The sequence below is a fragment of the Varroa destructor genome, unplaced genomic scaffold (assembly GCF_002443255.2).
Source record: "Varroa destructor unplaced genomic scaffold, Vdes_3.0 BEIS01000006.1, whole genome shotgun sequence".
NCBI classification, from domain to species: Eukaryota; Metazoa; Arthropoda; class Arachnida; order Mesostigmata; family Varroidae; genus Varroa; species Varroa destructor.
Window position 1 is genome coordinate 21,745,834 of NW_019211459.1, and position 144,179 is coordinate 21,890,012.

General features: G+C 42.0%; 3 protein-coding genes and 2 long non-coding RNA genes across 26 annotated transcripts; 1 reads left to right on the top strand and 4 right to left on the bottom strand.

Annotated features, from left to right (window-relative positions):
- Positions 1 to 2,079: 2,079 nt before the first annotated feature.
- LOC111253289 (uncharacterized) lies at positions 2,080 to 39,299 on the bottom strand. 4 transcript variants are annotated; one of them, XM_086992660.1, is made up of 9 exons: positions 35,581 to 39,299; positions 33,950 to 34,037; positions 14,970 to 15,071; positions 13,028 to 13,155; positions 11,670 to 11,959; positions 10,674 to 10,931; positions 9,443 to 10,440; positions 8,486 to 8,926; positions 2,080 to 6,073 (listed from the first exon to the last, which is right to left on the bottom strand). In XM_086992660.1, exons 3-8 carry the CDS (start codon positions 15,056 to 15,058, stop codon positions 8,683 to 8,685), a joined length of 2,007 nt encoding a protein of 668 aa, XP_086848786.1. In that variant the 5' UTR covers positions 15,059 to 15,071; positions 33,950 to 34,037; positions 35,581 to 39,299; the 3' UTR covers positions 2,080 to 6,073; positions 8,486 to 8,682. The 4 variants fall into 4 exon arrangements, with proteins under 4 accessions (XP_086848786.1, XP_086848788.1, XP_086848789.1 ...); XM_086992662.1 differs by having other exon boundaries at positions 2,080 to 6,115; XM_086992663.1 differs by having other exon boundaries at positions 8,486 to 9,047; positions 35,581 to 39,295.
- A 10,158-nt stretch (positions 39,300 to 49,457) lies between these two features.
- On the bottom strand, positions 49,458 to 63,928 carry LOC111252351 (serine/threonine-protein phosphatase PP1-gamma catalytic subunit B). 6 transcript variants are annotated; one of them, XR_015329687.1, is made up of 7 exons: positions 62,034 to 63,928; positions 54,641 to 54,809; positions 54,205 to 54,361; positions 53,412 to 53,616; positions 52,916 to 53,029; positions 51,782 to 52,457; positions 49,458 to 51,688 (listed from the first exon to the last, which is right to left on the bottom strand). XR_015329687.1 is itself a non-coding variant. In XM_086992123.1 (7 exons), the coding sequence occupies exons 2-7, from the start codon at positions 55,388 to 55,390 to the stop codon at positions 52,245 to 52,247; spliced, it is 912 nt and encodes a 303-aa protein (XP_086848249.1). In that variant the 5' UTR covers positions 55,391 to 55,514; positions 57,573 to 58,016; the 3' UTR covers positions 49,458 to 52,244. The 6 variants fall into 6 exon arrangements, 5 of the variants coding, with proteins under 5 accessions (XP_086848249.1, XP_022665810.1, XP_022665808.1 ...); XM_086992123.1 differs by lacking the exon at positions 62,034 to 63,928 and adding exons at positions 55,337 to 55,514; positions 57,573 to 58,016 and having other exon boundaries at positions 49,458 to 52,457; XM_022810075.2 differs by lacking the exon at positions 62,034 to 63,928 and adding exons at positions 55,337 to 55,519; positions 57,573 to 58,016 and having other exon boundaries at positions 49,458 to 52,457.
- Positions 63,929 to 65,475: 1,547 nt separating this feature from the next.
- LOC147754988 (uncharacterized) lies at positions 65,476 to 105,196 on the top strand. Its single transcript, XR_015330177.1, has 3 exons — positions 65,476 to 65,694; positions 78,504 to 78,811; positions 102,674 to 105,196. It is a non-coding gene; the product is annotated as an uncharacterized LOC147754988 (long non-coding RNA).
- LOC111253300 (uncharacterized) lies at positions 72,453 to 118,812 on the bottom strand. 14 transcript variants are annotated; one of them, XR_002674572.2, is made up of 11 exons: positions 118,309 to 118,574; positions 112,802 to 112,999; positions 112,385 to 112,549; positions 112,035 to 112,278; positions 110,904 to 111,094; positions 109,291 to 109,571; positions 102,407 to 102,851; positions 101,682 to 101,768; positions 101,243 to 101,518; positions 99,921 to 100,400; positions 99,507 to 99,707 (listed from the first exon to the last, which is right to left on the bottom strand). XR_002674572.2 is itself a non-coding variant. In XM_086992793.1 (9 exons), exons 7-9 carry the CDS (start codon positions 77,724 to 77,726, stop codon positions 74,497 to 74,499), a joined length of 792 nt encoding a protein of 263 aa, XP_086848919.1. In that variant the 5' UTR covers positions 77,727 to 77,850; positions 109,291 to 109,571; positions 110,904 to 111,094; positions 112,035 to 112,278; positions 112,385 to 112,549; positions 112,802 to 112,999; positions 118,791 to 118,812; the 3' UTR covers positions 72,453 to 74,496. The 14 variants fall into 14 exon arrangements, 11 of the variants coding, with proteins under 11 accessions (XP_086848919.1, XP_086848916.1, XP_086848918.1 ...); XR_002674569.2 differs by having other exon boundaries at positions 99,507 to 99,710; XM_086992793.1 differs by lacking the exons at positions 99,507 to 99,707; positions 99,921 to 100,400; positions 101,243 to 101,518; ... (1 more) ...; positions 102,407 to 102,851; positions 118,309 to 118,574 and adding exons at positions 72,453 to 74,687; positions 75,173 to 75,319; positions 77,273 to 77,850; positions 118,791 to 118,812.
- Positions 118,813 to 133,902: 15,090 nt separating this feature from the next.
- On the bottom strand, positions 133,903 to 136,255 carry LOC111253411 (uncharacterized). The gene is made up of 3 exons (XR_002674637.2): positions 135,795 to 136,255; positions 134,360 to 135,210; positions 133,903 to 134,133 (listed from the first exon to the last, which is right to left on the bottom strand). It is a non-coding gene; the product is annotated as an uncharacterized LOC111253411 (long non-coding RNA).
- Between the last annotated feature and the right edge of the window lie 7,924 nt (positions 136,256 to 144,179).

Sequence of the window (144,179 nt, forward strand, 5' to 3'; positions counted from 1 at the left end):
TTTTTGTAGTTATAATTGGAATGACCATTGTCACAATAAATAGTGATAGATTTCAATGTAAATAACCTTCAAAATATCATTTTAGCCATAAGAATCAGCAGTCGGCATGGATACGGACACCGTAGCTAGCTAGGTGGTCTCTAATGTACAAGGCCACCCCGGAAATGCCACTCTCTACTATGGACTGAATCACAGTACAACATAAAAAGCTATCTATTTTTCTTTCATTAATTGGAGAAATGAACGGCAGTTAGCGTAATAGCGTGAGAATGATGTGTTTCGGAGAGTAACGCCGGTCGACGTAGTAACGTTTGGGGATCACAGTCCCTCTAGCAACAGCCAACAATATGTACGCCATGGGTTCTCAGTAGGTCGTAACTATTTCACTGTAAATTACGACGTCTAGAAGCAATAACGACTGACTCATATGCTCACATACAAACCGGCGTGTGGCAGAAGGATGCAGGAACGAAACCTCGATAAAAATAAATGAAGAGCTATTATAATAGCGTCTTTAACTAAGTCCCAGGAAAAGTTGTGAGAAGAGTGATATCGGCCACGGTTACTTCATCTGTAGTTCTTACGTTCGAGAGCTCCCGTTGTCGCCATGGTTGTTAGTTTGAGAAGTCTAGATAGGCCAATAATCAGTATGACAATTACTTTGTACTGCGGACATTACCGAGTTCAGTAGAATACGGCTATCAGTCATTACCATGATGAAGCGCAATGGGATTTTATTATTTTGGTAAAACGAGCTGTTGAAGTCTGCAACGAAGCTCTGAAATGTTTTACTGCGTGGCAGTAAAAAACAAAAATTCTACAGTCTCCAAAAAGGAACTTTATCTATGGTTTATCGTCCCCTAACCTTTTCAGCGATTACCTACGGTTGTCTTCCAGGTACTATGTCATCATTGTCTCAGACAGTGTAGACCATCTTTTAAGAAGTCCGTTATATGGTCCGAAATGATGTTTATGGGTATTGACGATGTATGTTCTACGTATGTATGGTGAAATAGCCAACATGCCGTATTCATTTAGGCTTTGATCGCGTGTGTGCAGCGACAGATTTCATAAGCAATAACCCCACTCTTAAGTAGCTTCCTTATTGGACAGCGCCTTAAGCTGGACATGGACACATTAAACGGTCATGACAGAAGGCCAAGTACACGGGGTCTTTAGGTATTGGTATTTATTTTTCAGCGGGCCGGGCTATTCGAAAGGAGCCGGAGTTGGGTAGCCCTTGCAAAACCTGTTTAGGTTTTTCCTCCTGTCCTCGGTAGCCGTCCGTTTGTAGCTGGTTTCAGGGGTTCTGACTGCTCCAAATATACCCTATAGTGATGACTCTGCACGTTGTGCCAGTCACTCGTGAGAGTCATGCCGATTTTAGAATACGACAGGTCATTCTGAGATAATCGCCAGTACCAGCGGCACATATATAGGCTGCCGATAAGGTGACGACATGTATGAAACAAGCTACGTACGCAAAAAGACGCTGTACACAATATCAATGGCCATAGGCCCGAACAAGTTACCTCTTTACAGAATATGGCACTAATACGATATACTCTCATATTGTAGATTAACTTACCATTCCTACGTGAGTGGCCGACAATGCCGATACTCATTCAACTTATCAGAGACGCATTAATCAGTCGGTGAAAAAGTATCAAACAAGTATCTTTTCCCCAATCATCATAATCGTAATATAAATTACCCATAATAATAATAATATCCGTATATTGTATAGAATGCGATAGAATATGGTTCAAAGGGTAAAAAATACATACATAAAACTTACTGTAAGCCTAATATACCGGTATGTATCTATCAATTTATTACCTACATAGGAGTGAGATTATACTTGGTGCCGGTGGCTTGCTTCATAGTTTAAATACAGGTCGAATATGCAATGCGATTATAGGGTCTGTGCGCAAATTGTCTAATCTTTCAGGAAATGAAAATTCCTCTATCTAACAAACCTCAATCTCAAGTAATAAGTTTACGATAATATTCTATTTTTCTTCTGTCGAGCATGCCTTTTGTGTGCCTATTTATGAGGAATAAATGACAAACCAAAAATCATTTTCCATTCTTCAGTCTTCCAACCTCCTCTTTCTATATGTTATCGCCATCTTACGGTCCATAGCTTGGTACCGTAATAGGTTCGAGTGCAATAACAATGGGCTCATACAAGCAATAACAAGAAATATGTTGACCTGTTTAATATTCTAGCGTTGCCATCCCAAACGGAACTTGAGCTAACTACCTATGATCACGTATTTTATTTCAACGTAAATTGTTCGATGAACCAATAGCTCTTCTACAGCGCTTAAAATTTATCCGTGTCTAAAGTTGTCGATTAATTATATTTGCTACTACCAACTACTGTCAATCAGCCTGCAGTTCTTTGATTGACTTTTTTTTTTCGTTCTGTGGCCTCTTTCCTTCGCTGTTTCACCTATGCGGTTCTTATTATTCTTGGGTGTTTCTCTACCGTTTGGATCTTGTTTTTTTTTTTTGTACTATCGTTTTGTTGTTCCTGAACGACGGAAACACAATTACGCCCTGGGCACATGAATGATTGATACATGGTCGTAATTGCTGCTGATGTGATTGATTCCGCCCATCAGTCCGATGGCGTCAGCTGTTAATCATCAGCTCGCGTTTGATTTGCGTAGGCTTTGTCTCTATAATTTCATCAAATTCGTTATTGTCTGCTGGACAACAGTTTCGAAACTTAAGCTATCGTTCACACTGAATACGTTTTTCTGCCTGCGCAAGCATCGTGCAGAGATGCACACAATAAACTTACTTTTCTATTATTGCATTGTAACAGCACTCGAATGCTTAATTATAATTATGCGGTTTGATTACTATCTGTCTCAACTTGTCTGCGGATCCCTTCTAAATCCCCATGGTTATGTTTTCCAGTTCTGATCGGGCTCGTCTCTCTTTTTATTGGGTAGAGATAAATAGGGGGTCGGCTCGTCAATATTGAGCTCATACGCTAGCGATTACTGTGACATTATATCGCTTCATTGAATTGTCGGTTCGATAGGTTCAGTCAAGTTCCTTCTCTATGGTTTCTTTGTATTCCTTATCCCTATATTGGACGCATTTTAAAACTGGTTTCTATCGTGCTGCAACCTACAGACATATTATACGAAAAGCGACGTAAAGACTGCTATCAAAAGAAAGGAAAATTAAATTCGGAAGAAAAAGATATCATCTTATAGGCAATGCCCCTTGAGCGACGACCTTCCTTGTGTGATTAGTTTTTTTCCTCCCTTTATTGTCTATAAAACATACATATTGAAGTAAGTCAACCATTAGAACCTAACAAACGAACCTTTTAAGCTAATGATATCGCAAAGCAAAGTGTCCTTGTAATATAGAATTGAAAACAGGTGAAAGAGACCAAGTATCGGGAGTCGGATTTGCACCGTCATCCGTAATTTGAAAGGTTGATTTATTAAACTTAAAATTGTTACGTTGGAATTAATGCAGTTTGTACTGCAGTTACCGATATGCTTGTCTAAACCAATCGAGATGAAAGTAGTTGGACGATATCCCGAGAGACGCTTCAGATGCGATGGCCAATCTAAGTAAGCTAAGACGAATGTTTAATTTATTATTGTGAACTAAAATGGTAAACAATAACTTACAAGTATTAGCAATTGGTTTTGTTGTGGGGTCTCACCACGTTTCCGGACGCGTAGTACTATATATATATACCATCGTATTGTATCTACGGACACGCAACTTTAAGTTAAATTCATTCTTGCACACTTTACTGCATAATGAACAAGTGTATGGGACGTCACTGTTATCGCTGTATTTAAAAAGCGCGTACCCACCATTGCATTAGTGATTATCTGATACACTTTTTAAATATTTTCTTGCTATTATTATGTAGTTTGTCCATATGTGTCACGAAGGGCCTTGGCTGACTACATCTTGTTAGCGTATAGGACTCCGGGCCTCAAATGAGTGAGTTTTCCACTTGGGACCAACAGGTTTTTGGCGGGTATTTGTCTTTGAAAGCTAGCCCTCTTCAGTTCCCGTTATCTTGTTCATAGGATTTTCGTTCATTTCGGTTCGATATGTGCCAGTGTCCCTACACCAGACTCGACTTGTACGTGACGGTACTGCCCTAATACGACCCTAAACTCGAAACACAGTCAAGCACGACATTTGTAACAGTTCTTCGGTCGATATGTTTCGCATTTTCGATTGTCTGATTGTCGTCCTCCAAAGATTCATGGCCGAAAAGGCTCGATAGCGTGTCACTGTTTCTCCAAAATGTATATTTAGCTTCAGTATTTAATTGGCGATTCCTACCATCCTATTAGATGTATCCATACTGACACTGTGGAGACCATTAACTCCCTTTTATTGAAAGGGCATCAACTAGCCCGCCAACGTCTCTCGGGCTTTCCCTGCCAATGTGGAAAGATCTATTAGACATGAACTCTGCGTTCAACGCTAAGATAATAACAATTACAGAACGCGTCAAGTTTAACTAACGCCTGGGCCAGACTACATACGTCGGATAAAAGTCAGATCCTCTTCATTTCGATCCTCACCTTAGCAATCGTTTCTATTGCAGTGACGAATATATATCCATCACACGCGTTGAATCTTCTGCTCGAACCAAAAATGTACTAACGAAACCCAGACACCTTTAACCCGCGAATGTTTAAATTGAAGGCATCTGGGTAAACTTCCTGGTTCGTATATACAGAACCATGAAGAGTACACCACTTTACCGCACGAGTGAAGTCTGCATTTGACAAACTGTACGCTCCAATAACGTCTGCCTTAATTTATTCGGATGATACGTCAGCAGACAGCTTGCCATGCTTACAATGGCGCGACTTGTTCATCCACGGTCCACTACGTTGCAGGAGCTTTTGATCGGTTGATCGATAGCACTCGTCAATTTGGGGTCGCTTACCTCGCAACAAATGATTATTTACTAAATTTATATTACATACGATCTGCTGGATGTTACAATATTTAACTGAGACAAAAAATATATAACTAGACCACTTATTATATATTTTCATGACAAGTAAATCAGCAACAGAGATAATTTATCTATGTCGCTGATTTACCTCTGTCTATTGTTTTGAAATTGTGTTGTATCACTCAGTTGCTTTTTTTCGGATGATGCTTTGACATTATTGTTTTACTCATGTGTTTTTTTTTTTTTTGTTATTATTATCAATGGCCATATATTAGAACTGCGTTCTGTTGCGTTCATTGTTATAACACGTGTCTCGCGACCGGTCTAATCAATAACGAAAGTAACCATTTTTTCATCTCACAATACTCTCTGCTAAGCAATAAATAGCAACAATCCATTACAGTAACATTGGCTCCTCGTTTGAATACATGTATGTATTATCCTTGCTATTGTTTGTAATCATTTGTCTTCTGCCTTTGATTTTCATTCGAACATAAATCCGTTCTTAGATCCGATTATCCAAATAATAACTGTAGGGCAAGGAAGAATACCAGTAACAACAGCATAACTAACTAACTAACTACTGAATACTGAAAAACACTTTTATTGGAAGTTAATTGAAAAAGAGAGTGAATGGAAGTTACTGCCGCGGTTGTCCCCTTATAGTGTTAATTTAACGGCGTTTCTGTCACTGTCTATTCACAGGATGTTAAATGTTTTTATTTATCAATCTGAAGATCGATTCACTCACTTATTGACTATACTTTTCTATCATCTGTCATATTGTTGATTTATGGGCGCCACCGAAATTAGTGGAATGAAAATGGGCTGGTCCCATTATCACAAACATATACAGAGTGATCTCAGCGACGAAGAGAGCCTCATAGCCCTAGTTACGGGTAACGCAACAGAAAATATCGGGGAAGAAAATCGCGGTGAAAATGATGATCGGCTATATAAGGATAAAGGTGATGATAATGTCGCCGTCCTAGCGGGCCCTGTCGAGATGTTGGATAGTGGCGATGAAGAAGATAAATATGAGAAAGTGTGATGACGATGATGAGTGATGAGTCACAAGAACGTCATCGGTATTTTGCACGTGCCCTGAAATAATAGCAATAGGATCGTCACCGTGACTGAAGATGTCTTGAGCAACGCATGAAAACGAGAGAAGGCCAAAAAATTATTGAAGACTGTTAAGGTAGAGAGCATTACAGGACGGATTGCCTCAATGGTCTGACAAATTCTAGCTCTTCAGCACAAAAAAACAAGACCGCTTGGCGAAGTCCAACGTTTACGCGTCTACCTGTAGCGAGATGACGAATGTATGTAAGTAAAATTGTACGGAATACTTCGTAATAATTGAGAACTATATTGTGAAACTTCGCGGATCGAACTCATGTAGAATGTATTTTAGATCACTGAATCCGCGCACCTCACGGTTTGCGAAGTAGTTATAGCGTATTAAAGAAGCTTTACAGCCGAAACTTGCGACCCGCTCCAGGCGAAAGGTCGACCAGGTAACGAGTACCATTGGGATTTGGGCAGGACAGTGGAAAGTTCCTAAATCTGAAGGGCTATACTCTTGTCTTTTTAATGCTATCATGCGGATCATTAAATAAGGTACCGCTAATGAAGCTATAATTATTTTCTCATTATATTTTATTATCTAGCACTATCAGTTAGTCAGTTTGTGTACATGAGTATTTAGAAGCACCTTTTTTTAGGACAACAATAAAAACTTGATCTTATTAGAAGTCTAACCGGAGGGCGGCAGGATAAACGTGTTTAGAGTTTCTTCAAGGGCCTATAAAATAGGATGGCAACTATACAAACAACTATTAACCATAATATTACGTTATTTTTCTTAATTACCTCTAGCTTATTTTCCTGATGATTAATAGGTAATGAAAATTTCTGCCGACGCTCAGATTCGAATGACTCTGGCAGCATGCTTCCGATTTAAATTTACCGAAGTTACTATATTTACTATTTGTCTACCTATTTCAACAGCTTACGTATTGGCAATGGTAAAATAGACAAGTCTTTCTATCAGAAGACGGCTTTCAAAAGAAATGAAAACGACTGAAATTCGAAAATGATGAAAAATTTAGCAGCTTCCGGGAGTTATAGGGATACAGAACATAGCAAGAAGTGAACATGCCTATGGCCTAAATAATGGCCAGTATAATAATAGGTATATATTCAGAACCTACGACATCGTTAACCAATGATGAAGTGGAATTCAGAAGAATGAGGTCGCAGTGCACTTGAACAGCTGAGCTCTATCCAGCCGAACTTCGCTGTTCCTTTGTTAACCTAATATAGTTAATCGGCACATGCTGAGGGGACTTCTGTTGATTTTTTTGTTCATTACTACCGCATTTTATCGGTGTTTAACCAACGCAAAGAGTGTTTGGTCAAGTATGGCCTTAGCTATTTCGGACCTTAAGAAAATTCCTTTTTTCCCGAAAACCTATTAGTTATCATAAAACCTATTACCTTAAACCTATTAGCATTTTGAATTCTTTATTGTTAAAACAGTGCCATTGTCCCTTTTTTTTTTCTTCATGTCATGGCTTCCCAGCCGCATCTGTCTTGCATCTGGCTGAAATTTTCGCGGCGAGATGTTGCCAAACATCGAGAAATTGTAAAATAATTAAACACAAAAGTAATTTAGTTTCTCGACATTTACTTAATTATTTCGTGAATTAGAAGGGGTCTCATTTCCAGTTTGCCGTTAGAACAGAAAAACTTCATGGAAGAAATGAGTGTTTAAATTAGGTTAAAATTTAAATTTATTATCAGTATCTGTTGCTTCCATATTATGAACAGATTTTTCAACAAATCATCGTTCATGTTCAATCATATGCCTTTGGACAAGGGCATATTTGTACCATTTTCCTTTGCCAAGACCAACACAGCGTTTTACCTTACTATTTCCGCAAACTTAGTTCAAAAAATTCACAACTATAACAGACTACGAAAGCTGCATAATGTCGATCACCGCTTATACGGGTCACAGTATACCCCACGAGGGTGACTTTTATGCGTCCCTTAAGATCGTATACGGTCTGTGGATTAAGGCAATAATTTCATGAACAAAATTTTGAAAATCGATCTAGGCTATGACCAACCTGAGATTTACAAAATATTTTATTTACGAGTTTTTTTACAATACAAGTTAAATGTAATACGGTTAACAAAAATATAGGTTAACTAAAAAAAAAAAAGGGAAAAGAAATGGGTTAACTGAAGTGAACCGTGTCGATATCGACAATCCAACCAAGAACTCTTAATTTAAACATTTCAATAAAGTAGTCAACTGCAATGAACTGATGGTCACGTGTTTGAAGACGCTGGAGAGATTCGACAAAAATCGCCGCTGTAAATACTAACGATGTCGCACCTCCTATTATCTCCGACCCTCATCTAGCTTGAGGTCGCCCTACAGTGACTTTTTTTTGTACATCTAGGTTCTGTTCTTGTTATTGCGTTGTGTTTATTTTTTTTTACCTGGTTAATGTGGTGCAGCGCGTTTACATCGCGGCTGCCCTCGCCGGAGTCCGGCTCTTGCACATCGGCCGTTGCTGCATTTGCCCCCGGTGGGTGGTCGTGTTCCGGTTGATTCTGGGGATTCGCCCTGTGGCTTTCGGAGTGAGCCGCGGCGGCAGCGGCTCGGGTGTTGTCAGGCTCGACTGACGGCCCTCCCGTCAGGATCTGTTCGCGATTGCTAGTCGGAATAGCCGCAGCCGGGATCTGTCCGCCGCGCTGCTGTAGCTGGAACTGCTGTTCTGATCTACCAGTGTGGCTAATCCCAGTGGCGGACAATGGAAGCGACAGTCATGGTGATTGCAGGGTCGTTGGCGCAGGGCTGAGCTCAGCCTCGGCAACCTCGTCGAGGATGTTGAGCTCAACCGAGATGGTACCCTGCGATTCGAGCGAGTCGGTACGCCGCTGTAAATCGGGAAAGAGAAAGACGGTTCCGCGGGAACCCCGACGGGATAACGACGAGTGACAACATAATGTAGCCGAGCCCCCGCAAACACCAGCTGACCAGCTCGCCGGCATGCTCTCCCTAAAATCAACCCGCCAAAAGGTCACTGTATTTGAAAGAAAAATTGACAATAGATGCACGACTCTACCCACGCTTGCTATAATATACAGAGTGTTCACTGAAGGGAACACAGTCAAATTACATAAAGACGGCGATATATTTCCTTAGCTGTCTATTATTATCGTATAAATACACATTGAAGTAGTAAGTTGTTGTGCTTAAAAATAATCTAGCTGGCACACTTTTTAACACTGTGTAGATAGATACACAGATAAACATTACATCAGATGACACAGACCAAAATGTGCCTACGCCAGGTTTCGAACCCAGACGACCACATGGCCTTAATTCACCAGGCAAACACTTTCTTATTGCGCACCGTCGTGAAAACTGATCGTTTGATTGAATCGACTTACCCAAGACTTCCGTATGGCGAAGCGGATGATAGATGTGGGTGTCGGCTGGCCGACGATAAACAGGAGGAGTAACCGCTCTCAATTGATGACAGACCTGGAGAGACAAGCGAGGTGGCTACGCTCAGTGGAACAGGAAGCAAACGGGCAGGATGCCGCCTTGCCGACAATGTGTTCTGGGCTCCAGTAACATCTGCACAAGATGAAATAGCATTGGTAGTAACTGGAATAGGATTCAGTCCGGCCCCAGAACCCATCCCGCCTACACCATTACTTGTTCCTCTGGCGAGAATCGTTGTCAGATGACTTCCGCCGACGCTAGCCGCACAGCCGCCCACGCTAGAAGTGGTACCGAACCCGCTACCGGCAATCGCCGTCCCGCTAGTGCTCTGCTTGTTATTATCACTAATTCCGCTGTTTTGGATATGACTTTGTACTTGAAACGCCGAGATGGCTTGCTTCAGCGCGAGATAGCTGAGACGAGCGGCCATGAAGTCGATGTCCTGTGGAATCCCACACGTCTCACAAATCTTCCCACGTGTTTGGGTCTGGACACTGTGGCTAATATTACCTCGGCTCCCGACGCACGAGACAGCTTGCGCACCTGTGCCCAATCCGCCGCTGAGACGCTGACTCGCACTAAGACCCACCCGATTCGGTATCATACTGCCGGCGGTTATAGCAGAGGCCTGGTCAAAACCCGAGCCTGTCCCGGCTGAGGTGGGCACGCCGGCGGTGCCCGGGTGAGGCGTCGCGCCCGAAACGTCGGAAAACGTTGGAATCGAAACGTCTCCAACTATGGAGCCCATTGGACTAGGGCCCGCTGGCGCGGCTGCCAGCGCGATGACTGATCCACAATATGATGTCAATGAGAACGTATCCCTTAACTTCCGGTGGCCACCTCCGCCGCCTGTCGATTTTCGCCCATCACTCCCCAAACCTGAGCTAACAAACTCACGTTCAGTCTTCTTTAGCTTTTCCTTCAGATAAGCTACTTCGTGCTGTGAACGGTACAGAGAAACAAAAGCATTTTTAGAGAATTCACCCACCGTTTAGAAACAGTGAATAATAACGTTGTACGTTTAGTACGCAATAATAATCTACGTGGGATTTTTTCTTAATTTGCCATTCCTCATGTATTCTACCAATGAAGCAATCAAGCACAAACACGCCTTGCTTTTGTCTGTTCGTTCTGACATATGCCCACCTTCTTTTTAGGTACCCGTGCACTCACCTCGAGATCCTCCACTTTGAGGATGAGCACCTCTGATTTGTTCTCAGCTGTGTGTCGTTCCCGTTGCAGTTCAACCAGTTGCGTACATAGAACGCGGGTTCGAACTTCAACCAATAGTGTCACCAGGCGGGCACAACGAAGTAAACGAAATAAGATAATTAGTTGGAGTAGACGCCAGCCGCGGGCCGCAAGGGGTGGATGCATCCAGAACAACGTCCCTAAACACGCTACCGTTAACACCACGACGCAGTCCGCCATCTGTGAATGCCCATAACACGGTGCCAAGTACTACATTATCATCATGATTAGTAACAGGATTATCAGCATCATCGAAACGCGATTAAGGAAAGACCAGTAAAATGTACAACGAAGACACAACGACTCCGAACACGAAAGAGACCCAGAACCTCGCCTACCATTTTGATTTTTACCATTCTCTTTGCCAATATGATTTTTTTGAAAAACGTAGAACAAAGATCTATTCGAATATTTTGTGCTTTACTAAACTTGCTATAGGACAAAGTATGTAGAACGCAATATTTGCTCTTTGTACCGGAAGCACGAGTATAAAGATAGATTGAAATAACATTCTGTTTAAATTAAACTCCCTGAAACGGTATTAGATCCATTGGATTGAGCGCTAACATGGCAATACGGCCGATAGTAGGTGAGCTTTTGAGAACGTAAGATAATTAATTCAAAAGAAGATACTGAATGTTATGTCCTTCCTCAAACAATTTTAGAGTCATAATGTAAAGATCCATGCTAACAGTCAGGTCCCATTCAGACAGACTCGTCAGATGACAGAAAGCTGATTTAAAAGGAAAATTACTAAATATATTAAATTAAATTAAAAACATTAAAAAATAAGCATCAATATTAATCAAGCCGCCAGTTCACGGGGCCGTCTCGATTCATGTATATGTATCGTTTTGGATTCCAAGCAAAGGAGTCACGATACCAAATATTCATAGTGGACATTTATTGGCTATTTACCTCAACGAAGTCGGTGTAGAAACGGTTTCCGCCAGCGACAAGTTTGAGCACCATTTCGATGATGAACAACGCTCCGATAATGAGCGACATAGAGCCTAGAGCTGCCCTTACAAGCATCTGATCTGGGAACTCCGATGAGCTTGTCCCGGTTTCACCAACGTCGACGGCAGAACTTGGTTCCCTGGTTGTACCGGGAACAGGTAGGAGCGATATCGCATTCGCAGGACCGGCTACCAGCAATCTGCAGCTCACGTTTCGCTCCGCTGCTAACATCCTGGCGTCCTGGGGCTCTGCCAGTAAAATCGATAGCCGTGTTAGTTTCACGATCGCACAGTTACGTCCAACTATGATAGTTCATCTTTACGTTTGTTTGAACTCCCAGCTGATGTGCCGATTATGGCACAAATTTTTCCGAAACATCGTGCCATTATCACGTTCGACGTCAAGCCCGGGTCCAGACAGCTGGTTTATATCTGGATATATGGAACTAGCATCAGATAGGCAATGGCGTATAACAATATTGCAGTAAGTTGGCATCAATGGAAAGTGTTGTCGAATTGATGGGTACAAGTGTTATGTAAAGCTGTCAAAGACAGCAGAAAAACGAAAAATTCGGTTTAGTTTGGCAAGAAATGCCGCAAGGAAACTGTGACGAATACTATTTCTGTATCGCTATTTCTAATGGAGTAGCGTTGCACCGAATTGGTCTTCAATTCGGATCACGTTTTTAGGTGGAGTTCTTCCAAGGCTTTGCTAAGATTAGGCACGTCGAACTTTATGTTTAAGTATTCGAGGGTGTTACCGTATAGGGTTCTTTTGTTTTGAAACGAGTTCGTATTGTGCCTCTATATATACACACATTACACAAAAGAACTATTACTAACAATCGGCACAAACAGATTTGATCGTTTTCATTAGCGATTCCTCTTAACCTATATTTGATCTCATCTCGTATAATGTGCGTTATGCCTTATCCGTCAGCTTGAAGACACGGACTAACGAGAAAAACGTAGCTATTGTTCAATTATTTTTTTCTTTCTGCTTTCTCATCGAAACGTTAAAAAACTCACTTTATAATAAGATATCGACCTCCCTAATATCTGGCTTTGAATAGTTCCTTTAGCAGCAGCTGTTATTTAGGCGTCTCTTATGAAATTCCTATTTCAATGAGGTGAATCACTTTCGATCTTTCTTCGTTTAGCCGTACTCGTTTACATTGAAACTGTCTTACGTTTAAAGTGAATTGTACTGGATGTGTATTGCTAATTCTAAGTTCTAATGATAGTTCTTTATAAAAATAAAATAGACGTGTATAGTATATACAGATGATACTTATATATACTTATCTATGTACCGACCCTGAATGAAGCTGAGGTCGAAGAGAGCGAGTGCAATAACAATAAAGGCTTCGATGGCAGACAGCAGGACGACAAAGGCCGTCACCCACCAGCTGCCCAAACCGGACCATACCTGCTCGCGCAAGCTCCTGCGAATGGAAAATCCAGCAGTGAAAGAAGTTGCCTTCGTCAAAATCAGAATAGACATCACGCCAAGTGGTTAATAAAAGCTTTTTTTTTTGGGCACACGCAATCAACTCTGACCAATTCTGACTGCTGACAACTTTTATCTGTCTGATACATCCAATCGTTAAAGAAGGACACAGTTGATTTCTAGAACTCATCTCTAGCTAATTATTATCTATTGGTTGTAAAAATATAGTTTGCTAAATAAAGCGGAATCAGTATCCACTATTCATTGACAGGTCGGTAGATCGACACAGGCTCCGATAATGGAAACGTTTGTATTACATATACATTGTGTAGCTGATGGCTCATCCAATTAAATGCTTCCAAGAATCCAATAGTTTGCCTTTAATGCTTTAATTATTTTGTTGTGTATGCGATGTACAATCAGAAGCTCATACGACACTGTCTGGGTATCTGATCATTACGTGTATTCGACAGTCACACGGTTTCTATACTGTGTCCTTATCTCGAGCCTTGAACAGGGCTAACTTAAAGCCGAGAAACCAAAAGCAATTTGAAGTAGACGTCTTTGCTATGTCCTTCAACCGTTACTTTGAATAAATAGAGCCAATAGAACTTCGTAAATCCATCGAACAATCACTAAACAAGAAAAAGTATCCAGCTCTAATAACTTTTCGGCATTAAACTGATACACGCGTAATCAGGACAACATGAAGCTGGTGGGGATTCGAGCTTCTTATTATAGAAAAATTAAAATGTTGCACAATTGGTAAGGCTTGATTAATCTAGTTCAAACTTACTACAATTTTTAGTACGACTGTCAACGAGTGTTGTGAAATAGAATGTTCGATTTAACCGCACAGTATCTGCGAATGTTCAGTTACTGCAAGACCTAAAGGCCGAAACGATAACGTAGTGGCAGATCGACTAGATTATAACCCTAGCAAAATGGTTGTCTTTTGCTGAAAGCAGGCCATTTAATCGAACGGCTAGGGATGGCACCGAACGTAAAACCGAAAACATTTAATTTTAACTTTTATTTTTGCAGTCATGGCGTCTTCGCAGAGAAGGACCGGAGTAAACCCTGAATCTGACACAACTAGGACGCATCGAAACAAAACGACATGTATAGTCTAGAATAGATATTTCTAGAGATATTTCTTGAGAAAATCTTGTCTGTGTTTGCTAAGGTTTAGCTAACATAAAATAACTTACCAGACTAGTTGGCTGAACGCATGAAGAATTGCTAGTCACTTCATAAATTAATGTAACAGAGTACCTCTATAATTAGAAAACCTCTCAGTTTAGAAAACTTAGAAAAGTTAGAAGCATGCAAACTGGAACTTTTTTTGTATGTTGTCTGTCGTATACACTGTTGATATCAAGTGAGAGAGCTCATTAATCGCAGCGTGGTATAAGATTCGCTTCCGATGGCTGGACCTGTCAGGATTACATCCACTAAACCTAAAGCTCATTCCCCAAAGTTTCACTCTTTGATAGCCCTGACCTTTAATAAGCGGTACATAGGACAAAACTTTAAGATTTACAATATATATATATATACATATATCTGTGAGGAAATCTTTGCTTCATTTGCGTAATATAGTAGCGATGGTCCTAGAAAAGCCGGCATACGTCTAAAGTAAGTCCCTCAAAGCCAATCGTTAGTATACTTGCATATGGGCAGCGTTATTAATGGTATTGTGGGGTGTATTTCCATCAGGATGTATACTAAGGCGGGATGTATACTAAGGATGTATACTGAGACGCAATGAACGGAATATCAATTAAAATACAGTACACAAATATGTACCTTTTCGCGGCTCGGCGGTCATCGTCGCCGGCAGTGGCATTGTGCTCAGCTGGCCTCTGGTCCCAAACAAGCGGATCGGAGTTTCTCATCAACTCCTCCTTACTGAAACCGATAACAAACAGTAGACACCACACAGTAAAATAATACCGTTAATGCCACTTGGACATTCTCATTACCGTAATCACCGTCATTATCATCACACACGTCACGTCACAATCATAGAATGATGAAAGCACGTATACGAGCAATACCATCGACCGTTCCTCTGAAATGATCGATCCATACCGTTATGATAATGTAATTAGGTTGATAGTGATAAAAGCCGGATTTTTAAACAGATTGACGCAAAAAATCGCGTGACTGCACATATTCTGTAATAATCAGCTAGCTATTTTATGTGCGTCGCGCGGTCTCGCAGTTGCCTACATATCACTTTCAGAAAAAACTAAAGCCTGCACTATATAGCAGGGGCAATTATTAAATGAAATATGTATTACCCTATTCAGAACGGCTCAGGTAAGAATGCGCGATATAAAGCGAACGATCTATTGAATCATCTAGGTTCTTTGCGTTTCTTTCGAACCGGCCTGGTCCTTTCCATAGAATATGTATATGTCGCCGCTTTTCCAACAGTTTCACCTTTTTCGTTTTAGCAATTTGTCAATTTTCAAGATATAGAAAATTATCCAGAATCGCACTATCGTCACAGCACTAAAAAGAAAGTCAGATGTGGATGGCTGCACTGATAGCGTTAAGATTAACCGAGGTGTCTCGCCAGAACTTTATCCTATTGAGTCTGACGAGTTGATATGGCCTAAAACTACTTATCTTAAAATTCGTTGGGAGTGCTATGTGGTGAGTCGAGAAGGCCGGATGAAGATTAAGGATACTGCCGCCGGCGCGCTTTGAGTCTCTACCAACGATTCGTCTGCGAGCAGCGTTGGAAAGCCGCCTTGAATAAGGGTCTAATATCGTTATATTCGTCCAAAACAAATCGTAACCGAAGCGAACTAGAATTCCCCATTCTTTACTCAGCTGTCAATAACACTTCACAAACTTTTTTCGCCCTTAGCTGGGCCTGCACAGCTAAACGCGTTGCTTATCAGCTGTCGTCTTCCAGCAGCTAACCACTTCGTATATATCTTTGACGGTGTACATTTCAATGATAAAGCCGTCCTATCATTTGGTCGAATTTTGGTCTAGAAGATGGCCTAAAGATGGTGCTTTCGTTTAAGATAAATCCGACCGCAATAGTCCAACCAATATAAGGTTAGATTTCCGAAATAAGTTCGGGCATTTTCTCAACGGGATAGTACCAATAATAAATACCTAAGTTAGTGTTCGTTATATCGTGGTTTCGCTTTATAGTATTACGGCGACGTGCCTATGCTGCTCTAAATTTATGTACACAATTTTATATGTTTTTTTCAGCGTTTTGTAAATTATTCTCTTGGTAATTAAGACCTTTGGAAAGTAGAATAATGTATCTTGAAATGTGAGAATTTAGGCATTTTCGTAATCGAGGAGCGAAACAAGTTTACATGATAGAACCATGGGACCCAGAACTCCTTTGGACGTATATAGGGCCGCCGGTTAAGTAACCAGGTTTTGTTGACTTAACAATTGTTACAGTACCCGTAATGAAAGGGAGATGCGATACCATTTAATAATCCATTGAGGAGGGTGCGACGCGTTTCGAAAGTAAGCTATAATGCATTCTGAATGCATACCTTTGACAAAGCGGCCAAGTGCTCTGGGTGACTGACAAGGCATCTCTTCAAAGATCTTCGTCAGTCAGCAAGGGGCCCTCGTTGGCTTATATCACATCTTTTTTGGAAAATTAATACAACAAATCATTAGAATACAAACGGAAACGTTGCCCTAACAGCTGTAAAAAAGCTTCTTCTATGGTTACTATGTCGTTTCATAGGTCTTTCGGAAAAATCTCGGTCAGGTGTTTGGGGATGAGTCCTTCGGGTAGGCAAGTCCTCATTCAGAAGAAGACGGTTGAAAATGATATAAAAACACTCGAGCCGACAAGTTGCGTCAATCAGCTGGAAAACGTGAAATAAGTTTGGGCAATGAGTAGGAAACATTACGGCTATCTTATAGCTTTTCAAAGGAACGGGTCAGGTTTAGATGAATATAGTCTTGCAATCCGAAACACTTCTGAACACGCAGTCAACTAGATCAGCATATATATCAATCACATTAGTACTTGGCATCCATTCACACTCGCTTTACCATAGGTATTAACTTCGCGCGATTACATCGTGATTTAACTTTTAATTATTGGTTGCTTTAAAAAATTACACGATTCAGCTAATTATAAACCTGTCACTTCAACTTCCGGCTCGTACATTAGCAAGTTAGCTATCAAATCCTAGAATCGAACTTCCCGCCATTCGTTTCTGATTTCCCGTTTCAAACAATTATAAAGTTCAACAAGAAATACAGGATTATACTGCTGTGTCGTGTAGATTGTGCCACAGCTGAATTCATAGCAGAATCAGACCGTCTTCCAGTCCATTAATAGTTTCAGTAGACTCATCACAAGGTCTTAGTTGAGGCAGGATACGTTACTAAGTTATAATCAAGCGGGTATATTATTCGCCTTCAGCTAGTGTTTCACCCATCAAGTTGTAAGTGGCTATACGTTACCCCCTAACTGCAAGTGGGGCTAATGTTTAAACAGAGCTCACGTAACCAAAACGTTACCAGCTATGCGTACCTGATGCGTAGCTTCTATTATATGACATAGATAACCGTAGGAAGATATCATGCATAACAAGGCCTAAATAAGGCGATAATCTTTTGTAGAAACTTCAGCCGAAGTTCATTCCAGCCAAGCGGGTACCTATACGACCTGTTGGTCGAAGAAGTTAGCGTCAATATATTTGCGCACCCGGTATATATACTGTATTATAAAATAATTTACCTTGCATTCAAGCGGTAGGTCCGAAGCAAAACGGTGCTTTTAGTGCATGGACGTGAATCTACTGCGTGCTAGACAAAGTAACGGACGGGGCTAAGAGCACAGCCAAAATGTGTGAATTTTGAAAAAATAAACGAGCTCAATTCTCTATTATCAAATCTCATAGACTTATTTACTATCATTATAAACTTTGTCAGCATAGCAGCTATGATAGACACAATAGTCCGAACTGATTTATTTTGTATTTGGAACTGATAAACACCGCGTGGCGTAAAGCTGATAGATGTTAAAAGAACGAAGTCGTGCCCGAGGTCCTCTCCTTGCAAGCCTGATGCAAATTGCTTTCCTAAGCCTGCTTGTTCTCTCCAGGGGTACCATTTTCCGCCAGTGCGTACCCTGACAAAACTACAAGAGCATGAAGAAAAGCAAATTTGACATTTTACAGCTATACCAAAACGCTAGCTCGGTGGCAATGATGATGATATTAACAAAAAGCCAATAATACGTGAGTGAACTGATCCGTTCAAGATTTCTTCCTGCATTTGTCTAGAGACGTATAAATGTACTAAATAATGAAAAAAACCCGATTGTTGTAACGAAGATCACGCTCATTTGTCCGGAACAACCATTCTATCTAGTTCAGTACGATAACTGCTCACTATTACTATCGTATCTTGCACCTCTGTTATAGATGATTATTTCGATGACATCGTTTCGACTATTAATCTATTGCATATTATAGATTTCAGCCTTAATTATTGATTTATACCGTGTGCGAGGTAATCAAGTGATAACTTCAGATTACATCGACTGGCACGCGTTACGTGACAGCCTCAGGCAAAATGGTTGATAAGGGATTCGTGGTCGTCCCCATAGTCCCCAACGTCCGCTTCGTTGTACGTAGAGACTGTGACTGTTCAGCCGCCGCACCTGCTCGGATAATTGCATAGGCATCGCATTTGATACCGCCAGACGAAATGTATACTCTTTCCATTATATTGCTTATCCTACATGGACGAACACTTTGGCTAGGGTCGATCTCACACGGACCTTATTACATTCCACACAGACAGCTAGCTACCTAACAAGTTAGACAGCTTATAATCTGTGACCTTTTACATCTTCATTTTTTTGCTACGTACGAATCATTTACATAAGTAGTGTTTTCAAGTCTAGTTTTAGGTTTTGCGTTGTCGTTAAGCTACTTCAGAGGGCTGACCCTTTTCAGCACAAACGAAGTGCCTAGCCGAGTTTCTAACCCACATTACCTCCCGTGCTCGCTAGTTTAATAGCAAACACGTGACTACTGCTTCATTATGGAGACAGGATCTCATGGTATTGTAAGGTCTTCCCGTCGACCTATAACTGTCATATAATATTATATATCCTTCCTCGTAATGATATAATCGAACACCTTATATCCGGCGGAGGAAAGTGTTCGGTTAACAATGATAAAGGTCATGCTGACTACATTAAGAGTAATGAGTGCTGGCCCAAAGGAATTTTAATGAGATTTTTTCTTCTCAACATACACAGTCCCGAGTTCATCCGATAGAAAAGAGATAGAAATTGCTTTTATCAGCGTTTGAGCCACCTGGTGAACACTAAAAGTGAGCGAGAAAGTAGGTTGCAGGTGTATGTCGGATTGGGCCGCACCACCGTTTTCGATATTTTCAGTTGAAAAACTATAACCTTAAATAAATTGTGATAATGAGGATGTGTATACAGAAAATCGGGAAATTAGCGATCCCGCCGTCGTCAAAAACGAAAGATCTTGGCCATGAACTTGTAGTTCAATTGACTTAAATAAAGGAAAAACTGTATAATTTTCTCAGCTTTTTAGCTCGTCCTACGCCGGTACGAAAGTCGGCTATGTATGCCATAGCGCACTCTGCTTTCCCTAGATGGCCTGCTCGGGATTACGACGCTGGTTTTACGTGACGACGGCGGCGGCGGCGACGGCACATATAACGACAACGCCCAGGGGGGCAGTGAAATGGCCGACCACGGCAAAGGCTTCCCTATCGAATTACTGGAGAACGCCACCTGAAAATTCGAAAAACAAGTAGTAGCCGACGCAGCTAAACGCTTTGTGTTGATCGTTCATTTTTGGCGTCCAGCACTACTAATCAACTACGTCTGGCGCCGCTTCAACTCGCGTTCTTTCACTAAAGGGCAACATATTCGGTGTTTTTTTTGGCCTGTCGGCGTCTCGGTTCGTGTTCGCTGTGTTATTGTCGCTGCGATTTTTTGTTGTCGTATCCAGACACGTTCGACTAATCTTTGAGGTAACCAAGTTCTGGGTCCTGGTGCGGCACGTTGCATCCGTTCTTGCCGGCTCTGAAGTATTGCGTGCACACGCATTCAACATGCGCCGCGTATTTAACGGGCATTAAAATTGAATGCAGAATACTGGGCAAAACATATAGCTAGTAGATCACTTTGTAAAATTTTGATTTGACGACGACGACGAAAGTTGTCGTCTGCTTCACCTTGTTGCAAATACAGATGTCTAAAGACATCTGTATAATAATGTACGAGATAATGCAGCTCTGAACAACATCGGGGTTTCAGCGAGGGATCCGGTTGGATATCTAACAGTTGTCAACGGCTACGACCGACGCAGCAGTTTGCTGGACGTCTTAAATTGAAATTTACGTTTTTATACAATTTTTACAGTGAAGCGCACCTTCATTTAGTATGATAGGGCCGTGAAGCATTTAGCAGGATACTCATTCATTCGACTGTTACTTATTATACTTCGTAAGCAATTCGTGGCTGTCTTGAGAGACTGGGTGTTGAAAATAATTAGATGCTTAAGTATATTTAATTAACGTAAGCTATGACACATAAATTGAGGACGGTTATTGATCCAGATAGACTGCCTTCTAATGTTTTAATTAATTCCAGCTTAGAGTGGTTCACCTCAATGAGGAAGTAATGGCCAGTGGATCAACATTCACGTAACTGAACAAGTTTGCCATCTGCGAGCGCCTTGTTACGCTATGTTGTATGACATCATTACATATAAACGTTTAAGATTTCGAGTCCTGTGATCGCTGAAGGTTGTACTTCAATTCTATATTATAACATGTTGTTATATATCGATTAAAAGTTCCTGCACCCGAAATTGAACGAACGAACAAATTCATGGTCACCGACAACCGACCGAAAAGGCCGTATCGCTGACAAAAAGTTCAGACAAGTCCAAACTGGGATTTATTACAAAATTTTCCCGCCTCTGTATTGCGAAGCTGTCTATGGCAGGAGTTCAAAGCTTTCAACAGAGGTATAACCAGTGAGCGCGTTAAGAAAAAAAAAAACACTAGATTATCTACCTGCAACTAAATGAGTCATCCTTATGGCTAGTATAGCCTTATTGATTTCCAAAAGGTACCGATCGACTATATAGGAATCCTACGATTGTAGCTGTTCTATGAGTAAACAGGACAACTGGTTACGCCAATCCCTACGAATTCAACTCTTCTCGATGATGAATGGCAACAAAACATTATAAAGTAGCTAATATGGGCTTTACAGATATTGAACGAGCGCTATAACACGCAGCTCTCTAATCTCCGTAAAGTCCTCCATCGATATGATGCTAAACACGCACATTGAATTCGTTTCGATAGATATAATGAAGCTTCAATATGGACGCTCAGTTCCAGCAATTACCTATATGGGTCGAAAATAAGATATTTAGATGTCGCATATAATGATTTAAGGTCGATGATTTTCGGTTCATAGATTTATGTATGGATCGCTAAAGTTCTAAGTGTTGAATACTTCTTCGCCGTCTGCTGGCAGTTCGATTAATATATGCATGCTCATAACAAATATCAAACGAGTACCGAAATGGTTCGTCTTCTTTAGCGCTATTAGAATTCCCAGGTTGTCACGCGCCCTGTTTAGCCCATTGCTTTGCTACCTAGTATTAGAACGCTTCGTAAACGAAAGACACAGGACAGCAAAAGGTCCCAGGCGGTGTCGGACTTTAAACTGTGTCTTTCTTTACCGTATTCGCCTTGTTCAACCTGAAATATTTATGAGTCGCACCCGTTTTGTCTGTCGGCCGTCACGAAAGGCTTGCTAGGGGGCAAGACGATTAGAATTTCTGCGAACGCTGCAGCGGTTGCTTTGCTATCGAAAAACGTGTTGGGTTAGAATCCTGGGTTCGAGGCCCGTTTATAGGGCAGGGGAGCGAAGGCTTTAGTAAAAATGTGTTTCGACATAGCGTCCAGTTAACGCGCTTGTGAAGTTCGCTCACAAAGCGTCAATTTTATAAGCACCATTTGGCCAAGTTCGTATCGAAAGATGGGGAGCTAAATGAACTCGTAGTTCGTAACGTTGATGACGATGGTATTTGTTGACGTCATTTTTTGATCTGCTCGCATGGAATCGATTTCTAAGCCTCAGTAAGTACGATGCCAAAAATTTATTATTAATGCGAAGCTTGCTAAAAATGCGTCGTTTTTGTTTACCCTTCTCTTCGACGTAGAAATAGAATTATAGAACAGACGTCCCTTCTAGCTCCGAATAAAAATTCTGCTAGCCTAAACGAAACTTCGAGCCCGCAATATCATCTACAATTTGTTTATAGAATATTATTACTTGCTACAACGAGAATTGGTTTTTAAACTTATGTGATAAACAAACTGGTTCGCCCGTCTGCGACAATAAACACAATGAAACATTGAAAAACAGGCTAAATCGGTAAAAACATTGCGAATAAATGCAGACGTGTTCATCCATGTAGCATTTGGCAGTGTGGTCACCATGAACCGCTGTGATTATCATTTCACGCGACGTATAGGGTACGCCCAAGATGGTGTTCTCCGCCGATGTAAGACAATTAAAATACACAAACCCGCGCTGGCTGGAACGGCGGTGTAGCTAGTCGTACAATATTTTACTTATTTAGCATAACTGACTCTTCTTACAGATATTTTTAGTCAAATTTTTTGCATATAAGTAGGTGCTGAGAGTCACTTTTTTGGGTACACCAAGAAGGACGCGCATCGGCCATCGAGGCTATGTCCTTTTCTTGCTGCTGAAGTGCTATTGATTCTGAGCAGGTTAGAAAAATTGCGAAAGGAAATCTCATGGTCCATTATAAATTGCCAACCTGTAAATCGTACATTTCTTAGGCATGTTCGCATGATAAAGTGCAATATATTTTTGCCGTCTACGACGCTATTATTGAACCCAAGCCAACCCCCTACAAGGGCAAATAAGATCATTTGAAAAAGTGCCCGATGGCACGATCTTTCTCTGATCTGTGACTGATCGATGCTGAATAAGAGACCACGTTGTGTTAAGCATTTTCCAAATAGATTTTTACTGTTCATAGCGCATCTGGTTTATATATGCACCAGCAGTTTTTCGCAAGCTCGATTTCAAACTACAGGAATTATTACTATCTTGTTCAGCGGCTAGAACCACCATAGTTGACTGTAGTAAGCGTTCTTCCATTATTTGTTGTGGCAAAATCCCAGCAAGGTTTGCTAGAGACAGTGGTAGCAAGGAGGCAAATCTCAAATTACGAACGCGCTTGCTGAGTCTAGACATTTCCTCACAGACTTGTCTGTGCCAACACTTACCAAAATGGGAAGTAACTTTTGTTCAACTTAGCTTTGTTTGCAAGAATTAATTGACATCACTGTCAGCACTCCTCGGGACACAGTCATATACAGGTAGAAGCTGACAATATTATGCACACCCTCGTAGCAAGCCGATTGGATTAGCTCGATATCCACATCTATAATCACTTCAAGATAGGTATCAAGTCCATCTTATTTCCGATACCAACCACGGCAGCGAATCATAGCGTAACTTCTCCTTGAATTTTTCAGTTTGTCTCTTAATACAAGTCAATCTCTGCCACTGACATCAATGATACACGACAGAGACCCGATACACGATAGATTTATGGCAGCTTTTACCTTATTTTTGCCCTGCAATAACCGCTTTCGTTTAGAGGCCTCACTCATCAGCACTTACAATGCGCTGAAGTGTCCAAATCGCGATTTTCCCTCCCGGTCTTCCCTCCTATCCGAACAGATCAAGCCAAACGGACATTAGCTTAGGTTTGCCCGCATGAAGTCTTCGTTGGCCTGAATAGAGCCGATGGCCGGACGCTTGTCTTTCGCAGTAATGACACTTGTAAACCGCCACGCTAGAATCATTATCGAGTGTCAGCATCGATACCATCTCGGTTGCGTGGCTGCGAACAGCTTTTTTTTTGTTTCCCATTTGAAGTGTCGGTGTTATGCTAACGATCTGCTGTTTAGGCCCATGACGTTTGTAGATCTATTAAAAATAACTGGGCCAAATGCTACGTGAGCATAATTAACCAGCGAACAAAGCATAGCTGAGTAAACGTCCTTTAAACTTAGCCATATACTAACTTATGTACGTCTAGGTGTCATAGATAATCTGTGATATCAATGGTAAATGGTAGCTGGCGTGAAGTATATTTAATTCATTTGTTGACGGCACCGTCCTGCAGTACAACGAATACCAGTAGATGGTACAGTCTAGCCAGCTAACACCGCTCGTTTAGTTCTATTTTGTTCGCTAGTCCGTTTCAAACTGTCTAGCGGTCGACGTTGTTTTTGTTAGCCTAGGTCAACGGACGGTACGCATATAATCGGTTTTGAAGAGCCTTAACGACAAATCATCGCCCTTACGTGCTCAAAGCACACATTCGCTGATAACAACCTAATCTGTTTCGTTCGCATGCGTTGCGTGCAATTAGGCATGCATTGACTCCTCCGGGTCGATTTAGGAGAGAGACAATCGCTGGAAGCCGGAAAAACTGGACACCGCTTTATTTAGAAGCAATATCGCTTTTGGGGTTGCCGACAGATTAAGAAAATCCGCTAAAAACAACGTCTGCAAAAAGAAATGCCATAAATTATACTATGTAATAATTTGATTTTAGGCAAACAGATATTTTCTTTAGTGAACCTCTAGGAAAGCTTCGCCTCATCGGTTAGCAGTTGAATCTATTCGTTTGAATTTGCATGTTCCTTTACGCACACAGGCCAAGAAGCTGTCGATGTTTGTAGGCTGTTTCAAACACTGGGTGAACGCATTGTAATGTTTAGTCCTCGGACATTTGTCTCTCTGTCAACTATGGGCGATATTAAAAAAGTTAATGGGACTAGGTTTAATGGAATAATCATTTCCTCTGTCACCGAAGAATTCGGCTTCGTTTTAACATCTGTCGAGCTAAGGCAACCAGGCTCATCGCGTTTATAGAAACTGAGGCATAGATTAACAGAGAGAATTTGACAGGATCTCTTGACACTACATACAATAAAAACACTCGTGTCTCTATGATAAAATACTATAGTAAAAATTGCGAACGATGCATTGTTTTTTTATAGTGTCGGCTCGCTACCCGATAATTCGTAATGCTGGTTAGAGGGTTTGTTTCTTGTGCTATGCATATGTTTGCTGCTGTAATCTCTACATAATGAATTTTCTCTTCTTTTTAGTGACCAATTCGCAAGTCTGTCCTGGCCGCGTGATTGCCGGAAGTCCTCAATAGGTGCTCTTACATCGTCAGGCTTGAGGCGTTCAGAGGCCTTTAGAGCAAAGGTCCGTAAAGGAACACTGTACACAACTGGATTGAGTAGCTTCAAGGGACTCTAGTTCCAGTTCCTGCTGCTGCAGTTGTTCCATTCTATAATTCTAAGATCAACAGATAGCGATAATTGACAACAACATTTACTTTGCCGTATATAATATATAAAATAATAATATATTAGTTACAGTACAGCTGTCCGTCATAGGAGTAGATCCACGGGGTAACTATACTGAGGAAATTATACTCGAATAACTCCAGCAATTTTCCTAACGGCTTCCCTTGCCTGCTGCATACGACACGACACCTCTCCTGCTTCCCAATTCCCCATCCACGTTCGCCGTAGCCACACGCCGACAGCAGATTTTTAATCAGGAATACAAATAGATAATTGCGTGGATCGGGGCTCGGTGAATCGAACTCGTACTTGTCAACATAGCTCTTGTTATTGTAGATGGTATTAGCGTAACGTCCTCTTCTTTTCCCGTCCTTTCACACGACAACGTACGCACGTCACGAGCTGCTCCAATAGACCCCTGAATTAGGCTTACACGCTAACTGCTTCATTGTCCCCTAGCTAGTACCGGAATTATGTGACCTCTACAGGTGGCGCACGATGTCGAATAACCCGAAAAAGAAAAACAGAGGATAAAGTGGTCGCCGTTTACAGCTTGTCAGCACAGAAGCTGCAATGCACTCTGCTGCTCCTAGTCCCGCCTACGATGCCGTTCATAACCATTCCAGCCGCAGTCTCAAAATAGACAAACCTGTCATCCTCTCATCTTTGTTATCCGTTGCATACGATGCCAATATGTACAACTATCATAAACACGAAGTGAACTATTGGACTACACAGGTCAAACTACGCGAGGCCGTACCTTAATTGCAGGTTGTATAAGCGGATCGTCACAGGAGCTGCAACAGCTCGGCATGCTCACAACCAAGTCGGCCAAGACTTTTGCAACGATAACCTACACTTTCCAGGACATATCATTTAACGGTTCATGTAATACTACTATTGGAGTCGTTTCAATTAGATACACGCACGATGACCTCATCATTGGACAATTGCAAGGGATGCACATAGACAGATGTGTGCCGCCTAATGTGCAACCCATGCGAATTAGTAAGTTTTAACTGTTTCTCCTGTTTATACGCACAATGTGTGAAAGGCCCTATTAAGCGAGGCGAAAATCGCTTTACATGCCTCGACAATCAGATCAGCGACGGTTGGCGTACTCCGTCGCAATTGCACAATACTTGCTCATGTAACGCACCTACCTCATCGAGTACCCCTGCCAAATGTTACTCTTAAACTTATGCTGGGGCCAACAATCAATTCTCTCGAAATTAACAGAAAATTTCTTTTATTCCATAGTATAACTATTCTGTTCGCTATTGGTTATCGAGAACGCTACCAATGTTCGCACCCAACTCTGAGATACAGGGACAGCATAATTTGCTCTAGCTACTTCTATTCCTGATTAAAAACGACGGCAAACGCGTAAAAAAAGGATATGGAGATAGGTACGGTGGTACCGCCCTCGTCATTGCTACGACCGCAAGGGGCGAACTGCTGAATTACGCCGTTGCGATAACAAGAAACTCCAAACATTCCTTTGGCAGCTATGTCCATTGCCGTTGAACGCAACGAGTTCACGAGGGGAACAACAGAAAACGATGAAAAATGGAAGGCAGGGCGAAAAATAGGCTTGCGAGGCGCTACTTGTCCGGTGCGCTCAACATGCACGAGTGTTGGCCACGCCTTTCTCGAAAACAGTGGTTCTCCTTTTGAAAGCGAAGAGAAAATTTTAAATTCGTAAAGGCCAAGTAAAACAAGGAACACTTTGTATAGAACACAATAGATCTGGGAACAACTGCGTTACCTCGAAAGTTTAGCAATAATGTGTTCTGTTTACTAGCAGTAGGGCATTAATGCCCAAGAGCGACGATTAATAGTACACAAAACACGAAACAATTTAGTTGAAAAAAGAACAAAAATTATTAAGATTAATCATTACAAGGGCATATTGTCATCGTTAAAAACGCTACCAATCCATAGATGACGGTCCTTGCAATTGTATATACATATAACTTCTATCACGAATCATTGAAATTTCTTTCTTTATAAGACTGCAGATAACCAAACTACAGTAAAGCGTCCTCAACGGTTTAAGACGCTTTTGGTGAATTCTCGCGACTTCGTGACCCGATATGCCACAGGGTTGCCTTCCTTGGCTCGAACGAAGTAACTCAGAGTAAAAGAGGCAGCTGCATTATCGTCCCGGAGCACGAAGCTGCAACCGCGCCGGAAATGCTCCCCGGAAAGCTTTACAGTAGTAAACGTATTGGCATGGGTAAATTGCGTAATAACATAGGATTTCTGTCGGAAATGTGATTATTCCTGTTATTATAGCGCCGCCATGCAATACAGGCCAGGTTTTTACAGGACCTCGATGAGCCTCCTGTAATTGCCTAAGAGGAGGCGCAGACTGTGACAATGAGTGGCCGCGTGTCGACCTAGACTTTGCCAAACTCCATAGTTAGACATAGTTGCCATAGTTAGACAATGATTGGACGATCAACGATTTTCTCTTGTATCTGTTGTACGTTTATCTTAAAACACCAATTGTACTTGTTCATCATACAATATCAAACAGATAGAAACGAACAAATATTGAGTATTGAATCAACGTCGTTTCTAGACAAAACCCGTAATGACATTTTAACTTCTGCGTCGGTGCAGACGAGACTAATATTCATTATGCCTTTAATAACGTACACACGAACAAACAGAAACAACCAGGAAATACTGCTTCTTTTTGTGCACAAGCAGTACCATATTTGCATTATATTCCATATTAACAATTAATTACTCCGCTGAATAACAGACGTGTATTATTGTGATGATATTTAGAGATTTACTTCATGCATCTGTCCAGTGTCTTGTAAGTGCGATCACGGACTTTGTCAGGTCATCAACAGGCACCGCTCATATATCGACGTGATGCTTGCCACTTGTTCCTTCGTTTAATCGCCAGCTTTTAGAGTGCAAACAGTCGCTATCTACAGTGGCCCTCGGTAGGCTGTTTCCGCTCTTGGAGAAGCTAGACTCAGAACAAGTCAGACGTCATCGATCGAAGGTTTTGGGGACCGAACACTATGATACACGTCCGCTACTCTGGCTCAGAACCACTGCTTCAACTCTAGGCCTAACTGTCAAGTGCCAAAGAATCTTGCGCACTCACCGAAACTATGGCGGTGGTATCAGTAGCGGGAACGCTAAAGAATATTGGAAACGCGCACATAATTAATTTCCTCGAATCGCTGTTGTACGGGAACTAATAATGCGCGTTGAGGCAACGAGAAGGCAAGAGTTTGACCATTATCGAGGGCAATAGGGTGGCTGACCTAGCCTATATATAGCCTAACTGGCAAGGCTGAGCAAACTTAGTTATCCTCATCTTTGTTGTGGTCTGTCGTTATGCTAGTTACTGTTATATGTATGTATGTATGTATGTATATAAATGCAACTGAAAAAACCAATAATGGTCATAATTAAGCTAGAGAAGCCAACCGAAAGGATTTAGACTTCTAAGAGTATTCGAAGAGGCACGAAGCACAGAGAGCTGTTCCTCTCGGTGAACCAGTTATTTAAATACTGCAGGGCAGTTGGCGTCGTTCGTAATAGTTAATTTGGCAGTGTGGCGTGAATTACAACTTAGGTACTATTTCCAAAAACTTGTATTCTTGACAAAAGCAAATAGATTATGTTTATTCGGTTTGTTAAATTAACTTAGCCTTATCTGTTTTGTTAGACAAAAAACATGACGAAGCCCGGGAACAAGCTACCTTTCTTCTCTCATTTGCTGTAGTTTCTATTTCTGCACGAACCCGATGAAGATTGAACCAGCTGCAATCATCAACGAGAATCCAGTATTATCATATTGTTATTGTGTGTCTGCATAATATTATATGCACATATTAACTTTGACAGGCTGCCGGCCAGCTGTGGCATTTTGATACAAGGCAAGACGCGCAAAAACCCATCTACGGAGTTGGCAAGGATGTGCTCGTAAACTAAATACTAGTTTTCTACCTGTCGAATACATATCTGTCCTTGACATTCGACGATTTTACGTCTAGCAGTGGCCGGACCCGTGACGAACGGTCGGATAGGTTTTAATATTGAACCTTTTTCAGACCATAGCAAAATATAGTATCATTAACCTGTACCAGAGCAAATGTAAGTTGCGTGGCTAACTGCTATTTTGGTTGCCTAAAATTAAACAAATGTTCTTTCAAGTATACTACAATACTCTCGTACGTATGATAAGGCCGTTCTGTTCACGATTTCAGGGACTGGATTATTTATAAAACATACAATTGAGCTTGCTCGGGGCTAGAGAGAAAAATCATGTTCCACTATAATTATTATTATCATCAATTTTGGAATTGTACTACAGCAGAGAAGTAACGTCAATGTTGCACTTGTGGAGCCCTTTCTTTTTGTTTTTTTTTTTACTATTAAGCAATTACTATTGACAATACAGTCGGTAACATCGTGCAGTAAATTTCCATTATAGTTGACGCCTCTTTCTGAACGCTTCTTTTCACAAAATCAAAGAGGTCTACAAACAAATAAAATTATTATTAAACACATATACAGTACGTCATCGTCTATACGCCGAGCACTCCCCAAGCTTTGTTGCATTATACCCATGCAACTACCTGCACGGTTATATCAACTGCCCTAGAAATTAGCCAGCGCCCGAATACGGCGATCGTCTGCTGGAACAAAGACGCGCTTGTGTTCCATACGTAACTTTATATGTAGGAGGCTAGACATGAGACTTTTGCGCTCAATGGAAGACACCTTTTTTTTTCTTTATTCTTATGACAATAAGTTACGTACCCCTGTAACTATTGACGACTTTCTCTCATCTTTTCATCAAACGATGTCCGATACATCTTGCCAGGAAGTTTCCCGCGTCACGCAGGAGATTTTTTTTTGATCTACTAGTTGTATAGATTTAGAAGGACAAACTTATTCTATATTTCAATGAACTCATATCGTTACTAAACCACATATCAATCAACGAAACGAGAATCTGCTATGGATTAAAAATAGCAAAAGGTAACACAAAAAGTCGTTAATTATAAATATGGTCGGTGGACCAAGACCCTAAGTGAATAGGTTCCTTGAATGACTGGTGTGGATACTTGTACAGCCGCTCTTCTATGACCTGCGACACAGCCGAACTGTAATTATTCATTGTACGCGCTTACATAGTCATACGAGTCCTTAGCCGCGATGACATCCTGTTTCCATAGCGGAGTGAAGACCTTGATGAATTACTATGTAGAGGAAGTTTCTAGATAAGAGCTTTGCATGCGGTTTGACGTACGCTCACTATACTCATTATTGTTCGCTCTGATAGATAACTATCTATAGAAAAATCTATTAAGAATGTACATAAGTCCGAGATTGTGTGCTTTCGGCTAATTGTTTCGGTTGCGATACTTCAGCCGCTTCGGCACGGCCCGATAATGGTTATTTGTACACCCAAAAAGGGTCTGTGATGCAACACACAATCGAGGTACAAATTCCGCTCGTCTGACACGTTGTTACGCACAACTGTAACTGGAACTTAAAGCTATTATACTTTGGTCCTTGCCACTATTTCGATGGGTACGACAGTAAATTATTGGCACATTTCTTCGGTCGCCCTTCTTTCAAGCCGGTGCGGACGCCATTCGACATGTGGCAACAATTTGAATATATTCTCATAAAATTAAATTTAACAAATAGCAATAAAATCTATAGGGCCCGTTGTGAAACCCACAGATGCTTGAATTGGATTGCTGGTCGCAAACTTCCGCACCGTTGTGCTTTCATCATAGGGGAACGCTAAGCATTGAAGTCGGAAACAACTCTCAACACCGCTGCTAGTCGTATTAAACACGAATGTTTAACATGGGGCCTGTGTGGCTCAGATCTAGTCGGAGGCTAAGGATTGAAAAACAGAGGAAGATAAACGCATATTTCAAGGACTGAATTTGTTTAGAGAATGATATCTGAATATAGTTCCCTCATTATGGCTCTAATGACGATCTAAATAGATTAAAAGGATAGTGAAAAAAGCTTTGAATACCGTTGTTGTTCTATGGGCTGTTGATTAGATAAAGGTAGTAGAACGGCGCCGAGAGGTTTTCTGGTCCTCAAGATTTGGGTTTTACCTATACTTCTTGTTATGCTTTGCTATTCAAACTACGGGGCTAGAATCTATCTGCTGAGCATGTTTAATTTTTTTTCAAGCACTAACTATTCGAGAAGTGGAGGCCTCTACACGACTAAAAAAGGAATCTTAAGATTGGTGTGATGTGATTGTCCGCTTTAACGCAGTAGTACTTTATTTACCTATGAATAAGACCAGTCTATAAGTAAGTTGTGAAACCTGTTTATTAAGCCAACTACGCTGTCGTGACTCAGGCCCAAAGGTCAGAACGTAGCTACGTTATCGTTGTTCGTTAATTTAACTGGCCACTGAAACTTCTCGAGCTTTTGTTAACGTCAGCTGCGTTAGCTGAACATTCTTTTCGGGTCCTTATCTATATGTGGCATTGTTAAATGGTATCTTCTTATAAGGACCGCTTCGGAACGGCGGCACAGGCACAGAACGTTATCACAAAAACATAAGGTAGTATCTATTGGAGATGCTGTAGCTGAAGGCTGACCAGAACCTGACATTACTACTACGAAAATAGCCACCAAGATAACCCACGAGCTTTAACGGCACCCAGATGTTCTCAAGTAGCCAATAATTATTTACCGAATCAAAGCGACTATTACTAATATTATATTCAGAATGCTTATTAAGGTTTATTGACACATCCAGCAAAAATAAGCTATCACCTCATCAGCCTCTGGTAATCCTAATTTTTTTTTATTATTTTATTAAAATGTTCAGCCGAAAACAAGCAACACTTGCGGCTTCAAGTCGGAAACTCGTAATTAAATTTGTATGACTGGCAGTAACGGCGAGCAGAAGTTCCCTCGAAAAACGCATGAAACGCAAGCTAATTTACTATCGTATATGTAATGCGATATAAACAGAATCGAATTATCCTTCTCCAGCCATTATCGGGACACTTATTAAATAAAAGTCTATGAATTTCGTTTTTTCCTTACGATTATACGTCCATACGATTAATTTCTTTACATGCACATGCGTCTCAGGTAGTGCTTACGTTGAGCTGAGCTTCCACTGAAGCAAGCTTACCAATCCGAATGGAGGGAGTCGACAAGAGACTTCGCATGAGAGTGCAATGGTAGAACGACAACAAGACTTTAGTAACGTTTAGGACTTCGGGCCGACCAGCCCTTACGTCTAACGATATATTGCATACGAATCGGCCCGTAACTATGGCTGGAAGGGGGGATCTAGGCCATAGCTCGTGCGTGACCGGGTTGCACTGGATAAATTTCATACAGAAATACCAGCGGCCATGAGGCCTCAATAAGGCAAGCGATGCTCGCGGGTCAATCGTCGTTGGACGTTCGGGTAAGCACAGACAGACCACAATATCGACTACATTTCCTTGACGCACATACTTTTCAATAAGTGTCTTGGTTTTATATACTTAAATAAAATATTTTTTCGTCCCGCTGGAGCTCACGCACGTGCTGAAGCAACGCACATTGACGCATATCCGGAATATGGAAGACCTACATTTGCTTATAAGCTCTTCATCTAATAGTTAACCTTTCGGAGAACATCGCACAGCCGAAACACTTTCTGTTTCTGTGTTTGTCGGCTCGATCGCAAGAGCTTTTTTTTGGGCCGAAGGAAGTCGTTATGTATAGCCGAATTACCGGTCAAGCTCGTCAGCGAAAACATTATTGACAATGGAAGTTAATACTATTTAACTGAACGTTAGCTGTCCTAGAAGTCCTAAAAGGTTATAACTTTCACTATCATTTTGATTTGGTGCAGACGTGTATATAGGAACGCCCCAGGGTTAAGAAGGAAGATACTTCAAACATCGGCATTTATTTATTGCTCCTCGTTACAACAATGTTGTTGCTCATCTATGGGAGTTATGTAATAAATATACAGTTTATGGTATAAGTCCCATAACAGTATAACCAAGGCTTAGCTCAACTGTTTTTTACATTTACAGCCACAGTCATTGTAATAAGTCATTGTAACAGAATGATAACAACGGATTGGCTTGAGGAAGAAATAATAAAAGGTAGATAAATAATGTGATTTCGTACTTTAGCAACATCAATTTGACATTTTCGCAAATTTTTGTTTAAATAAATGCTTAAATTATCTATACTTCTACTATTCTTGTTTTTTTTTTTTTGGTAGTATTTGCTAGTCTGATGTCCACTCGATGGAGCCAGTGTAACAACTATAACCTCCCGCAGAAATGAGCGCCTACCTTTTCACGCAGTTGCAGAGGCGACTTCTTTATTGCTTCAAATCTACTCCAAATGTAATAGTAATCATAATATTAGGTTCTGATTTACCTGCAATAAATAGCCAGTAAAAGCATGACTGAAGGCTCTATCGACGTGTGCAATAACTGGTCCTATTCACAAAATTATAAATGCGTGCTTTACATTCATGTAAAAAAACAAATCGATTTGTCTGCATTTGAGAATAACCCGTGACTTTTTCAGGCACTTGATAGCGCTTGTCAGTGCTCAAAACGTGTTTATCGATTGAATTACAGCCCAAAAACACCTAAAACGACTTCTTTAAAATTACATGCGTCCATTTCCTTCAAGATGAAGGATGAAGTATTGCGAGATAGCACTACCCAAAAATCTTCAGCTGACAGTCTAATTTAGCGCTAGCCAAAGGGACGACTCCTGTACGATCGAGATGAGGCAGGCTGCACTTTTATCCTCGGCACTCGGTACGTGTTACTCAAAATTTCTAGTTCTCAGTAATTATGCCCGTACAATTTACAAAAATGAAAGGTAATGACCGTAGAGCAAATGTACCACGTCTGCATGATGGAGATTCTGTATTGAAATCAATTTTCTATATGATAAGTCTTGTATCACTGTTGTGTTGGTTTCCTACCATTCATTGAAGAACGGGACAATTTGCGTGAGTAAAACAACCGCTTATTGTGACGACACCTAATGGTTACATAGCTCGCCTTTGAATAGTGTTTTGCTAGATCTGTGCTTTCACCAACAAAGATTAAAGAGTATATATCTGACAAATGGAATTACAGTATACGGACATATTAAATATATTATTGATTGTCCTAATAGCCTATAAACGACATGTAAACTGATCCGCTATGTGCCTGGAAAACACGCTCAGAAGATTCTTTTCTAGTTTCCACCGATCCATTCGAGTCACATTTAAACAAATCGATCTTTATTATAGAAATTTGTCAGGGCCTTCGTGCAGCAAACCAGCCATAGTATATTCTGGCTTCCAAGTCACCAGTTAATAGGGAGCATCCAGTTTACATTAGTGTTACCTGTGAGCTTGGCGCTTCAAATTCAGAGTTGTCTGTAGCCAAAAATCCATGAGAGTAGGTACCTTCTCAATCGGTGCTTAATTTATTTCGACATAAGTACCAAAGGGGGAAAAACAAATCGCTCGTGCAGCCTTGCCAAAAGATGCGTTAATAAGCAGAGACACAAACAAAGTGACACAGCGTTTGCTCTGATCGCCTGACCGTATTGAGACACAGTCACCGTCTTCCCATTGGGATTTAACGCCACAAGGACACATCGATTCCATTCGCGCGTATAGCCTACAATGAATTCGATTGTACGGTGACAGCTAAGTTAATTCCCGACGCTAAAACCCCGTGGTTTTCTCTAATTAGCAGTAACAACGACCACCAACTTTTAGCGTAACTCCCCGTCATCAGCCGACGCCTATCTGCACCCTGGTTCGGTCGTTTCTAAAACCCTAATGATTGTGTGACGTCTTTTCTGCTTGCTTTTACATCTCCTTCTCGTTTAATACCTTCTTTAAATACTGTCCTCTTTTTTTTTCTTTTCTTTTTTCTAGGTATTGTGTACCCTGCTTGTATCTCACCTCCTGTTTTCAGATTGGGATGTCTTCTCTTGTTGTCGTTTGATTGAACAAACAACACCCGCCCACCGGACTGATCTTGCCTTGACCACCTCGCTGCTAAAGATGGGGCTGAATCGAGCAAGCTGTATAACACTTTTTATTACTGTAGCATAACCCCACCAGCTGTACGCAGTCGGATGAAGCCGCGCACGGTGTTGAAGTTCACCCCAGTAGCTCGAGCACTTAACGTTGCGTTGGTCCTTTGCGTTTGTAGCAGGCGTCACCCGACAGGTGGTGCCACCGATGGCTTTGGCTAAGCTACAGGTGGCAGTTCGTTGTTCCCGCAACCACAATTATCGCAGCTGCTTTTTCGACCACAGCGACCTCCTCTATCACTGTTTTTGTCAAAACGATCAATCCAGCTTCTTCGTTGTAGCTTGTCGGCTCTGTAACTGTTTGGGCAATGTCGATGAATCTACTCATCACTCAACACTTTTAACTTACTTTTCATACGGCTACTAGGAAAATTTGGACGACAATGTGACAACCATGATGGCCGAAATAGCGTTGGTAATGAGAGTGACGTCCCGCGAGAGCCTTCTCACAACACCTTCCACTGGTGTCGTTACTCTATAGGACTACCAGCTTTTTCCGTTTACCAGCATCGTATCAATATAACTGTAACCCATAAACGAATGAACGCATTCCTACGAAAACAGAACACAGCCGCACTATTTGAACTTCTGCAAAGATATGCTAGCACTTGTAGTGGTCCGCGATCTTCAGTGAATGGGACCACCTCATACGAGGAGCAGCTAGAATCTCGTGCGAGGTGCGAGGATCGTGAAGTGCGGAGGTCGTAATGCTCAGTCCACTGATGCGTGACGATAACATATAACTTTGCTGTTCACGCTGCTGGGTAATCCTGGTTATTCGTAACTCGCTGATTCGATCAAACGTCTGACTAAGCAGCCTATTGTGTGTAACCACTTCGGTGAACGTAGCGTGAAGTCACACTGTTTTATCGTGTTTAGTAAAAGCGGAAGTGAGTGACAATGAAGATTTTTGCTTTTGCACTGGAACTGTTGGAGTTAACGACGTTGACTGCGATATTGATTGAAGGGGCCAACGATTGACGACAGTTGATGTCGATGCCTGCAATAATAGCCAAAATCGAAATTGCAGGGTAGTGAATTTGTGTAGTAATAGCGATACTTGCTACTGCTATCAGTGGTCGATTCAAATAAGTTTTGAGGATCTGTGCGAAACGAAGGAAAATAGCAATTGGGTGCAAGCGTCGGTAATGACGATTCTATACTCAATTGATGTAGATAATCGCTCTTATAACGGTGCTCTTGACGTCGTCAATGAAAAAACACTGTCGTCGAAAACATCATTTTAGTTTCCATTCCTTTCGACGTTCTGCACTCGCCAATAGGCTCGACCTACTCTCAACAGCGACCTGAGTTGCTTTGCTGTGCGAGCCTGGTTCAACTTTACTGGCCGATGTCCTAGAAGCGCTCTCAGTAAAACTCGGTGTTGAGCAGTAACGGTTTCGGCCTGCTTGGGGGTCGCAACAACCACCTGTTGTAACTAGTGGCAGCTATGGGAGCAAGCACTGGAGGAGGGCTTTGATTTTATTGCGTCATTGTCGACGATTTGCGCGACGACCATTTGTCCACAACACGGTAGGCCATATAGCTATTGTTAAATTTGGATTAAGGACCAAATAGTTGAGTAGTCGTGGTAATTGGATACTTAGAACTTGTTGTGTTTAGGTAGAGCTAGACTTGTAATACGAACAATTGGAACTTTCTAAAAGGTATTTATGGTTCAACTTCTGTTCCTGTAGTTACGCGGGCGTTCAGTTGAGATATCCAGCGCTCGCCACTAGAACTCCGGGATTTCGCTCAGTGTTGGTACCGAGTAACTAATCCTGCAGAATCTCAATGGGACCATCAATTCGTGCGAAACGTAGTACCCGCTTCGTTTGTAGCCTCAAACCCTTTTACCAGGACCACTCCGACGTCCGCTGTGCTCTTCCCATTAGGCACAAGTGATACAAGGACACCGCTTGTCAACTGTTTGAATGATCGATCCCTATTCACGACACCAGCCTGAACGAAAACAACTATGAAAACACAGTTTCACAGTAATGGCTGTGACGATCTCGGATTTTCTGATCGTGTCACGAAAACTTATCGTTGCTTCGATAACATCGACGTTATTAAAACCATCGGCGCAGAACAGCCAGTCGTGCACTTCTTCGACAAACGACAAAAACGCTGATAGTGGTTCACGATCATGGTGAAAGACTCTTCGGATGTAGACCAGGTGCTGATCCCTGATTTACTGCGTCGCGTACTACATCGACGTTTTTTTATAGAGCTACACTTTCGTAGCTCAGTTTAGTTCGTTAGATTTCGTCGGTGGTCGTCACCTGCTTGTTAGCGGCGTATTCGCCTTCTGTTGGTGCTACTACCACTTCAAATAAAACAACTCCCACCGAAAAACTCAGCCCGTTCGCCTTTAGTTTCGTTGCCTTCTCGAGATATTGTCGCTTACACTGGCTCACTGTCACTACGTACTTTTCTTTTCAGCGGCAACAGCGACGGTAACAGCAGCAGCGCAGCGGCTCCAACTACAGTAGCTATTGGTTCAACAACGGAGAGGAACACATAGTCAGCGGGTGGAGAAAAGCTGCACCTACCGCCTCCTGCACCTTCGAGAGAGGTTGTGCTCTGGCAGGCTCATCGGTCCGGCCTGCTTTTGCTCTACGTGCCTATCTTTCTGTCTGACTTTGTTCGTCTTCCCTTCGGCTGAGTGCGGTTCGTTCGCTCGCGGCCTGTTTAGCTGCGGATGACGCTGCCTGTGTCTGTTGTCTGTTTTCCTGTGAATCCACGAAAGGCCGCCGGCTGTGAGAGTTGTCTGGATGTGTACGGCGGCGACGGCGGTGGCGGCAGGGGCGCACTCTCTATCGCCCTCCACGGTTCCTGAGTATGCCCCTATTCGCCCGTGTGAGGGTGTGTATGGCCATTGCAGATGTGTGGCTGTGCGTAAGTCTCCGTATGTATGTGTGAGTGTGGTGCGCGCGCCGTAATTGTAGTTTCGGAGAGGTTCGTCGGCCGGTCTCATTCTCGGTCTCTTTCGCTGACGTACGTTCCCCTTGGTCTTCTGGCTGGTAGAAGCTGATGGGGTTCCAACCCTATCTTTCCCGAGAGATCGGCATCGTCAGAAAGCAGCGCTACGAAAACGGACGTTTCCTGCTTTGTATGCCATTGTGGGCAGGTCGGACGACCAGAACACCTAGACGGAGTTATGTCAATGTCGAGGGCATGGAGGGAAGCCGTAGAGGAAAGGGGCCCGGCTGATCAGAGCCCTAGTGAGGGGAAGGGGGAGGTGCGAATCGGAAGAACAGAATTTTTTCTCCTAACCGGATAAGGAAGAGCGAAAAAAAATGCAGTTGAGGAAAGAAGCAACGGTCAGCAGTAGAGAGGACAGCAGATAGATCTATAGCCAAATAACCGATATAGGACGCCGTTTAAAAAAGGATTAGACTTTGTGTCGCTTTTTCGTCCTTATATCTACCGAATGTCTCAAGTGACGATTACATTAAGGTGGATAATATCAAAAGGTATTCATGTCAATGAATTTACGTCTGAAAGCACATTGTAGTGTATGTTAATGCTAAATTAGAGTATCAGACAATACTATGATAATTTGAAACTAGGCGCCACTAGGCTGATAGCGCGGCTAATTTAAAAACTACAGACACATCATAAATTACTAACTTGTGAATCGACCTAAACTAGCTCATGCACGTGAAGGTCGCTGATATATCCTGCTCAGTCATACTGACGTATTGACAATAACAACAGATTTGTATATGTGAGCTGATGACGTTGTATATGTAAGTGGGCTAATGACAATTACGAGAATATGTAGTTCTGTCAGTAACTAAAAAACTATAGCAATGCCGGTGCTATCCGTAGTTAGCTTACTGAAGGCACCGGTAAACGCCTACTTATGATTTTCTAGTGTGGTCCGCGGTTCCATCAATTACAGCAGCAGTAGGCTGAGGAGCTTTGAAACAAGTTTTCTGAGCTCGACGCATGTGCGACTCCAAGTTGCCGCTCTGCGCAAATTGGTCCCGCACATACGCTTCGGGCTTCTATCAGATCTTGTTCTTCCAACAACCGCCACGCGTCCCGTGCATTGTCCCTTCTCTCGGCTCTATACTTGGAAATAGCCTGTCGTAAGACTCGTCTTTCCATCATCACCGTGTGAGTAGAGTAGCACAGTGGAATGAAGGGAAGAGCTCTCCACCGGTCGACTGATAGTCTACACATAAGCAAACCTATGGGTGAACATTGAAGGGATGGCCAGATAGAGCCAAAGGGAAAAGTACAGAACTATATTTGAGAATATAGTCGACGCTTCTGACGCTTCTTCCGGAAGGATTTCAGACAAAGAAATCGTAAAAATTCGTGCTGTTTGTATAAAACTTATTCCAATAAATAGCTGCTGGGTTGGGTTCACAGGGTGAGCAGGGTAATAGCTTTACATTACGCTATGGGCCTAGATTATCTGGCGTCGTAAAGAACCCAGCTACGATGGCCTCGGCAAATTCATCTAAGTGGTGGTGTCCGCCAGTCCTTTTTGTCAAGTCTTAGTATTAATAGTAGCAAAAGAAGATCCGGGCTGGTATAAAGTGATGTAATAAGGTGCCGACTGAGAGTTCATGCGCAGTGGTGTCGACCGACGCAACGAAGTTTAACCGTCCAAGTCGAGTCCCACACTCGGCCCAGGTTTAATCCTGGTGGTGTATAAATTACGTTATTCAACCCTCCAAGCAAGATGTGTCGCGTTATTATAATTTCGTCAAAATGAAGTCATGTCTCTGATATTTGCTACTGGCTTTAGTTTGCGAATGTCTAAGTTCGCATTATCTCAATACAAACTTTAAACATGTAGTTACTAGCGCAGTGCTGGAATCAGATAGGTTAACGGAGTTACGTCCAGAACAGTTACCTCCAGCATCTCGCACGTTTCATTTTAACTAAGGAGAGATAAAAAAGTACGATAGAGCTAACGCCGACTAAGGGCCAGCTATTTTCTAATAGCTATAACCTGTTTGAATGAACGCATTTACAAGAACGATTTCACTGAGTTACCAAGCTGGCGATCCTTCATTTATAAGGAATAAGTATGAGAAACTTGGAAATCACTGGAGTTCTGTTGATTAGCCTTGACAAAAGTCGAACATTGGGATAAAATCGATATTGTGCAAGGTATGGGCGATCTCGCATCGAAGTTAGCGACGAAAAGCTAAGATATACATCAACATGACAATGGAAACATTGAAGAATATCTCGCTGCAAATCTGGCAGGAGTTACGGGATTGTGTTAAATCTACCATATTTTCTCTTCCCCTTTATAAGTTTTTCTTCTCCGAACGCCGTCGAAAAGCTTCGTCGTCATTCAGATTGTGAAAAATAAAGTTGCATTTAAACTGTAAAGATGGCCATATCGGGAAAAATAACTTCCATGGAGACTTCTTACCGATACCGAATTTGATGAGCTCTATAGTAGAAAAATACAGACTCATCTAAAAATGATCCAACTTTTGAAGTTCTGGAAGCCATTTTTGAGTAAGGTTCTCAGCTATACCACACCTCATTTTTTTACTTCGGCCAACCACGAGTGTGTTCAAACATATGTTAAAACTGTTATTTAAAAAACGATAACAACTTTGCAAGAAAAGCTTTTAAATGACACACAATTTTAATTGTGAAGTGGGAGAAAGTCACCAGAAAAGCAGGAAAACTATACGAAATAGTCGTAGTTTCCTCAACTGCTCAATAAGTATTCATAGTTGGTACTCTGTCTAAGAGTTGGTGGCACCAATCGCTAATAGAAGAGATATAATCGACTGAACAAAGTATAATCGATCCCCTTCAGCCGAACACGGACATTCTATCTGCAACAAAATACATTTTAGATGCCGCAAGTTACTTCAAACCTGTTGACGTGGGGACCAGAAATCGGCCCTGTACTGACATGACGCAGCTGCACCTAGAACCTTTACAGGTGTAGGTTACCCCTGGCAATAGCGGAGCGACTGAAGCAGCATCTCGCGAGGAGTATTTCTCTTTACTTCATTCTCCACTACAAGACCGCGTAACAGTTCCAGCTTTTTGGCTAAACACCTGCTGTCATTATGCTGTCGGGTCTTCCGTCTCAGCAATTGCATCCCTTTCAATGGACAAGTATGTACGCACGGCACCCTCACCCTCTGCGCGAAACCTCCTGTAAGGAGCGATTTCCCTTCCCACAACAGCGAGCTGTGGCCTTCTACACCTTACACTCATTACATCCATCCTATGAACCTGCATTACCAAGCACACTCATTTGTGCATAGCTAACTGGTATTACTGCAATACCGTCAAATAAGCAAATTGGTGGCGCAGTGCTTGTCAAAGGTTGACAGTTCGCTTACACAGGCTCCTCCAGAGTCATCCAACTGAACTTCTCCAGTTAAAGCTGTCACTTCTGGGCCAGGGCATAAGAGCTGCTGCTAGTGGTGGTGCCGAGACCGCAGCAGGAATTCGACGGCTCTTCGCCACCTTGCGCGTTTCGAAGTCGCCGGAGTGACATCGTGTGCTTGCTTGCAACACGCAGCGCCAGACGGTAAGGTCGCCGATTTGAATTCTGAAGCGCGCATTGCCTTTTTCTATTTGGACGTTTACTATCGCTCTTAGGAGGGATGCGCAGACGTACATGTGGTACGGACGGGGGAAGCTAGCGGTAAAATGCAGCTTTGAGAAAACCAGATAGATTTACTCTTGGTGATCCTTAAGGCTTCTTAGTTCCGTCTTGCTCCTTACTTCCAGAGCACTAGCGGCCCAAACCTGCGAAAAACCAAGTTTTCCAAAAAAGTTTAGAATCATCCAGTCGTTCTTGCCGATTCTTTATGCGATACCATAGCGAAAGTCGGTCTGTGTTAGTTCCTCTTATGGAAATGATATCCTTTTACGCCTTTATATTGTATATACGTATAGCAAAAGCCACTGAACAACCAATCTACATGTCAGTGAATATCTTATAATCTATGTGCACATACAAAAATATATACATAAATTCAGGTTCCTTACAGTTTCGGTAATACCGTTTGTGAAAAAAATCGTCTACTGCGAACTAAGCGAGGAAAATCCACTGCTTGTAAAGGAAGGTGGAGTAAACTCGTCTAATAGATGAGAGACTATTATTTTAAAGTATTTGCGTTTAGAACATGGCATGATATGCTACACCTGATAAGGATATAAATCAGTTTTTTTTGACTGCTGGGAAACGGGTACGTTTGAATTGAACATTTAATAAAATGATACTTTAATTTGATATGGTTCTGAATATTGCAAAACATATTTTTAGATATCTACGACTACAAAAAGTCGGAAATTCTCAAGTCTACAATATATATATATATATATATATATATATATATATATATATATATATATATATATGCAAAATACACTTACATGTGATTTTTTTAAGCTTGAAATTCTTTTTTGAAGTTTGCTTACTATTATCGTTAGCCATATCTTGAGGAATCCGGTTTCGTATCAAGTGCTCCGCAAATTTCTTCCTCTGGAGATATTAGATTTACGTTTTTGACAAGAACATGAATGACGTTTCTCTAAGATTTGATGAAGAGAAGCGCGCCTCAGTATTACACTTTAAAAACGACAGCACATAGATGCTGTCGCCGGAAAAAGACGGTGAAAAAAGGTGAAAAAGTTATGTTGCTATAAGTTAAAATGTAATTTTGCGTGCGATAAGTTACCAAGAAGGCGGTGATACCAGTTGAAAACGTTGAAGTCTTTTGACTCGCGTTACCAAGTGGCTACTAGAATTCTTAGTAGATCGCCGAGTCACAAAAAAGGATATTTTAAGATATAATGTAACCAGTCAAACAGCAAGCCGCGGTTAATGTAGAAGTTTACGTGGAAGATGGAAATAAAGAAGGCCGCACCGAACGAGCTTAACAATCAAGACTACGTCTAGCAAGCACAAATTACAGTTCTAATCCAAAATATCATCAATTTTGAGATTTGTCACAGCCTTTCATTGTCACCATGGAACTATCTACGTACGACTTTATTTCCATATACTTTTTTATAAGTGTGTATGACGTCAGTATGAAGCATTTTAAAAATGTCTTTGCGATACTTTAGGGTATATATTATGTTTACATTTACCATAAGGGTATAGCACCACTGATTATTATTATTATAATCACAGGTTGACATCGCCATTTTGTCAAAGCCTCATAGGCAATAAACAGAAAGCTTTAAATGGATCAACTTAAAACAACGTTATTTGGGGTATGAGCTGGCTCTAGATGATGCTTCAAAGCTAATAACATCTCAGATACTGGTAGATTGACTTGATCTACGAGAAAGCAGTTTTAAGAACGCTTAAATTTTCGCAGAAATAATGATATAATCGCCGCAGTTATTTGTACCAGGTAAAAACATCTACATTATTTCTCATAATACGGTTATTTAAGGTCGTATTACATGCTGGAAAACGTCTTTCCTAGAACTCCCTACTAAGATGAATGTCCGAATTGTACGACGGAGAAAACTCCAGACAAACGAAAGAGTGTCTATTAGATTCATTAGCTAGAAGAGGAATTTCAAGATTGGTAGCACGGTAGTTAGATTAGAACCATAAGTGGAAAAGGAAGTGATCTTAGACGGAACGATACCTATTGACACCATACAACAAACAGGACTCTTGCTGCTTGTTTTAAAATACGCATGCTGTATATTTTTCAAAGGGCGATCCGTTAAAAAGGAGGTTACTTAGAGAGGCTCTGCGGGTCCTGCTAAACATTACTCTTAGAGCGTTATTCTAGGCGATTTGAGCTCTACGAGATATTCTCAAACAGCCATCTTCCCATATGCATAGCATAGCACTGGCAGTACAGTATCCTATGAAGCACTTGAATGCCCTGGCTGTTAAGTGAGCCTGCCATGTGATCATCGCTTAAGGATGTATGGCGAGGCATTTAATAGTATGACACAAAAAAGGCTAAGTGCATTGAAGTGTAAAGTGTTGTATACCGATGTTTACTTGGGGCGAGCGGAACAGAATAAGTTGCGTCCTACTGATATTAACAACAAAAACAAGTAATTTCGATAGCCTCTTTCATATGATTGAGAGTAGCCCGCATATGATTGAAAACCACGGTGGGATAAAAGCCAGATTGGATAAAGGCGTTCCAATGTCTGTTTTTTTTTTCTACGCGGGCTCAATGCAACCAACTTTCACTGACTATAGTTTTCAAGGGAAGTGCAAATCGATATGATTGATGATGATTAGTGTGCACAGATATCAAAATGTTTGCGGCAAGATTGAGTAACTTAAGCAATTGAAGGGAGCCGCAACATCTACGAACACAACAAGACAGACCTATTTATTCTCAGTAACTTCAATAATTTCCTACCAAGGCTACGCTATCGCTAGTCCAGTCAACCCAGATTTCCGAAAACCGAATAAAGTAGACGAATAAAATCTGGCTCTTTAGAGTTGCTTGTCAAGCCTACTAACCGCTAGCTTTTCAAAAAGCTTCCACAAATAGTCCACTAGGGATATTGGGGTCAGCGACCCGAGTGCGTTCTCTTTAATTCCTGAACAGACGACCAATATTTGCTTCTTCCAATCACGTAGAAAAACGGCCCGTATCAATAAATAGGTTGCCTTCAACTGAATAGAGGATGAGCAAGTATAGGTGCATCGTTTCTGAATAGTTCGTTTGGAAAACGAGCAGCTCTGCACACCCATGCAGTTTTCGCCCTTTCTATAACCATCCAAACCTTAAGCACACTGATATAATATAGCCAAATTCTTCTACCAACTTAATGATCAATCTTTGTCTAAACTTCACCATGAATCTCAAGGAAAGTAACAGTAGTGCGCCAGTGCTTACAGACGGTTTGTTAAGTTCGTTAACGGTAGCTTGAGAATTATGGAGTTGATGTCCAAAGTCAAGACCGAGCAACGATGGTAGAATCAGCCAATGAATTTCTCCGAACCCAGCAAAATAGCATCATTCTCATAATGAAGCTAATTACAGAGCAGTTCAAAAGTCGGTTCAGCATCGACTTCATCATACTCTGCGAAATAGTTAATGTTTAAAGCTTGATTTGTAGATAGGGCCACGGAAAGCCATATATCCGAGTAGAAATTGCCCCTTTAGGAGATCTGCTCGAGAGCTACGGGACGGTTTCCCCAAGGCGTAGCAATAATGAGGTAGCGTTCGCAGAAAAACAGTGTCAATTAAACTACGGGAACCACACATGGAATTTTCTCACAACGTGCCGCAGTTACAAATCTTATTCTTAAATAAATCTTAAAGTTATTCGAAGGCACTTGAGCTAATACGAATCTTCGAAGGCAGGCGAGACACCTCGCTAACAAAGTTGCGGTAGTCTCTAGAGAAAAGGAACGCTAGATATACTTTACAGAAGACTATCGAGCAAATCTACGTTCGGGTCACTCAAGGTAACAAACGATGGGGGATAGGGCTTGCAGGCACAGCCTTATCAAGAAAATCAAATAACTTGCTGCTGTTAACAAAACGACCTATAGCAAACGTACACAACATGCTCTTCAAGGTCCCAATCTTTTTACTTTAAAACGAACTGTGTGAACATTCCCGTCACCATTACTTTTGTTACTGTCGGAACGGGACAACAGACCGCACACAGGCTTCTGCTCCGCATCACGACCACTGGTAAAAAAAGGAGCGGAACCTGGGAATACTATGGTCTGGCGAAATCAATGCTTTTCAACTATATCTCACTGACAACCACTTCCAAATCAAAGCTAGACCCTTTGACCCCATACAAGATTGTCAAATTTTTATGTTGCCTTGATTTCCTAAGCTTTTCCGTCCCAGCGTTGGGTATTAGTTATAGATAAATCATTAACCCCCTGGAGAATTACTGGAATACCCCACATTTTCCTCCCGTTATCTAAATCCTTCCAGCTTTAATATATTGGAGCTCTATATTCCTATCTGCAATTTGCTACTGCAGCGACAAAGGTATACTTAAAATTTTTCAAAAAAAAAAAAAAGATTTTGTCGTATGTCAGATGCTTTTCAACTTGTCCTGATGCAAGAGCTAACTAATCAACGTGGTGATATTCGCTCGGAATATATCATTCGAACTACACCAGTGTAACTTACACCTTTATACGTGGTAACTTATCTAATGCACAACATTACCTTCACAATACGTGTGTACTCCGACACTAAAGAAAGCTCCTGGAATGTTTGAAGATGGACCGCTCATAAACGCTGAACATGCACCTGACCCAGCTGAGCTATTCTGCTGTGAGACCAGCTTAAACTTATCTTGTATCATGAACGGCGAACGGTTCAAATCAACAATAGTAGAGCAGAAACACGCTAGGAAATACCTCTGTGCCAATCAGATGTCAGCTAGGACAGAACTACTGGAAATTTCACACTCACAAGCTTTATTTCCAAGCCCTTCTTTGCGATCGCAAACATTCTGTGAGCAAACCGGTCCTCGTTGACCGTACTGTCGCTACAACAAACCTATACTACTCAGTAAAGATCATCCGTCAAAATATTTTATATAATTTCCGTTAAATTTATTGTACGTTACTTTTCTTAGTAGTTTACTATTTGCAGTTACTTTTCTTATTTTCATTTTATCAATATAATTACCACCATTTATGATAGTGTTACTCAATTAAATATTTGTAATCTCTATTTACCATCCTTTACTTTATGCTTCCTCTCACTTCGTATTTTGTTGACCTGAATACCGTCCGACGATTGACGCTTACGCGATCTTCCTTTTTCATTAGCTATTTCACGTAGCATTGTAATATAGCCTGCCTTCCATACAAAAATACCATACGCATTTTACCTTCCTATAAAGAAGACTATCAGTTAGCTAATTGCATTTTCCGTATGGTCGCCGCTGTGAATTTTCGCTCCACGTTTAACGACAATCTGTAATTGATGCCAAACAGGTTTATCTATGGGTTTTTTTTTTTCATTTTATCATGAATGTCACTAGTGTTAATGTTACGACCCTATGAATCATGCCATGTTCATTAATGAAAAGCATTGCTATTATTGTTAATATTAGTTTCCGGTTTTCGCTAGTAATCGTTTTATTTACTAATTCGTTTTGACCCGTTCGGGTTGACCCAGATGAATACAATTTCGCTTTAGTATGATCTAAAACCCATGTTAGGTAGTAACTTTCCGTGCGGACTTTCTATAGTTCTGTCTATTGATGTTACATTGTCGGGTTTGTGCGTATAGGGGGCAACTAGAAAGTTGCCATGCAGCAGACTTCCTGCACCACGATTTTCATTATTATAGTATTAGACCCGGAGAAACTCCCTTGTACAGTGTTCGACCTAGTACTAGGTTGGCTTATCTGTGCACATTGACTTTACGCAATAAGCTATAATAATAACAACAACTCAATTGACCTGTGAAACTGAAACTCGTCCTAATTGCTTGCTGATGAGTTTTCTATATATATATACAGATATGATTCATTTTAACACGCGTCCAACTAATATGAAATTGGCATTACAAGAATTGAAGTGTTAAGGTAATTTCTACATCATTTGATTCATATTCTGGTAGAGATCGCTACCAATAAAGAGGGTTTATAAGTAAACCTATTGCTGTATGTATATCTAATTTTCATTCAATCGATTTCTCGCACCTCATGTAACCTCTCAATATATCCATCATCTGTCAACGAACTGTGATCGTAAGCGTGTGCTAACCACGCACCTCGATGCGCAGTCATTTGTGTAGCACTTAATTATTATATTTCGTAGGCTCTAATACATATTCTCTGTTTGGATACATTAAATAGTTATTACCTTCTACAATTGTTTTGATACACGTTAGCCAACTCTCATTATGACGTCACAATATGCGAGCTCTCTTGTAGTGAATTTGGCAGCCTTGAAAGCGAAACTATATACCGCAATGGTAAAACCACCGTTTCTCTATCGCAAAAATTTAAAATTGGGCGGCATTCGGGGTTGTGAAATTCGGCTGCTTTGCAGTGCCTATTTTCTTTTTTTTTTTAGGTGAGTTGGAGTCGAGTCGCCATCTCTTGTTACTTTCGAACATTAGAATTATTTTTTAATGGCTTGTTAATTTGCGGTTGTGCTCTGTGAACCTGAACATGGAAATTTCATTTCGAACCACTGCTAGTTCTCCGTCATTGTTGTTTCTACCTAATACGTAATTCGTCCTCGTAATATTTGGCATGTACTAACTGCATTCAAACCGCGTAAGCCATTACTGTAATTGAGCAGTAGAAAGTGGCTGACTGTTGACCCTATGACTGTCATCATTACGATCTGTACGAACGTATCGTGCAGCTTTCCGGAAGTCCTGCACCAGTAGCGGTTGCAGTATGTGAGCCTTAACTGCGTTTAGCACAATATCCACAAGCCAGCTATGCCATCGTGCCCGAGACCTAATTTTACTTTCAGGCACTGATCGTGACCATCCTATTTGTTAAAGACCTTGATCTTATTGTCAAGGTTGCCTAGTGTATACTTGATAATAATACATGAAAATAACCTTGTACTAGCGCGAGAATGCCCGCTTTTTCCGTTTTCTCCCGCAATTTTTGCATCGAACTCGTCAGTCTAATTGCTATCGATGAGCCCGAAGTCCCGCTAGCTCTACAGTTACTTCAGCTTCGGCGAAAGCCCTATTTTACCCACACTACATAAATACGGGCGGCCATTATATTAATACAATAACCTAAAAAATTAATAACGTATTTATATACAGCAATTCAGCGATGTCATGGATGTTAAACAATAGATGACCTTTTATTTTGTCTCTGTTTGACCGCTATCGTTACATAAGCGATAATGTTTTCGCTCTCGTACGCCTGCCTGTTGGTGGCCGGTCTGGTCTTTCCTCAGTTCTATTTTCTCTAGTCGTATTCTTCTTCATTCTGTTGTCTTTTTCTTCTTGTTGCTTTTTAATTAGGTAGTGTTAACAACCACGTCTTTTGTCATCTTTTGCTCCTCTACTAAATAAATGTTAAAAGATGTGGTTATCACCCCCGATCTCTACCTCCGTTATCATAATAATTATATCTGTCATCATCATTATTATTATTATTAGATTCATTATTTCACAATAATCCCGTTTTTCTACTATTTCGTTCTATTTTCCGCACTCATCTTTAGTTTCGTACGTAGTAAATCAGTTGGATTTTGTTTTTATCATTTCTGCTGCTGCTGTTACCATCTTCCGCAGCTTAAAGTCCAGCAAGTTACTTTTATTATTATCATCATAATTTTTATTAGGAGCATAATCATCTTTTTTCCTAGAAACACATATATATATATATATATAATATATATATATATATATATATATATATATATATATATGTATATATATATTTCGGTGTGTGTATGTATATGTCTGTTTTTATTCTAACCCACTCTCAGCATGACGTCTCCCTCTATACCCACATGCCCAAGCCACACGTTGAAATCATTACATGCCGTAAAAACGATTATCGTGTAGACAATTTAAAAATAGGAAGAATCAAAATAGCACTTGCAATACTAAACAAGGAAAACCTGACGAATAATGTTTAATCCTAACATATAATAATAAATATAATAATAGTTAAACTAATAATAATAACAACAAATATTTATTGTCTCATATAGCCGAGAATAGCGTTGTCGCCCCGCTCCCCCATATATATATATATATTTCTACGGCCATTTTAAAAGGACGGCTTGGGGGAGTGGAGTTTTTCCGTGACGTATCCTTTTCTTTCTTAGCCTTTTCTCGAATTAATCTTATCTGCCTCACCGTTTTCATGCCTTCCCGTTGCCAGTTTATCGTAATCTGATACAGGTGTCAACAATATTAGCTAAATAATAATTATTATATAAGATTATAATAATAATAATAGTGATAATAGGGAAATAGAAGTGAAAATTATCGTCGTCTAACCAACTCCAACCCTGTAGTTTGGCCCTGGCATTACCTTCTATTGCCGTCTACGACGGTTTCCGTAGCATTTACAATTTTGTCTGCCATGTTTCTCATCCTATACTTCCGTGTGTCCTTCTGTCGCACTCTGTTACTGTTTTAAATGTCATTAACGCGCACATGTGTTACCCACGTGTAACAGGTCACGCGTATCAATCTACCTATATCATTGATATTGTGTTGTTATGTTATCAGTCGTTTCCATTCATCTTGTCGATTTTTCATTCTCTCTTTTGCCTGTACTTCCGCCCACATTTTACACGTCTTCGACCTGCACACACATGGTTGTAAATGTTCTTGTTTCACGTTCTTGTCCACTACATTTCATCTTTGTCTGACTATCTTCACTTGTCGGTCTCTTGTCTGTACCTGTTGTGTAAGCTATATTTATGTCTGTTGTGTATGCTTTCAGTTATTCTCTGTCCACCTATATCGTCATCATCACCGTTCTTCGTCGCCTTCACCTCCTTTATGGCTATAGTCTATCTTTTCAATAATGCGAGCCCCGTCTTATCATTTCGATTCAAATAGAAGCAAGCACAAGCTAGGTGTATATAGTAGGTCGTTCTCACTGCCACCATATCCAGGATATTGTCTTTCCTATTCTTACAGAGCAATAGCGACAAGCACTAATCTCTCCCGTTTCGTATACCGGCTTCAATTAGCCTAGCGATTTCAACACCGTCGTTGATGTCGCCGAGATGTTTAATTTTTAATTTTCTCTCCCACCCCGCCCATCAAAGGTCGGCCACTACCAAACGTATACTGCATTTACTCACAGACATTGGTCGACGATATTCATAGACGCATACGGTTTACCATCAATAGGACTTCTGTAACAACTAACACGAGTTACAGTATAGATAAAGTTACCATAGTAGCGGTTAGGATTATTTCCTGGTTGTTGCTGCCATTTTTTCAGTAGAAGATTTTCTGTTGCAACTGAAGTCCTCCGTCCTGGTATCGGTTTTGTGCAAGCATCGTTGCGTGGCCGCGGCAACACCCTTTCCACTAAAAGGGTACATGAAGTCAGTTATTTGTCGCTATGGCTGCTTGTCTATGTGTAACGTGAACCAGTGAGGTACGCCAACAAATGCTACACACCCTTACGAAGCCCAAACGCCAATCGAGCACACATTTCCACCTTTCTCATCAAGTGATAGCGTATGTGTGCCATCACCTTGGACTTGTGACACGAGATGACCCGGAGCGCGGCGGAAGGGAGGAACTACAACGAAACGACTTTGCTTACGTCTTTTTATCATCAGCCACTTTAATTTCGATCCCAACATTCACACTTGCACATACACACAGCTCAATTGTTTTGATATATCTATTCCAGCCTGGCATCTGTTGGCTGTTGGTACCACAACCCTTTGCTAGTGGCGGTGGTAGCGGCCACGTGCTGACGTTAGGGCACAACCCGCAGCCTGTCATGGTCCTTCTGATAAAAGGTATTCACTATATTCACGTGTTTAATTGTCTATCTTTCTTCCTTTTCCTCGCTTGTCGTCCTTGTTGTTGCTGTTGTTGTATTCCTTGCTTATTGATTGCGCTTAAAATACTACTACTTTCGCCCAGGCGTGGGTTTGTTGTTAGCTGAGCCTGCTAGAGAAAATTTCTTCTTGTCGGCAGGTTTGAGAATTTGGAATGAGCACATGAGAGTTTCGTCAACGCTCATCATAGCCCCAGCATTGTCGAATTCGCCGCAGTAGTTCGGTGCTGAGAACAGGGTGACGAGTTGTCGTTTGGCGAAGAACTCGTAACCATCCTCGACAACCTAGAACGTAATTGTGGTTAAAAAAATCAATGAACGCGTTCAAAATTGAATACAATTACGGAATTGTGCTCAGAAACCACGAGAGAAACTGAATTGGGATTTTGTGAAACAGTGGACAGCTAAATTCATTTACTAGGATATTTTCAATTAGTATTCAAAGATGCTATTGGAGAAACATTTCTTGTGACACTACCCTAAAAATATTTACTATACCCAAAGTTCGAATTATTACTATCAACACATAGAAGCTAAACGAAAAAAGCCACATTTCCGCCACGGTTTTTCCTGATATATTCAATACCTTTTTTCTTTTTCCTTTCCGAAACCTATCGGATTTTCAAGTAGTTCAATGGTAAACAGGTCACGCAAAAATATGGTGAGAGCAAACAAGCCATTATCGTATTATATCATAAACTCTTGCAATCACATGTGTACGACAAACTGTGGGTAACGCTTACCTGGTGGGCGCGACAAACGAGGTCAAGGTCCTGTTTATGAAGGAATTTTGCAACAACATCCGATCCGAAGGTAAATGACACGCCACGGTCATTTTCTCCCCAACCCATGATATCCTACGACATCGACACATAAGAATTGGCATAATTAGGAATTTTCTGTTGCATCAAATAGAGACTTTCACAGATACACATGTTTGTAAATGAAACACATTTCATCAAACATATTTCAGCTAACAGAGTGAGCTATGAATATAAGAATATCAGAAAAAATCATCAGCTAGGATATTCTCAAAACATTCCCATATATTAAAATGCTCTAAATTCAATATATGTTTCGGAGCTATTTATATAGAATCTCGTAATGAAAAACAAACAGCCTCATCAATCGACTTTTGTGTAAAATGCCAACTCTAAAAGCATCTTTTACACTCTTTTGTAATTTACGTATCAAACGTAATTATTTATGCCCTGTCTTTGTGATCCTCGGTTTCCTTACCTTGTCGGGATCAGACCAAAGCAGATCGCAAAGGAGTCCCTGATCAGGGACATCAGTCGGCCGCATGATGCGCCGGATCTGCTCCATTGACTGAAGGTCAGGCGAAAGGCCTCCATGGCAACAAAAGATCTTCTCGTCGACGATAGCGGCTACTGGGAGACAATTGAAACAATCCGTGAAAGTCTTCCAGAGTTTAACATTGTATCTAAAAAAAAAAAAGCGAAAATAGAAAAGTCAATCACAGTTAATAGATGATCGCTATTCGTACAAAAACATAACGATATAGTGATAAACTAGTCCCTCAACTCTTCTAAGACGGTTTATCAAATCGCAAAGGAGATAGCTCCGTCTGACCCCATAATGTGTAAAAACCTAGCACAAATATTACTGAAAATGCGTCAGTCAGTGCTGTTCCGTAGCTTTTGGCATCGAAGTAGTATCATTTTATATCACGGAAAGATCACGTTGCTCAACAATGTATTCAGCGTTTTCCAGTGCAGCAGACACGTCATACACCGTATAGTCTCTAAAACTAAGCTAAATATTAATGCCCAGTTCGCTTAATACGATGCTGAATGCGAGTGGAAGAATATTGAGATGATACAGAACAGCTGCTAGTTTATCTGCTAACTGTCGCGTAGAACTCACGTCTATGAAAAAGAAAACGCCCACATCTTCGTTTCACATATTTTCTATGATTAATTCACTAAGGTAAATGACACCCGTGCTTTTTTGATTAAACTTGGCAATATACAGTTTTCTCTGATTGGCTCATTTGATCAGAATTACCGACCTGCGTTTACACTCATCGTAAAAGCCATAAATACGGTTGATTGATGCGCACTCGTGATTGCCACGAAGCAGGAAGAAATTTTCCGGATACTTAATCTTGTATGCCAGCAATAAGCAGATCACCTCGAGACTGTGCTTCCCACGATCAACGTAGTCACCTATAAAAAAAAAATAGAACAACACATGTTCAAGTTAAAAAAATCGGTTAAAAACCGTAACTCCAAGGCATATAATCAATATACATTCAACGTATAAAGACTGCATTTTAAGCGGTTTACAGCCGTACGGTCAGAGGCTATCACAAAAAGCTGATAGAAATTCATATTAAACATTTGCACACCTACGTCATTATGTCCACTTCGTACTCATTTTAGTTTAAGTTTTTTAGGATGAAAAAAACAAGCTAGCCATCCAAAAGCGAGAAAGCATTCACTTACCAAGAAAGAGGTAGTTTGACTCTGGTGGAAATCCTCCATATTCAAATAAACGCAGTAAGTCATAGTACTGTCCATGAACGTCTCCGCAAATTTTCAATGGAGCCTCAAGCTCCAGTAGAATAGGCTGTGATAGGAATACCTCACGCGATCGTAGGCAAAGACCGCGCACCTGGTCAACAGACAACGTAGCAACAAAATATCACAGATATTTGGAAAAGAGTTAGTAAACAAGTCGCGTAGTTAATGGGCCCTCATAGATTTATATTATTCATCTACCTGTATGTAATCTTATACGCAAATTTGATACTCTAGAAGAAAAAAGCTACCATTCGTTGACCTGTCTTTGATACACACTCTCAGCACCAACTAGACGTATTACACTGTTTCTCATGTATGGGTTTAAACAAATCATCCGCGAATCACACAAAAGATCACACGTCTATATTAACCGTTTATATATATATATATATTTAATATTTTATTTTTTTACGGTTATATTAATCAGCATTAAAGCGACAGCCCAATAAATAAGAAGAAAACATATCGGCATGAAGATAACAGAAAAGGAAAAAACCTTTGCGAATACTGTTTAGTATCGAAACTCATCTTACAGCTAGCTATATACCGGCCCCAGCCATCACAAAATGACATAAAACCCATTTACACAGAATTAATTTCTATGTCCACCCTTTTTACCTTTTTAATTTTTTCTGTCGGATCTTGTTCCATGCGTATATTATTTAAAAACATTGCTTCATCTATCACAGATCTACTTCAGTAACAGCAACATCAGCAACCGATCTCGCAAAAAAGAGCCATATTATAGAGCAGCAGCACCTTGCTCTCCTGCAGACGCTCCCGTAGCAGCGTAAAACTACACTATAGACAAGTACACCATGAATAAAAATACGAATCACGTACGAGAGTTCGTCTCTTCCGTTTTTCTTATTCAGTTTACCTCATCATCGACTACGCCATTTCTATAGATGTGTATGAAGAGCGGCATGTGCGACAGACGCGATTTAAAGTAAAATATCAATAGCAACACCGACTGTAGGAACAAGAGAAGTCGCGGCAGCTGTAGCAGCTGTGGTAGCTGCCGGGGAGATGCAACACAGAAATACGAGAATCATCGACACGTACATACAAAAAAAGCATACGGACTCGTGCGTCTAAACCACAAACAAAATTAGGTTGCACACGATGCCACATGTGCATGCACAGCTAACTTAACGCACACCGTTTCTTCTGCAATGGTTCCTACAGTTGCGATGAAGAAGCTCTTTACAAAATCGGAAACAGACTGAAGCAAACAAGAAATCTAAAAGATTTCCTTACTTTACCAGCCATTCCACTGCCAAAAGGTCTTCATGTACCAAAGCATCATCGGAGCACATGTTTATGATTCGGGAAAAATAAACGCTTCAACGGATGAGATAAATATAACAATCATGTGTACCTTTTAAAACGAACAAATTCAATCAAATGAAAAAAAAAGTGCTAGAGAACAATTTCGATGCGAAAAAATTGATTGATTTTTGTGAGGAGCAACTGAGAATCGTTAATTTACTTGAAACTTACATTTAACACCTCAATTTACAAATTTCGCAAGCAAAAATTTAAAAAAAAAGCTAAAAAACAAGAATGTTATGTACAAATATCTAATGCGCTTTAACAAGTTTCACCATCGTTGATCAGTTATATGAATTCAACAAGAGCATTGCTCTGCCACAAATTATCATGTATGATCAACCGCACACTTAAGTACCTCGTCCGGTATATTAAAAACCACTGGAAATCGCTACTACTACACTGTCGCAAAAAGACAATCTGATGGAAGAAGACTGATACCATTATCGTACACATCGAAACGTTGACAGTCGTAATTATCGCCTTGAGTTCTGCTAATTCAAAAAACTATGTTACCCCAAACGTATTCGTCAATCAGATATGATCGTTGTTTAGACTAATGCGTTATTCTTTATAGTTCAAACAAAATTAATTTGGATCCATGAACAATCAGAACGCTCGAATTCTATCAATAATAGTTACTATAAGATAAGGTAATCTTTTTCTTTTAACTCGTCGGCATATTAATAACACGCATAGCAACATGGCAACATCGATGTATTTTCATCCACAAGGGTTTCATTTTAGGCTTAACACGCAATAGCGCTACCTAGGCAAAACAATTCTAATTGTCGTCAAAAAACGTAGACACGAAAAATAAAAAATCTAGACATTTTATCATCTAGATTTTTTATTCCTGCTTAAATTATGTGCGGGTAATTTTTCAGACTAAAATTTCAAAGTGACTTTGAACAAGAATATAGCTAACTATTTGCGGTTCAGATAGGAAAAATTAATGCACGAACGGTATCACCGACTACAGGGGGTAATAATCGACCCGTTCGAATACACATACGTATTGGCCGTTTGATTGTGCACGCATTTAACGTTTATTAAGTAAACGGTAAGTCGAAACAAGGCGTTCTTGCTGTTATCAAGGTTCTGTATTGCAGAACGTTACGTAATGATACTACTGGATTTGTCTAAAGTAAACAAGAAACGCCTTTACCGACTCCCGATTCCATTGTAAAAAATTATATTCGGTTATCATAAATTGCATTTTGTCGCATAGCTAATGATCAATTAGTATTGACCATCAATGACAACAAAAAGAATGGGTCCTCAATTATTGCCCAACAGAGAGTTTCAATCAGAATACACCCTTTATAGCAATAAAACTAGAGTATGTGTCGTGCTAGGTTAAGGTCACAGATGTTAAAAGCAGAAGAGGCACACGGCTCTAAAAAAAAACCAAAAACCCACCCCACTTTTACAAGCTACTGCGAACATCGATCATCCAAGCCCCCTCAAACCAATGTAATAAGCGCCTTAAACTACAAACTGCAAACGTTCCTACTTTTACCTTTCTAAATTAGCAACTGTAAGGCTTTAGTTCAACTGTGTGGAGCACGTTATTGAACAACTTTAACCATCAAAACTCGCACAACTCAGTAAAAAAAATACGACAATCAACGTTTCTTCTCGTTTTTGTTATCAAAATACACGTGTAAAACCACGCTCCATTCAAATATGGTTCTGTTCACGAGAGCCGAATAGCAGAGCTGGTAACAAATGTCCTTTAGCACATCTAAGTCAGCACTTATCTCCCTTCCAGGCTGGACAAACTGTGTATTTCCATTGCCGCCTGTTCGCTTATTATTGGTGTTGAGTATCGCCTGTGGCAGGAAAGCCAGCAGTAGGAACAGCATCAACGACCAACAAAGAGTTAGCACGTTGTGTCCAACGAAACCACACGTGAACGGCGCGAACAGTATGAACCATCCTCAACGCTCGCGTCAACTGAAACAATAATAATTCATGAAGAAGCTGCAACAGTACTGCGCGCTGACCGGCCTACCTTGAGAGTAGTGGGCACTCCGCAAGCCTCTACGCTAGGCCAATTTCACTGAAAAACAGAGATGAAACTAGCAAAAGAAGAACAACTAGGAATCCAACAGTGCGTCACGCACGTCCTGCGCAACGTTTTCTCGATTCTAGATTCCTGCCGCACCTGCTGCCTCGAGTTTAGTCTTTCACTGTTCGTCTGCCTAAGTGCCTGAACTGGTCGAGTGCAGTGCCGTCACCGCATAATGATATCGCTTCCGTTTCAGGACGAGAATGGATAGAATAGAAATAGGCTCTTTCTAGTGTTCGACGGTTGACGAAGCCGATACGACGGAAGTGTACGCGCGAAAGAGCTAGAACCCATCGAGTAAACAGTCAGCAATCCTAGACGTTCACCGGAGCGACAATATTGCCAGCGACTGCGTCGGCTGTAGGAGCGACCGCGATTCACTACCACCACTCCAACCATTTTATTTATACTACAATAAAACTACTAGTATTACTGCTGCGGCAGGCGATACTGCACAATTAGTCATCGAAGACGCCTGCCTCTGTTTTTCGTTATCTGTGTTTTATTATAGCTCTATTTGTTTACAACGACTCGTTACGGCAGCCCTAGCAGCAGCAATGACAGGAATATCGACGCGCTTTGCTGCATGCTCTATGTAGCATCTCGTTGCTGCGGTGCGCAGTCGGCCTGTGATGGGTCCAAAAACATTGCTATTTCAATCAGCGCGCTGCGTCGTTGTGTTGCTGTCATTTGTCGTTTCGCTATCCAGCCGCGCGGTGCGATAAAACCTGAGAAGCAGCCGACAACAGTGTGTCATAACAGTAACACGGCATCGATGCAGGCGCGCGAAAATAGTCCTACGCCAGCCCCACAGAAGCTACTCGCTGATGCTTCCTCTTCAAACCAATCTAATATAAGATGAGATTGCGGTCACACGCAGCAACACGCTGCTGACTTCTACCATTGATGTTGCCACTACCATCCGCGGCTTGGCTGGCTCGCCAGCTCTGCTCAGCCCAGCCCTGCCCACTCGGCATATAGCTTGGTAACCCAACAGTTCTACAAAGACGATACTCATGTCGAAGCTGGTATGACTGTGAATGCAACCTACCGTTCGTGTATAGCACGAGCAATAGGTTGCATAGGACGGTTATACAGTTATCAACCGAGAGCGTACACGCCGATTTTTCAGGATAAATATCATCGCGTAGATATATGTCTACGCGCAGAGGCCATCTACCTGCTTTGCTGATCGGCAGTAGCAGCAACGTGCCGGCAAGAACACGGCAGACAAACAAATGAAACAACATGCGAACGATCAACCAAATAAGCGGCTGTGACTACTACCTATTAATACCATAAATGGAAATATTTCAAATATTCGTGAGTCTTCATTATATGAGCCTTTCTGATGACGAGATGAGTCACTATCGGATGTGTCGTTGAACACAAGTTGATAGGAATAAGATGAGCAATATGCGCGAGCAGACACAGAAGAGCAACGTGGGCAGTTTTAGTTGTCGCCATGCGTCCAAAAGTCCAAGGCTATGTATTTTATGTTTCTAGATCAATTAAGCTTCGCAACCCCTCAACTAGCGGCTCTAACGTTATTCCCGTTGCTTGTTTACCAGCAAGCAGAATTCGATTACTGAAGTAATAATGACCATATGTTCGCAATGCTCAAACAGGGTTCTCGAACAGAGTGCTCGTTTTGTATCGTTTCTGGATATCATTCATCATCCAATGCACTCTCTTTTGTAAGTTAAATGCAACTGTCAAAATAATTACGCAGATGTCCCAGGATTTACGTCATTTCTAGGTTAAGATGTACGTCATTTTCTGTTAAGTCAAGATTCACGTTACTGTCAAAACAAGTGAATCGTTCATTAACCGCCTCAACAAGTATTATTCTAGCAAATATGCGCTTTTTCCTTCCAGATTTTTCAAAATCTAATTTTGACCGCTCTAACGGAGTCGTTAGGCTGTTACATTCAGTGACTAAACGTACAGTTATTACTAATACAATTCCATCTGTCGCACTAAGAATAGCATTTCCGACTTCATCTATCCTCGACTATATATGAGCAGTGTAGTAGCCAAATCCCTAATAATTAAATATTGAAATGTTTACAGGTCCGCACTCTTTTATGTGCTTTTATATTATGTAACGTTTTCCCTACCCTTCGTCGTCTTAAATGCTACATGTATTTCTCTACACCAATCATCTCACTTCTAGTTATCATCGCTACCAGTCTGAGCAATGTCGACTCAAACAAAGAACCACACAATACGCAAACCATACAGATACGTATACACATAGATGTATTACATACAGGCAAGGTGCATCTCGGAATTACCGCAGGAATCGACGTTACAGCGCGTTACTGCTGTTGTAGCCGAGGTAAGAGCCGTTAACGTAGAAAAGCTTAGCGTCGCCCTTTTTTAGAGCCATCGATCTGATTGATCACAGTGCACCGAGCTAAAAAAACACGGTGCAATATAGCTGCAACTGCCGTCATTTTTCGTCGTCGTCATAGTCGTCTTCTACCTTCCTGCCTCCCTCCCTTTTCCCCTTCAACCCATAGCAAGCATTAGGCTCCGTCTAAGGATGACCCCTCATCTCCCGTCCAAGCATTCTCAGATCCTTCACAGCGGTACAATAGATCCCAGTCTTCACTAACAAACGACGCAAAGAGCAAACGAAAAGCAGTCTTCTTTTTCCCTCATGCTTCTTAGTCAACCCATTAATCGCTAGTTGGCTGAACGGGGAGAGGACTGGCTGGTTGGATCGGAATGCCGATGCCTGTTCTGTCTAAACATTTGCGTCTGTTGCTCTCCGTGTGACTGAAGGGTGGCGATGGCTGATCCAGGCCACGAATCGGAGCGTTTAGGGGAGCGGTAATAGCGACACCTGCTGCGCTTACTGTCTGACAATTGAACTATCTCACATACATACGCACTTTGACAAGTAGTATCATGATCATCATCATCGTAATTTATCACCATCAAGCCATGCACAAATATGGTTGTTTTTAGTGAGACGATACAGGTAAGATGCTGATAATTATAATAATAATACAAACACTGATAACAACGCTAACATCTACATTTTGCGACTATGCAAGTGTTCCAGAAGCGGAGACAAGACGATGAAAAGGGCAAGAAATATATCGCCCAGGCAAGTTCCACATTGCTGTTATACCGCATTGTTGTTTCTTTTGCTGATATTGACTCGCTATATGCGCAAACACGTTTGCCTGCAATACGGTGTTCCCTGATTGTCTATATGATAATACAATCAGATCTTTTTGGTCCGATCTTATTGTCGCTTCTCCCTAACTGTCTTTCCGAAGATGACAGGCCCAGCTAGCAATTCTTCGACTAGCCAGCCTACCCGCCAGTATGTTTCCAGTAACCTGTTTTTACCTAGTGGGCGCTATAAGCGCCGTAGCAACCTGGAGAAATAAGAAGCGCTACCATCGACATTTCCGGCATCAGCGGCGCCAGCAACAATCACGAAAGTAAGGAGGCAATAGTGGGACGACACCGTCATAGACAACAACGTAGCCATACGCATATATCGGTATAACAGTATCTCGGGTGTGCAGTGGGCAGTCGTACTGCACCAGCGAACAGTCATCAGTCACTCTACGAACACGCGATGCACTCAGTCACTTCACTTCAGTCCATACACGAGCAGTCTCTCGTTCGCTTTTTCTGCTCTGTAACAAACCCTATAAATAGATACGCCATGAGTAACATGGTTGAACAGCAACAAAACGCGGTGAATACATACATACATACATACATAGTCTAGACGGATAAACGCTAGAAAATACTCGTGTAGGGCCATTACGGAGAGCCCAATGGTAGCACAGGGCGGGCCTATAAGCTGTTCTAGCGACGGCAAGCTGTGAGTTGCTGTCGTATGTCGGCACCGTCGTCGTTATTGTCATTTGTTGAACTTACCTCGACCTCAGAGAGCTGAACGTTCTTGCCGGGTTTTGTGCCGCGAACCTCAAGAAGCCGAGCTAGTATCGAGTCCACGTTTAGGCCGCCGTCACCCATCCTAATGCTGTCGTGTTTAGGCCGTAGGAATTGGTGTCCGTGGGATGGCGGTTGGGCGGAATTCACTTGACAATGTCTTTATTAATCTAACGTTTATATATATATATATATATATATATATATATATATATATATATATATATGGTATATATGCCACTCACTGAATCAGTTTTATATGGCTGGTGGTGAGCCACGAAGGTGTCTCGCGAAGGAAGAGCACCACACACATACACACACCCACACACACACACACACACACACGCACAAACATACACAGACACACCCGCCCGCAGTCTTCCGATACGGGCTGTTGTGATATATATATATTAAAGGATCGACTTTCGGGCAGCGCGTGATTCGTCACGTCACGCCGTACACTGATGTGACTACCACAGTTAGTCGACCAAGTCGACTGAATCAGCCTAGGATTCTCTGGAGTGAACGATTATTGGCACAGAGAGGCTAACGGGCTATGGCTGAAGAAGTTCACAACGACATTCGTTGCTGGTTGCAAATGCTGTTGTTCCCTGCCTCTGTGAATTGAAAAAATTCTCCCTCAATTCACTGTTGTAATTCCACGACGAGACGGTCCTCACCAACAGTATCAATTATAATCCTCGTTGTTGTTGTTGTTGTTGTTGTTGTTGTTGTTGTTGTTGTTGTTGTTGTTGTTGTTGTTGTTGTTGAGTCCCGAAACGGCCGAAGCGCACCAAAGGCGGATCTTCAGTGCGTCCTTTTGATCACGGTAGCCACACATCCACAGCGTACAGAGGACAACAGTCAGACCGATCACTGTATAAATCAAACAGTTCTCCCCAGTATACCACTTGACTAAGGTCGTATATTTTTTCTAGCCCTGCTCGCTATTACACGCTTATCGATAACTGATGATTGTTACAGGCTGTCGCCAAGCCAGTCGATAACGATAACAACAATATTAATGATCTTATTATCTACGAAACAATGGGCGTTCAATTATTTGTCGATAATATGCCAATAAGAGTGTCCAAATTATGGTGTAGAAATAAATGTGCAAGGGTCTCGTCTTCTTCAGTGTTCCAACGACGCTTCTTGCGCTGTTCTCGATGGCATGTATTTAGTTGTGTTCGTCATTGAAGCGGCACTAGTCAGCTACACACATCGAAACAGCTCCGAAGTACTTGTAAACAGCAGACCGTGGTCAACGAACGGTAATATACCTTTCTAGTGTGCTATTCAGCCGTTGTTATCGGATTCGGCTGACACTGTTGCAGGGGCAACAAGATTTTCATCGAGGGTGAACGTAGGCACGGCAGTTAAACGTCGGAGAGGTGGCCGAAATCCTGCTGTCTTTTCCCGTCGTAATGTAGACACTATACAGCTTTATTATCGCAGATATCTTGTTAGAGATGCCTATATCCCGGCCGGTGCCGGTCGTCGACTAATAGGGAAGGAGCGCCTCACCTAACCGACGACGTCGACTAGGTGCTATGTTCGCTTACGTTTGCCGCTTAATGGCGTTGAGTCGCAATAGCACGTACCGCCCAAACACAGCCGTAGCAATACCGTGCCTGCGCTCCGATATCCCCGAAATGCCGTCCGGCAGAACTGAGATAGATACGTTATACCTCGCACTTTTTTCCTTATTCACGCACAGACAACTAGACACTCCGTTTTTGCACAAACGTGAATAGTAATCACTCAGTGAAAGTAGCGTAAAATAAATCGCCCTCGACCTATCGCCCTGCTACTCGCTGCTGGCACAAAGCCACCGTCGAACCAAACGAATTGCAAATGGCGGTTGAAGATCTCAGTGCGGCTGAATAACGAACGCCATCTTGGACGAATGAATGAATACTTTATTTACACATGACGCCTAAAGGGCGATTGAGCAAATGCTTGGAAAGGGAAACCCGCTCCATGTTGTCATCATCCGAGAGGGGTGTAGCTCGAAAAAACTACTACTACTACTCATTGCTGCAACGGTCACTCCTGCTTGTTTTCGGGGTGAATTGGTGGACTGGTAGGATTGGCGCGTTCATCGGGGGTGCCGCGCCACTTTTCGTCGACGGCCAGGGCCGTATTAGCCATTGGCGCTATTGTCGCTGCCGGGGGTGTTCGACTGAACAACGGTAAAAGTAGCCGTTAGCCAAGTTAGCCAGATTATTAGATATCTTGCGGTGGAAAAGAGACACCTGAAACTATGTTCAACGGCAGTATCGGACGTTTGTTAGTTGTGGGATTTGAACAATTACGGCATTATTTTTTCAAAATGTGCGACTGGGACGCTATTTGAGATAAATCGTTTATTAATATATATATATATATTTTTTTTTTTTTAAGTATTTAGTTTTAGGTATTTTGTGCGAGCTTAAGGGAACTTACATAGTTCAATCTTGCTTCAAAAGTTTGTTATGATGGAATTGTTATTATTTGTTATTTTCATGCGGTCGGGAAAACAATCGTTAAGCAGAAAAATACCAGTAGTTATTTTTAAAACATTGAGCTAATTAATATGGCATCTTTAGCGTATTGACTGATGCTTGTTTTTTTATACCTTCTGTTATTATTGTATTGTAATCGACGTAATCCAGCATGTACTCTGTATACAGTGATGGACAAAGCAAGAACCAGTATAACTGAGTTTTCTACATATAGAACCATTTTGAACCACGTTCCTATTCCCTCTTTTCATTTAATTATCTATATTATTTCTTAGTGGAATTAAAAAGTTGCAAACGGTCCTCTGTTATGTTGGCTTCAAATTTAAAGAAGTATTTTTAATCAGGTTGATTTGATCATCTGTTTCCCGTTATTTCTACTCCCCAAATAAAGAAATCAACCAGCTGGAAATTGAATGGAAGCTGCGTATCCACGACCCACAGAATGCTCTATAAATATGCGGGCAAAGATTACCATCAAAAAGGTCATCACACGTTTAAGTCACGTCATGTTAGAATGAAATGCAGTTTACTTTAAAATATAGTTTGCTTTATCCATTGAGCTTCATTTGGATAGCGTGTTACAGCCAGGCAACGAACTCTAGCTCCATCTCTAGGATACAGGCCTCAGAATTTCTACTTCGGCGAAAATTATTCTACCTTTTATTGCTCAGGACCACCTCCTGGCTTGTTTTGTTTTTCCTGAAATCACGATCTGAAACGCCCACTTGCATGACTTAGCTGTCTAGCAGAATATCTTATGATTCTTACGGTTGTAGTCGAAAAAGCTAGGCGTCTTATTGCAAAAATCTCTGTTAACCTTTGAAGTTGCCAATGGTGTTAGCGAGATTCGTAGATGACGAAATCTGAGGAGCACTCGGTAATACTTTATAGAGAAATGCACGATAACATTAGAGGGACCATCGAAAAAGCAGTTTGTGCTGCTGCTGCTGCTGCTGATTGTATTCGTCAAGGTTATGCGTGTTTATTGCCGTTTGCAGTAACGGCGTGACGTGCCTTCGTAATAATCACCAAAAAGCTAAGCGGAATTAAGCAGTCGACAGAGCAATGTTTACATGTGTTATACAAGTGTTTGACTGAGAAGTTCGCCTTCCGTTCAATGGCGGCAAACTGCATTACGAGTGAGTGTAATCCTGGCTATGTTGCAAAACCCTGTCAAACCTCATTCAAAGCCATCCTCGGGTCGGAAATTCACTCTCTACGCTACGTTCCTGTTCCTAACTGCTGTTTTTTTTTAATCGCACGAACCATAGCATATTCCCTAGAGAGCTAAAAGTCTCTTAGTGAGTTTAAATCATCAATGAGCAAAGCATCAATAACTGACAAGTAGGTAGCTCAAGTATATACAATATCTAAATAAAACAGTTCAAACAAGAAACAAGCAACGGTAGGACTGCATGATTCCTACTTAGCAAAACATACTACATAAACATCTGAAGCGACAGGAGGCCTTTATGAAGTCGGGAAGACAAAAAATCGATTTTTACATTGGCCCAGTTCTGTCTGCCTACTCTCTGTTTCTGTTGGCCCCAAATAACCCATTTTAACCACTATATGCACCCAGCATATGACAACGAAGGGTACATTTGAAAACCATGTACTATAGTCATGCTACATCATGCCGATGCGTGCACGACGTCCTAGAATATTAATGGAGTATAACCAACATCGACACATTCACAATAACCACTGCGTATGAATGAACAGTACATGTAGTGATCTTTATATTGATGAGTTACGTGTAAAGGTCGAGGTTAGTGAGGTTTTTGTATGCTTCACTTTCTCTGAGACCAATCTAGGTGTGGGGTAAAGCCGCAGCAGAGGAAGCTGACGTCAGCACCACACAAGACGCGGTTATTCTATAGATATAACTATTCTATCTGGGTAGTATATAAGTCAGCTTGATACGGTCTCGGACAGATTAAGTCATACACGTATACACATGCGTTTGAAGCAATTATTCAGATCAGTTTGTTCGGAAAAATAGATTTGGGTCTCTTTGACAGAAGCGGTGCAATGATCGGTCACGTAGATATTCCATCGTAGCCGTTTAGTCACAGCTTCGGATTTTCCAAAAGATATAACCAAAACATTGTTATTTTCAGTCTCATAGACGACATATTCCCTATAGCTATAATGTTTAGCAGAGAAAATTGAAGAAGCCCAGCTCATGTCCGGCGTTGAGATAACACGAGCGACTTGTGCCATCGTCGCTCAAAATGTCGTTGCTTTAGATAATTGCGATCAGTTCAGCCATTGGTTTTGCACTCGATGGGTCACTTTCGCAGAAGTCCTCATTCATTTGCTATTGAGATAGTTGTGCTGGCGAAAAACACCTTAAAGACTGCATTTTTTTCAAAAACAATAATGACAATAGATAAGCAAAATGCATAAGCAGAATAGGTCGTCGTTGGGCATTAAAATCAACACTATAGAACTGGTAACAGTATAGTTGGGCACCCCAAAATTAGCTGTCCGTTAACTCATGCTGTTGTTAGGAACTAACGTTTTTGGAGCCGAGCTAGGTAATAACATAAAAAAAAAGAAAAATCTATACAGAATTCGTTTTACAACAGAGATGCCCTTTATTGATGTAGACGATGTTGATAACCCGGATTATCTTTTTCATATATTACCGTTTCCTTTCCTGTCCTGTAGTGTATGTAATATTCTCATATAGAATATACTATATAATTATTCTACATGAAATGAGCATTACATTTTTTTTCTTCATTCTTATTGGCAAACCGTATCGGCAGACTCTATTTTTCTTCATTGATATCGTTCGATTTTTGTTGCTCGCAAAATTTAGAGTTTATATATATGACTAATTGTACGACTGCCTAGAAGAATATAGTATGATCAATTGTCTTTTCCTTTATCGTCTTATTATGTCTATTGAATTATTATATTTCGCCATTGAACGACAGAAGTGTGTAACACCTCCGGCTCTACACCCATCTATTTTTGGCCCTATTTGGGACTAAATTTGGTCCAATTAAATTAAGATTTAGTATACTATTAATACCAAATGTCCCTGTCTGTGTGTCGCATTCAATAGCAATACCTAATTTCCCCTAATTTTTGCGTATAGCTTACCTCACAATTATGAATTTTGTTTTTGAGAGTTTGTAGCATGGCTTTTACTTCGGTGTTTTTACCTTGCTCACATCCTTAGCGTACAATCTAACGTTGATCTCCCTTAACATATTATCAACTTGTTTTTTTTTTATTAGCTTTCGTTGTCTGGCCCCTTATGACATCTTCGCTTCCCCCACTGTAGCCTAGAAATTATCAACGGCGTTGAAAACGTGTAACGGGCGTTGGATCGCAAAACAAACCATTTCTCCTTTTCTATATTGGGTTTAAAATGCTTTCAAGTTACACGTCTGGTATTGCTATAGTTGAGCACGGTTTCGAACGGTCGGCCATTCCTAATCCGAATTCCGAATTTAGGCCACCGCCGGTGTGCCTACAATTAGTAGGCAGGGCCTTTGCCATCACTCTGGAACTCTGTATTGGGTTCAGACTACTCAGTCTGAACCCAATGTACGTGTTATACTCGGAATCGGTTGGTTTATGTCACTGCAGGTACAAATAAACTTTTCTTCTTGTTTGCTATAGATATCTTGCAGCTCCCGTTCTTTTTTTTTATAGAAGTTGTTGGTTTTTACGTATTTTCTACTTCCTATTAGAAGGTACCCTTTTTAAAACGCCGGCATCATTTCCTGTTTCGGCTTAAGAGACAGAGTGAATGATTTTTCGGTATTTATTTTCGTATTTGTATTCTACTGTATTTCCCTGCACCTTGGCGGGTTCCCTTAGCTATTTAGTTTTCCTCGGGAATCTTATGGTCGCATACTTTGTTTCATGACGTTCTTTTTCAACCATTTCACTAGGTATATTTTCGTATTTACTATTCCATGTGATAGTTACCATACCATGAACAGCAACCATGGTATTATTTTAGTGTTGCGGTACATAGACACCCCTTGAGGTTACCTCTCCACAGACTATGCTTCTGCGGCACCCCTATTATTGTATACAGCTCTTTAAAGAAATCTATTTAGGCGGCATCCTGTTCACGATCAGGCCGGATATACCATATCGCACGCCTTTGTTATGCCTAAAAAAAAAGATGAGTTTGTTTTTCATTCTGCCTATCGAACCCAATTTACGGTTTCCTTAAATACGAATAAATTCTATTTTGCAAGGGCTTTATCACTGAGCGAACCCAGCCAATACGTTCAGGTTCACTCAGTGATAAAGCCTTTTTTCCAGAAGTTAATTACCATGTTATAGCTAATAGTAAAATTCTACGGTGATCCGTTCCTTTCATCATTTTTGCAATGGAACTATGCCTGCCTATAATTTCTGTCTATTGAAATGGTGAGCTTTATACCACAATATTATTATTCAAAACCTTTATATTATTTCCTGTATACGTACAGTATGATCTTTGCGGTTTAGTTTTGGTGTGGATCAGTCGAATTCATATTCGATCAGACTGTAAGATAGGAACTATGAATAAGCAGTCCAGCAAAAGTCAAATTGATAGGATCCTACGACTGCAAGAGCTGTGGACTATGACCTCGGCACAGCTGGATAACGTCTTTTATTTAAAATGGCCTTATTATATTCTTTGTGCTACCGAATAATCGTAACACGTAACGCATCTTCGCTAGTAGAAAAATAAGCTTGTATAATAGGAAAAAAAACCTGCTGCTTATGGTGGTTATTAAGGTAGTTGGCGGCAACGAATAGAGGACCCTATAATTTGTATAATCTCTATTTTAGCGATGATCTATTTTAATAGTCCGCCAACGTAAGTGCCTCGTAAAAGATAACCAGGCTCCCCTATTGGTGAGCCGAATCAGTGAGTTATTTCATAAACAGAATTTTCACTCCATTTGCGATCGAAAACTCTAATACGGATGAACGAAGGTACAGTAAGTGACTCACGCAGGGACCGGCTGGAGATTGAAGACCCTTTTCAAAGTGACGAAGTTCTGTTGTTTCCTTCTTCTGATTAGCAACGGTTTCGGGAAAAGGCCGACCATCGATGCTATCGCAGACGGCGATAACAAACCAGATGCGTAGCCTTATTTTGGTGCTGGGCCAGAAGAAACGTGGGCAGCTATTTTGACTGGTGCCAAAGCGTCAAGATGGCATAATAGCTTTGCCGAAGAAGAAGAAGAAGAAACAGCAACGGAATGAAAGGCTAAGCTTGCAAACATAGCCAGTGTACATTAAAACTGCGATAATTCGTCGTGAAAAAAACTTGACAGCCTTCTCGGTTCGAGGTTTGCTGAGGCGGTTTCCTGGCACAAAGCTTCAAACGCATACAGATAAAATCGTGTCGAGAACGTTGGTATTTTGATTTTTGGCGGCATCACAAGGAGACAAGGCATTAGCGTGAGAGTGAGCGGTCCTCGTGGACATAATCTGAATAGCTGAAAGCGTCGACCCGGCGCATTACACAGCTCGAAACCTATCTTTATTCAGAAATCCGATATTATTGGCCTCACGGCTCTGATTATAGCTGCGTACCCGCTTGTGCATGCAATCGAACGCGTCCGATTCGGCTTGTTAACTAATGATACTACTACTACTTGTAAAACACAATGCTCTATTCCCGATTCGTCGGGCGCTGTGACTGCAATACCATTGTCGCAATAGCGCCCTAGTTTTTAATATAGCGGTCTGAACCAATTAAAGTTGTAGTTAGTGTGGCACGTTCACCTATGGAATGGTACATTTTGACTTCGCTTAGATTTGTCGTGGTGTTTCTCGCCAGCAAACGAATAGGGCCAATCAAAGCAGCCAGAAAAGAAGAGGCTCAAATCGTATTCGCGGCTATCAGCTGATTGGAACGTAAACGATTAGAGGAGTCACTCTGTCAGGACTACGTCTCTCCATGGTAGGGTTCAGGCAGCTTAACTATCCATGCTTTTGCACAATTCAATTCAAGAGGTGAAAGTCATTCAACATTTGAAAATCTCCACACCAAATGTCGTACATGGGTGCCCCGTTTCGAAACCATATTGCCTTCTGTGAAACAGATAATGAAACTGTTTATTTTCATATTTCGTCAGCGTTCATTGATTTACTCTCAAGGTCTAAAACAGCAGTGTATGCATATGGGAAGGCTGTTTCAGAAATCCGAAGTCTTCGTCAAGCAACCCTCCGGTCAAGGTTTTGTCAATCAGCTATTCAATTCACGTCAAGTTGTATATGCTGATATATTATTACTATTGACATCAGAGCACTACGTAATCGGAATTATAACCAATTTATGAAGCTGGAGGTCGTACGAAACAATTCGACATAAAAAAAAACTGTATATATATATATTTCACGCTGACAAGGTCTGAACAAGTCGTTCGCTTAAGCTTCGGATATGCTTAACGCCTGCTAAACTTGAAGGCATTCAATAATAAAAAAAAAAAAAATCCTCCTAGGTCCTAACAAAATAAAATAGCAGCGCTACGTGCACGTCAGCGGATGCGCCACCTGGATCTACCATGTCCATGGTTGAAAGTCCACTTGGTGCGCAACCGGGTGGTCTACCTTCGCCCCATGCAAACTCTTGGTCCTGGGGACATTATTCCAGTTCGCATTAATTGAAGCAACGAGGTCTGCATAATCAGCTAGAGCCTAAAGAAAAAGTGATGACAGGAAATCATCCATAATTAGAGGTATTCGAGCAAACGCAAAGCTAGTTTTATTTTGCAGACGGCTATTCTCTTCTACCATAGTAGCTTATAGTGATACGGCTGGACAAGACGGAGGAGCGCGATATGGCCGTGACAAATACGTCAGGTGTTTTCTAAATTCAGATAAATGCTGTTGAGTTATGACGCTAAACGGAACCTAAAATTTACGAAGGGCAGGATTTTTCTTAGATGTTTTTTTTTGTCCATATATTAGTTCTTTGTTGCATATTTTCGGTAGAACTAAGGACATGATTGTACAATAAGTCTTTTAATAAACACCAGTACACAGTGTGTAAACAAAAAGTCATCACAAAGTTGAGTAGTTTATCTATGAGAGCCTACGCATAGAAAGGGGTTTACAGATGGACACAGTGAAGCTTACGCACGAGACACCTTGTAATAGCTCATGGAAACGGTATGACAGTGTTAGACAGGAGGCGAGTTGTAAACGGCCTGAAAGATGTACTTGAATTAGTAATGACTTCCTGAATGCTTTTTTTTTATCTAATTATTAACTAGCATTTAGACTGCGTGTATTGACTGTCAATTCTATCCAATCTTTATTGTGGAGAAGCAGCGCAAACCGGTTTCATTTGAGGAAGCCTGTGTCCGGAAGTATAAACACATGGACCAATAGGATAAGCTATAAGATGTGTAACAGAACCTTTTCAAGATAAGCTTGAAAAAAGCCTTAAACAGTAAAATCAACGATCACATCTTTATAAAATTATAGGTAGCTACTCCCTTAAATAGTGCTTAAAGTAACTCTTACCTCTTTAGTCTCGCACTACTTACCATAGTAAAGATGCGTGGATAGCAGTAACTTTTTGGTACCTGAATTGGTCAAATTGTATAAAAGCCGCACCACTAGCCATCTACATAAGAAGGATAGTAGAAATGTCACTTCTCCGTTCCAAATTGTTGATTAGAAATTAAGATATTTTATGGAAATGTGGGGTGAGAGAGTGAGCGGCCGAAAAATAAGCGAAAGCTACCCTAAGACTAAAATTATACTATGACTATTTTTAGAGTAAATTTTGTAAAGATATCTAACATGCCCTTACGTAATTTCCGGTTTCATAATTTTCAATTAGGTACAAATTGCTTTGCGGTAACCAACACGTTTATCTACTACAAAAAAAAATAATCACTTCCCGGAGGTGTTTTTACGTACGCAAATTTTATCATTCAAACATCATTAGCACACTAAAAAACAAGCCTTAAAATAAAAAATTCTCATTGCACTACATTGTGCAATAGAGTTGTATACAGGGGGTACGTAACGAAGCATACCAGCCTTATATCTTTGCCTTATTTCGTTAATGCAGTTAGTTACATAGTATCGCAGAGCTCAAAGTTACTTCATCTAATATGCACAGAACTGTTGTTGCTTTGGGTCCACTCAGTCAATGAGTACAACATAGGTCCTGTTTTTAATTCTTGTATAGGGCAACGGCTTTAAGTTGCGCCTTTATAGAAAAGAAAAAAAAAACTAGCTTATTTATTTTCTAGGTTGCTTTCATATAATCATTTTGTGTTACTTCCACTTTATGTATCAAAAGCTAAAAAAAACACCTTCATGATGATGCGAATTAGATAGATATAGATGTGTTTTGATTGATCGATCGTGTATTCTGCGCCTTAGCCTAAATTTCGGTTTGTACTAAAGCTACTTCGGTAGCGCTCTAGAACTCATAGGACTCTTGGTCAACATCAGAGAGCCATGAGTTACCGGTTAAAGCTCTTGACCGAAATATTGGTATATTAATAGTAAATGCAATGAATTAAGGAAGCGAAGTGATGTAAATAATGGTACTAACAATAGCAATTATTATACATTGGTGCATATGGACACTTTGTATTTTAGATGTAACGATGCGGTTAAACTGAACTTGAGATTGAAGTTCCTTGAAGTCAATATATACATTATATGACACAAGAAGAGGTGGACACAATTCCGCTAAATTAATAACTTTTTCATTAGTTTACAGACACATTAAGGGGTTTGAGCAGTGTGGCCGCACCTTAACTTACAGACAGATTCAGGTCTTCTCATATTTTTGGCTAGTTTGGCTATTTACCATTTCTCATCATACCTGCCAAACAGAAATAGAGGCACACGCGAGACCCAGGTTGTATCAGGCACAGAACTAACACCGAAATCCAAGCACGCCTGCTCGTTTCAGCCTGTGTTTTACTAACCAATATATAGAGCCAGTTCGGTGATTTTTCTTTCAACCGTGTCTCAAATACTCCAAGACAGTTACCAGATTTGACGTGTAATCTTCTCTTGCATTAACCCTATCTAGTCTAATGTAGTCAAAAACTAATGGAGACACACATTACAAGAATATTTTTTTTTTTGTTTTCTTCCTTAGATCAATTTATCTTTCGCTTCATCCGGAACATGGCAGTCTACACAGTATGTGTGCTTCTGGCTACGCACTAAATACGTGGACACATATGTAATTAAAGTACATTAATTACAAAATATTGCAGCGAAAATAGTCTGGGTTATGTGCCAGAAAAGCTCGAGTCATTGCACTTGCTATATTTGTACAAATATAAATGTATTATTACTTCGCTTGTAAACTGTAACTTCATTACTTGGCCAAGATACCTCTTTTCGATCATGAGATAACCCCGAAGCTATTGTTTACCGCCTATGCAGACTTGGACTATATTGTTTTCAAGACATAAGTTTTAATTGTTATGAGTACGACAATTCTGAACCATTAGAAGTGGAACTTTAGTCAACTGTACATGGCTGTCATAGGAGTCGTCAGGCGGTTTCGGCGAACCGTCTACCTAGATCTCTTTAATTATTCAGTGACAGATTTGCTGTCTATGATTCCGTACATTAGCGGAAAAATCTGTGTACGGTAGAGTTTCCGACGGTCAGGGTGGAGCATTGCATGTGCCCCTGATGCTGGGGCATTGCATTTTCTTGTTGCTGCAAGTTTTGTTGCTATCCGAACATGAAATTGCCCTCTGGTGCGACTGTTGAATCACGCACAGTAAGTGTTATCGGCGGGAGCTTTTGAACGCTATGAATTGAGCCTTGAATCGCATTGCTGGTCGGGCCTGATGGGAGCGGAATGACGTTGGTGACAATGGACTACAGTTATATGGCTCCTTTGCTGAGCTCTGATCAGCGGATGGATGTATTACGATATGAACTTGTTGCTTTGTGACTGGCGGAGTTTGCTAAGTATTTCGCTGTTTCTTGAGCTTGGCTCGAAGATTTTTATATTTCATTCTCGCTGTTTCCAGAGTAACGCCGGCTCGTTTCGCTATCCTCTCTAGCTCAGTACGCCTCGGATTTTGGCACTTGGAAAATTCCTCCGCGAATATGCCATTCTGTTCTTTGTTAAACAGCGTCCGCTGGCGTTTTGGTTCTGAAATCGTACTCACGAGATAGCAAAATTAAATAAGACAAATGTACTGAGCTGAAGGGACCAATGAATCTTCTTATGTTAACATTGATGATCGGGCTTATCGTCGTTAGCTTGACAGAGTAGATAAAAAAAAAAAGGGGGAATTTAGCATATTGTAATTTTAATTAGGCTTGTCGCGTTTGTAACAAGTTTCAGCATCCGTATATGTTTTAATAACGTATAAGGTTTTTATTAAACCTTGCTACATTTACAGTAATTACCAATCGTGCGAGGAAATCTAACATGAAAAAACGGAAGTTGATCGGCTGGAAGCAATTAGATAGAAGTGGGCTAGATTAGAGAGAAGATGAGTCGTGTTTCTTGTTCGGAGTGTATTCAGCTGGTCGTCGTATAGTTCATGTAACCGTATCGTTACATTTAGACGCTTCTATGTAAAGCAAGCACCATACGTTTGTTTCTACCGGTAACCAACACAAAGAACTCACTTAGAATCGAGTTGATCTTTACTGACGACGTATCTTGTTGCATGTTTTCAGCCGAAGGTTCGGGTGAGCATGAAAAAAGTAATGCGCGTCGCGGAATCGCTTCTTCCGTATTCAATCGTACCACGTTTCCCATAACTTGCTTTTTCTCTGCAAGATTCAATATATAGATAATAATAATAATAATAATAATACGTTGAAGGTCTAGCACCAGTATAACTAAATTAGAAATTTAGAGAAACGTTGGATGTTTGTTGCCTCACTAAAGATTTTACGCATAGTTATCAAAATAACTCCGTAAATAAACAATAATAAAAGAAAAAAGTAATAAAAAAGAGAAGAAGTTCTCTATATAGCTCACCTAATGGCAACATTTTAGCCTTGCACGGGCATTAGTGAAATGCTTTCAAAGCACGGTAACGAATGTTAAAAGATCAGACCGTAACAGGCCGACATCTTACATCCCTAACCGCTCTGCAGATGTTTGGCTATAATGAGTGCAGCTCGTCTGCACGCAGTGGTAACATTTAGATGACTGATGGCTACTTGAGGTAGCGAGCCTACATCTTTGCACTGTCGCTATGAGCTAACAATAAACAACGATCCCTAACTTCGGCTACCCTCAACATTCCGAATACCAATTACCGTGAAGTGATGAAGGCGATCAACCAATCAGCTGCAACAGCCCAATCAAAGGTTTCTGCAAAGCTGATCATTTTATCTACGACAAGAACTTCAGCTACTTTGATTGACTGATCATCATGCCAAGCCAGGCAGGTCGCAAGCCTGAATGAATCATAAAAGGTATGGTGGCAGTAACAACGTGGTGTGGGCACTCCACTGTTAATAAAGTACGGGAGGGACCTCGGAGTTGCACGATGTTGCTTCGGTGGCAATTGTAGAGTATGGGTACGGCAGAGCTTGGCGCTGAAGCTGCAGATAGTCTAGGTTGTGCCAAGGCCCGAGGCCTGGTAATCCGGATCAGGCATGGATTAGGAGAATGGAAGGAGAGGCCGGAGGGGTGCTGAACTGAGTAAGGACCTGGCCGAGACAAGCATCGCGCTCTGCCATTACTATTCTGAGTGCACTCACAACAGGCGCCAGTTCGTTCTCTGCCCAAATTCCTTTTTGAAAATGAGATTGGCTCAACCGCAAGAGGGCGCTGCGGTATCGGATCGTTGCAATGTCGTTGAACATCTTTGGCGATAAGTATTGCTTCTACAAGTTCTCCTAGGAGACTAAGAAATATCAATGATACGATAGGTTACAGTGTGGCAAGTATATTATTATAGCACTGGAGTACTATCTTTAATGAAAAATGAACATCGTCGAGTGCGCGAGCCTGGTGATTCACCACTGGTTCTCAAGACGTAAGTCGTCGATGGCGACTGGTTTTTATTAGCAAACGGAACAGTCTATTTTTCACGTCCTGCTCAGCTAGCAATTCCGGACGTAGGTCGCTTGCCGTGCAACAGGGATGGAAGATACCCTTTTGGTGAAGAACCTATAAAAGACTCAAAACTATCGCTCCTGAGATCATCCTGACATCCTATTGTTCCAGTCAGTACGAATCTACTGAAAAGAAAATCCATACCATCCAGCGATCACCAACTCGAGTCGATAGGCACTGAAAAACTAGATGAAAACCTAGGAATGCTGTTAAAAACCACGATCCACCCAACATCAAAAAGAGCGGCCAAAGCAGGCAGATTAAGCCTATAGAACGCTTATTGCTGGATAGGTCCATCCAGCGCGACATTGTGGAAAACAATTTCAATAAGTGCGACCACCGATCTTCTTCACATCACCCATTGATAACTGACCGAATGCTAATTTGTAAAAAGGCTAGTTTGTGTAATTGACTATTAGCACACAAAAGATAAAATGCTCGGTATAGTTGCAGCGACCTGTATACGCAGGAAAAGAAATCATGCCTTTCGTCCATTCGAAGGGCTGCCGGATAACGCTTAGCACTCCCATTTATTCTATTATTTGACTCAAGAACTAATAAACAAAATCTAGAACTACACTGGCAGCGAGGATTAGGTAGAAAATGGAATATTGTATCTACGTGTATACGTAAACTAACAGTAAATTACTAACCATGAAATGAGGAAATACAGCCATCCGGGACAGCATCAGCTGGGCCCACATCGAAATAACAGGTCGACGAGGACGATAGGCTAAAATCATCATGCGGTGTGAGCGAGCAGCCAGTGGTCTTCAAATAAAAAGGACTCGCATAGTGAGGTAGTTGCGTTGTCCCCGGTGCCATGTGATGCTTTTCGTAGACCGGCAATGTTGTTGTAGTCGCGGTTGGAGTAACAATAGGGTGATGCATCACCGGTTTCGTCATGTAAGTGGCGGCAGGGCCTTCTTGGTACTGAGGTGCACTACCTAGACCTAGAGCATCACCCTGCACTGTACCCTCTGTGGACACATCTGCAGCCTGTGAAACAAGAACGCGATCCTGTACGGATTCGGTGTTCAAGTAAAGGGAAATTGCGTCCAGCCAGTCTCGGCCCCGGCCATCCAGATCGCATAAATTATTGGACATCTTACTACTCTTTTTGGTGCTGACTTTTGTAAAGGTGTATGTAGTATTTCTGCTCCTAGACACAGCTAGGCGGGTCTCATCATAACCGGTCAATTGTACCTTCTAATTTCGTGTGAACCGACCACTGAAACGCCAAAAGCGCGGTAGCAATTACTTGTTAAATTAAATGGCAATAATTTAAATTGGCATGATATGAATGTAGAGGGTGGGTTCAATTGAATACTTTGGGAGTCCAATAATAAAATAAGAGGATCGTTTGTGCTTGATGAATAAACGTCAAAGCACACTTATCTATGTTATATTAAGCCTATAGCTTCTCTGCTCCAGTTCCTTACTGACATACGATATATTACTTATAGTAACTTTAAACCCCTGTGTGGTCCTGTGTCATAGATATATTTCTTAGAAACTGTAGGGATAAAAGTTGCATAACTGCAAATGCGCTGCCTGTGCACTACTAGGTCGAAAAAGGCATCAATACAACGCCCATTTTTCGTAGCTAAAGGCCAGCCCATATACTTGGGCTTATAGAGCCACAGCCTCTGGTCGTTTGCTATTATTTGCCACTAACTATTTTCCAGAAATCGACAACTTGTTCTGTATACTGCAGACGCTTTGAAGTAGGTGACCCCTGCCGGTGTCGGTAGCACATTTCAGAGCGTCTGGAAAGTAGAAAAAGAACATATCTTTGCTGTTTTTTTTCTTTTTTCAGTGAGAACGCGCTACCGAATAGCATAGGTTACGTATTGTGCTCAAAATGAAGTCGAATGCTTGCAGGTAATGCTAATAGCGCAGAAGACAAGACTGCATCAGTCGTATCAACAGGCCTGAGACGGACAAGGAAGCCTTGCGGACAGTCATCGTATTATTGAATTAGCGCCGTTCACAACGAGTACGGACGTCACTATTGAACAATTATATTGGAAACTGATTCAGAAAATGCTGACGTTTCACCGCAGATGACGAGACGTAGCTACACTGCATGGAAAAACTGACAGGATCAGAAAAAATCGCGTGAAATCTGGCGGCGAAGGGAACGGCTAGAATTTGGACTACCGAAGTTGTCTAAGGGAATACAGTCGAAGGTAAGATACTAAAAACTTCTTAATTTTTCATCCCATCGAGATACAACAATTACGCATGGTTGAATCCATACGTAATGCGCCAAATGAATTTAGCACTCTTCCAATATGTAGCTTATTTACTGTGCATATAATTGTTTTAGGGTCATCTCTCGCGTTCGTCATATTCCGTAGTGTCACGTCTCAGAAAAAGAAGCTAGCTATCTCAATATTAAGTTAACTATACAACTTCCACAGCGTAAAGCGTATCGAGTTTATTATTACCTAATTTGTCTTCGTTCCATCGTATCGGTACTGCGCAAATATAACACAAGCAAACCAATACATAAGTGTTGTTATCGAGAAAACAAAATGTCACTGCCCTCGTGCACCTCACCGTTTCATGGACGTACACACACATAACCCGTATCCATAGGAGACCGGGCTGATTCCTGCGCAAAACCTCATGTCAGAATCGCGCCGTCGCTAGTACCGAGCGAATTTGCATGGCCGCTAGATTAAGTGCCAGCCAAATAGGTGAGAATCGCAGGCTACATCGTAGGGGTTCCGTTATTATGGCAAGACCAACTAAATATTTAATTGTTTTGTAAGAAGATTAACAAGCCTAACGGTTTAATCCGCAATCGAATTACAGTAATAGTTGTAGTGGCAATGGTTACCTATGGTTGATGTCGACACTGGACTGAGTACGCTCGTAGGCGCTTATGCAAACAGATGTATATTTCTGTAAGAAGATGCGTCCCCGTATACGCGCGTTTCTACATATATTAACACGATTGGGACAAATAGTGTCCAGTGGTCGAATTCGGTAATCAGACAGGAGCTTAGTGGCAGAAATCGCCGTAAGCAAGAAGCAAAAGCAACAAAGAACAGGTCTATGCTAGTTGGGACCGGATAACTTTTGGATAACCGGATACAATCGAAGAGAAATAGTTTGGGTCGTAAGGGGATCTCATGAATGGGGTTCAGGCCCGAGACCAATCACTTGATAGAGAATCTATACGGTAATGTATAAGAATACCTTAGCGAAAAATTGGGTATTAACGGAAACGTTTGAGTAGGCCAATTTTTTGTGGAAGTAGCCAGTGAAAGAGGGCAACGATAGCTAGGATAGAACACATAAACACCAGGTCCGTGAGTGCGGGAGCTTGGGCTCCTGTAGTGTTTCAGTTGCACACACAACCGAACTCGCACACGCGCACAACGAATTTCTCAGAGGGGGCCCATTACTGCAAAAAAGCATTTGGACAAAGCCAAAACGGCATACAGTGACGAAGGGACACTTACAATCGGGCAGAACTGACATGTACTACGACACACACACACACACCCCCATGCGCCCAGGTAAGACCGAACAGACTCCCGAGGTACACACATTACAGAACCACACAACTGGTCAGATCGCCAACGTTACTTTCGCCAGCACCGCCGTTGCTGCAGCAGCAGCAGCAGCAGCAGCAGCGTTACTTTCGCTGGCTGAAGCGGTGGTCGGCATCAGCGAGCGTTCTCCGACCACGGGTATCGGCCCTACCAACCAGTGATGAGGGCACACTTTACTCCCCGCCCCTATGGCAAAGCTCCGCCCCTGCGGGCATGGCCCGCCATCCGTGTGCTCTATTCAGCAGGAATCAGGGAGAGGGCAAAAAATGAGCAGCCATGACGAGTGTTTGGGTTTTGCGTGAGAGAGAGAACACCCGCCATTAGATCAACCGAAAACCTACCGATCCCAATGATTAGGGGCGTGACGGGGCAGTACGAAATGGGCGCGATGCTGCCAGTGGATAAAATTTGGATAAAAACGTTTAAAAGAGCTGGAAACGAAAACGTACCGAGTAACGACAACGTTGCACATAAAAGCGAAGCTTCTTACAGGAGACACTGATGGTTATCTAGATTGTTCTAGGTCTCTGCGACGACTTGCACTCAGCGGATACATTGATTATTACATTTGTACTTAATTGTTGATCAACAGAGATAACACAAAAAATGCAAACGTCGTTTCTGGGTGAATCAGGAAAATTGCGAAGTATAATTTTTCAGATCTTGTACATATCTATTAAGGAGTCACCTTGTTTTGATCCGTATAAGGCAAAATACGCGGTTGTTCCTGTGGTCCGCCATGTGATAACATTAAACATACTGACACTGCTTGTATACTGGCCCCAGTCGTGCCCGGTGAAGGTATCCAATCGTAAAAAAGCTTTAATGTTCTTATAAGTAAACACAGACTTTCTGTGCGTGAAGCTTGCTGACGATGTGATGAAGTCGAAACATATATGGACCTCTTACAAAATTTGCAGGCAGTTAAATTGGCCGCTAGTAACGTTTCGGTGTTAATATATATGAACAGAATCATGGATCACGAATCTTACACATTGATTTAACTGGCCTTGCATACACTATAATTTTGAATATTAGTTCTTCAATAATGAGTTTCAACTGCGCGATGCTGGTTCGATTGCTAGAGTGCCGGCAAAGATGACTGCTCTTACAGCTGGTGGAACATCCTAATAAGCAAAATATTTGAATATATTAGAATATCTCTACATATATACCGATATTGATAACACTATGTCGTATATACTGTTTTGTCGCGCAATCAAATATCAAGCTTGAACTAATTTTAAATATAGAGATGAAGCGTTTCCTGTTTGAAACGATCGTCTTGAGCAAACATTTGGCATACAAATTGAGCATGCCTATCGGAGATTCGTTCAGCAGACGAACTACCGGGCATAGAGGAGGTTCGGCTTGTTTGTAAACAAACAATTTCGAAAAAATTATTTGTAAACACGCAATAAAAAGCGAAGTCGAGAAATGCACCTCGATGGGCTGTAACTCGTTCTGGTTGAGCAGGCTATGCACAGCAACGTACACGAGTCAGACTTCACCAAAGGCCCAGTCACCACGGTTATTCGCTCGGTCAAAGGTTTTCGAGTGCGCAATAGGAGCGTTCGTACTCGAAATCCCGCTGTTCGTCGAGGGTCTGCCAGTCCGCTGCGAAGCACTTTCTAGCTGAGCAGCCTTTTTATATCTGGGCGTAGCGGCGGGGGGCGGGGCGGGGTGGGGTACTGACGCAGTAATGTTTCCCAACGGGATTCTGTAATTTGAGTAGTTTGCCTCCCAATGACATCCCATGCCCAGCTTGAAACTGTTGCTTTATCCGGCAGTGTCTAATGGTACGCCGAGCTCCGACCATGGAGCTCTCAGCCGGAGTTGGGGAGTAGTACCGCTCACCCATCGAGCTGCATTCACTGTTACGCACACCTTTGTTACAGAGCGCTGTTTTTCCGCACGAGAAGCGTATGTGGAAATTGGTACGGGTACTGACGCCAATCAGAAAGTAGCAAACTTTTGATTTAAATGCGGCAAACTTTAAAAATCAATGAACAATTTACTCAGTGGAAAAAGGCTTGAAAGATGTGGCTGCCCGTTTCCACGTCGTGTTTGAGAGAAGCTATACTTGTATACCGTATTAATAACGTACGCCGTTTGCCATTCTATCGAAATAATAAGTATTTCTTATTTCATTGTACTCCGTAATTGAAGTCTATTAAAGTATTCTACTTAGATTGGTGTTTAATATATTTACTTTAACTATAGAGGGTCGGCCAAAGTGGGTCGAAGCCTCTAGATTCGTTGTGTTGACTGCCGTCTTATTGAAACGGCCAGAGATGTCGTCCCAGATAGAATCATGCCTCTCGTCCTGATGCATCTACATACATTTCGGCGACGTTCGCGCAAATTGTAGCGTACAGTTAGCTGTGGCCATTATATGAGAGAGCTTAGTCCTTCGGCATCCTTTCTAAGACCCTTCGGTTCGATTCCATTGTATGCCTAAGCGTAGGGGGGCTACCGAAGACGTTTATGGGTTCGCCGAGGTGTTCATTATAAGCATCAGTAACAGCAAAAGGTGGTACGCTTCTCTAAGCGTCACAGGAATCTCCGCTTGGCTCAAAGCTGCAGTTGAAAGAGGGTTACCAGCGGGCGAATCGTGGCGGTCCTATGCTGATCGGCAAACGACGGAGTATATATAGGTCGCTTGAATTAGACGGATCTGTTCGAGCGATAAAGACAATCTGACTGATACGATATAGTCCAGTAGGAAACGGTGGCTAGTGGGGGGGAGTCGGGACCTAGTGCTTGCCAAGAACGGATCGAAATAGATGAATGGCAATCATCATAACACAGCAAATTAAATTTCAGAACTAAAACGCGATCTCTGATCAACAGTTCTATGTGCAGTGTCTTTCCGTACGATAAAATGCTAAGAATTGAATTTATGATCAGGCATCGAACGTGTTGTTGACGTTATCTTATAACGACTCATGATACCGTTGATTGTTTGAGTATCCGTATATGTGACCATCATTTTCGATAATCGATGTGAGCTATGATGCTAGCCAGAAAATCCAAAAGGCCCTCCTTAAACATTGACCACAAGAGCAGCGGCAGTACTGAATTCGATAAATAGAACGCAGATAAGATGCTGTTAAATATTCTAGTGGTACGCCCGGTACTACCGTTACGCATTGTTTCAAGTGGTTCGAGATGGTCCTATGTTCCCTTGTGATTACGTAAGCAGTTGTCGAGGAATAATGCTGATATTGACCCTCCGTCATGTTTTGCAGCTGAGCTTTTAGCGAGACTTGACACTGTCGTGTGAAGTTCAAGTTTATAACCTTTACTTAGTACTCTTGGGCCAATTATTTAGCTGCTTATTCTCTTTTGCCACTTTTGATATTTATCCAATCCAATATACTTTTTTTTTTCTAGCCTAGAGAAGTATGCTGGTAAAGATCGCACGGAATAGGCGAGTCCTTAACTTAGTCCTGCTAATGGTATTCACAGAGTGATCTGGCTGTACGCATCAGACTCTAGAGAAACAAATTTGTTGTCGATACGACGTTTCTACAGAGCATTTGGGATGGAATGTATTTTCGCGAATGACCAAAAACTCCGTCTATGACGTTTGGCTCTTTGAGAAAGAAATAAGTAATTCTAATTAAATCCATTTATTGACCTCTATACAATGATTGTCTGATAATTTCGTTGCCCACACCTCAACACTGACTCGACCTCGAAGGTTAACTTATTCAAAGGTGGACGTTCCATAACGAAACAGTATGAATACTTGCAAAGATTAGATCATAACGTCATTCTGAAAAAAAGCCAACAAAATTAAGAACGACAATAAACAACACGAATACTAAATATAAATAACATTGAATACGTTCGGTTATCTAAACGAGAAATCAACTTCGACCCTCTATAAGCGCTAAACCCAGTAGACTTTGATCCTCAACACACAGTCAGGTTGGGGGTGTTCAAAATATTAACTAGGACAACCTTTAATTACTTGATTTTAGATTAGCAAGTGACGTCACCAACGCATGAGATATAAATGCGTCCGAATAACCAGGATTACAGCGCCATTAAGTTATGTCTTAAGTTATTTTCTGGTATCCTGAACATGGTTTATATTGTGAAGTCGTTTGCAAATAAGTTATCTTCATTTGGGCACATGGGTAAAGCGGAGGACCCGAAAACATGATCACAAACTAAAAAAAAACCGAGGGGCCTTTCGTGATTGCGACACATTTAAATAATGGAACCTTTGTCAAGTATCATAGCCGACTGATAGCTAAGTTCAGATAAGCTGAACAAGAGCCGAGACCACTGACGACGTATTAGCAAGTTGTATGCTTTACAGGAAGGAACAAACTTATGATAAGAAAAGTCAACTATTATCACTATATGGTTAATTACCTTTATTACGATATTATTATGTGTCCTTTATTGCGGCTAAAAGAGACGCTGCATTTATCTTGCAAACTGTTGGCTCGAAGAGGTAGCACTTGATTAGAAGTTACAACTTCCTAGATATTTTTTAAGGTTCCTACTAATAGGTTTTATGATCCCCATTGGAATTGCGATTAACAGGTGTTTATGACTATAATAATTTCCCTTTGCATAATCCCGGTCCTGGTAGTATTGAAGGCGCTATTATAAACGAGTTATGGTTCAGTCTTATTTCCCTTAAGATCATAATTATTGGATATTTATTTAAAATGTCGAAAAGGGGTCGAAAATCCAATAAACTATTCATTTTGTCAGTTTTTATTGTTGCGTATTGGGAACTGCCAGTATAATAAGAAAAACTACTAAAGCAATCATCTTGGCCAATAAGAAAATGGTTATCGATTTATGCAATCACTGTTCACGCAAACAAAGGGTGGTGATCTCGATGACCTGCCTCTCAATAAAGTACACTCAAAAAAAACCACAACTCCTACAAATAGACTTTTCCTGGGCGTCAGCAAGCCCAGGCCGTACCGGTTCGTCGCACTGCGTGCGCATTTACGGTTGTTTGGCGCTAGCACTGTGCCATATCTCTACCTTCAACCATTGTCCGGGCAAAAAAACAAATGGCCAGTAGTAATAACCCATAAGCCGTGACCGACCCTGTGGAGATAGCATTGTTTACGATAGCGATTGGGCCTCAAGTCTGTACTGTTTCTGCCAAATATTGCAAGATATGCTCGGAGTAACATTGGGAAACAACCATGGAGCCCTAGAAAACTCATGAAAATTGTTTATATCGCTGACCGTCACGCTTCTCGGCATGTTTGATTTCATTTTGGATGGGGCGTACCTCTGAACTTGATATAGCAGAACAATACAAAAACAGATGAAATGCAGAGAGTAAAGCAGTTTTTGAACACGTGCTTCGTCTTCAGTACTGGCCAGAACATTTTATAGTTACAATGATTTGGCTGCCGCACATTTGGCCTTGTCGCAGGTTAATTTTTGGGTCACCCTCCCAGAAGCCACACCGATGTCCTGTACTCCGCTAGTTCTGCAGACCAAATTCGCAGACCGTAGCAGTTCGGTGCTATGATGACTCGTCACCTCACGACGAGCACCATTGTCTTGAGCCACTATTTTGGCGAGGGCCAGTAAAAGCTACACCTTGAAGCTGTGACCGACGCCGTGGCTCTGATTCTTGGAAAAGCACTGCTTGGGTTGGCTGGTTTTCAGATAGTGGGGTTATTTTGACTGTTGGGTCTTTTTGCAAAGGCAGAGAAGTATTTCTCGACCTCAACCGACCCGTTTTTTTAATTCAGGTCGAAAACACCGACATCGTTACGGATGTCTGGTGGATATGGCTCGGTTAAGTCCCACAACGATGATGATACTCCAAACACGGTCTCCAACAAAAACGACAGCCACGACTATGATGTTACGAGCCGGAAGTGTTCAAGCAGCACGAAGCTGGCGGCGATTGTGGTCGATGATACTGATATGATAATTAGCTTGTCTTTGTGTGAACGTCTTCCATATAAGCCTGCATAGCCATGCAAGGGTCGAAGTAACGCAGGGATGAGTAAAGAGTCGCGTTTAATCTAGATGCACACTAGCAAGATCGACTAAAAATATCAATTTTTCAGATACATTTATATACTAAGAGCCCGTGCACCTTCCATGTTAGTTATACTGACTTAGTCAAGCTACCCTCTATATGGATCTCTTTTCGAAGCTGATTTCTCTAAAAATAGAAATATTTCTTACGGCAATCTATTCAAAAGCTATAACGATCTATGTTATCTTCATCCTGAAGTTAAAGAAAAAAACACTATCAAATAATATTTCTATTGTCAATTTTTCAAGTTCACTTCCCTTTGCACGCTCGCTGCGTATCAAATTTTTGCCCCCTCCCCCCAGACATTCTTTTCTTTTATCAATCAACTGGTACCACGGAAGGCAAATTGCACTATGTAGACGATAAATACTATGGTTCATGTTGTTACTGGTGGTAACGATGGCATATCTGGTGTTGTTACCATTACGTCGGCTTCCATCGCTGTTAACTTCGAAGGGGTCACTGTGTAATACTTCCATGACGATAATATGATTAACAAGTCGTTCTAACAGCTACAGACGGTTATCATCATATGTACTACGTGAAGTCGCCGATATCCGCCGGAGGTGCTCGATAGTGCGCGAGCGCCATGATGAGCTTTCTCCTGTCTAGCGCACACGGCTACCAGCTGCGTTTGGCTGTGTCGAGAATCAGAGCCGTTAATCTAATCTAATCCATTGATCCCCGTCAGTTTCAAGAGCGAATGCCAGGCGTGCGCCTAGGAAAGCTGCTATTGCCATCCACTCAGTCTTTTTGTAGCTTCTTGGTACTGGCTGGTTTTTGGAGCTGACACGAGGAATCGTTCGCTTACGTACAGGAATTATTGGACAGGCATGTCCAAGTAACTAAACATCATCGGTAAATATTGCAAACAAGTGCTTTGTGTCCCATACTAACTCAGACGGTCTTTAACAGCTGGTTATTGGCGCTGTTGCGCATTTGAAATAGACCGCGGGTTGATCATCATCTCTATCCACGGCAAAACACTAGCGAAGAGCCATCTGGTGGTCGAAAATGAGGCTAATCAAGTTTATAAAATAGTTTAGTGCAAGGCTACCCCTGCTACAGGCGAAAGGATTTGGATTAGGTTTCTAACAATTAAAGTAACGTGTGACGAATAGAAATGTAACGCATATTAACAGGGGATGTTTATGAACTGAGAAGCGGGTTACTTAATTACGTTGCACTTTGCCTGTTTGAGCCTTCTAAGTTATGTTTGCAGATGAAATTAAGGTTACCAACTAGATCTAGAGACACGTAAGGCAGTATAGGTTTGAAACCGAATATGTACGCAGCCGTTTCACTTCGTGCAGAAAGAGGTAATCGACCTAGGCCACTGCTTAACTAATACAGTAGCGGACGTATTTAATTGCGCAAGCTACCATATAACTTGCGCAAATATTGCATTTATCTTGCCTTTCAACACATTAGCATGAAGCTCTGCAACACATTAAATTCTGAAACCCATTGGCTTACGGGGCACGAACTCCATGCTCTAATTTTACCTCATCCGGCAGATATTACGGCAGATATAATCTTAAGCATTAACTTATTCTACCGGCAAATTTGCATCGGTCAGAAATAAATAAGAGCAGTTGGACGAGGAGTCCTAATCAAGTAAAGGCTCGAAGCTAAAATCCTCATCTTTGAAGATGGCCGTAAAATTAACGTCCGTAACGGACGATGCCAATTTCACGGAATGGACAATAATAAGGAATCGGAACTCGTAATAAAACGACAGAAAATAGTTTCTCGCTCATGAGCAACAGATGTAACAATTGGAAATATCATATACTGTAAACATCATAGCAGAAACTGCTATCACTACTCATAAACACACAAGAAGACGTTGTTGTTTGTCAGCTTGATTATATGGCTGATAAAGAATCATTTCATCAGTGAATAATTGTAATAGCTATACGCTAGTTCAAGCGTCATCTTCTAGCTCCAACGACTATACAGAGCTTTCCTCGTAGAGTTTGACGGAATATTTTCATCGCTTGAAACGTCTGGTTGGGAACTAAAGTACGTAACGTAGCCATAATAACGACTTATTTGTTCCGTGTGGCAGAAATATTCACTTAGGGGTCCTGTTCCTTCATTGTTTCTTGCTGACATCGCTGAGTTTGGGGCTTTACTGTCCCTCGGCCAATCGCCGAAAAATCATCACACCTGCCCAAGTCTCTGTCCTCCGTAGGTAGGGACACATGAGTGCTTCCGCTGAAGCACCGGGGCACTCACTAACCCCATGCTCACTGAGGTTGAACAACTGTGCAAATATTGAATTTATTGATGACTCAGGATCTCATCACGGTCTCAATAGACTTTATATCAGTAATGACGGTTCCTCTCAATATAATAATTTGATTGCAGAAAACTTTTTTTGATATTAATCTTTTACACAAGAGGTATGTATTAATTTCACATCCTATACACGCAGTATTTCGTAAATCACATATTTTTGCTGGATTGCGCAAGAAGCAGTTTGTCAGCATGTCGAAACAGGTAAGCTTTGAACAAGTGTCTAGAAGTCGTGATACTCTACAGATAAGGAACACTCACTGAAAATGGAATCTATGAGTATGACTATATATCAAAATCTGAAAGAAACCTTCACACAGAAAGCGTGAAGGCTGAAAATAAACTTATCTATATCCTAAAATGTGAATTTGGTTGGGGTCCGATATACATTCAGCTACCATTACTGACTTCAATTAGCCTTGCATGATTCTTTGTTCTACGCCGCATCCTAAAATATGTTGCAATAAAAAAATAACAAAAAGAACGATGTTTATAGATTATGATATATAAAAAAAGAAGTAGAGTGGCCACGGTCTTATTTGAAGTGTTTTGGTCGGAAAAGATGAGCGTGCGATTTTGTCATTGCTTTTTCTACGCTAGAATATCACGTTGATTAAAACCACCGTCAGGAAGACCATCTGAATGTAACCAATCAGTTAGCTCAAGTAACTCCAAAGTCAGTATAGAGACGTTATAGCGCTAAGAACACGCGCGCGAGTACTTTCACGTCATGATGACGCAGCTTTCCAGGCGATAGTTTAAAGCATTACGTTTTCTGTATCTGCCGAAGTTTTTGTAGACGCTGTCGCTGCTGCCACGACCGGAATCAATGTGGAAGTGAAGAACTTGGGGCGTCACCTACGGAACTACACCGCATCTGTGGTGTCGCAGTTCTGTGGTTTGCTTGCACAGAGGGGGGGGGGAGGATCTGAGGGGGCTTTAGAGGCTCGGGGTCGAAGCTCGCCCAGGTGTGATTATTGAAGATCCACTGAGGCCCGTCGATGCAGAGGAATGTCACGTGCTCTACGTCTATAATGCGGCTATACAGCCTTGCCTGGTGTTTCCACCTTTTGACTTTTTCATATGTAGGCCGTTCAGCGGTCTCGTCAAGCAGGTACACGGCTGAGCCGATTTCGCACGACCGAACTGGCCTGATGATCCCAGCCGCTGCTGTCCTAGTGGGACATAGGGTCGGTGCAGTAGGTTACGTATGGCTTCTACGGACGAACATACGCTGGCACAAACTTCGAATAAGGCTCAAACTGTTCGTCCTTCCTTGTCTCAGTGATTTTCAGCTCACAGTCATCAGGTGCAACAGGCTGAGGTGCTCTGTGCAAACATTTGCACAACCTTGGCGAATCCCAGAAGTCGACGGTCAATAGGTGTAGGTCCGTTTATACAGCGTCGACGGTTACGAGCCTGCCTCAAATGCTGTAGCGGTCATCCGGGACAACGGCGCTACGATCAATAAAGAAACCAGGCAGGCATAAGCGTAAAAAGAAAAGAGGCAAAGAAGTCAGAAAGGCGATTTTTTCCTTCAAAGAGAAATGAGCTTGTTCAAGCTTGTCAACTAATGCCCGCCATGAAACATAAGGTTAAACAGCTGTGACTAGGAATCAGAGCGAAATCGGCTGGCCAGTCACACACTTTCATAGGAACGTAGAATATCTGCGATACAGTTTTCTGTAGAATCGTTGACCTTTGGCGATCAATGGGTGAAGAGCATCTGCTCGCTTAGGAATGAAAAGGGCAATCGTTTTGTGACCTTTCTCAGAAACAATAATTGTTTAGAAACATATTAAAAATGAGTTATTTAATGTTCTCTAAGTGAGTCCGTATTCTTATATCTCAATTAGCGTCTTATTTTACGCGGCAGTCCAGTTTTCTAGAAGGATACTAGGGTAAAAAGCAGTGGCTACTTCAAACTCCCCATATGATGACGAAATGCGCCAGTCATCCGGGCTGGTTTTTCTAGACAGCGAGGAGCCAGTTGTACTGTTGAAACCCTGCTGAAGTTGTGTTGAAGATAGATAGTCATCTTTGTAAAAACTGCGCCGGCCATACTCGTGAAATATATGGGTGAAATGTATAGAAAACTGAAGAAAATAATCGGTCTTATGGTGAAGAAAGGCCACGAATCGTTGGATGGAGACCAACTGAGGCGAGCGATTGAAAACTTATTTTAATGTTGCCATCTTAGCGTCGTAACGTTTCGAAGCAACAGATCGATTTATGCTAGCTTTCATTTCGACGGGGAGAAACGTAAACACTTTTGAACTTGAAACTTGAAGTTTTTGTCCACTTGTAAAAGTTGCTGTGAAGCATATGGTAGTGAGACGGTATCATATACATTATTGATACTTTTATCATCATTCGATTTATTAGGTTTGCGACAGTCCTTACGCCGCTTGGCTGTAGCATTTTGTAAAGGAAAATCTAAATGTAGACATCCACAAAAAGTTTATAAGTTCGAAGTACTGAACCTCTTATGTGACTTCATGGTAACAATAAGCAGAAATTGGCAGTCTTTGATTCGACTGTCATTTGATGCTGGAAAATGTAGGGATTTTTCATCGGATATGCATTGGCCATAATAAAGTAACTTCAATGGTACGCTCAACTTTATGGGCTTGGTTAGATCTCTTTTTGGAGTCCAAATATGAACTTTTACCAGAGAGATTGAAGCCAACTCATTCGGTCGAAAGCGTCGATCTACTAGACAATAACAACGGCTACGCGAAACAACAAGTTATAATGCACCTGTTAAAGTTCCTTTAGAAATGAAACTTGGCTTTGTTACATTGACATTGTCTTTCTCTAGGCTAACAAATGGTGTAGCATTTGGATATTCTGTTGTTTCGATAGGACGGGTTAAGCTCTCAGGATTTTTCACGGCAAAAATTTCTCCGCAGTTCCGGGGTTAGGCCGATTTCTTGCAGTGCGTATTCACAAGCTCAAGTATAATATCAATACTGAGCAGTGGTACTATTTTGAATACTGATCTTATGCAGTGCCGGTAGACAGTAAATACCTTATAGCCAATATTCGACATTCAGTTAGCGGGTGACAATGCACCGAAAAATTTGCTTCCAATCTGTTCACGGCAAATTGCAGATCATTGACTTGATCGGCCTGATATTGTCCTACCGTACTGCTTTCCTGATGCATCGCTTTTTTTTCGTCGCGCTTTCTTGAATCTCTTATAGTTTCTTTGCTTAACAGTAGACGGCTTAGTTTTGCGTATACAAAGGACGGCTTACGTATGGATTAGGACGACTTCGGTGCCTTGCGTACATTGGTCACCAATCGTAGTCAAGGCGCCGGCCGTTAGTTGCAGGTATAGTCTGCAAAGCTCTCAGGCCAGTTATCTAGCTTCCTCAACTTTCTCGTTTTTTTTTTTCTTTTGTCAGCTTCTGCTGTGACGAAAGGCAAAACTTCTGCTATATCGTCGGCTGTCTCCGTCTCTCTGAGTCAAGTTGACTTAGCAGCTTGGACGAATTGGCGTTACTGTGAGTTATCTGTTCCACTAAGTCATCAATGGCGAATTGCCGCCACCGGTCCAAGGGATTAATCCGACATCATATATGCATACACATATATACATGAACGAATGCGCATATGGGACATATGCTAGCATTCGTAAGCCACCGATCCGTCCGTATGGGATCGTTCAGCTCACATCTCCTATGTTCAAACCAGATACACATCAATATGGGCGCGCATTTATACGGGCTGTGCGGAATGGGCCAAATACACGGGGATGCGAACAACATCACCACCAATACTGGCGCAGCGCAAATTTCGCTAGCTGTCGTTACGATCGCTGAAATGATCCTAATCACTGCCATGGCCGCCCTCCCCCTGCCCTACAACAAACTACGACTGGCTTGCAGGTGGCCTGTAAGGCTTGCGAGGACAACGTTGTGCTGTAGGCCATCGATCGAAGCTGGTCATCTGAGCAGATCATCATCATCATCACCAATAACAACAATATCGAAGAAGAAAAACGAAAGGCGATGAAGACAGCAGTATATAGCGATGACGACAATAACAACAACGACGACAACGACGACGACGAAGAAGAAGATGTATACACACCGATGCGCGAAGCATCGCACGTAGTTAGTTAAAGTTAAGCAGGTATGAGGTAGGCAGATAGGTTTGAGGCACTCGCGGTCAGAAAATCTGGGCATGATCCGCTGCTAGTGGCGGACCAGGTATCAGTCCATAGGTAGCCAATAGTGAAACAGAAGTTGAAGCTGAAGCTGAAGTGATTGTGTACGGATAATCCGGATCGGCATCGGAAGAATTGACGAACGAACCATGAGGGAGGGGGAGTGAATGAGCCGGTTGTTCTGACCCAGCTAGTTGACGACCCACTGACTCCGTTGCTCGCTCGCCGACGCCGGCCACTCCATTCCAGCTGGTAATATATCGTATCGCTATACTCGCGGCTCTCGCCACCGAGCCGGGTAAATCGCCGATCCGAATTTTCATAGGGGTAACAGAAGCAGCAGAAACACCTATACAGCCGCTGTTGAACTCGCATAACATTCCCTCTGCATCAGCGCAACGTTTTTCGTTCCTCTTTTTGTAGATGCCGGCGTCGGCGACAACGACGCCGACGATAGCGACGGATGATAACAGCAGCGTCAAAGATTTGTTGGCCGTCCATGCTGATGCTTGGCGCTTGTTGCCTCCTTCCCCTGGCGCCTTTTCCTCGACCTTTCAATATGCTGCAGCAGACTCGAAGCGTCAAGTAAAATGATCCATGCGGCGCAGTATCGTTAGATGTAACAGCCGTTGTTGTGGCTGCTCATCACCGGTGCCGAGTGCGGAGCGGGCGGATGTACGTGCGTGCGTGCGTGCATGCATGCTCGACAAAACACGCCATATGATACCAACACATTTTGGCTTAACGGAATTTATAGATTCTTAGGCAGAAATAGAACGATGCTTACCTGTACGGAATGCAGTGACCGTCAGATTGTATCCTGTTTGCAGAAGTTGAAACGTAGTGAAAGTGTCAGTCTCAATAAGCTTGCATATCGAAATGGGCAGACTTAGTAGCGAGCACCTGTGGCCCAATCAATACAAGTAGATTACGAAAATCTTGCATTACCAATAACAAATTTTCTAAACTTGTTCCACTGGCACCCACGATATCTTAATCCGACCATGTTAAATACATAGGTTTGTTTCAATAACCGGCTTCTGAAGACGACTTCTGATTATAGTGACTTCAAAAAAGAACGCCCGCACATATCTAACCTGATTGTTAAGTTTGAATCTTAAGAGGTAAGCAGGGTACTTGTATTCTCACGTGCTCTTGCCCTCTAGGTAACTTTGCGCTATCTAAGTTAAACGGGGACAATGGTACGCCTAATGAATTAGTTAACTGCAAGCCAACATTTCCGAATTCAGTATAGCACAATTAAGCGTTGATACCCGCTTCAGTTTCAGGGCCACATACATTTCTGTGAGAGCTGTTTGAATTTGTTCGTCCGAAAAAGCATCAACACCTCTCCTATCTTTTTACTAGGATTCGCCGCCATCTTCTGCATTTCTACTACAGTTCTATTCGACGCTATTCGGGGCGAAGGCCCGGAATTCTGTGCATTGGCCAAGCTCGAGCTTCATCAGCCAGCAGCGAAGTGTGATCATTTGCAATTATATACTTTCCTTGCGTTACTGCCTCTATAGCGAGGTTTGAAGGCCGTGGACCCGACTATAGAGGCCAGCGCCTTGACACGATCCTCTCTAACCATCTAAGAACCTCCGAGCGTTCTAGCGTGTCCCGAACTCCGCTAGATTACTCGCACCGCGATACAACCCGCTGATGATACGAGTGCCATTGAGAGCGCAAATAAGCGTGGCAGCCTAGGGTACTAACTTAACTAGGCCTTTTTTTTCGCTGTCGTTCTAAATTTATGATACAGTATGTTGCAACTGCTCACACGGCCTAAGCCAACCGAGTCAACAAGCTCTCGTATACACAGGCGGATGGCAAATGGTCGAAAATCCACTAGCGTTAATGGAATTCAGGTGGATGGATCTACGAAGGATCATCCGGTGCTTAGCACTATTAATGCGATAAGCTCGGCAACATAATCCATATCAACATCAATGAATAAATAAATAGAGTGGCCTGTTTGCATAACTGGCTACGGTATCGAGGACTACCGATCACAGTGGCGAAAAAAGCCACTTCGAGACGATACCGATCCTTCTCAAACTAACGATGTAACCAGAATGGTGAGTTACCGTTAATGTCCTCATACAGAGCGGGTTCGTCGTAGATTCGTAATGCGCGGTTAGCGGGCTTACAAAGAAATTGCATTGGGTCGTGCGACCCGCGAGGCTGAGCGTGCTATTTAATGGTGTCAAATCAGATTTGGTGATAACGCGGCCTGCATGGAGAAGTCTTAATTACTTCAAGGGCGGCCTGAATGATTGCTTGAGACAGCGGTCCTACTCAGGGCTTTTCTATAACAAACTATTGTTAAGGGCCAAAGCATTCAGGCCCTGTTACTTGACGTATAGCAGCTTAAGTAGAAAATTACCTGTTTGAAGCATAGGTCTGAAATTATGACGTACACTTGCACGCGTGTATGAATAAAAAGTTCACTATGTGCACAGGGCTTTCGTTACTACTTGCCCCCCTAAGCGTCAATGGAAGTTCGGCATGAGCTAGCAGCCAGTGAGTTGCGTTGAGTTACTTGATGCTTCTATTAAATGAAATAGTCAGCTTTTAGGTATCGTCACCAGTCACTAAAACCCACCAATGTTTAAATCTTTCTAGAAATAGAAAGCCATTTCTTCCAGCCAATCTTGTCTAGATACACGTCCATAACATAAAACCTGGATTCTCTTCCTTACTTTACGTTCAGCAGCCGAGAGAGGAATCGATCGAAACTGTTATTCTTGTTGTCATTACATAATCCAGATGCTCAGCTATCCGTAGACAAACAACGTAATGCCGTTGCGTTCGTCCAGGAAAGATATGGCTTAAAGATGGCGCTCACTTCTCCGTTTCCATACCTTATCGCGTATCGCTTCGCTTAATTAAGACTGTTAACTTCTGTTTTCAACATGGAACTTTATGCTGCTTCGACAGGCTTTTTATATTAAAACAGGAACAGATCAGTGTTTTTCAGAGCGGTGCTTAACGAAACCAGCTTTTATCCGAGCTGTTTCGAAGCACATCGTACAGATTCATTGAATTGATAGAGAGGCCTTAGCCAACTTTCTAATTATGATGCATTCGCTGTTTCACTGTATGTAGTAAGTTGGGAAAAGAATCCTTACATGACCCTCTGCAACCTAAAATAGGCTAACTCAAATGATTGCAGCCTAAGGATCAGATGGTATGTGTTGTACATGGTTAGTAAACATTAGCGAAGAAGTAACACATTGGTGAAATAACCATTTTTTAGAAGAAAAGGTTAGAAGTGGGCCTACTATGACCTGAGAGCTATGAACAGGATTCACTTTTGGTTCATTCCATATTTTTGCAGTCTGTAAAGATTATTATAATAGTACCTAATACTAATACTTAAACGTTAATTGTATCGTTAAATACGACAATTGGACCTATACATTTTTAGTCGTTCGACCATCTTGAGACCGAATCGAAAAGGCATCTTTATACCGTTCGTAGTATTTGCTCAAAGCTGTTTGTTTGTTGTAGGCAGTATTTAGTGGGCTCCCTTAACCCACTTATGACTGTCGTACGGAATCCCACCGTCCTATTCAAGGCTATTCCTTCTGTGACATAAATCGACCCACATTTGCGTTGCATGAAGGCAAGCATGGATCCATATTTGGTGGAATACTTAAAAAAAACTTATTATTAAAGGCTGAACGGCTCTTTGAACTTGAAGAACTCTTTGAAGCTTCTATTTTTAATCTCGTTTAATGATAACCGTTCAGAAAACTAAATCATGTCTAACAACAGCATGACTTCCTGTAAACTTTAGCCAAAATATATCCAACATTAACAGAACAGGCTACTCAAACCGTTTTATATGGCCAGCGTAAAGACCCCTCTACACGATTCTATATATGTCGAGTAAAAAACGCCTTCCCAGAAAACTTCAACTTAAACGCGGAAATGAATTCTTGGCACCCAATATGCAGCGATTATGGAGTCGGTTTCCGGCACTGAGTTGGAGAATGGTAAAACTTTATATTGGGATAAAAAAAAATGATTAAAAAAAAAACTTTTTCTTGCTTGAACATCTTGAAGGCTTGAACAAACAACGAAAGATCTGAAATACGTTTTATTCAGTAGACCTTTTCATTGCAAGACAAAAATAACCGCGAGAGACATCAGAGTAAATACTTATATGTATCTATTTTAGTTATTAATATTTTTCATTCAAGTTTTACAGGTCATATAAACACTAGGAAGTAGAAATCAGCCGCGACGTCTTAATACATTCCAAATATCTATATTTTTGGAAATGTTAGAAATGTCGATACGTTTGTATAATACAGTGAAGTACATTAATTCATCAAAAGATAAATACTTTAGCCTGAACTCAAAAAAGAGCTGTTATCTGGCATAGATATACGTACTAAATTTTCTCTCAATAAAAAAACAAAAGTTTGTGCCGAGAGCTCGACAATTTTATCGTACACACCTAAGCAGATGCGTCTTGGAATAATATTAGGCCGTTCCGCATACGGTGGTCCTTGGAATCGAATAAGTTTTTAATTACGACCTGTATTTAATTAGCAGACACTCGAGTATTGAAGTATAGAAATTTGCGAGTGAAAACCGGTTGAACTTATTCAAGAAATTTTGAAAATGAGCGCACGGAGGTAAAGGATTTCTAGTCACAAGGCTACAGCGCTGTGGAAATTTATCGCCTATTGACGAAGACATTAGGCAGGGGCCTTGAACGGACGCAGACTACATGAACGTAGTGCGCAGACGTATCACGAACGGAAATCGGGGTTCTGAAGATCAACGACGAGGTTATCTGATGTGGGAACCTGAAGCAGCTCATTACAGCAACCGCGGGGGCTTTTCGCGAAAGCACTTCGAATCGAAGGGTTGTGCTTGCCAAAACTCGCACTTGATCATATATCACGTGCTACAGAATTATAAGCTATATTCTGAAATCAGCTAGTAAAGCTTAGTAAAAAATCGGTCCCTTGAAACCGGTTAAGTTCAAGTTAGTTAAAATGCAGATGGTGTATTTCAGTCAACAAAAAAAAACCTCTATAGAGCATACGGTCACTGTAGGCGAGGCTTGATTCAATCTTTGTCTACTCAAACAGAGACCAAGCAAGAAAATGACATCGTTTGGAAAGAACTCGTTTGGTGGTAGTGTCGAACACGTTCGAACGTAAGACGATAAGCGTATTTGGAGTGAACAGTTGAAGCATCTACTAAAATCATACACCCCGAAAACAATGTATGAAGCAATTAATACAATCTGCCATCTTGAGACTTTAAAAAGACTCGTAGACCATTGATACGGCAATGAAAGCTTGCGATTTGGTTACTTGTTTATAATACCAGATCCTACCGTGATGTCTCAGTTACATCCTGGATTGAACGGACGAATGTCCTACGTTGGCTTCAACCCGCTTCTTTCGATCTATATCCGTCTGATAACAAGGCTTTCCACGGCCCAAAAAAACCAGCTGGCGGACAAGCATCACCCACTGGCGTTTCACCTTGAGAAGCCATTGAGAGAAATTACATAAGGGAACTCAAATATGGTTGTCCACAAGCCAATTGAGTAGTGCTATTATTAGTTAAGGTTGCCGATCAATCATGCTTTCAAACAGTTTGTTACGCTCTTCCATAAATGTCACCTTGCATGATCTAAAATAAAAAAAATCATATGTAGATGCAATGACATACTTCCAGCTAGAAACGTGTTTCCTTTTCTGTCTATCAGAACGTAGCGGACGCATAGCCTTAATATTCAATCGGTTAAGCAATGCTTTCACTTAAGTGTCTTAGGGGAATGCGCAAATATATCGTTAGTAGTCAATACCAACCATGATGGACGTCAGTTAGGATGAGGCTGATGTATCTCCATTTTGTTACGTCTAACTAAGCATACATTCAAGCACCTAAAAGCTACAGACGTATTTAATTGAGCAACTAAGCATGGTAACGGTACGAAGCAGTATACATTTTTTAGAAAACATTGCCGGTCTAATATCTTCGCGTGATTCGGGTCACTTTCTACGACAAGGGCACGTCTGATCGACAGCAGTTAAGCGTTCCGCTTTCAAGTTTATCTGCTCGGCTACCTTAGGTCGGAATGTGATGTATGCGCCCAGATTAGTTAACCCATAGGTCGGCAAGAGCTAAGCCGCAGGAGATGGTTACAACGACGTCTTGCCTGCCGGATACTAACATCAACTTACTGCTCGCCTGATGTTTGAAAGCTCGATGAACAAGGATTAGCCAGTTGTGGCCTGCGTCGAAAGCCGCGCTAGCAACGAAACACCGGACTGCGTGGGAGATCCCATGAACCGCCAATAACAGGTCCACAGGCTGTCTCAGGACAGCGCTCCTGGACCCAGCGCTACTTTAGGAGTCAAATTGTAGAGGCACAGAACGTCGCCCCCTTCTTTGGTTGCCCTCAGCAGTCCCCTTTTTCCTCGAGTTTCTCTCCCAACCCCCTTGTCAGAGACCAGTGAAGATGTCACCCGCTTGCTTATTAGGGCTTATCGGAAGCTTACGACGTTTAACATGTTTCAGTCGGCCGATAAGGACATCGAGTATAAGACTGCCTTCAGCCAGATAGTCTCAGATCGTTCTTCGGCAAACATTCACTAATAGCTAATTGCTATCGAATTTCTTCTGTTCTAGTAGTTTGACTTACTTACTCTAGTATCGGCAGAACCGAAGTTAAGGAAAGGTAACACAAAAGAGACAAGTTCGTTTTGTATCTCAAAATCTTATTACTGATTAAATGTATATTAACTATACTCAATGGAGAGAATTTTTTAGCGAAGAATTACAGAAGAATTCCGCATATATTTTTTTTTAATCGCGTTAATATGAACTGTATTAGTCTTCTATGTCAAGCTTTGACAACTTGCTTCTGAAGATAACCTGCTGTATAGCCCACATGATCCAGTCTCAGGGAGGCGTTTGTTGGTTGCCGACTCGCCAACAATGGGTCGACGAGACTTGAGTGACTGCTGTAAGGAAATATGTATGTACCGATAGAAAACTTTCGACACGTGTCAACAGGCTTTTCTTCTCAATATTGCGATACCCAAAATATTGTTACCGGACATCACGCACAGTGCCGACGAAGAAGGAAGCTTCGTTTAATGCAGCGTTTGCTACCAAAATACCAAATGAACAAATAGCTAAACATCGGAGGAAGAGATCCATCAAATCGTTACCCTAGACACTTCGTTACTTTCCGTCCTATGAAGACTTCTTTATTTATCGCGAACTCCTCGGAGATCTTTCTCCACCCGATCGAGATACTTCTCGTCGACTGTCGTTTCTGCTTTGATGCCACGCAACGATGTCTTCTGTTTATCAGCTTCGAGGTCCAACCAATTCTATACAGACGTCTACGTATTGTTGCTAGATCCATCGCACCCATTACGGAGTTGTCGTTGTCATTGCCACTGTCGCTGCTGACGTCGTTGTAGTTCTCGATCATTCTTTGTACGCATGTCGTCGTGGATTCACATTGGCTTGTCTCTCGAATAGGATAAAAATGGGTGCCGCCGATCAATGCTGCTGCCATTATCATTTTAACGTTTCGATCTAACTCCAATGAGGTGCCGAGGGTGCGTTCGGCCGAGAACCGTGCCCCACTTTGAACCGGCCGTTAGCTACGCAACCAACTAACATATTGAGGGGTGAACACCCTGTGAACAAATACGTTGATGATCAACGATCAGTACGTTTGTGAGAGAGTAAATGCTACATTTGCCACCAGATTACATGTTGAAATCGACAGGAACAAGTCAACCTTCTTTAGAGTGATCAGCTTCGATGCTTGTTGTTCATTATTGGACCAGCTGACATCGATGTCAGTTTTGCCCTTTGTTAGCAACTTATAATTAGGGTAGTATTCGAATGAACTACCAAGCAGCGTCTGAGAAAGCAGACTAAATAACAGGCAATAGTTAACTTTTCTCACCTGAAGTGAAGCTAGGTTATTTTGAGAAATACTATCAATACTTTACTATAATTCTAGTAGTAAATGAGACATTTTATGAAGTGGAGGGTACACTTTCTGCAATCAGGTCATACCATAACAATAAGCGGTCTCGTCTTAAACGCTGTAGCAGTAATCCCGCCTTCGTTCCACTTTGCTACATTTGGCAAGCATTACTTCAAAATCTGCATTAGCAGAACTTGTTAAGTTGTCGAGGAGAGAAACCCTTATTAATGTATATATATATATATATGTGTGTGTGTGTGTGTGTGTGTGTGTGTGTGTGTGTATGTGTGTGCAGGTCGTGGCCATTGCCTCCACGTGAGATAGCTCACGCTAATCCGTCGTTTGATTCAGCCGGGTTGCCGTCACGGTACAATGTAACACCAATGTTTCGCAGCAGTGACGATCTCTACCACTATCGGAAGAACGAGCGTTTTGTATAAATTAGAAACACAACGTTCATTTTGATTCGCTGGATTGCTGATGAACGGTGAGACTCAAAAAACCCGGGGCTGGAAAGAGAAAACATTGAACGGACGAGACTACCCGTTGATGATGTATGCCGTTGTCGGTTGTTTTCCGCATCGCAAATCAGAGCATCGACTCTAATCGTAGCGGCTATGGTCGAGCCTGAACGCAAGCGTCAGCGCGAAGCTGTCAGTTTTGATGGGATCGGCGCTACGGCGTCGGGGCCCACCCGCGAAGTCCCCCATCTAACAAAGCAGAGCAAGCCTTTGGTCCTCTTCATTGTCCCTTACACCGCTAATTCTTGTGCGGTCACCATAGTTGTTCCTGGTACCGAAATATAGCGGAAAAGCGGGACTAAGAGAAAAGGCACACACACACACACACACAACATGAGCTTACCGACTCAGGCTTATCAGACAACGGGACGTCAGCATGTGTGCTGGTATGTCATACACACTAAATATCATGTACATATGGCGGTAAGGTTTTAAATCTAATTGTCATAAACAGAACTTACTGATCGAAAGCGGAGGCTAGATTGCACGACCGCCAATTTGCGCGAGGGTATATGCGCATGATTGAGTCTACGTGTGTCACGATGACCCTAAAATAGTTGCAATTCCTTAGATTCTCTCAAGCGAACGACTGGGTAGGACCGATACAAAACTGTATAAAGAAAAACGGGCACAAGTTATCAACAACTAGAATTGTCCATAATTGGCAAGGACCGCACAGCTATATTGCAGCTGTTATAGTGAACCTTCTTTAGATAGTTCCTTTTGAAGGGTCCTGTCGACGTAAAGTCTGCTTTTGGGACTGCGAGAGTGATTAAGAGATACAGTAGAGTAATATGATTAAAGATGACTATTGTTGGGCACAAGAATTAGTTACTAGCGTTGCGTTGAATTTGGATCCATTTTCCTAGAGGGGATCTTTTGAAGTACGCGCCTGTTGGTCTAGAACGCATGCACAGGATAGAATGTAGCTTTCGATTTTTCTTGTCAACCAGATTTTCTACTAAATATTCGATGCGATATGTACGGGCTTGCGTCATCATGTAGGTCAGCGGTAATTCTGATCAATATGATCCCAAAGTTCTATTATCTACTGACACTGCCATACGGTGTACCCTGCATTCGCATAGCAGATACGATGGGACCATTTTTTTCCTACTCCTGTCAACTGTTTTTTTTTTTCTGTTGGCTAGAGTGCACTTGTGGGAAAACTAAGGACCAAAACTACCCTTTGTGCAGCTACATGTATTACGGTGGACGAACCCGGCGAGTGAGTGAATTAGGACACGGTACGCAATCTGGCTTAAGAAGAGCCTAGCTATTAGCGTCGTCGTTCTTGGCCACTTAGTAGCAGTGAGCGCCTCGTAGACTGTAGGGAGCCTTTTAGGCTGACGGGGGAGAAGTTTTTCTGTTCACCGGAGCTTACAGCGCTATGGGCCATCAGTTTGCCAATGCCTGCTTTCTAAGAGAACAGTTTCATTTTATCTTGTGACAGGTCTGGCCTCAAGGCCAATGGACCCGACAAGTGAGGGACCCTGATTCTACAGTCATCCAGGCGGCAAACGAGCGTCTGATGAGCAAGAAGAGTCTGGAGAAATGGTGGCGGAGGTTGCTTGAAAGGTACCCAAGAACGCGAGACAAGCAGGCGGGTGTGCATAGGAAATTTGCGACTGCTGTAAGCGAAATGAAAAACATTCGTCGGTAAAATCTAGAAGTAAAAAAAAAAGGGAAAAAAAACATCGGAATTGACAACGTGATCCATTTTCCAAAGATTCATTACACGGCGCAACCGGTGATCAGAACAGCCGTTGTTTGTTTATTTGCAATGCCTTAGCATACAGTTTCTTTCGGTGTAATTCTTTATACTACATATGTTTGCAATCTTTTTTTGGTGACACCAAGGTTTTGGAATCACCTATTCTCCGGTATAACGTCAAGCATTTGCCACACGAAATGATATAGCTGATATGAATCTTGTTGCATCTGACAGATCTATGAAACGGCACACAAAGAGCTATGAACCAAAATTTTTCTACTGCTAAATTCCGGTATTAAATGTTCCACATGTTGAATTGTTGTTGACTAGTTTTTGCCGATGTTAAAATCTGAATCAACGATGCAACAACAATGCAATCAGTCAGATGTATATTAGCTATCCAGACCACGTCATCCCACTTGTGCAGTTCTACGAACTCCGATGATTTTTCATTCATATTTTTACCTTTCCAGTGCCCTCTCTTTAAAGAAACATTATTTTGCGAGCACTATATTATTGGACTGTTTTTGAAACAGACAAAAAAAAAACTACACATGAGACCTGCATACAACATCTGAGAACACCGCGATGATGGCCGAACAAACCAGTAGCGACATTCCTTCTATACGTATAATAATAATAATAAGGCATCTGGGTTTTTATCCGCATTGAGCATTCGTGCTGTGGAGGCCCTTATGGCCAGCTAAGTTGCTGTTTTGGAGAAAAGACATGATTTCTTTGTCAAGAAGAGGCAATCCGTCGACAACAATCAGTCATGACCTCACACGATCGTGGCCGAGAAAATGCTTACGTTGTAACGGGCTGAGGTTGGCGTCTTCATTGAGTTGTGACATAGCTACGTAACAATTCGTCTCTGCTATTCAAATGATCTAGAATAAATGGCCACGCATTTACGTGGAAATCATAACGTATTTTCAAAGGATATACCGAGTGCGATCCTTCAAATCATATGTTGAAAAAAAAAAAAAACTATTTTGTGAGACCGGGATGGAAAACACTTATGTATATAACGACTGTATTTACATAGGTCATAACAAGCCAAAGTGATACGGCTATTAAACGCCGTTTAAAAAGGCCAAAATCGGTTTAGTCAATAGACGACTAGGAAAGATCGGTGCTTCAAAGCGGCCAGCTCGTTCTTTCATCAATTAAAAATATCTGGTAATAGCTCGATCCTTATGCTCGTTAGAATTACTACCATTTCTTCTTTAGTCATCGTAATTGTTCGTCATATCAAACATTTATCAACATATCAAACACTACGGAGTGTCCAACTGGTCCTTAGTAGGACCAGACGAAACCTGCCATGCCGCGGTCGGCCAGCCTAGACGACGTACACAAAATCTAAAGGCCAAGAACGTTATACCGCCATTGAAACTCCACAGAGCCCTAGCGACTCCAACCCGAAAGCTGATTATGTCTGAGAAATAAAAAGGAAATGATTGCGGATCTGTAAGGGAGGTCTGAGTCAGAGCGAGCCTAGCAACATATACGCAAGACACACGCATCGGGAGCGGCTGCTTGTGATGAACATCATGCGGCAAACTGCTCAAGCGCAGAGACGAATTCGGCGAAGATCGGCGACGTCTGTCGGATGATCAGCTCTGGGCCAAGGACCGATCGAAGCTAGCCTGATACTCAACAGCAAATATATATGATATAATGCAGTGTTGTTTCTCTCCCTTCATCATCGAGCGTTTCGTCTTGGTGCCTATAGGCTAAATAGAGTCCAGTTACTGTTACGGTATAGGAGTTCCACGCCAATTAGTACGCTCAGCTCTGAAGCGGCCGACGATTTTGGTCTACCTCTGCACTGATTTATTGGCTTGAGCCCAGTCAGTTGCTTCACGAGCCGCTGAACTCGACCGAGGCGGCGCCCGCCCGACCAATTTTTGATCGAATTGACCTTAAAGGGGGTCAAATCAGACGCATCTATCGAGAAAGCCCATGTTTTTATTGTATCAGACAGCCCTCAGTATGGACACTATGTGTCCTGAATTTGACAATTTCGAACTCGAACTGCAGTATGATAGCTTGCTTGCAGATGATGCTCTAATATTATTTAATGTTACAGTTACGGAAAAAGTTAGAATGGAATGCAACAAATCAATAACAATCTTAAGTTAGGGTGCAACGTTACAATGCCGTCAATTCGACGAACGAATGAATACCACTGATGTATCAAAGGCAAACGCCAATACCTACCCAAATATATTTTATGCCATCTAACACAAAACATTCGAAGTCGTGTTCTTGATTTTCAATAGAAACCCATGAGGGAACGGCTTAGGTGTCCCGAGCGCTTAAAATTCAGAATTTCACGGACTGCTTATTCTATTCGTCAGGACTCGCCGCTGTGGGGCAACGCGCGGACGATCAGTAAATCGCCACTCAATCTACACATTGTTGTTACCTTATTTTGAAGCCGTATTTTTTTTATTCTAACCACGTGAGATAGTGGTTAAGCACGGCTGAAGTTCAGAACGGCGAGGGCTGGCGCGGGGAACAGCGGCAAGCCAATAGAAAATGGCGTCTTCTGCCAAAGTGGGCGCAGCAACCGCAAAATGGTTTTACTTTTTAGTGTTGCGCCGGTTATCAGTGGCGTCGGGGTGACCCCGTGTCGTCTGCTTTGTTTGATTGCTCTTTTGGTCTGACTTCATAGTTCCTCTCCCTACGCTCGTTCTACACGATCCCGTCTGTCTCTGATCTTTGAGCCATATTTTCAAAAGATTGAACCGCTCAGATACGATCGGTGTGCGAATTTGTGGTCCGTCTTCGTCTTCTGTACACTGCGCCGATTTGTTGGAATGCATCGGCCACGGCTGCAGCTCTGATGACAACAGCAAGTGGTAAGTCCATATATCTAGCATCTGTTAACGGCTTGGAGGTTGGTCATAGGATCTCAAATATGAAACAAAAAAAATCTTCGACCAGAACGCCCTCTAACTGCGTCGCTCATCGTTAATAACGATAATACTTAACAACGACTCGACGCAAAACTAAACGCAACTAAGCAATGATTGTACCTGATTTTTTTGTAAGTTTTGTCCGCCTTGACCACGCTGGTCCAAACTGGACTATAGATCCATAAACCTGCAACTAATTCAGGCCTTCAGCCTTGAATCGAGCACAGTCTCACAGAATTGCGCATGTGCTTGTCATTGTTCTAAGAAATTCACAGTACCATCATCTAGCAGAGTTTCTATACTCGAATATATTTGACAAGGATGTTTTGCATTGTTTCATGTACAAAGAAAGGTCGAAGGAGAACCAAATCAGAATCATACGGCTAACGTTGACACACGGGGATGAGTTGTCTCGACTATATTTAGCAAACCAGGTCTGGTTCGTTGCTCCCTCGTCGCGTACCTCGTCCTGCTTGAAAAGCGATCGTGGTCGCTTCTCGACAGTGCCGCCACAAGCTCCACAAAAAGTCAGACTTGCTCTCTCTCTCCCGGACCGAACGTGCATTTAGTCATCACCGTCAATACGGCCGCTGGGACGACCCAGCACCTGAGTTAATATGTCCCAACTTCTTTTCCCTTTTTTTTTTCTCTATGTTTGACAGATCGCGGTGATTGGTTCGACACCGGAAGGCCAACAGGGTAAGTCAGCTTTAGTGGTAGCGGTAGCAGTCTTCCTCGTACTACCCCAACCTGGCAGCAGCAGCAGCAGCAGCCGCCGCGTCCAGACCAGACGATACCGGAACGTCACCTAATCTCCCCTACGTTTCGCGTCACTCCTAATAATCCTAATTCTGCCAGGGATTATCCCTTCACGGCGCTCTGCTGAAAAGACTAAGGCCTCCTTATGTGCGCCCCTTATGCTAATTATCGGTTCTTGCCTTGGTACATTTGTATGGGTATATCAACTGACGTTTTAGATATACGTTTTCGGTACTTTTCTATAGAATACTCTGTGTAAGTAGCTTTTAATGTTTGTCGCGACCTCATCTCACCAAAGCCATGACGACTGAGAAAGATGAGTATAATGACGAAAATAAAAACAATATGTAAAGATAAAGCTAAAAAGTCTCTACCACTTTATTAGTGACAAAATCTGCATAGATAGAGGGGCCACGAGGCAGCCTCTTGGTAGTAAATCCGGTAAGCTATTAATATCATTTGTATTATATTATCATAATACGACAACGGATCATATTGAACCAGCTAAATGGAGAATGAACCGGTGTTGAGATCACTGCCGACTGATTAAACCGCTGATGACAACTTCAATGGCTGTATAGCGCTTCGAGGTGCTTCTTGGACAGGTGAAAGAGAAGGAAGGAAGGATATCTAGACAATCGCAATAAGCTTAGACGATGAAGTAGTACATCAGATCTTGTAAATGTCCCTTACGTAAGATAGCCGCGGAAATTCTCGTAGGAATATGGCGGTGGAGATTTTCATTTTCAACGCAGAGTCTGAACTATGTTTGAGGAAAACTACATGCAGATTTTTAAAACACAGTGGCAGATGTTTAACAAAGTGCACAGATATTTTCGGAGAACACACACTAATGCGTGACGCTTTATGGCGTTGGCGGTTTACAATATTAAAATATATTATTTATTGTTATACTGGTCGCCATCGCTATCAGCTATACACAAGTAAAGATCGTGTGGGTCATATATACGTATCCGCACTGCTGAGTGCGACGTGACACTTTCGAACAATGGCTCATCATTGACACTCGACAAGAGAATTTTCCGGCTCTTACTCAAGCCCACCCGAACCCAATACTGCGTCTCCCTGACATATACCAGGCTCGGTACAAAATATGGGTCACGTGACGCAAGAAGACGTGCGCGTACTTTCACACATCGCCGAACTGCCGAAGTTTGCATGAGGAACGTTAGATGAAAACCGGATAGGATACGAACTAGTCTTTGTGCTTAAACAAAGATTATGCTTAAACAGAAACACATGATAGTAAGAGACAATAAGGGCATTTTATTTCGCCCGGTTAGATAGACTCTAGGCCCAGTATTCAAAATTTCGTATCGAAGCGCTATAAGGTAACAGCATAATGAATGAAACATCTATGTTCGACCATGCACGGAGGTAAATGTGAAGTCTAAAACAGGTATTATCCTGCTCGCTTTTCGAACACACAACAAGAGATAGGATCTTCTTTGGAAGCGTTCGACGAGAAGCTTCTTCAAATATTTTTAAAAAGTTAGAAGATGTGATTGATGGCATACCATCTGATATGAGAGAAGCGGGGCATAGATAGGCATAGCAACTCGATGAAACACTCGAAAGCTTAGAGACCAAAATCGGGCCGCTCAATATGCTGTTCGGGTCGCAAGCGAACTTGTAACCCATACAGTGTACATGACTGATAACGCTAAACTTTCGAGAGGAAGGCTAAGACGTATCAACTTCACAAGAAGCAATTTTATTTCTGAAGAAATTTATAAACGCGAAAAACCGCTTTCCTGGACAGACTTCCTCTAGAGTTGTCTAGCATTGCCGTAAGTCGGCGTATGTATGTGGACTTGAAAATAAATGTGAGCTTTGGATACTAAATTACTTTTTGAAAAGTCGCTCCTTTCAGTTGCAAAAGGTAAGGAAGGTTAAAAGAAAACGTATCTTCGTATCGAGTACTTGCGTCACCCGATTAAATCCGATAAACACTCAGTTGAAACATTACACAGTTTACACCTTAAACATAGGCTTCAATCAGCTGTGATTGTTTACCTGAACAGTGGCTATAGGGTGCAATATAGGGGTGCAGCATAGTTTCCATTTACACCGCCAGGGGCGCTGTGTGCCATACAGCAGGCGCCGATATACGTAACGTCTATTTAACGATGATTTGTCTTATTATATGGGCTCGTTCCTTTTACGTAAAAAGGCACATCTGCCATACATAGTAGTACAACTTAACGATGTAGTATGTTCCGTACTGCTATCACGTATATTTCGTTGGACGCATATGAATCAGCTACATAGAGAACAAGAGACTTCGGTTTGTTTCTAACAGGTTTAACAATGGTACTGAAACGCTTTCAGCACGTTCATAGCTGGACGATAAATATCTGCTAGTAGTTGTTTTCTGTTAGGTCTAATTAGATCTACTTTTATCGTGATATAACGAAAAGTACATTTTCTAACGACGAAAAACGTCGCGTACGATCATAATATCGAAAGTATTCATTGTAGACCCCGCATCGTCGTGTGATATGAACGGGGGTTGGTTGTTCGCGAGACTTTGTTCGAGTGGCCTTCTGTCCTGCTGTATTCGCTTTCGAGTTAGTGATTTTTGCGTTTTGCTAATGCCAGGAACCTTGTCTCCAAAGCTGTGCAGGTTGTTGCCATGTAAACACTTACCTCTGTTTGAGGTGGAGAGGGGGAGGTCAACACTGGTTGAGAACACGACAACAACCACAGCCGAAACTTCTCGATGCGTGGACTAGCCATCGCGAACTCACCGGCCATTGAGACTACAACAGAACTCGATCACCACTCGACTCGATCGGCGGGGGGTTCACGACATAGTCAAAACCCTTGTGTGGACGACTCACGGTTCCGAGAGCGTTGTCTTGGGTAAGCCAAGCAATACTTGATCTGTGCGAGTGTGACTGACTTGCCCTATAAGGCGCGCTCGCCGGCTATTTAACAACGAGGAAATAGAAAAGAAATAGTTCATATTTAGGGGGCTGTTAACCCCTTCGCACTCGAATTTGAATAGCGATCAGGCTGGGGGGGGGGGGGGGGGGGGGGGCATTGCAGTTAAGAAGCGGCTGTCAGTTTCGGGATACAACATAGTGGGCCGGTACGTATTAGAGGAAAAACCAAAACCTCGCTTGGGGCATATCTGTGAGAAAAGCCCAGAAAGGCACACCATACGATGAATTTTTAAACAAATTATCGTAGATATGCTGAAGCAGAAATCATCTGTACTACGATTGTATGCATTTACAATAGCCACATTGGCAAATCTGTCCCAATGTGCCTTTTCTGCTGAAGCATTCACTATAGTACCCTGATTGGATGCTTTACCTTGAGGTTTTGCTTGCAGCGTAAGTCGACAGTTTTTTCTCTTAGATAATCCAGTGTATTTCAAATTTTATAGGCTCAAACCTGACAATTTATATCCGCCAAAACCGGAAAGGACGTTAACGAGGTCGGGTGAAGCGAATTTAATTGAAACAAGCTATAGTGATATCGAAAATTTATCTAGGTCCTACTTACCGCACTTATTTAAGACAGTAATGCAACACAAGCTCGTGTAGCGGCTGTAACATATGATATATCATTTAACAAACTAATAACGTCTTTTATTTTACCGTATACAATTTAGTGAAATAGTGAGACCTATTTGTAAAACACATTTAATAAAATAAATACACTTTTTAGGGCACTCGAATAATTATACCGATAGGAACCTCTCTACCTATAGCGTTTGCGTCGTATTCTCACGGTGCTTTAGCCGAAGGCCTTTTTTTGTTACATTAGTCGGCACTTAAAGCAGCTTTGATATTTGCTTTAGTAACTATTGGATGCTTGTTTTTCAAGAAAAGAAAAGAAACCCATGAAAGGCTTTTTTCATCGTGTGTTCCTTTTTTAGAAAAAGAGAACGAACCATATGGTGATCAAACAAATTTGCCTTCACTGTGAATATCGATCAGAAACTGTAGTATATACCACAATAGTATGTATGTACCATGGTATGGCTGAGAGTCATTTAGTAACAGTACAGATGATCTGATTTCCAATATGTATGGCGCTGAAATTTCCGGTGTGTTTATCAGCTGGCTTGGAGATAAAAATGACTCTTGACTTCGCGTCCCCCACGAAAGCAGATCTTACCGAGATACGTACCTTATACGAACCGAGATCGCTAATACAATGCAACAGTGCATGGACCAAATCTCTGATGATCTATCACGATTGCTTTCTGTATGCGTATATATATGTATATTGTGATAAGTGAAACTAACTGGGAACGACAGGTGGTCCTTTTCAACGGTGAAGGGTGCTTCGATTCCCTGAGTTGTCTATGGATGGAGGCTCTTATCTTGAAGGGAAGACACTGAATGTGGTATTGGACCATTGCGCCTCCCTGATCTCACTGCACGCATTGTGTAATCATTAGAGAGTTACAGGTATTTATCTGACCAACAGCATTGACCTGTAGCAAATGCAACGAAACAAAAATGTCATATAATAGACTGAAATGTGATGTCGGCCGATCTAGATGAACAGATGGAGGCCTAGGCCTACTCTCGTTAATAAGCTTAAGACAAAGTGATTTTGGCGAGCCTGCAACTTCAACTAGTGTGCCTTCAAGTCGCACTCGGTAAATGTACAGTGCGGCAAGTATGGTATGCACGATGCAAGAACGGCTACCGGGAGCTAAAAAGGGCCTACTTGTGAAATCAATCAATTTAGCATGAGAATTAAAATCTATATTCTTTCACCTCATTGATTGGATAGACAGAAGGTATTATATCCATCTATAAATGGATGTCAAAACTCGAGTTCCGTATTAAAGGAAATTGAACGCTGCTGTCGTTGACGTATTAGCTATTATGGATTACTTTTTTAAGTAAATTTATTTTACCTATTACCCGGTAGAGCTACAATATTTACAACTTGGAAGTTGAATCATTAGCCTTAAAAAAAATATGCCACCATTAGAAGTCCCACTGTACTTACGCAGCCTGCCTGTACGCGTTTACGATTATTCTACTTTGGTTGGACAACGGTCTGTCGCCGGCTAAGAAAAATCCCTTAACATCTACGTACTGTAAATAACTATATCAATTCAAGTTGACCCCTTCAAAATAACCTCTATGCGGAAGAATATATGCGGAAGAATGCCATTGCAGTTCCCAATCCTCAAAACACTTTTAGAATTGAGTCGTCGGGATAGCCTCCAGCTTAGTCAGTGATTTCTTCATTATCTTCTCCACAGTATCGAAACGCTCCCTCCTCAAGCCTATCTTAGTTTTGAAAACGTACGGTGAGTACGGGGTTAGGGCAACATGTATACTGGGTTTTTGAGGAGTGAATTATAGGCCGGTGCACTGCCGGCATAGAAGTCTCAGGATTTGTTATGTCCTAGTTACCTTTTCAGTTTCCTTAGCTTTTCATGCCGAGGAGCTGGGCGGCCTAAACTCAATATGGACGACCCCCTGACGGACGAGCAAAACCGTGAGGCGTACCAGGTTCCCGTGCATGATCACTGTCAAAGGTTTTCCGTCTTCGACGTGCGTATTTGAAGCTTTTCTCAATGCATTTTCCTTTTGCATCATATTGCTCTAAAATCCCTCAGCAACGTACAACGCTATTCCAACTACAAGGGATTATCCACTGGGACCAAATAAATTTTTCATTTTGAAATAAAATTGTATCTTAATGCATATATTATACATATATGAAGTAAGAACTATAAAGTTATTGATGGCTTTTGTCTTACCTTGTATAGAATGGCCGGTATCGGCTTCGTGTTCTTGACCTCTGTTTGGCTGCAGCGGTGAAGCCAGACGTTACCGCGGCGAGTTAACTGGCAGCGGCAACAGCAGAAAAATGCTTTGTACTCGGATCTGGTATAAATTTTTTTCGCTTCCTGTAGTTTTCTGGCCTGGTGGGACACAAATAAGGTTACTGAATTTTATTTATTTCCAGGACACATTCGCAGAGCAACCTACCATAATAATAGTAAATATGGAATACTTGGAAAAATAGATCCAGGCTTTCGAAGGCTCGAGACCTTTAGCTATAACCTATACAGGTTAATAGCTTAGTTTCAAGCAAGTTTTTTCGGCTTCATTTTAATTACTGTAGTATTAGCTACGATAGACTAGATCTCTTTACTAGGGCACGGGGTCAATACCCAGAACATGTGAGTTCGGAGCTTGCAGGCAAACGAAAGTGTTTAAATTTTAGTCCGTCTAATCTGGTGATAATCCCAAGTCAATCCTTGATCCTCTTAAGGCGCAGAACCTGTTGAGAACCTCACTTATCCCACTTGTCCTGAGCCATGTCTGTTCATGTCTCAACGCCGGCCGGCCAACCGGAATTATGTGATGACCTAAAAAAGGCGCAAATCGGAAGAACATTTTTAATCGAAGCTGTTCCACTAGCAAATGTTTTAGAAGCAAGTACCCTTTAATCTATTAACCCATGAGCCAATATTCAGTTTGCCACCTATCTTTTTTATTTGTAACATAGCCGAAGACGTAAATATGGGATGATTTGCAAACGGTGTTCTTAGTCTACCGTTTTCGTTGGATATATGAGAAATATCAACGGAGGTCCTACAGATTTTTTTTCGTTTATTCGTTTATTAGGTGGCTCAGCGTGCTGCGGACCCAGCTACTACTGCAAATTTAATTATCAGCATTTCCATGTCCAAAAAGGCCAAATCGGCCTGTATCAAAAGTTCAGTACTCAGAACAGTAGTAATGTTTGAACTTACATTTTTATCTTTATGATATTGGCACAGCAGCTATAGAATAACTGATAACGACTATGCAGAAATTTCATCTAAAATAGCAGATACACTTGTAGAAATAGTACATTATTGTATATATAAAAAACTTGTACATTAACGGGTTAGTGTAGCCCAAGGCACAAGCAATCACTTTCAGCTGTGGGCTGGCTACAAGGAATCTTTGGTTGTGCGATCGCAAACTAAGCGTATTTGACAACACCTCCATGTAAATGTATTCCTAAGTTTGTCGCCGTTTTTTTCTTTGGCACAACGATCCTCCGTCGTTGAATCCATCACCGGATCGACTCTACGGTCCTCTTTTCTTCAGGCCTTTATTCCTCGTATGGAGGCCGCCACGAAATAATAGTAGGCGTTCTCAGGAATTTCGACCCCATCGGTGGCAGTACACTGACCCCTTCTCTTGGCCCTGGTTCGTTCGTATCGAGCGAGCTTTTTCGGTGGCCTTTCCTCCTCCTGTGCTACCGTCGCCTCCATCGGCAGCAGCGACATCCCGACCAACCAACAAACATCGTCTGCCCTCAAGAAGCCTGGCACACTGGAAGCTTCCATCCCTGCATGTGCCTTCTGCGTCGTGTCAATCCAACTTGTGTCAATATTTGCCGTTAGCTCACGCCGCTAGCGCCTCCTTTAGCAGAGCTCCTGATTCTCACTGAAGTTGGTACCAGCCAAGCTCCCAGTGAAATAGCTCTGCAGCGCCTATTGACAGTAGTTTGACCAAGGTCTTGAACGTGGCGCGCAGTAGGCGTTCCCGTGTCCCCGTTATAGTGCAGCGGGTGAAGTGTTTGCCTGTTTAATGTGGTGGTAGGCGTAGACATGCTATTTCGTTGCCTGCTGGCAACCGTGTGGAGCAATGTCTAACGGCTAAAATACCGGACGTGACACAAACAACGTTGCTTAGTGAACTTTTACTTTTCGTAAAAATAGGTGGTCAGTGGGTAACGACAATAGTGTAGGCGGTAAAAACAAGAGCTAAAGAGCAATTTGTGTCTAACTCATTTCTGCTCGTATTAGTAACCGCAAACAACTACGAGACAACCTAGGCTCAGCTAGGTTCTCCATTTTAGTGAATTCGTTCCATTAAGCTTGCAGACCGTTAGGCACATAGGAACCCACACTGATACGGTAAGCATCATATATATCGTTGACGTAGAAGGAAGGCCTCTATCCTCGATATCCAAACGAAGTACTGCCAAGTTTTCCTGCCCACCAAAATCCTTCTTTCGTTCGAGTGCCACTGCAAAGATAGCTTTTCCCCATTCACTCTCGGGTGCTCGTTCAGACTTCGCTTCTTATCGGCCAGGAACATTCCCGATGCTCTTCATTCGACTAATTCCGATTACCAACGACAACAACAAGCGTCGGCGCTCGACCGCATAAAAGGGAGTGGTGAACGTGGTCTCTTTACCAATACAACATGAGGAATTGCCGGTACCTGGGAGAAGCCGGTGGCTCTCGATGCTCTCATGGTCGGATTTCACAGTATGGCCGCAACACCAGGACTGATGTTGATATTAACGAGGTAACGGAGTCGGCTTTTAATATATGGAGATATAGGGGAAGCTACTTTGAACTAACGGTTAGGTGAGGATTATTCAGGCTGACAGCATCAAAAGCAGCAGATGACTGGGGAGTGATGATGAGGTAGTACTAAACAAGAGATCAATACGCAACATAGGAAAATTCTCCAGTGTCTTGACTTTTTTTTTGAAGTTTTTTGCAATTTTTCGCTTATTTCAGGGGACAAGCTTGCCTATAATTGGAAGCTCTTAAAAGCAAGCCGATTTTAATGTAACGAACGCGTAAAACAACTTAATCGGAACCAACTACCGACGCAGTTCGCCCTTTAGCAGCCTCTCTGGGAATTTGCCTCCATCTTTTTGATTTATTAAGGCAGATGATTTTGCTAGCAAAGAGCACTCGAGGCTTGCTCGTGCGTGGTATTCTGTTATGAATGAGTAATCTAAAATGGTAGCCTGCTCCCCCGTCGGCCATTTCCATGTCGGTAGAGGCTTGCTATAAAATAACTACGGTGAGCTCCCCTAAATGGTGATGCCGCTATCAACGTACCCGTATAGAGAAGAATGATCTCCTACAGAGGATTTTTTTTGCAGCTTGATTATGTTTAAATTTAATTATTTTTTTTATGCAACGATAATATCCAATGGTATGGTATAATTTTTCAACGTAATAATGCCTTGAAATGTTTTATCATCAACTTCCTTTCCTGGTAAATTAAACATTTTCCTTGGTAATTTCTCAGAAAGTTCATACTTACCTACACTATCCCTGTATAAACACTGCATATGGCTGTGACCTCTGTTTACCTGTTTACCTCAAGTGGTAAACAAAAATCAATGGAAATTGCAAGTGCGCAAATCATCCGTCTCTGAACGTCAATTTGGTCGCAGGAAGACCGACTTCTATGGACTAAGCGGTTGGTTGACTTCTGCATCGTCCAATCCACTATTTTTCTGCCGTTGTAGCCGCTTCTCCCGCGACGCGGTTGCTTCGGGGGTGCCTTCACCGCCCATGCTGGTGTCACAGCATCCTATTACCACAATGAAGTGGCTTGATACAACCACGAACTGACTGACGGATCATGTTGTAATCACGGGAAGTTTCGACATCGAGCTTGTTTCAGATCATCCTCGTGCTACCGTTCGTCGGCCTAATCATTGGCTTTTTGAAGCGCCAGCTCCGATACGCCGAACTGCAGCAGCAGCAGCAGCAATAGCATCTGAACCAAGTCCGAGTAGGTTTACTTGACGAGACGGAGCATTTGCCGATGCTCCCTAGCCCGTAGCGGCAGCTCCGCTGAACGTGTCCCGACGACCACCGTCAGGATTACCAAGCAATTCGCGCATCAGAGAGGTCTGTTGTGCATGCGGTGGCTCAACGCTGCGGTTCCAAGAGCTGACGACAAGGATTCACCGCCGTTAATGTCGATGACAACAGGGGCACCAGTGTAACGACAAAAACAGACAGTTCCGACCATTGCCGTTTACTGCCACTGCAATGGCGGCAGCGGTGTCTGAAACATCGCTGCTACAAGATCTGAGCAAACGGAGTGAAAAATGACGACGCTAGCGGTCGGCACGATAGCTGGACGAACAGACAAACCAGAGCTGTTTAGGGGCGGCGGCGGCGGCGGTGGTGGTGGCGGCGGCGTCGTCAGCAGAGACGTTCGTCGCTTCGGCAATCTCTAGAATGTATTGTGGTAACAATAGAAGGCTTCCCCAGCCCGAGACAGTTATAGACGCGTTCAGTGGCCCGTCTCTAGGTGGACGACGCATGGCGGATCGAAAGATGGAGGCGGAATTGCATCAAAAAACAGCTAGCGAGTAGCGCGAATTGAAGCGACGTTGAATATCGCGAACGAGTACCAACGCGTCGGTTGGAGCAATCGGCAACAGGAACAAATTTCGCAGATTTTTCGTTTCCCAGATTCAATGCTGGGTTGCTTTGGTTCTGACTGGCCCCTATCGCTGCCGCCGCTGGCAAATCGAAGGCACGCACGTCTCGTGGGTCGCGCCTCCGTGTTTCGTGCGCTCGTCAGTCGCGAAGCTATCGCTACCGTTTTATTTTACTAATATATTAGTGACACACCACCAGCGGCTAGCATACATCGACATTAGGTGCGTAATTCAGTCAGACGATTGACACCAGCGCGCTTGACTAGCTCGCATTTCGGTTGGCGTCGCAACTGCCGCACGCCTTTGGGGCGCGAAGGGATTCACTGGCCCGGGTAGAAAACTAGATTAGTTAGGAGTTTGTTTTACGATTCAGCGTTCTCACATAGTTACGCCACAAAAAAAGCTATACAATAGACGTACGAGCATGGCCACATGCATGCAGTAAACAGTACGAACAACATGAAAACGTCATAGACGTGGGACAAAAACTTCGGGGATGATGAAATAAGTCGAGTTAGGGTTAGTACTCACAGCAAAACGGTTAGACGGGACGCCAAACCGATTCATCTAAATAGTTCTGGATAACGAGCGACTTCAGCGGTGATAGCGCAGGACAGCGTCTGGGACAGACGTCAAATCTTCGTTTTCGCTACCGGTCGCCGCCTAATTCATTACAGCTTCACAGTTGCCGCGGCTTTTCTACGGTAGCAATGCATCACCTTCTTTGGCAGAATTCGCAAGCGATCAGAGCAGACTTTGTAGTAACGAGAGCAGAGTACTATAGGCGCAGTTGTGGAAAAATTGCTATTGCGATCTACGGAGATTACGAGCATGGGCAGCACAACACGACCCCAGCGACGCGCTGACAACACCAGCCAGTGACCATCGTCAATGATGATGCCAACTGGATTCACAACCAAGGAAATCATCCTCATCTTTGGAAATATGTACGTAAATCTGATCATGGTATCCAGCGTTGTTTAATAAAAATTCCAACTGAAGCTCTATGACGAGGCTATAGACAGAAAAAGAGTAAATATGGAGCGTGCCAATGTGGCTACAACTTAGAGAACGACACTGACTTAATACATCGCCTAGTGGCATTTACATAACTCGGTCACACTTCTAGCCATCATTTAACATTGTACGTCTAACACAAAACTCAAAACCGTCGCGGATCGATCAATTACACAATCAAACAAACTAGGGTTACATTTAAAGAGCGCTGAACGACCAACGTATAGCACGGAACGTTTAGTCAGCCGAGGCAGGTACTGGCTTCCTAACTCGTTTCATAATAACTTCGTTAATTTGGCTCTTGTGCTAGCTACAGCTTTTGTTTTCTGCATGCGGAGACTTCCTGCCAAGTCGTCCAACATTCGAAGGAGTTACTTTTCGTCAACAATGGATATCTTCCGTTCGGCCTGATGCAGAGCGATCTTCTACAAAGCGATCAGCCAAAACAATACATACATTGTTCAATCAACTTTTGTCATCTCCAGCGACTTCGAACGACGTGGGCACAACATGGGCTTGAACCTGGTTGACGGTTAAACGTGTGCATTCAAAACGAATCCGCTTTTTTCCACACACAGATCGGCTGGTGACATTTCTGATATAGGCAATTTGGCCAGAGTTAGATTGGCGTTGTTGTCAATGTAAAATCGACTTCTGTCATTTGGTACACGTTTATTGTATTGAAATGAGTCCTATACGAGTTGTTTCACCGTACAACCCACCGATTGCCACCAAAGAATGGGTTCGAGCTGAAATTATAATTTTTTTGTCTCTACCGTCAGCGGAACTTTGAACAGCGGGAATTTTACCGCTGTTCAAAACTGACCAAAATTTTCCCATAGGCGGCCGTCACGTTTCGATAAACTTGTAAAGCGCTACATTGCTATGAATCGATCGTACATTCACACAAAGAATCAAAGAACGAGACACAAAATCACCTTAAACTACGATTGATAATTTAACTGCAGGTTATCTAGAATATTGTAAAGGCATCTAGCTAAATTGACGTAATTCGACAGGGAGGGGCATATGATAATAGGGCTAATACTGTCTGGGATCACTGTCATTAGGATGTAATACTTAAGTGGCAGTTCGACCCATCTTGCAATTGAAAAGGGTCTCAAAGTATCGTCTATTAAATGTTCGCTTATTAGAATGATATTTGTTATCTACTTTGTATATATAAGATATAGCACAGTATGAATGTCGTTTAGATAACGCTAGCGTATGAAACCAGATAACGAAGCTTACTAGACTAAGGCAACGTCGTCTGAGACTCGATCTATCCGTAAGTTGGAAACTGACACGGTGAACGATGGCTGAGAGGTGCATTACCGATTGTGAACTAAAGAAGTTTGCTGAGGAAAGCAAGAAGATCCTGCTAGATACCGCGAAGAATATGCACCTTAGCGAGGATTCCACGAAAAAGCTGGAACAGTTCTTCCTGAGTACGTACGAAGATATTAAGAGAAGAGGAGGCTGTCCGCAAAAGGGCCAGTGCGAGGATATTCGGAAGAAGTTTCAGGAAGATTCTATCAAATACCTGAAAGGTATTGTGATTGACCAAGATAAAGATCTTATCGAAAACGTGATCAAGGCGGCTTTTCTGGAGATCAACAAGCTACAAGCGTAACAGTCATTAACGAGGCGACACCAAATGAGATAACAGTGAGTGCATAGAAATAAAAACCCTGAGTGCAGACAAAAAATTTTTTGTGTTTTCGTTTGGGTGAAACCTTAATTCTTGTGGGTAAAGTAGGTGTTGTGGTCAGCGATAAGTGTTGGGCCCTTTGACAATGCCATGGCCACCATTCGTGAGACGCCCTGTGCGTGGACCCTATCATGTCCATCGTAAATCATCTTACAGCGTTGCATTTTTCTGTTCATCACGGTGAAGTAAACTTGTTTCTTCGGTTTTCAAACAGATGAAAACGCAGGCGACAGGGTCTTCGCGCTGCATTCCCTCTCCGACAATATACAGGTTAGACACATTCATATCTGTCTAATGACGACGGTGGTTAGTTTCCTGGCCGCAGTACAAATGTTAGAGAGCGGAAACTATCAAACGACTGCATGCCCGCAGTGGCCCCAGCGGGATATAAGTCAGATGTCGACTCGAATTTGACCTCTGTCTGAAGCCGGCAAAGGTCGGCAAAAACAACCAAGTAAAAAGTGAATATTGACACGTCGGCCATTAGCTGTTGAGGGCCGACGGCAGCCGTAAGAAATACACCGATGAAGTTGCCGGTGTACGTACTACTCACCTCGTGTACCCTACGTAGTATAGCCAGAGTACAAACGCGGGAAGTGTTTCACTCTGGACTATACTCCACTATAAAATTTCTGTAAAAAATTGTCGGAGATTTCGGCGCAGCACAATACCGGAGCGCAAAAAATGCAAGAGCTGCTAGATCAAACTGCTAGTTCCTGGCAGGGAAGGCAGAAGAGGAAAAGCGATATAATCTATTAGCCGTTCGTGAAATCTCGTGTAACCTTGTTAGGTAGGCCCTAATAAAACCCCTAAGCCCTAAAAATCCTAAAAAAGATTACCCCAAAACCGCTTGCTTTGTTTCGGACAGATGCTAAAGAAACACGATTAATTTGGAAGTGGACAAAAGATCAACTTCAACGAAAAAAAAGTTTCGCCATTTTACTAACACGCAAGTCCTAAAACGTTCAGTAGTACTAGATTAAGCACTTTCTAGCTAACGCCAGAAATATATTTAATTTTCGACTGTCAAATCAGACCAGCACAGCATTGCACACCGACATGGTTTTCATCAAGCCCAGTAGAGGTAACGATGTGGAATCTGATCTAGACACAGGTATGTATCTTTACACATCCTATCAACAGCACTTCTAAATGTTACTTGACCACAGGACTGCCTGAGGACCTACGTCGTCATCAAAGGGGTTTCACTGATCGATGATTGAAGTGTTCTATGGACGGTCCACTTTGCTGGTTGGTCGTCGCCTTTGAATTGGGATTGCCAGCTCCGTCTCTGTCGAAACGACGATATGAGCCTGATTTAAATGTGCGAAGGACGGAGATGGATTCGGACTACTGATTTCAACATATCCCACGATCTTACGCGGACCGATTGCCTCTGAAGAAAGATCCAACAGGTTTACAATACCGATATTGAAGTGTGGATTAACTCGACTATATCAACAAAACACTGATGTTTGTTGCCGTCCTTGCCCACCCGGGCAAACCGTTATGTGAATGGAAGTGAATAGAAAGTGAGCTAGGTTAATTGTCTTAATTCATGTTAATGTGTTAAAAGGCGAAGAGAAGTTTGGTTTTGCTGCCGCTATTATACGCTGAAGTAGCTGAAGGATAGTTGAAGTAGATTCGTAGCTACTTCAGGTATGTCGACGTATGAGAAAGAGTATGCCTTTTAGTATGAGTATGCTTCAGATCGCTCTGTTCATAGTTAACTTCTTAGTTTAACTGGATTACGAATAGCTGATAGCTAATATCATTGTAGTAGTTTGCATTTACGAGACGATGTTACCTAGATGGACCTAAAAACACCCCGCTTGCCTTATATATATGCATATATTTCTCAGGCTTAATCATTTTCGTTCTGTCCACTAACCAGTCTGAACCACATCGTACGCGTAACGAGTCGCTCGGTTGGAGCTCATTTTGAAAAATTCTCCTCAGTTTGTTCTTTGTCCCCTTTTAGCTGATCGTGTTTACAAACGATAGTATTTTTAACTCATTACAATGTAACTTGTGATCCTCTAATTATCTAAATATATTTAATCTATACGAATGTATGCATTACTGCTAACTAGTTCGTTTGAAGTTTTCGCGATCCAGTAAACGTGTATTTACTTGTATGGTTTAGCCTTCAGTTGCCCAATTATCCGAATGGAGGTCTACGAGGTTATGAGTGTTGGATACAAACAACATTCTCGATTGCATTGCGCATGAATCACGGCTATAAGGGATCGACTTAAAAAGCAACTATGTTACGTAGACATTACTTTTTACTATAACATAAAGCCTCGCTTGTGGCATCATACCCTCGCTTGTTATGAAACATCATTTTTTGCACAGTATACGCTTAGACTGTCCTCAAAACCCATAACTAGAAAGAACATTTCGGTGGTAGGCAGTTGATTATTTTTTGTCTAAACGGCAACAAACAACACAACGGCAAAACCGTAAGTTGACTCCCGTATTACGCACATATATCTGATTCAAACCTTCTATGTAGAATGTACCTACAGCGAATCTTCGTCTCGGAATCCTTCAGAACCTAAATTGAATAGATGTCTGAAGCTACGATAGGTTCGACACACTTCTGTTGCTGATCTTGCTGCTACCATTACGATCTGAATTCCTTGACGCTTACACAGGATTCGAGAAGACTGTATTGCCACGGGCGAAGTATTTTATTGTTGTTATGGTTATATCGATCACTAAACGCGCAGGTCAGATCGCTACGCGAGGGCGTCTGTCTTTTGTCGAAATTCCACATTTTTTCGTTATTCGAATGCTCGTCGCTGGAGACGTCTGAATCGACCTGAAGCTGCGAAACAGCTCTGGCCGTCGGCCAGGCTAACTCAGCTTGTCCTAAATCGTCTAGGTGTATATGGATAACAATGAACAGTGTAGAGTCGTACAAGATACGCAGTTATTATTCTAATGAATAAATACAGTCGCATGCGTATATGCCCTTTTCAAAAGATGTGTCATCTCACTATTGTTTTTGACGGTCCTATTTGACTTATTTGTAAAGGTAGAAATAGCGTCAAGATTCAATAGAATCCCTGTGATAAGTTCAATTTTCGGTGTGCTTTCTCTTAAGTTTATCCTTCGTTCCCGTGAGGTTTGCGTTACATTGTGTGTAGGGTCAACCAATAAATACAATAAATGTTGAAAATAAAGTTCCTTTATCAATAAATTGCGAAAACCAACTTCCAGTTTCTGCATGGTAGTCCTACTAACCAACAGTGGTAAGGTATATTAGCCCTTCAATCTTTCACTGCCCGTTGTATTAGTATTCTCTGTGGCGTACTCTTTCATGGCGTAAATTCATCTTATGTACGAAAATCTACCACAATCATTTCCTCGTCCTCGAAGCAGGCCTCGACAGAAACCGGAGGGCTTATGTATTTTAACATGAAAGGAAGAAAATACACGTCTGTCTTTGTCTGTGGAACAGAGCTACGTTTGGCGGAACACCCTTATAAACCTGACTTCCATCTCATATGATCATATGTAAGTACTTGTGGACGCTCCCCTAGCACCACGATGTGGAAGGTTCGGTTCTCCATGCTCTTCGTAGCCTTGGTTCCCGCTCAGCGTTCTCTGGGCATCCCCTGGCTGTTCCTTAATATTGTGTTGGGGGGCGGGACTATACAGACTCCGCCCTACGTCTCGCAATTACCCCAGAACTGCCACTGCCATCACCACCACCACTTACCACGGGTCGGGTCCTTTCTCTCGGTTGTGTCAAGCAGGGAGCAAGTAAGGGGTTTTACAAAGCAGCTATTCCTGTACCGCCAACCCCCAGGCGTTGCAAACACGCTTTCGCCTTCTGAGGAGCCGTTCAACGTCTCCGACGAAGGCAGGCAGCGCCCTCAAACGATGCAAAACCCTTTATCCTAGCAATCTGACAGGATCGGTTGTTGTCGTTTACGCTGTTTTTTTTTGTCGTGCGAGACGTCTCGTGCCAGTCTGATAATTTGACTTGTTTGGGCTTGATCCGTTAGCTGCTAGTCCTTCCGAGTCCTCGCACTTAAGCGATGTGCTATCACCTGACGGAACATAAAAAGTGGACATTGCAAGGACATCGATACTGCGCAGCTGAATGCGTGAGCGTCCGTTAGCCAGTATTTCTTATCCACTCATCCATCTCCATGCTGAATACACTGATTACTAAACGGTAATATGGCGTTGTTCCTGTTTGTGCAACATAAGTGATGACCACGTGCGAAATTCGGTTGGAATTTAGATTGTAGGTAGTATATTTTTTCAATACTATAAATATAAGTAAAAATTAGCTTTCAGCATTAAAGGTTATGTTTTTTTTTGTGAACCCTTTTGATACCCTCAATAATTAGACAACAGGTTGCTACCGCAAAAACTACAAACGCAGTACAGGTCGACTACCAATTCTATCAAAGGAAGAGAACCAGAGAGAATATTAACACCTTTTTATCTAACCAGACCCGAAATTGCTAGAATTCTAGTTAGTGTTTACTTGTCGTGTACATGTATTGGATAGGGAACAGAAGCTCCCGTCGGTGGGGCACACCGGGCGTTTGAGATTAGCAACTAAGAGGCATTTATTAATTCGTTCTCTGCGAGATTCGAGTGTGGATAGCTGGTTTAGTTAAGCCCTTTAGGTTGCCCTTCACGTCGGTTTGCTTCTAATAGCTACTTTTGTGTGGTAACGAATTTCGCGCAGGTCTCGGAAGCGGCGTCGTGAACAACTAATATCCAAAGCTGCGTTTACTATTTGTTGAGTTACTGCCACGAAAACCCTGTATTAGACCGTAGTATATTTGTCCTTCCTCCTTGTCTTGTCCGCTCCTATCTCTGTTTGCCCCCGTCCTCGACGCAGTGACCTGGACGCTGTAAGGATATGGTCTTGGATGATATCTACCAAACATGTGCTAACCTACATTACTCATGCAGGTTTCACATAAAAATTACGGATTCACACATCGTCTCGCTCGTATGCGGACACCCAATTATAGGCGGAATGTATAATATCAATTGTAAGTGTGCCTATTGAAGCACACTTCTAACATGCACAGTTCACAAGGGCTCTCACCATGATAGCTGTTTAATTTTCACTTGCGTACTTATAGAAATAAAGGTTATATTGATTTTTGCTTGTTTTTAATGGTGTTTTGGGCTAAGTGTAGTGCATATTGCGTCTGTCTAGCTATAATGGATGATAAATAGTAAACGACTCTAAAATTTCTCGTTTTAAGACGATAATTTCTCTTTGAATGGTTCGATGTATCTGATTTACACAACGCGGGCTTAACTAACTTAATTGCTTATGTATGGTGTAACCGAAGGGGCATCCTTTTTATAAAAAAAAAAACATCGTCAATCTGATTTACATCTTAATTTTGTGATCAGTTTTCGAGTTGGGATTAGAGCAACAGATGTTTAATCGTTGTAACAGAAGTATCTACAAATAAAAAAAAATCTATGATCTCTGAACTGTCAATTTTGAGCACACCGTGTGTTTTTATAATTTTAATTAGCAGTTGAATAAAAATTTACTGAATTTTTATTGGTAGTGGTGGAATATATTGGTAAAAAAAATTATAAAATCATACTAGCTAAATCATTACCTTATTTATATATCAATAAATTATGTTACTCTTATTATGTTAAAAAATGGTTTATTTTATATTAAAGTATTGTATAAAAATTTATTCAGCTTTAATTTTCTAAATAAATGAATTATAATATAGGATTTATAAATTTATCTACAATAGCTTGGTAGTCGCATGTATAAACGACGTAATGCCTTTTTTTTTCTTATACATCTCACATCCTAGTAAATTTAGGCTTAACAAGAATACCTGTTTTCGAGACGTTCCTATAAAGAAGTAATAATAGCTTAGTTAAGGTTGAAGATAATGTTGATAGTTGCACAAATATGATACTTATGCAAAATCGTATATAAACTTTTTTTTGGTTCACACAGGGCATAGGAGATCCTACATGTTGAAACCGAACGAAGCCTTTGTGCTTTCGCTTGCTTTTGAAGTTCCGTAATGACTTTTTACCTGCAGCGTAGGGGGTCGTTAAAGAAATTTTACAAGCGGCCCACGGTTGTACCGTCTGCGCTGGTGAAGGCGTCAATTTGATGGGAATCGACACACCTCCCGCGAACACGACAGCCTTAAAGCAGTTAAATAAAAGTATAGAAAACATAGCACAGGCAAACACTTGTATACAAAGTAGTTGTCATAAACAGAATCCTTACGACAACAAAAGAATGTGAGCCCGTTTATCTTTACATATAGATCGCCATTCTTACATCCCAATTTAGCGCGTGTTTTAAATAAAATTTAAAGTAAAATTTATTATTTAGTATCGATATGTAGTAATCGTTTATATTGCTAAAAAATTGTTATTTCTAAATCAAATTATCACTGCGAAAGCAGTCAAAATTGTATAGTTTCAACACGAAAGCGTACCTGGATCGATTTTTTTTGATTGGATATTTCTATTTTCGTCCTTGTGTTACGGACTTCCTTTAGAGACGGCCACTCAAGCTGAATTTCTCTTTTAGCAAAACGTTTTCTTAGCTAGGTCGAGGCTTCTGCTTGACGGTTCCGTCTAGCTATTTTCGGCCTCGGAACGTTGGAGTTTATTACAAGCAGTCACATCTTGACGCTGAAAACTGCTTCGGCACTTCGGCTTGAGCAGAAGCACTCTGCCGAAGCGGCATCGACCACCAAATTTACGGTACAACCATGTAATAATTGCAGCCGTTGAAGTCTGCTGAAGTGAGTGAGGCTGTGACAGAGCTAGGGATTTTGCTCACCGTGTTCGTATATTGGCTGCAGTAGTACATCTGTCTACTCAATAGGTTCGATGTTTACGGCCTATTGCGTAGCCTTTTATTAAAGCAATAAAATATTTGTCCTTAGTTAACATTTACCGTTTAACGTTTAGCCAATCTGCACATGCGGATTGGAGTGACAGTAGAACCGTTAGAAGATCTGCGTCAATTTCAGCTAAATTAGATATTTTCAAATAAAAATAGACAGACTTAGTAGACAACGTTAAATCTATTAACGGTGAATCAAAAATTAATTTTGGGCACTTTATCTACTGAAAATGTCAACCATTACAAATTTAGACCTATATGCTTTCGAAGAATGTCCAAGAATAAAGTTCGCATGGTTATATGCCGATATGTAAACTAAGGATAAGATAAGGACCGCAGACGACACGTGTATATGTTCCTTCAGGGCCGACGAAAAAGATCCATACAATTTGTTTCTTTTTGTTGAGAGCTTTATCGTTTTGGCCTTCTGTTGATAGTTGATTATCCACCTTTGTTTCGCAGACGGCGATGTCGGCAATGACGCTTCAACCCCCGTTGATGCCCTGACCTGAAGTTGTACAGTGAAGTACCTGCCGGGATTGGCTGTACTGGTCCGTATTTCGTGCCGAACGGGTCATTGTTGTATGGGCCATGGCTGCCATGGGGCGAAGACAATCCTGCCCAACCGCGAGGAATCGACCCACTTACGATCTCCATTTAAGAAATACGCTACAAGTCATCTCTTCCCGGTGACGGAAAAATATCGACAACAAACACGATTTACAACTTTAGTGCTATACGGCCTTGTCGATATAGACGAAATAGCCTAGCGGTGAAAAGCCTATCTAAAAAGGTTCTGTTTAGTAGTGATACGGTTGCAGTAACTTCAACAGCGATACCAACAATATAGCGTTCCTTCAAATTGATCAAAAAAATCTTCATGATGACCTTAGAGCGATCGAACAGACCGATGTGTTTACTTGATCACCTGGAGCCCTCCATTATTTTGTTTTTCAAAACGTCCATACGAGTACGTCGGTGCCACGTCAGAGTACGCTGAAAAGCAGTACTAACTAAACTAACCCTATCCAGTTTAGGTTTCGACGCATTCGAGTGAGGCGCGTACAGGGTTTACCGGAAAGCCCTACTTTCAAACAAAGTTCGTCGGTTTCGAAAGTTGCCTTCAAAGTTCAATTGCACACGAAACCGTTATCTACCAAATGCACACGGTCTTATATAGATTTACTATGACTTATATAGATGCAGGCCTAGAGGATTCGTATACCACTCATAGTAACAGGTTTCGCTATTAGTACTTTTTTTTTACCAATTTTTAGTAAATTTTGTTCAGCTATGTCGTACAGGTTGGCGTACTCACTCACGCCATTTTTTCTTCTCGTTATGGCCGTCCGTTCTTGGATGGATATGGTAGTCTTAATCAGATGGCCTGATCGATTCTTCCTTTGACTGACGACCTCTGCGTTTTGGCGGCATGTGTCGAAAATCGTCAATATAATCTCAATCAATGCTATCAATAGCGTGAGAAGCAAATTCCTCACCGATGATGGCCCTAATGGAAGAAGAAGGTCAGCGAACGAGATCATCAGCAGAGCCTCTGTCCATCCGTCAACCGGCTAACAAAATTATAGAATTCCTATTGGATAGTCTGTTATATGAACGGAATGGATAACTTCAATTGAGTTGAGCGAATCGATTTTGCTTAGTAAAGCACAATTAGTAGTGTCCTAGTGCTTGGCCGTGACGTATAAGGCCATTGATTTGCAAGCTGAGGTAGGAGGCAATTAGGGTGGTCAGTTTCCCCTTGTGTTTATCCTGTGGCTATATCAGATCTCGTATAGTAGGGTATTTGTTAGTGCTTGGTATGATTAGTTTTAGTAGTATACGTATAGAGTATTTATCGTTGCAGTCATGAGGTCTTGTTTTTGCATCATAACACATCCTCACGTAAAGGAAATAGTAATTACACACTATATGAATAGTAATCAGTTTGCATGAAGACAATAGAGTGCTCTTCTTTTTTTTTCGGTGACCAGCTCGTAAGCGTTCGTTGTTGATGCCAAATAGACGATAGTGATTAATTGTTATTACTGATCCTTCGCGTTTTGTCCATTGTTCGACGGCATAAGCTAGCAAAACATGAGTCGTTTCGAAGCTTCAGCCTAACAGTGCGTATTTTCGGAAGCACGTTTCATTTGCCCCACATACGTAAACTACAGCTGTTATACCGAATCCTGAGAGAAATTTCGTCCTGTTTTTCGCCTTCCTCGGACCCGCGATGCCTAAATGGATATCGTCCCACACTAGCGATCGCTTGTTTGTCGGCTTCGTCCACTCTCATAACCAATGACTACTAAGCCATATTCAATGTCGAGTAAGTGGTTAACGAAATTAGCAACGTCTGGATGGTAGGCTGGTAGCAACGCGGTCGCAGACACAGCAAAACAATTTCTTTCTATCGCGGCGCCTATCGTTTTCGTTATCTCGGCGGAGCGTTATCACTACCACGGCGGCTGTGTTCCTTCGTTTGGGCTTCGCTGTTCTCAATGTTTTCTGTATTTTTCTGTTCTGAAGCGACGAACGATACCGGCCAGGCCGAGCAGGAAAGATGGGCCGCTTTTTGTTGCTGCCGTCACCGTGGTGCAGTTGCCGTCTGTCAAGTCGTGTGTTATCGTCATCGCAGACGGTTTGTTAAATAGCGGTGCAGTGCATGGAGCACGGAGATTCCTCACTGTGGGTCTTTTTTGTGTCGGTAACAACAAAGACAACGACCAGACGACCACGACAAGGACTCGATGCCCTGCAACTTCTCCGCGATGTATCATACATATGGATGGGCCATTGCCTGACCGATTCTTGTTTTCGCTGAGACGGACCAGACTGCACGCGGTAGCTCACGCCAGTCCACGACTGCTAATAATAGTCAGTAATGTCGGCAGTGGTAGCCAAGCAATGGTATCATCCAGCCAAATAGATAGGCAGCGGCAAAGTTAGTCGGCTCCGGCTTTGATCGCTGCTCTGAGCGTCTCTCATGTCAGTTCCAAGTTTTTCTGTTCCGACTTCAGACGAAGATCTACTAGCCCTCGATTTCGTCCTCCGTTGACTCAGCGTCCGTTCAGCGGCTCGCTCGTTCTATGGGCCTGTCTGCTGTCTCAGATGCTCGCGTCTGGCCGGGTTTCCTTGCCGGCTGCGTCTGCTTGATTGCCGCTCGTTGACTGAGCTGTCCGGTCACAGGGTCGCCAACTTCATTCAGCGAGTCGGTGGTGTTTCGTCGTTCACGCGGGACTCCCGCCGCGCGCTCGTTAAGACTGCGTCGACTGAACGAACCGGCCTCATTGCCAGAGACGATGGAGTCAAGCAAAGCAGCCATTGCCTGGCTACCAGCCACTACTAGTGGAATCTCCAGGACGGCGCATGAGCGATGTTTCCCGACGGCGGCGCTGTAGCCGGCAGGACGAGACAAACAACCACTGGCAAGTCTGGATCAGCAGTAACAACAATAATTATAACAGTAGCAGAAGTCACCGTCACCACAGACGATCATAGACCACCACGGACCTCAGCAGCATCATCACCACCGCCAAATGCGCGACCATAACGCTACACTAATCTGGCGATACCATAACAAACGCTACGCCATACGTCACGCGTTATGAAACGTTACTTGAAAAAAATTGCCCAGAATGCTGGAACAAACAACAGCTATCAGAAGCTTCTGAGAATTAATGAGAAACAACTACTATGAAAATGCCATAGGTACGATGAGATGTACTCAACGTTACATGACATTGAATGTTAAAATGCCATAGAAAAACTGACGGTTACCAGACTAGGCAACTTGGCTCTGTTTCCGAGGTTTGAGTAAAAACAGAGCTATCTCTGTACCGAGTTCGAGTGACGGTCAGATCAGAGCTCAGAGCGGAGTAGCGAGACGAACATGTGAAAGTCTACGGATCCTCACGTGCGTTAATATAATGTATATCGACTATTTGGATTTGAGTAGGGGAGCGAAGTCCAACAGCGTACGTAATGTTCGACAAGACGCGATAGGTCGAGTGACTGCAACAGATAGCAAGCGGTTGGGAGAAATCATCGATACGACGTTTGCGCAGCGGCATCCGTCGGTGATGGCCGGGGCGTCACGGGTAGAGGCTAACAACAGCAAAAGAGCAACTGGCGCTCGCGAAACTTTATAGACGCGCGCAGACATCGGTAAGGTACGCTGCCGTTGAACTTATCCTGACCACCGCTGACGCTGGAGCGGCTGCTGTAGGTTTTACCGGTGATGGTGAGGAACCGGCTCTCCCGTTGAAAAAATGGTCAATAGATAACACAGATGCGAAAAGAGGATGAAAGTGGTAGAAAGGAAAAGAGAAAAAAAAAACGAGACAAGCCTATTCGTAGCAGGCAACGGGCATATGTATATCATCTAAAATGGTGAGGAGTGGTCGGCCTGTGCGTCCATAGGCTTAGACGACGACGCGCGTATGTCCGCATCCTGTATCGTCCTAACAGCAGGTTGCAGGACAGGGCGTCCTCTACTATGTCTCAAAGAGACCTTTTCAAACCTCTGAATATTATGCGTTGAGTGCAGTAACAGGTGGGGTAACTTTAAGGTCAAGCTGGGCCTGAGTGTTATAGGCTAACGCGTACTAAGTGATAGCAAGCCGTTTATATTAGGTGCTACTTAGATTGTTTTCACATTAGCCGTTAACAACAGACCAGCCCAGCAAATCTTAATGACGGCTTTCGGCTTGAGCCGGAAAGATTTTGAGCATCGGCAGAACTCCGTGAAGCCCTAGCGCTTTCTGTCATCTATGCTCAATAAACAATATTGAAGCAACTGAAACGGGTCAAAGTTATATGTGTATTGTTACCGGCCAAATTGTATGTATTTGTGTAAGTTTAAGTTGGCATAATCTTGGCTCATGTGAAAGTTCCTGCGGTCCGTAAAAATCGCGTTATAAACGTCAATGTTTTGTTGGTACCAATAAAATAATAAGCCATCATACTACTGCTAATAAGATGAGCACCGTTGAACTGGCCTACGTGGACGCGCAAAAGGCTAAACGTTTAATAGAATACAGTGAAATTACATCCTCAGGAGCTAGAATCGTTCGTAAGCCAATATCGTTATCGATAAAGTTACTCCGTTATTCAATCGAAGATAATCCGGGTAGAGAAACGCTAACGTAAAAAAAACGTAGTAGGTAGCTTTGGCTAATCCCTCTCAGAATCGAAATATCCTGGCAAATGAAACCTAGTTACATGAATCATCAGTAAACTATCGTCCCGTCATTGATCGCTTTCATATGTTAATGATGAGCTTCTGATAGACATGCGGTATTTGAAAGCTATCTTTGATCGTTTAGTTGCTAAGGTACGTAATCTTCTTGGTTCGCACTGATAGATTCACATCTGACGCATGCGGGGAGGCTGGGATGCATACGGAACTACGCCGGGTAGCTGTCTACACGCGTTACACCCGTCCGAGTGTTGCTATCAGCACAAAGACCATCGGTCATTATAGGAATTGACCATTCAAGGAGTTTGCCAATAATTAAATTGGTCCTGCCGGGCCTACAAGGAGCAAGAACAAAAATCACGCACCGAACTTTGCCTCAATTTGCAGTCAATCTATACGTGTTTATTAACGAATTAGATTACTACATTTATCACTATCATTAGACACTCAGGGGCATCGTTGTGCCAATCTATTCCAGACAATATGCCCCCATTTTCCCACCTGACTAACGAACGTATATATGTATGAGGATTAATTAGTGATCCACCAAAATCAGTTCTGTACCACAATCTATTACGATATCGGCCGACCAGCTAAACATGTCGATTTAAATATCAGTCACACAAACAACGGTTAAGATAACAAATTCAGGTATATCGCCCCCCCGCCTTCCCTAATGTAATCGTCTGCCCCTCGGGACGAATCTTGCGCGATCATAGCGGCAACGCCACAAATCTCTATATTTAGCTTCTCCGATAGGCAGATAACGGTAGCTAAACACAGTTAACTATGTCAGTCCGCTAAAACGCTTCGAAACCACCTGCCCAAAGAACCCCGTGCCCGATCTATGCGCCTACGCTACGCTACGCTAGAGGTGTCACTTTTTCGCGTAATTTGTGACTTGACCTATTAGGTCGATTTAAGTCGGAAAACGTCTCGTGCGCCTGCCTATGCGTATGAGCTTCGGTTCAGAAACGTCTGTAAAGAATTACGACAGGAGCGAAGCAAGAGAAACAACTAACTGTGTAGACTAATCAGGAATATCCCCCTTTACCCTCTGGCTAAGATACAACAAATAAAATTTATATGTATGTCTTCTAAGCCTTTAGCTAGACGAGTAGATTTTAACTCAGTCATATGAACACCTTCGGATAGTGAATTTCAATGAATTGATAATGCAGCCGACCTAATTATTATGTATACATTGGTATCTCACACTCCTTTCTCTACTATATTAGTCTGAGCTTTGCTCATTGGTAACCGAGAGCTTTACCATGTTTTGGGCAAAATATCATGGTTCAAGCCAAACGCATCGCTACTAGTGAACGCAGGTGAAGAACTGAAAGCTTTACCTCCGGTACTTAAATCGTAACATAGACGCGGGTAACCCTAGCATCAAAGGAAGCGTGAATTCGAACCTAGACACAGTGCATCCCTAATCTTAGCCGAAAACACGTTACTATTGCACAACGTATGCCTATCAAAGAAGAATTTCCCTAGTGATGCAATGGACTTAATAAGCCTGATCTGATAACCATCATTTTAGCCTGTTAAATTTATCAATCCATTTTGAACTCAGCGTGAGGCCATCCTTACTTAGCAGATTTACCTGTCACACACACACACACAGCCAGCAGACGTACGTCTCGGCATAGTTCTACTTACATTTCATCATCGTTCTCTACTCGGTTGAAAGCATCAAGCTTACGGAGAGTGATGTGTGACCAAGTCAATGGCAAAATGCCTTCTTCAAATTCAATCAAAAGGTCACCCGCCCTAGTCGGTTACGAATCTCCCTCTTGTCTCCCCTTCAGTCGGCTATCCTGGATTTCCGATAGCTGCGAGGCTAAAAGCGATACGAATTCCCTTGAATCGACCCCTTGTCAGCAGGTGAAAGGTACTCATTCTGTACGCAGACAACAGCAGTGGCTGCAATGAACATTACCAGTCGTCCCAATCTCTATTTCGATGTGATGATAACATGATTACATTCGGAGGTGCTGCCGTCGGCTCTTGCTTGTATACGATCGCTTCGGTAGAACTGGCAAGCTGGAACCCTATAGAGCGCGTTCGGTAGTCTCGTTGATTTTGCTGAGTCGGGGGCAGGCACTCTGTTCGCCCTGAAGAACACCTCAGTAGAGAGGAAACGGCGCTAAAAGTCCCCATTATCCCGGGGTTGTAATATAAACAGGTGAAAGAGTGAAATTTGAGCTAAACAACCCCATTAAGTCGTACTTATGCTTCTCTATCTATCTTTCGCGGCCGTCTCCTGTCCACCCATTACAATCCTGCCTCGGTGCCAGGGGCTGCCAGTGGGCGGTGGTATGGATGCGTTCATTTGATTTGGGTGAGTGATTTTATTTGAGGCAAACTATAGTCCGATGCTGGGCGAACCAAACAGTGTCCATCAGTTGAAGTAGAGCTCGAATCCCAGTCAGTTTTTAAGCTATCAGTACCTTAAATTTGTTTCCGTATCTGATCAAAAATAATTACAAAATAATTTTAAAAAAAACTCTTTCGCCAGTGGCTAAGTGCTAAAGAACTATGCGTTAATGATAGTACGTTTGGTGAAGGCTTAGCGCGTACATTTCGCAAAGTTCGGTAGGCACATAGGTTGCTTAACAGAACCGTGAGCTATATATATATATATATATATATATATATATGTTGCTTTAAAAACCAGCATAGGTAAATAACTTACGTATCCTATTGTCGTCGGTAGCTCGAATGTGGGCAATTCCATCATTTACGGTGCGTTACCGAGAGCATACATCAGCCACGTATTACCGGCCTCATGAGACGCCCAACTAATCGCTACGGCTCTGACTCTACAATGAAGCGCTATAATTTACCAGGTTCCTTGCATTAGCTGTATATTACCTGCCCTCAGCGTATTCTGTTTGTCGATATGAATTTTCAGGACGGTAACTGGTCGACTCTTTACTGTGACTTTCTGTTCTAGGTACTCGTGTAAATAAGGGCTAACCTACATTCGACGCTGGTTCTGTCGTAGCGCCCGTACGCTGCCTTTATCATCGTACCGTCTCGAAAATGAGTGCATCGCTCACCTCATCAGCTTGCGCAGACATCCTCGCTTCGTCTGCTACCGAGCAGCCTTCACTTCGCGTCCAGTCACGCTGTAGCTTCATTCATCCAACATGCACACTTGCACACATCGCAACGGGAGTAGCGCATCTCAAACCCCAAGGGGACCGGCTACTAGCTACGTAGCCCATGGGGGAAATTTGATATTAAACAAAAATTGATCCATGCCGTTTGCAACTGCACCTTATTCCTCCATAGTGGCACCTTCCTGTTGCTTCTTTAACGAACCCAGAAGCCGTTAATAGCAATTGCAGCCGATGAACGGAGACTGCAGACGACAGGGAAGCGGCTCGATATGTAAATAATAAAAGCCTGGTTTAAGGTCGAGTTTACAGAATAGCGTTTTATAGAAACTATGCCATTTTTAAGCAGATTTATGTCGTTCAATACTGCCCCCGTGTAGATGCCGGGTCCGCTCGAATATCCAAATCAATTTACTGCGTACGCCTAGAATATGTGATTCATAAATATTGTTAAGTTGTACACAAACATCCCGGATGAAACTGGACTAAGGAAAGTGGGCTCGGTCGGGGCAAAGCAATTTAGAACTGGTGATTTCGCCAGTCAACTTTCTAGTCCGACCTAGGATACAGAAACTTGTTCCGCAATGCCTTATTAAAACATACTAGTTACAGTTGCCTAATACGGTCTTCGTCAAATGCTCTATTTGTACTCATTACTTTCGATAACATTAAGATTTTAGTGTTATGGTCCATATTTTTTTTTGGATATATAATCATGAAGCTTGTTAAATAAATAACGTTAGAAATGAGATGAATGATTATTGATTCGTGTGTATTTATTGATTTTTAAATATATAATAAAGCTATTTCACTTAGCATCAAGTGTAGTTGGTAGCGCAGAACGTATGCTTCCGCAGGAAACGCGGAGCAGATGACAAAGCAACCTTGTATTATTAATTGAATCGTATTGCAAGCATTGTTTTGTGTCTAGCAAAATACCTTATAATTGAGGTTAGGGGGTCTAGCCGTCGGAACAGATGGCAAGACTTTATTATAAAGTCTCTATACCTTATTCCACTCGCGTTTTCAATTACGCATGTGACTTCATTCGGACGATGCACGAGCACGGAACGCTTGCTTTCAAAAGACGGTCCCGGTTGACTCTTGTACAATCGAATACCACAGCAGGCTTTTAGTGTGAAACAATAGAGAGTAACTTTACTCCTGTTTATCACCTGGACAGTTATGCATCTGGGTAGAAATTTCACAAAAGAAAGTCCTGTGTTTTCTGGGCGCCTTCAAATTCGTTAGCTGGAAAACGTTATCATTTGGGCCATCGCGCCCAACGAGCCTGGGCGTCAGGCGTTATCAAAATAAAATCTTACGACCATACGATTTTGGTTCCGGATGTATTGTACGCAGGTCCGTAATCATTGATTGCTCTCTTTTGCTTCTCGAGGAGTTCGATAGCTGTATGAGTCGCGAACAGCACCTCAAAATAAGAAAAGCCGTCGGGCTAAAACGGAAGGCTGAGCCTATGGGCGAAACAGGATGAACGCATGTTCTTGTCCGAAATTTATGTAGTAGTTGTAAACAACACAAAGGAATCTCAAGAGGGCCTAGAGCAGACGCCGCGAGGACCATAAAGGCCGTCGCAGCAAACACTATAAGGCTTGATTTCGTCGCGTTTCTCTATCAGCAGTTGTCCCTGAGGTGCGTGCGGTGTGTCTGTTTTCTGTACCGTCATTGTAAACGAGCCGATCATTTCGACTAGAGCCTGCATTTTACTTCGCATTGAAAGTCGACAGTTTCCAACGTCTGTCCAGTAGTTCGTGAGGGCAAGGGGTGCCCGATATCAATTCTGCTGTGGCTTCATTTCTACTAATTCTCGATTTTATTATCGTGTTTATCTGCTTCTAGTTGAATGTATCGTTAAACGTATACATCGTGTTCAAATTCTGTTTGAGTATTTAATGTTTTAATTTTTGCTTGTTCGGACAGCGGCATCATAGCAACGTAGGATACTGTTCGAAGATACACAATCGAATGATTCGTTAATTTTCAACTCATTAGGAAATTACCGTGATAAGGACGAGGTCAGAAGCACCAATTGGGCATCCGGTTCTAAAAAACTAACCTGTTTCTTACAAGGTGGACCGCTCATTGTCGAACATCAAACTATTTCAACACGTACAATCTATTCATTAGTTCACGTTAGTAACTATTCGTCCTTCAAACGAGTTCTGTTGCTGCGTTATCACTCGGTAAACCCGACACGTATACTCACCTAGCCTTCGGTCCGTGTTGTTGGGTCAGAAATCTTGTCAACCATATATGTAAATTCATAAGCAATTTCCATATTGTGAGGTTATGTATGCACCGTCCGCTTGTAGGAACAGATTAGCAACGAATGGCAGAAAGAACATAGGACAATGATCATCAATGCTCTTGACAGAACCGCATATAATGATGACTATGACATTCGTAGCGTAGATTCGATCATGGCTCGGTTACGCCGTCGTTATCGCTGTCAGCAAGTAAAGCTTTGAAGCTCAAAGTTTGCTATCGACAAGGAGACATCGTGACAAGAGTTGATGCTTGAGATAAAAGTTGCATACAACTGTGTGTCCGTACAACCATGTTTACAGCCTATTGGATAACAAGTGTTTGTTACTAGAATAAGTTTGCGCCCCTGTTTATCGTGACTGCTCGTTTCTCAGATAGCAGAAACACGGATTCTGCTCATGCGGATCTGCGTTACTCGACGTAGGATGAATCGATAGATGCTTGATTCTCGGCTTTCGATGCATGTACAGACCGGGAAACCGTCGAATGGACGGCTTTCTTTTTGAACTTGCACTAACCATCGAAGCTACTCACTACGAAGTGATTATATACCTATTTTCCGCTGTGTTCAAGATGAGAGCGCTTCGGTTATCTTCAACCGCAAAACAAATATTCTATCTACATAAAGCTTTCCCCTGTTGACTCAGCAGCAGGCTCCACTTCTGGTCGTGTCCTTCGATCGACTCCTACAGGTATCAGCTTTGCAATCACAACTCCTCCGTAACTTTACTTGGTTTGCCGTGACCCCTCAGCCATATAACATACATAAGTAACATTGCTAGTTGGCGTAGCCTATGGTTAGAATTAGGCATATCTTATCGTCTTCATATCCCTAATTGTCGTTCCTAATAAACGGAAACCTTTCTGGCATATGCTTCCGTAGTAGTCTAGCCAGCCGCGATCTCAGAATTTAACCTCACAACAATACGAACGCCCTTTTAACAAGTATATGTTTGCCATATTATTAGACCCAATTTTAAATTTGAATTCACCAAGGCGGAGGGGCATCGTAATAGCACTATTTGTAGTCACTGTATACTCCCTAACAATTTACTAATATGTTGTTTCACTGGAGATTTTTTTACCCATCATATTTACGTTTACCTTAACTCGTCCTACCTGAGTACTTACCGGATACTGAACATTCTACAATCAATCTTGCGCTTTTCCAACCTAGCTGTACGTCAGTATTACTCTGCTGAGATCAATTCGTCAATACGAGAGATGTTTATCTATGAACGATACAGTCTTGTGCCTTCAAGAAAATACTTGTGCTGCATTCACGACCATTCGTGACCAGCCGCTATTGTCAATCAGCTTGTTGTTATTATTGCACATTCTCACTCCGTCGCTATTCATACGATGTATATACCCATTTGTTATTACTGCCAGCCAGCTAGCCCTCCCTCTGCGTTAGCAGACCGCTTGCGTCTTTATCTGTTTTTCCCCTAGCCTTCAGCGACACGCGCGTGCCTACATAGACACCCCTCCGTCTTTAGCATCATCTTCGAGTATCTCGTAACCTTATTGCCACTATCTCCTCGACACAGTCCTCTTACAGAGGGCACAACTTTCTCTCTCTCATTCTAGATATAAATATATACATGCCGCGCGGAACGCTGACACCGTGCTTGGCCTCTACTCGGGCTGCTGTGTCCCCATTTTAACCCCATTCAGTCATCTCTATAATGTGAGCGGAACGCCGATGAATAAAACAGCACGGCCTAGGATAAAGGGAAGTTGTTCCAGTAAAGGGAGGAAGTTGTTGTTCCTGTATCTGTTCGCGCAGTATTGCCAGCTTCGTGTGGTCTTTTGTGCATAGGCCATTCGCACTAGCGTCCTCAAGAGTAAGTATCATCACCCAGGTTTTCACCGCTAATTCTGCTGGTAGGTGCTGACCTACGGTATACCATCCAGACTCTGTACCTGCTTTTGTTCCGTACCGTATCGAGTACAGCAAGGCTAGATGGCTAATCTTACCTCCCGAAGGCGTCATGCGCGAACTGCACTGTAGACGCTAATCCTGAACACGTGTCTCCGCTAAGGATGCCCGCAGGCTTGAACAGGCTCCCCTTAGGGGGAGCAACACGATTTGGAGGTAGCTGGTTCGACGCCCAGCAGTTTGACTGTCCTAAAAGTCTTGTTAGAGTCGGCGTGTTCCAACAGAATGATCTCTTGGCTGCAGACGTAGGGTAGCTTCCATCACACAGACGCACAGACACAAAGGTGAAGACCGTACTGGCTCAAAGGAATGAGTCCCTGTTCTAACGACCAGTGATGTCCTGGATGCCTGCCTGTTCCTATCACGCGGACAACATTCATTTTCGTATATGCTCTGCTATACAGGGTCGATGGAAGTCATCGGACGCCATGACGCCTCTGTACAATCCACCCATTCCAACGAAGGCGGAACAATACTCGCAGATAGATTCGACAGACATAAGAACCCAGTTCAATGGGCCTACTCTACTTTGTGGCGTTCCTTTTGCGTAGTTTTTCTTATCGCAAGTCGTTTTCTTCTGTAATTATAGCGACAGAGGGCTTTTTCAAAATATAACTACCCACCTTTGATCATATGATCTTATGATACTTGTGCCGTTCGACGCATTTGAAGTTTTCGAAAGAAGCCGAGACGATTCCTTCGAGCGATAATTTTTTCATAGCTTGAGTGATCTGCTATATCATTCAGGCGTAGGACATGCGCTGCCATGGTCTGTGCATCAGCTATTTGTTCCCATGAAGCTCGAAACCTATCTATTACATCATATAATAGCAATACTCCACAAGCAGCTGTGCTCCATGCTGGCTTGTTGAAGCTCGATGCAGCTGTTGAAATAAGACAATCGCAATACAGTTAACCAAAATATAAAATCCCATACATTTCACGTCAACGTATCACACACCATAGAGACGTACACTACTCACGTACGACTTTATCTAACGATCCAAAAGCAGATAAGTTTGGAAAATTATTGGTCCAGAGTCGATTTTGGCCTTGACAGAGGAACGTAAAAGGCCATGGGCACCGGTTTTCGCTATTTCGCGTTCAGTATACGTGTCACTTAGAGCGCGGTAATCCAGATAGATCTGTTTATGCCCCTGGTCATTCGTGGGGTAAAATATCGATCCCCGTTTACCTACGTATTTGTGTTAACTCTTAGCGTCAACATTAGCTGGTCCGCATTTAGTCCCTGTAGCAATGAGGGATTCAATTTACACGCATATATATAGTATATATACTTTTCTTAACCAAGATGGTCGAGGATCTGGACAGCAGCTCAACGGTTAACTGTCGATGCAATGAATAAATCATTAAGGCCCCTAAATTCTGCATGAACCTCTCTAAAAATTCAACTTCACTCAACTTTTGCATATTACTTTGAAGCCTAATAGTTGTTTTTTGTGTACAATTTGAACTTAGTTTGTGGTGTGCAGTATATATGTATAGTTGTAAAGAGCTCTTTGTATCTTAGCGCCATACAACAGTACAGATCATGATAGGATCAGGCTATCGGTACCATTTACTGGGATGGGTAGAAACTAATAAAGAACAGTGAACTTATGCGAAACACGTAGGACAGGCAAAAATTTTCTATTTGCAAATTTATGGTGCAATTGATCGCCAGCGTAATCAGGTGATTTTAAACGTTTTTATATTAAAATAATTTCACTAATACTAATCTTAATTAATAATAAGTTCCTTTATGCAGTACCAATTAACTATGATTCACAGTTATAATGTTTACACTATATATAGTATCCCTTGATCTAATAAAGGGTTGATTTGAACTAATAAACGAATTAAAAACAAGCAACGCATCCAAGCTTCAGCGAACTTCCTTAAACGAGCGAAACTTCAATCACAGGTCTTAAATCAGAAGATCTCCACAGTTTGAGAACGAAGGATGCTCTACATTTCCTGAATGAAGAGGCATTCTCTTACTTATTTCGTTGTAGAGTAAATCGAATTGATAACATAAGTAGCTCGTGTGGTCTCCGGACGTTTGGAATAGACCGCGCACACAGTGAATGCGCGGATCACTGGCTTCTGGCTTCACTGGACTCTGACCGACAGCCCCTTACGAAAGCTGCAAGTGTAGCACACAAGTATTGCCTAAGGTTCGGTCGACTGGGTGCTCAAGATGTGTCTTTGAATGAGCCGCGGCTTAAAGTTGCTTCGCAACGGAAGGGAGGTTGAGGACTTCTATCAGCGTTACCAGGCTAGGAAGCAACCTGATTTTCGCCAAGCCTCCTTCAGCCCGCCTCTTAAGTAGGCCGGCGGCCACTGCAAGTTGCATCGGGGAGGTAATCTGGTTTCCGCATGTGATCCAGCTGACTGGCTACCTCAGCCAGGGGGGGGGGGGGTACAGTAAACCTCCAGTGAAATCGACAATTACTTGCTTGACTGAATGACAGTACAGCATTGCCGTTCGTGATGGAAGTATGGTTGTGGTGTTTGACAATGGCTCTTTTTATTATTATTACTCGGTGATTATTACTACAGTTATGACTCGGTTGGTTATTTTAAATAAATAAATTTTTAATGTTGAGACTATAGAATATCAATAATAGCCAAATTCGTTGTAGCGTAACGCAACAGGCGTAATTTCCTGAATTTTGCTCAATTTCGAATTTTTCGATATTAACGTATCCGCGAAACTCGAAACGGTTCTCATTGAAGGAAAAAAAACAGTTTTCTTAGGTCTACTTTTTATTTGCGGTTGTGCTATACAAACGCACAGTTATATAAACTCTATATATATATATATATATATAAGCTAAATAAGCTTTGAGCAATGGTGACTATAGGTAGAGACCTATTCATCTGTCCGCGATAGCCTGAATTAGCTTCACAGATATGACATAAGCAATTTTAAGCAACGCATCATCCAGGCTTTTTTAAAATTAACGTTTATCAATATTTTATTTACATCCTAATTACTATTAGTGATATTTATTACTAAGCAATTCCAATCTAATCGGTGCAATTACAAAGATCATTAAGATTAGTGTACCCGTCTACCACGTTCATTAGTTTTATTAGTGAATGCATAGAAAATCGAGTTTCAGTACAAAGTATGCCGACAAGTAATTTGTTGTCTGTTTCCTTAGTCATTCAATTGAAAATTGATCTATTAACAAGGAGCAATTTGAAGAGGATAACAAGAATGATGATGACGAAGTCATCTTTTGCGTGAAGGGTCATATTTTCTTTCAGCCCAGAACTTCAACATGACGCGATATTTCTTCAGTTCCGAAGTTCTTACACATCCTCCAGCCAATGACTTACATGGGTCTTTCCATTTACTGATGCCGCTTTTAACTCATTTCCATAATGTAACGGGGTAGTCGTTTATCGAAGTCGAGCGATTCGTGGTCGCTGGATGACGATGCGTTGACAAGATTTACATATATAAGTCCAATATCGAGCTATGTAATGTTCTAATGTTCGCATTGTGTACATATAGGATCAAATATTGTGTAGGTGCACGGGGTGAGGATAGCTTAAGCCTACCAAGCGGCACTGGAAGCCAACTTTCGGTATTCGTTATGTAGGAGAAGAGCGCACTCGATCTAACCACAGGCTCGATCTTGTGTCTTCCTCTATGAGCTATTAATGTATGATGTCTCTATAGGATACAAAGGGGGTACGACTGGTTAACTAGCTCCTTCTTGTTGTAGTTGTTTGTACGAGATGTACAACCGGAAGCAAGAGCGGAGGCCAGTGACCAGTATCCGGCATGGGATAGATCTGATGCGATTCTTCCCTGAAGTCTCCCGGCCACGCGCCGACCTCCTGGGTACAATGCTTGTATCGACGTCGAGAGGTGTCTTCTCGTTCAAGGGCGTACAATCGAACAAACACGGGTCACATCTACATGGATCTACTCTATTTAATGCTATATTGAACTTAGACATGTATCATCTAGTCACTGAACATTGTAATCGACCTCGGCGGGTCTTACCTCGATCACTATTCCAATGAACGATGAATCGAACGGCCACGTGCCGCTAGTGTGAGGTGCAATTTCTGTAGCGTCATTGTCGATCGGTTAATGAAATGTGATTTGACCGCGGTAGCCTCGCGTAGGTGAGTTTTTTTCGTTGGAGAAATATGATAGATTTGATCAGTTATTAAAGAAACCGGATTAAGTTAAACGAAATTTACCGTCTTTTACGCAAACCCGTTTGACGGCAGGTAAAACGCTCTTTGCAGTGGCTTCCGGAACGAACTAATAGCAAACTTCCTCAACTTAATTATTAGCAATTCTGCTAACTACTTTTGATTGTTACTTCAAGGTCGCTATAGAAGTTAGAGGTTGCTAATATTTAAAGTCGCTGGCAAGCTTCTTACAGCCTGCAAGCTTGTGCTTTTAAAGCCTATTAGAGATAGTTACCGGAACTTCATTCATGCGTTTGCATATGTCTGTTTTTTCTATGTTCCCTTTAGAGTCGCGTTCGAGGATCAAACGGCTCGCTATCGAGCTTCACCGATTAACAGCGAATTCTGCAAACTTGTTACATTGTTCCTATCAATTCCATCACTCACATGCTTGCCATTGGCTATGTAATATTGTAATGGGCATAATTCCTGCGATTGATCGAGGACGTTTAGACATCATCGAGGGGTAGTGAAGTTGGCACCCAGCGAGGTCAATAGAGCGCTCAAACGCTCTGTATAGCTCTGTATAGATTTCCTCAAACTTGATGCGATATCTCTATAGATGAATATCCATTTACTCAGGAGTGATGACTAATTGAGGTCAAAATGAGACACCAATACGATAATATCGTTTTAATCAATGTGTTATTTTTATTTGGTTATTAGTTTATACGATCCACTTGTTTTTGGCGTCTACGTTATATAATTTATTGAGGATGTAGTGGGAAGCCTAAACAATCATTATACACAAAAGAGACAGCCAAGAATTTCAGATGAACGCCCACAGCGTAAACGATTGCTTAATACCAATAAGTCGGTAATCCAATCAAGAATAAATCACGAACCCCAGTTTTCTTGTTAATTCAACTTACTCGAGTAGACAATCGGCCTTTAAAATAGACCTACACGTTCAGTCTGTTATGTCCGCCATTCTGGCTAGCATC

Bases quoted from the DNA above. Each gene is read 5' to 3' on its own strand.
- LOC111252351 (XM_022810073.2), bottom strand. From the start codon at position 62,132: ATGGGTGACGGCGGCCTAAACGTGGACTCGATACTAGCTCGGCTTCTT. The intron at 54,810-62,033 runs GTAAGTTCAACA...TCTGTTGACCAG, and splicing joins TTCAGCTCTCTGAGGTCGAG to GTGCGCGGTCTTTGCCTACG. The intron at 54,362-54,640 runs GTAAGTGAATGC...TTTTTTTTATAG, and splicing joins GTCAAACTACCTCTTTCTTG to GTGACTACGTTGATCGTGGG.
- LOC111253289 (XM_086992660.1), bottom strand. From the start codon at position 15,058: ATGAGAAACTCCGATCCGCTTGTTTGGGACCAGAGGCCAGCTGAGCAC. The intron at 13,156-14,969 runs GTACATATTTGT...TTCCATTCGCAG, and splicing joins GACCGCCGAGCCGCGAAAAG to GAGCTTGCGCGAGCAGGTAT. The intron at 10,441-10,673 runs GTGAGTGCACGG...TACCGTTCACAG, and splicing joins TCAAAGTGGAGGATCTCGAG to CACGAAGTAGCTTATCTGAA.
- LOC111253300 (XM_086992793.1), bottom strand. From the start codon at position 77,726: ATGTCCAATAATTTATGCGATCTGGATGGCCGGGGCCGAGACTGGCTG. The intron at 75,320-77,272 runs GTTAGTAATTTA...TGAATCTTGCAG, and splicing joins CTGTATTTCCTCATTTCATG to AGAAAAAGCAAGTTATGGGA. The intron at 74,688-75,172 runs GTGAGTTCTTTG...GTACGATTTCAG, and splicing joins AAAGATCAACTCGATTCTAA to AACCAAAACGCCAGCGGACG.